This window comes from Carassius carassius, chromosome 30 (assembly GCF_963082965.1).
Source record: "Carassius carassius chromosome 30, fCarCar2.1, whole genome shotgun sequence".
NCBI classification, from domain to species: Eukaryota; Metazoa; Chordata; class Actinopteri; order Cypriniformes; family Cyprinidae; genus Carassius; species Carassius carassius.
This window is the reverse complement of record NC_081784.1, coordinates 8,241,367-8,385,545: the sequence shown is the minus strand read 5'-3', so window position 1 is coordinate 8,385,545 and position 144,179 is coordinate 8,241,367. Positions and strand designations below refer to the sequence as shown.

Here is a 144,179-nt window from a genome sequence, read left to right as displayed (position 1 = left end):
AACAGTTCGCTGATGAAATTAATTTCAATTAAAAAAGCATTTTCTTTTTTCCCCAATATATTTATTCTCCAGAAGAACTAAAAAAGAATCATTGATGTAACCGTAAGGATCTAGAATGTTAGACTTAAAAAGCCAATTCCTGATAATTCTATGATTATGACAATTGTGTCCAAACACATATGATTGCGATGTCCTTTTGGACACTTAATACATTTCTGACACTGTTGAGAATCTGCAGACCCCAGTGGCAGACACCGCAAAATCACTGCTTCTTGAAGCCATTTGTGGTCTAAATGTGCTGATATAACATATCAATCAAATACATGTTTTGTGACCAAAATTATGTACCAGGAACACATAGGATACTCAACAGCAAATGTAGCTCTTTAATGGCAGACTTCTAACTGCTTTTGCTATCAGACTCGTTTCTTGTAAGATCTGTATGATTGCTGCTGATTGAGCATGCCAATAAAACAATATACTGTATAGAGCATGCCATCCTGACAGTGGCATGATGAGAGTTGAATGCAGTGCCCTGCAGTTGAGGTACAGACCTTCCAGGTGCCCTGGCTTTGTACAGGGCCATTAGCACAAGAAAAGGCAAACCGCAGAGTACAGAACGAGAGAGCATGCCGCTGTGGTCCCACATCTTAACGGACACTAAGCCTGCCACTAGTAATTTAGACCTGGGCAAAAAAAAAGGTGGGTGGGGGGTGAAAGAAAGTCTATAAACTTTGTGGGTTAATTCCATAGAGGTGGAAGCTATTATGTGAGGCTCAGATAACGTACTGGAGCATTTGGAAATAATCAGTGAAAAAGAGTGTGACACAAAACCACACGCAAACAGACATCACATTATCTAAATGGACGACTTCAATGACCCCAAAAATTTTACTTAACATCCAGAAAGCAAAAAAAAGCAAAGATATCTGAATGCAAACATAGGTTTAATTGCACTATCCAATACATAGCCTACGTATTTCACAATCTGAAACATTCTGCTAAAACCTGTTTTGTGATAATTTTGCCTTCTGCTCACTCCAGGACGCACACACACACACACACACACATATATATATATATAAATATATATATATATATATATATGAAACAAAAGTGTAGCTCGCTCCAGCACTGGAGCATGGATGGGGAAAAGCTCAGTTTTCAGACTGGGATGCTTTGAGTTCCAAAGGGGCGTACATGAAAGAAAGCCTGCGCAAGAAGAGTGCCCAAGGATACACAGCGGTGCTCAATGTGAGGACAATTTAGGCCTGATGGAAAAAGTGCGATCAAAGGACCGAGCTCCATAATTGCACATTCCCCAACTAACACCGTGCCATTTGAAGAGTGAGCCAGACCTCCAGTCTCCTCAGAGAAACAACTACATTCATTCCTCTTTACCTCGCAGAGCTGTGCTCTCTGTTTCAGGATTAGACACAAAAGAGAGGGAGGAGAATAAAATGGAGAGGGAGGGAGAGAAAGAGAAACTTTGCAAGGGATGGTGATTTCCAACTAGGTTTCTGCTAAGAAGAAAGACATACAGCCAACAACTCCAAGTCAAATAATGATAAATAATATACTCATTTATTAGAGTTTGGGTTGTAAGATTTTTTTTTTTATGTTTTTGAAAAAATCTCTTGTGCTTTCCAAGACATACATTTATTTATCATAAATCACTAGCCTTAAAGGGGCAGTTGACATCAATGTAAAATTCTGTCATTTTTCACTCTCCTTCATGTCATTCTAAATCCATATGCTGCCATTTTTGTTAAACAATGATATATATGCATCTCCTTACATTTAACAAAATCATGTCTGTAATACTCTGCAAAAAAAATAAATAGCCCCCATAAAACCATTATAAAATCAGTCCATATGAAATTACTAAAATAAATGATGACAAAAATATGGAACATGGTGTTCAAGTCACATTTATAATACTCTTATGGTTCTTTATTGGAGGGTGTTTTGTCCTTTTTAACTCTACCTGCATCTCTATCATTAGCCGGTAAAGCTTTTATAAATTATAAAATCCATGTGGTTTATTACAATCTAAAACAGAATCCACATCCTCCAGCTTTATATCATTCCATTTAAATGCATAATATTAGTCCCGTGATTCACCTCAGCATCAGCATCAGCCTCCAGAGATCAGGCGCGAGCGTGTGCCTCTAGCTCCGTGCTAACTGCTTTTGCCATGAGCTCACAGCTGCTCTCTGGTCTTCAGAATGTGAAACAAAGAAATCTGTTCATAGACATAGTACTGTAATAATATCCAAGTTTATTAACTTAAAAGCATCATGTACTGTACTTTACTGTCAATACATGGTTTATCAGATTGTTAGCTGTGCTCTTATGCAATGACAACATGATAATTTCAGAAACGGAGCAAAAGCACTCTAATGTGCTCACCAGGTGCGCCTCCTCTCCTCTCACAGCGCTGCTGAATATCTGACTAACTTGTCCAAAGCGTTAGCCTTCCAGTGCACAATATCGCTTTCAAAACAGTTTAAAAAAAACTACAAGACCCACGCTCAAAACAGCTCAACGCTGGCCCGGATCCATTCTCTCCCACTCCTGCCTATTGACCAAGAGCTGTTAAATTTCACAGCACTTATTGGCTGGTGTCATTCGAAATCGGGTCCACTTAGGACCCCGAGTGATCCCATTGGCTCAAAAAACTTTTAATGGGTATTATTTTTAGTGTCTGATTAAAATTCCTGCAAAATTGTGCTTTGATTTGTGTCGTTTGAGCTTTGTTACATTGACCATTAAAGAAAAAATCTCCTTTCTCACTTTAGGGTGAACAGTTCCTTTAAGTCCATTTGTAGCTTTGCCCATGGATCAGAGCGTCATTTCACCTCAGTATGGCACCATTATGATGTGCATCAGTTCTATAACGTTCAGATTTATGGATATATACATTTAGGTTGGGTGGAGGACCTCTTGAAAATAAAATTCATTTTTGTGGAAAACGCGTCTCTTCAGGAGTTCTAACCAAGCCAAGGCCCAGAGGTGATTAAAGAGTGTCTTTAGTGGATAGAAGAATTAGGAAAAGAGCAATTGGGTCACTCAATTTGCCATGCCAGCACTTTCTCTGTGTGACCATAAATTAAAAAAATTTAATTAATAGTAATGCCTTATAGGAGTTGTAGTAACGAAAATGCTTCAATGGTATTCCCATTGTCTCTCTCTCTCTCTTACTCTTTCAGCAGTGAACTCTTACTAGCCAATCCAGCAGACCTCTTAAATGACCTGAAGCCAAGTTTGGTTTGTGTGGGTTTTTTCTGCTGCCTTTGGTGATTAGTGGAGATGTTTAGAAAGTGCATGTGCCCTCACACTTTTCAGAGGTTGACTTTGACAGTCCACAAGTGCTTGCTATTAGGATTTGCTTGGTTTTATGTTGCGTCTAGACGTTAATAGTTGGTTTGTGTTCACTCTCTCACCGACTCCCATCCTTCTGTGTCCAACAGATGAGCCCCTCCTCTCCTATCCAAAGCCAGATAGGGAGAGTGACGGTTAATGCTACTAATGAAATAAATACATACTAGCGAGTATAGTCTGTTGACGGGAATCCTCTGGGTGGATGGAAACACACGAGCGAAAAGCCAAAAAGTAATTTCTGAGGTTAAGGGACTTTTTCACATCATGTCTAATGTTGAATTCTACAACAACACTCAGTTACAACAAGATAAGATCTGTTTTTGGAGTTTGAAATTGATGGTGTAGTGGAAAAAGAACAGGAAATTATGCGAAAATGAATTAGGGAATGAAACTAGCTATAGATTAAAATTTCCCATTGCATTTCCCATATGAGCACCACAGCCTACACCATTACTCTCTCTGATGATTTGATTTTTTTCCCCTTACTCTAACAAAATAGCTAAATGTTTTTGGATATATTACCATGGTAACACTATAATTTGGTTTAATTAAGTTCAACAGTGCCCAACTAATTTTTCAGCAACCTTGATTTGTGAAGTGTACTGTGTTGGAATAACCTGGACTTGTCACAGCACTTGCTCTATTGCTGGTTTGATAGCTTCTATTGTTGTCACTGGTAAGTCAATTTGGATAAAAGCATGTAAATGTATTTTTCCCATTAATCTTTCTGATATTATAAGTCATGAACCAAACCAACCAGCTACAAGGTGACTTGAACAACTTTCCAAACTTTGATTTGAAGCTAAATAATATTTGAAAATCAAACAGATAGAGGACTTTACGTATTTAACAGCTCCGGTGATGAATGAATAGGCTACAATCCCATGAAGCACTGTGAATGACAATCGAATAAAAAATATAGAATTTATGTTTTTTTGCAAAATATGTATATCTACATACATATTTGAGTAGTTTGAGAGCATAGACAGATTGCTTTATGCCGAGCACAGGTTTTTTTTTTTTTTTTTTTTGGCACAATATGCTTGTTGTGATTCTCTGATTGGTAGCTATTTCTTTGCAGAATCTTGTATAATGTACTTTATTTTATTTTTTTGGAATGACATGATGTTTTGGGTGAACTATCCTTTTAAACCTATAGACTTCTTTCACATCTACAGAAATATTTCTAGCTAATACTAATAATTGATGTCTTTGAAATAGGGTCCATTGTCATTTCGAGCAATTCCACAACAGAAGTGGTTCCCTATTCTCTCAGGCTGTGTTGTGATGCCCAACTCTGATAAAACCCAGGCCTGGGAAAGGCGGTCGACAGGGGGCCTGACTTTTTGACCTCTGCATGCCCCTGGAGATTCTTACACACCTCAATGGGACAATTGTTCAGCTGCCAACATTTTCGTTACTGCGGAAGTGCGGACAAATCATTGGTTTGAGACAACTCGGATTTCTCCCCGTTATTGACGTTAGAAACAATGCGTCTCATTATTACTTTGTGCTAAAGTCCATACCACAATGGACTTAACTTGAAAGCCGAAACCAGCTTTTCCCTAGTAGATGGATTGGCAATTTAGGAAATTCATGGTGGCAAAACATACCAGATGAAGCTTTTTAACCCTCTTTGTATCAGATCTAATGCTATGATCAAACTTTCAAGCACATCACATCACGTCAACAGATGAGAGGTAACTAATACTAATACTCTTGAATCATGGCTCTCAGGAGTCGTGAGAAGAGCGTTTAGGATCTTTGACAGGTCAAGAGGTCTAAGGTTTCCTGTTTACTGATGGAGGCCGAGGCGAACCTGAGAAGCATCTCATCTGTCACAACTGTTTGTCCATGCTACCTGCGGATCCCCTTTGGGACTGTTTGTAAATAGATTAGCATCACTTTCAGGCTGATTGGAAATACTTTCCTTGCTTATCAGAGCACCTTACTCACAAAGAGACCCCGACAAACACAGTTCAGTGTGACTTAACAGGATGTTTATCGGTATTTTAACTCCAACGGAGATGGTACTGCAAGAGATCTTCTCAAATCCTGATGAGACAAAATATATTGACTACGATAAATATCTTTCAACACAAGGAAAGGAAAGTTACATGTTTTAAGTAATGAATTGCTGCTAAAAAGGAACATTTCAGAAAGGAGACATGATACTAAGGCCTTTCCCTTACCTGTGAACAGTTAGTAGCTCAACTGGTAGATTATACTGATAGAGTTAGAAACCACAAAATTATGGATTTGACTGGATTATGAATTTGACTGGACTGAATTTAAGAATACATATACTGATAAAATGTACACATTTTACAAGTATCATTCAAATTTAAAAAAACAAACTTATTGCTTTGAGACATCCATGTTAGGGATGCAATATCGGTTATCATATATATATATATATATATATATATATATATATATATATATATATATATATATATATATATATATATATACTCATTTACTTTTTAATATTTAGATATTTAAATGTTTAGTCTTTTTGGTAGTTTTTGTCAAACTTTGTATATATATATTTGTATATGTATACACACACACTACAGGTCAAAAGTTTGGGATCAGTAAGACTTGTAATGTTTTTTAAAGAAGTGTCTTGGCTGCATTTATTTGATCAAAAGTAATGAAAAAAACAGTATTCTTGCAAAATGCTATTACAATATATAATATTATTTAAATTTTAATATGCTTTAAAATATAATTTGTTTCTAATGCAAAGCTGAATTTCCATCAGCCATTACTCCAGTCTAAAGTGTCACATGATCATTAAGAAATCATTCTAATATGCTGATTTATTATTAGAATTATCAATGTTGGGAGTTGTGCTGCCAAATATCTTTGCTATCACTTCTTAACAATTTCACTCATCCTCGCTGAATAAAAGTTTTAATTTCTTTAAAAAAAAGAAAGAATAAAAATTTACTGACCCCAAACTTTTGAACTGCTGTGTATCATTTTAGAAAATATTTTTATTTAAATAAATGCTCTCATTTTTAGCTTTTTATTCATCAAAGATCACAGGTTCCAAAAAAACATTAAGCAGCACAACAGTTTCCAGCACTGATAATAAATCAACAAATTAGAATTTTTTTTAATTTTAGAATGATTTCTGAAGGATCATCTGACACTGAAGACAGGAGTAATGAGGTCAAATATTCAGCTTTGCATCACTGGGATAAAATTCGATTTTAATGTCTATTAAAATAGAAAAACATTATTTTACATTATAGTAATATATTTTCCTGTATTTTTGATCCAATAAATGCAGCATTGCTGAGCATAAGAAACTTTTAAAAAAAAAACATACAAAAATCATTCTGATTCCAAACTTTTTACCAGTAATGTGTATGTCAATGTGTGTGTATGTCTATGTGTGTGTGTGTGTGTGTGTGTGTGTGTGTGTGTGTGTGTGTGTGTGTGTGTGTGTGTGTGTGTGTGTGTGTGTGTGTGTGTGTGTGTATGTATGCCATCTGAAATTTTCTTCTTAAATGATCATTTTTTTGGATCATGTGTAGGTTTAGTCATTTCAATGTGATGGTAATGAATAGGTTCTTTTCGTTGTTATTAAAGTGAAATAACTGAACATAAATATAGGAGGAAAAAAACTGATAATTTTAGAATAATATTTCAGATTGCACTTATGCATCTGAGCTCTTCATATATATATATATATATATATATATATATATATATATATATATATATATATATATGCTGTCAATCCTTAATGCATTCAAGCAAATGCATTAAGCAAAATTACTAAACCACAATTTCTATTCTAACCCTTTAACCCAATTCTGCTTCTCTGTTTGTTATTAGATCATTTTAAGCCTCTAAACTCAGGGAAAGTTTTCAGTACAATAATCCAGAAAATGAATGCATTCAAACAATCTGTCCAAGACAGTGCTAATATAAAGGAAACCAGGCTGATTATATCAGAGATTGCAGAAAGAACAGGGACTCACGTTGCGTTTTAAGTGAATTTTACCCACACACATTCACACATTTTGATTTGTCATGTGTATGTTGCTGTGTTCAGTTGTTCTGTTTTCTTGGCATCTCCATGAGGTCCTGTTCGGTATTGCAACTTGTTATTTTGGTGTTGCACTGTACACATACTATATAATTCATTATGTATCTATTTTTTTTAGCTTTTTTTCTTCATGTATGCTTATATGGGCTCCTTATATCATTTGGTTCTTTGGTGTCCTTTTGGAGATTCTAAGTGTCCTTTTTTCAAAAGACATCCAAATTTAACTTGGAAAAAAAGCTTGCAGAAAATACAGATTCTTGAGAATCACCCTTCAGTCTTTTGGTTTACTTTGCTGGATATTTCAAATAATGACGAAATAAACATTTGAAACAAGATAAATGGTCTATTCTTTCTTTTCATGAAGTGTGCGATTAATCGCGATTAATCACAGAAAAAAAAACATCTATTGTAGTGATGGGAATTCGGATCATTTTACCGACAGAGACTTTTGAGTATCATTCAGCAAAATGAACAAATCTTTTTTTCGAGTCATTTCGTTCAGTTTGTTCATTTTAGCAAAATGTAATTAAAATGTTACGTATTACTTCCCTAACACATCTAGTACTTATACGTTGATCACACTACAAACAATACAAAACTTAAATGCTATAAGATACAGAAAAGATTCATTCATTCTTTACCTGGGTCTTCAGTCTGTGATTAGCTCACCTCACCTCTTGTCTGACAAGTCTTTGGGTTTAAGTCATTCCTTAATCACGTGACAGACCCATACGCTAAACCAATGCAGTCTCAGCCGGAAAGAGAATTGATTAGTTCATCTCATGAGTCTTTCGGGTCTTCGGGTCGAGTTTGAGTCGTTCCTTAATCACGTGACAGCCCCATATGCTATTTCTGACATTTCTGTCACTGTGTTTTTGTTACTGTTTCTTGAGGATTTGTGGTGTGTTATTATTTCATAAATAAATAAAACCCTGTTATAAATAAAATATTGATTAATTTGTCTTTTTTTTTGTCTATCACTAGGCTATATAATAATATAATAATCCATCCTACAATACAAAGTATGTATAGCCTATTTTGTTCATTTTTTGTTCATGTGGTTGAGTTTGCTGGTATAATAATTGCTTTTCCTAGGCAGACTTGGCATATTGGTCTAATATATGTATAAGATGATTGCTCAAAAAGGACATAATTACGGCGGCCGAGACAGCGCGCGTTTCGTTATATGCATGTGTTATGATGATTTGCAGCTCGTTTCGTTATATGCATGTGTTGTGAAGGCTTTGCAGCGCGTTTCGTTATATGCATGTGTTGTGAAGGCTTTGCAGCGCGTTTCGTTATATGCATGTGTTGTGATGATTTGCAACACTTGTGTTGTCAAACTGATGAAGACGTTTTCTTCATTTGCTGATGTTTTTTCAATTTGCAAGTATTTTCTTAAGTTGCAGCGTGTTGAGCTGTCTCGGCCACCATACATAATGACATAAATTAAAAGCAAACATCATTTTGAATCCTAAACAAGTAACACTACAGTTCTATAGTCTAATCCGAAGGGTGAACTCAAAAGACATAAATCATAAATCAAGGTAATTTTTGAAGATTAGAATCCACTGTAAAAAAAAAAAAAAAAAAAATCAAAGGGATTTCATCATCATCACCACATTCAGTGTTATGGAAAAGTACCAAATTAAAAGCAACAATTTGAAACCAGAAATGCATCACGTAACTGTAAGAGTAAATAATAATTATAATTAAAAAAATAATAATACGTACTATGCACCCATTTGTAAGGAAGGTTGTAAATTAACTAATTACTCTAGCCAATGTTGTCACGTTACGGGACAAAAGAACGAACAACCCGAAGACCCGAAAGATGAACTAATCAATTCTCTTTCCGGCTCAGACTGCATTGGTTTAGCATATGGGCTGTCATGTGATTAAGGAACGACTCAAACTCGACCCTAAAGATGAACTAATCAATTCTCTTTCCGGCTCAGACTGCACTGACCGACACAGGTGAACTACTACTAGCAGAACAGAACCTATAGAATATTGCGCTTGTGCGATTGAACGAATCACCCCCCGAGACGACTCATTCTTCCCGAGTCACATTAAAGATTCATTCAAAATGAATGAATCGTTCAAGACATCACATCACTAATCCACTGACAGCCCTAATAAAAAGCATTGTCAGCTAAAGGGTACCACCGCAAGTTTTTATATTACTGCATCCCTAACTCAAGTCAGTGCTTGCCGAAACAGTATATGACAGAGATTAGGAGAATGAAACTGAGAAAATGGAAGATGAAACGATTTAAAGAGCTTTGCTCTGTGATGTTGCTCATATCTAAAGAGTGTTAATGTGTAAACCTGACCCCGTGGGTCTAATTGGAGGGGTCCAGGAGGTCAAATGCCTCCCTAACTGTTATGATTTGTCACTCTTCACAGATCGAGTACCTCTGGAAATGAAAGGTCCTCTCCTGATCCACTGAGAACACAGGAGCCCCATTATAACACACACAAAGCATATGTTCTCACAGTGCTCAACATCTTACAGCCTTGCTCTCTAATTAGAGTTTTTTTATTTTTTTATTATCACAGTCACAGTAGAATTGCTAAATGTAATGTTTACAGCATTTTAAAAGTTGGTAATACAAATGCATTTAGAATTATTCCCAATTCCACTTAATCTGCAGTGTAGTGAGATTGTGTCAGTTTAAGAAAACAGAGAGTCATGAGGAGTGGTGAGCACATCTCTCAAGCATCTAAAATTATTACTTTTTTCCATGCGCTACAATAAAATTAACACTGATGCTCAGCTGTGTACAAGGAAGGTGCACAAAACAGTGCTAAACCTGCATACACGTTGGAACCATGCATTTTACCAGCACTGAACCCCACAAACCCAAAGCTAGCAAAGTCAGATGCCCCAAGGACAAGGTCGTTTATTGTTTGACAAATCTCTCATTTCCATAGTGCATATAAAACAATGCAAAACACTGCCAGATTTTACATTGTTACTTTAATAATAAATGTACAAATTAAATGAAATTGTCAATTTTTTTCTATTATTATTTATTAAATTGTAACAGTAGTTGATATGATTCTGCTGGTGCATTCACACACAGTAATAAAACATTCAAATCTTTATAGAAATCATAAATTGGTTGGAATAAATTTGGAAACTGAATTTGTAAAGCTTTAAGTGAGCGATTAATGCTAATCAAAGGTAATTGAAATGTTAAAAATAATTGTGTGTATCCTTACTACTAAATATATCACTACAATGATTTGACTATTAATAAAAATACAAAATAAGTTAACATTATTGGAATGATAAATGTTGCATTATCTTTTGGTTTCTAGAAACAATTCCCAAATCAATGATGTGGTTGAAAACTAACCAAAGTTTTTTTAAATTGCATTTACAGATCTATCAGAGGAAGTTACACTCTGTAGAGTCAAGCTTTACACTACAGATTTATTGGAACTCTAACAATTACCTAAGAGCACTCAGCCTGATCCTCCTTTAAGTTGCACATTAATTTAAATGATACTGCAGCATTATCTCCCTTTCCTCTTTAATAATGAGGTTTGTTAATGATTCTTCTCTGGGATTATTAGTTTAGCTACAATCTCTGCATAGAAGAGCCATTCTGATGATGAATGGTTGTTCAAGAGTATGGTGTTTGGTGGCATGATATAGTTAAATTCTGTTTCTCAACTCTGGCGTTTTAATGCAAACACCTTTCATAATAAAACTATAATTTCTTTGAATTATAATTCTTTGAATTATAATGCGGTTTCAAAACCACACAAGCAGCTTAAAATGTCTTGGACATTAAAAAAAAAAGGTTTTCCTTGTGCAATTTTAGTGTGCTGTTTCTTATTTCCAGGGGAGTGATGTACAAGCCAGATCCCAAAATCTGTGCCAGTAAGTCTCAATGCCATTAAATTCAAAATGTCAACATTTCAGCTGTACTACAACTCTAACGCTGCACAAAGCATCATGTTGCACAGTCTCTCTCATAATGAGCACTATAAATTAAATGAACTCTTTGCCCTACGCTGCATTCCCTCTTTCCTCTACATCTAGATCTACAAATGGGAAAATTCCAGCTTGCGATCAAGTCCTAGAGCAAAATCTCTTTCTCAGTATGAGAGCCCAGCCCAGTCGCTTTACCAGTCGAAGTCTGTGAGGCCTGCTGCTAGCCTTTTCAACCACTCCACCTACTCCCATGATGCATTACTCAACGGGACTTCCCCTAATGATCAGAAAACTAGGAAAAGGAGGGAAAAAAAGCCAAATGATGAGGCGCTGTCTGGCTTTGTGTGTCTGCAAACGACAGAAACAAGGGAAACAGTGTTGTAGCCTCTCTACTGCAGTAAGATGCCTTTGTTGTTTGTACAATGAACATACAATGTCTAAAAACAGTGTTCAATTTACAGTAAAATAATAAATGTAATGTTAAATTTACAGTAAAATCCTGGAAATATATACTCTAATTGTATATCAAAATGTATAGTATGTATAATATACTGATAGTCTACAAAATAATGCAGTTTGTAAAACACTTGATGATCAAAAGTCATCAGAATTGGCCTTTGCATGAAGCATGGCTAATAAATTTAAACTAAAGACAACTTAAAATGTTCAAAACAAAATGAATACAAAACATAACCAAAAAAATATATATAGTAATGAACACATGAATGTCTTGTACTTTTAATTTTTTTTATATTAGTAAAAAAACTGATGTTTTCGCAATGAAAAGTGTAAATTATGTATTTTTGCTTCAATATATTGTTACATCACTTGCTCACCAATAGATCCTCTGCAGTGAATGGGTGCCATCAGAATTAAAGAGCTAATAAAAGTATCACAATAATCCATAAGTAATCGACTAGTCTCCAGTCCATTCATTGATGAAAACCTGTGTGTTTGTAAGAGAAAAAAAAAAATCTTTAAGGAGTTTTAACTTTAAACTGTCGCTTTTGGGCAAAATGGTTATCAGTACAATAGTCAATATTAACGCTTCATCCAGTAAAAGAAAAAATCTCATCCTCTCACATCAAAATCCTTCTAAATTTAGAACTGTTTTCATTTTTAAACAGTGCTTAAATTGTGCATATTTCTCTCCTGATTCAGACAAGACTTTTTCAATGGAGAAAGCTATATCATGGTGAAAGGACTATATCTGTGTGTGTGTGTGTGTGTGCGTGTGTGTGTGCGTGCGTGCGTGCGTGCGTGCGTGCGTGTGTGTGCGTGCGTGCGTGTGTGTGTGTGTGGGCATGTTTTTGTGACATATCAGGACACAACTCTGTATAATGACATGGGTATGACACAGGTATAACAAGGAGAGGGTGACTTTTGAGGATATGTCCCCATTTTTCAAAACACTTAAAAATCATACAGAATGAGTTTTTTTAAGAAAGTAAAAATGCACAAAGTTTCCTGTGCGGGTTAGGGTTAGGTGTGGGTTGGTGTAGGGCCATAGAATATACAGTTTGTACAGTATAAAAACATTACGCCTATAGGGTGTCCCCACTTTCCACAAAAACAAACTTGTGTGTGTGTGTGTTTAAGTCTGATTCTGTGTGGAATCAGTCAGCTGAATCTTGTTTCAGCCATCACATAAAAAATGACCCATAATCCTAGATTATAAGTGGGTGAATTAAAAATCACTGGTGCATATTGTAAATGAAGCTGGAATCTGCTGTTATGCAGTCCTGATAATATGTGAAAACAGTGATCATGAAGATAAAGACAGTAATTTTCCAACTATTCACAAAACAATCTACTACAATGCTTCTGATCCTCAGTCATTCTAAAAGAACACTGTTAATTAAATGAAAATGTTGCCCTTTTCACACCATCTGTAACCAGTAAAAATACCTGTTTAAAATGAAGATGCACCATGTTACTGATGGGATAGAATAAAAAAAAATACACATCTGAATTATAGGGCCATTATGTCAAAGGTATATCTGGAGGAGGTTCTTCTGTTTCTCTCTGAAAAAAAAAGAAGAGAAAATTAGATGTTGCTTACAAAAGCAAAGGGATAGGTGTGGCAGAAAGTCAACATTCTTCAAATTTACATGCATGTTGATAACATGGTGGTAACATGACGTGTAATCAAAAATAACTGACAGAACAGTCAGTGGTGCTCAAACACTCAAGGTGAATCATTTCTTTTATTTGATACATTTCTCCTCCAGATTTGTACGTTATATTACTAAAACATATATGTAAATATATATAAACATATTGCTACATTTTGAGAATGAATGTTTATAGAGCAAACATGCATTTTCCCACACCATTCGACATTAACTCTGTGAATGTTCATTACTCATGATCGTATCTCCATTTTGTTTTGGAATTTTGATTAAGATTAAATCTCTCTGCACCAAGAATAGGGGTATGTCACAGAGAAATGAACTGCATGCAATGATTACAGATGTTTTTATAACCTTAAGCTTTGGGGGAAAAAATAATAAAGGTGATGTCTATATTTTTTTCTGTGTTAAAAATACTTGCTTACATAATATGAATGCATACGTCCATGACTGAACTGTCTGGAAATTATTTAATGAGAAATCTGCTTCATCACTGATATCTGTGGCTGGGAATGCACTTGCATGATCGAGACTGTACATGAATAAAAATTATGTTTTGGCTGAGCGCTGACATATTTCCTTCATAAAATAAATATGAACCTCAACTAAAGCACCAGGACTGTCTCTGAATAACAAACAACACCATATATTTCCCTGTTGAGCAAAAGGCATCAGCTGTGCAAACAGATGTCCACCTAAAAAGACACGCCAATGAGATGCTCGTCTCCAGCAATCCCACAAACAACATAGCAGAGCCCACCTCACACAGCACTTCCACTACACTGACGACATTTACTGTAAAAGACCACCGTCTGGTTTTTCCTGTTATCTCTACATACACAGTTAAATTTCACCATATATATATATATATATATATATATATATATATATATATATATACTTTAATGCAAGGGAAGAAGGCAAGAACCACCCAACGCGAAGCTATCAAATAATGCAGAGATGAAATCTCAGTAAGATCACATTTATTTGAATTAATTAATTATAACATTTACTTGCCAGTTGCGTGTGAATTACCTGCATTACTCTACTAACAATGAAGCTGTGTTAAGTTACTTCAAACAGTAATTTTACCCCCTTGTTACTGATGAATATAAAGTAGCTATCTTGTCACAGTGTCTGGGTTGTGTTCCCTGGGTTTCCACGGTGTGTATCATATTATCACTTCCTGTCTCCTTATTTGGTCACCTTCCTCCTTGTTTAGTTAATTGATTGTTCCCCACCTGTCTCCAGTTCCCCATTATCCTTTTGTGTATTTTTACCCAGTCTGTCTGAGTCCTTGTCACGGAGTCCTTGTCTTATGTGTGATACTAGTCATAGTCTGCTTTTGCTGTGTGTTCTTGTTTTGTTTCATGTTTGGATACTCTGGTTTTGACCCTGCCTGGACTGTTTACCCTTTTGGATTTGTCCTAAATAAAACCTCATACCTGCACTTGGATCTCTTCTTGTTTCCTGTATCAGCGTACGTGACATATCTAGTATCTAAGCGATTTTATTAATAAGAGTCACAGGGCAGTATTGGCAATACATTTATGTACTCCTGGATGTTTCTGTGTGGGCGCATGCGGGATCTCCGATCTCACAAACCTGTCGAAAATCACCAGACCAAACCCGGAAAACAGCTCTCATTGCTTCAGCTTGTCGGAGAATGTGCGATATCTATGGACTTTTAAGATAATCAGTTAAACTAGCTAGCTATTTTTGTTGTTGACGTTTTATTTGTTTTTTTATATCTAAATGTTTGTTTTTTTATATCTAAATGTTAGTGAAAAGAAAAGAAAAAATAACTTTTAGATATCAGTCCGTATACAGTAGGCTTATGTGATAGACATTGGTTATGATGATCATTGGTATCTACCTTAAAGGCATCTTAAGGAAAGCTGCTTCATATTTAACAAAGCATATGGAAACTCTTGAACCGGAAGCGCATAGACATGATTTTCTCATGCCACATTAATATTAATATTAGTCTTTTATTAGTAATAATACTTAATTAATATTGTGATTTATTATTATTGATTTATATTTAAGTCAAAAGCCAACAAGATATGTTTTCACCATGTTTCCAAGTTCTCTACCTCAGGTCCAAAAAAATGTAGAAAGAATGCACGAACTGAAACACTAATAAACTACTTTTGTGATCTATTTCCATTTATTTTCAAAAGGGAAGTACTGACATGGATGTTTACAGAGCAGAGGTCACCTTTTTTAAGCAACAGCAACTACAGGCTAAGCCAATGGCGACAATGGTAAGGAAACAAAACACCATCGGTGACAGAAATGGAGAAAGAAAACAAATAACTTGGGAGAAACTAGGCCAAGTCAGGAGGCCAGTTCTCCTGTGGCCAGACAAAACCAGCATGGTGTGGTTTAATTCCAGGCTGCAACACAGGTCAGATTGTCCAGAGCACTTGTCTCGTTCCCATGGTCTTTTCCCGAAGAACGTCTAGTTAACAAGGTCTTCGCTAGGGGAATTGTATTTGGGGCTCATCTAGTAGACAAGGTCTCCTACAGGTCTCAAAAAAGTTGGCACGGGGGCAACAAATGGCTAAAAAAGCAAGCAGTTTTGAAAAGATTCAGCTGGGAGAACAGTGATTAATTAAGTTAATTGATATCAGGTCTGTAACATGATTAGCTATAAAAGCTTTGTCTTAGAGAAGCAGAGTCTCTCAGAAGTAAAGATGGGCATAGGCTCTACAATCTGTGAAAGACTGCGTAAAAAAATTGTGGAAAACTTTAAAAACAATGTTCCTCAACGTCAAATTGCAAAGGCTTTGCAAATCTCATCATCTACAGTGCATAACATCATCAAAAGATTCAGAGAAACTGGAGAAATCTCTGTGCGTAAGGGACAAGGCCGGAGACCTTTATTGGATGCCCGTGGTCTTCGGGCTCTCAGACGACACTGCATCACTCATCGGCATGATTGTGTCAATGACATTACTAAATGGGCCCAGAAATACTTTCAGAAACCACTGTCGGTAAACACAATCCGCCGTGCCATCAGCAGATGCCAACTAAAGCTCTATCATGCAAAAAGGAAGCCATATGTGAACATGGTCCAGAAGCGCTGTCGTGTCCTGTGGGCCAAGGCTCATTTAAAATGGACTATTTCAAAGTGGAATAGTGTTTTATGGTCAGACGAGTCCAAATTTGACATTCTTGTTGGAAATCACCGACGCCGTGTCCTCCGGGCTAAAGAGGAGGGAGACCTTCCAGCATGTTATCAGCGTTCAGTTCAAAAGCCAGCATCTCTGATGGTATGGGGTGCATAAGGTATGGGCAGCTTGCATGTTTTGGAAGGCTCTGTGAATGCTGAAAGGTATATAAAGGTTTTAGAGCAACATATGCTTCCCTCCAAACAACATCTATTTCAGGGAAGGCCTTGTTTATTTCAGCAGGACAATGCAAAACCACATACTGCAGCTATAACAACAGCATGGCTTCGTCGTAGAAGAGTCCGGGTGCTAACCTGGCCTGCCTGCAGTCCAGATCTTTCACCAATAGAGAACATTTGGCGCATCATTAAACGAAAAATACGTCAAAGACGACCACAAACTCTTCAGCAGCTGGAAATCTATATAAGGCAAGAATGGGACCAAATTCCAACAGCAAAACTCCAGCAACTCATAGCCTCAATGCCCAGACGTCTTCAAACTGTTTTGAAAAGAAAAGGAGATGCTAAACCATGGTAAACATGCCCCGTCCCAACTATTTTGAGACCTGTAGCAGAAATCAAACTTTAAATGAGCTCATTTTGTGCATAAAATTGTAAACTTTCTCAGTTTAAACATTTGCTATGTTATCTATGTTCTATTGTGAATAAAATATTGGTTCATGTGATTTGAAAGTCTTTTAATTTTCATTTTATTAAAATTTTAAAAACGTCCCAACTTTTCCGGAATTCGGGTTGCAGTACAAAAATCTGAACACTAGATGAAGTCAGTTTCAAATTTTTTGTTTAATTTTTTTGACATATTAGAGTCATAGAGACATATTATATTTCCCAACATCACAGCAGTAATGACTTTATGAACTACTTTACTACTAAAATCGATACTATTAGAGATAAAATTGCAACCATTCAGTCGTCAGCTACAGTATCACATCAGACTATAGACACTATATACAGGGGCACTATAGACCCCCTAAAGCAGTGGTTTTCAACCTGTGGTCCGTGGCCCCCTAGTGGGTCGCGGTGGTATTGCAGGTGGGCCGCCAATTACTATTAAAAGAAATAATATTGTTAATATATGTAAAAAAGTCATAACATAACATAATTTCATATATATAATTAAATAACAAAAAATAAATATTAAACTGTTACTATGCTTCCACTATTCGAGCTCGCTGATTGGTTTAAGAATAAACCAGCAATTTATCTTAGATATTTTTGCTGCATATGCTACAGAACAACAAATTCAAACATGCATAAATGGCTGTTGTGTTTCCTCCTGACTGCTTGCTCCGGTGACTATCTATCCGCTGCTGAGCTCTGCCTGGATCTGGTTTTCCCGTTTTGCTGAGCGGTGCCAGCCCGAATTATTTTCTGTTCATTTCCAGTCCATTCTTGGGCTGTGTGATTAATAGAAATTGTCATAAAATCACGATTTGAGCGTGCACGTTTCTAAATTGCTTTATAGCACGATTTTCCGCGGCCCTGACCTCCCGTAGTATGCTATCCGATCCAATCAGAATGCAACGCACTTAGTGCGAGAACAGAACAGACTGGGCATATGCCTGTAAGTCCAGGTTCACACACTGTCTGTGATGCGCCTTTCTTCCGAGCCCATGTTAACGGATCAGAGCATTCACACTGCACGCGGTAAAACGCTAGAGATAAAAACGTGCGAAAATAATTAATATCTAACACATGAGCATAGAGAGAGTTGTGAGCGGACAGAATGCAGTTTAAGTGAGAGGAGACACGTTTAAGTGCGCACACTCTCTCCGCGCAGAGCAGCGTGTATCTGAGCAAGTACGTCTGGTTTTGTGACAGAGCAAAGGAAATCTGCGTGCGAACAGAGAGATTCGCGCTCGTGCATTATTTTAATGTGCTTTCGCGTTATATTTATGCGCTCTTGCTGCTCACCGCATACACATACTGTATACACACTGCAAACACCCGAGGCACTGCTACAATTAATGAGCTCTATGAACAATGCATGGCAAAAAAGAAAAAAAAAGTCCCTGGACACGGGATTTATTTTTCTTTTTTTGCCATAAGTCTATACATTTTGTTACATCTTTACTATAGTGATAATTTTGACTTATGTCTGTTCTAGAGACGTTACAATTTTTTGATAAAGCTCTAATTGGTTTTCTTTTGGAAATATGTTTCAAATTAATCCTGAATGCATTTATGATTGTAAAAGCATATCGATGTGTGTCACAATCGCAAAATTGATCAAAGAAATCGCGATAGGTTTTTTTTTTTTTTTTCATATCACACAGTCCTAGTTCATTCAATAAATACAGTTAACAATCTAGATTCTGAGTACTTAGTTAGTAACCCAACAATAGCGGGGTCAGTTAATTTTTTTGAAGTGGGCCGCGCAAACATATGTATGTGGTTGTGTGGGCCGCGAGCTGAAAAAGGTTGGGAACCACTGCCCTAAAGGAACAGTTCCACTCATTCTCTACTATAGGCGAGGAAGAATTGTATAAACTTGTTAAATCATCTAAACCAACAACATGTATGTTAGACCCTATACCATCTAAGCTCCTAAAAGAGGTGCTTCCAGAAGTCATAGATCCTCTTCTGACTATTATTAATTCCTCATTGTCATTAGGATATGTCCCCAAAACCTTCAAACTGGCTGTTATTAAGCCTCTCATCAAAAAACCACAGCTTGACCCCAAAGAACTAGTTAATTATAGACCAATCTCGAATCTCCCTTTTCTGTCCAAGATACTAGAAAAGGTGGTATCCTCACAATTATATTCCTTCTTAGAGAAAAATGGTATATGTGAGGATTTCCAGTCAGGATTTAGACCGTATCATAGTTCTGAGACTGCTCTCCTTAGAGTTACAAATGATCTGCTCTTATCATCTGATCGTGGGTGTATCTCTCTATTAGTTTTATTGGATCTTAGTGCTGCGTTTGACACAATTGATCACAACATTCTTTTGCATAGACTTGAACACTTTGTTGGCATTAATGGAAGTGCATTAGCATGGTTTAAATCGTACTTATATGACCGCCATCAGTTCGTAGCAGTGAATGAAGATGTATCCTATCGATCACAAGTGCAGTATGGAGTACCTCAAGGCTCAGTACTAGGGCCGCTACTCTTCACGCTTTATATGTTACCCTTGGGAGATATTATCAGGAAACATGGTGTTAGCTTTCACTGTTATGCTGATGATACTCAACTCTATATTTCTTCGCAGCCCGGTGAAACACACCAATTTGAAAAACTAATGGATTGCATAGTCGATATAAAAAATTGGATGACGAGTAATTTCTTACTGCTAAATTCTGAAAAAACAGAGGTGTTAATTATAGGACCTAAAAACTCCGCTTGTAATAACCTAGAACACTGTCTAAGACTTGATGGTTGCTCTGTCAATTCTTCATCATCAGTTAGGAACCTAGGTGTGCTATTTGATCGCAATCTTTCCTTAGAAAGCCACGTTTCTAGCATTTGTAAAACTGCATTTTTCCATCTCAAAAATATATCTAAATTACGGTCTATGCTCTCAATGTCAAATGCAGAAATGTTAATCCATGCTTTTATGACCTCAAGGTTAGATTATTGTAATGCTTTATTGGGTGGTTGTTCTGCACGCTTAGTAAACAAACTACAGCTAGTCCAAAATGCAGCAGCAAGAGTTCTTACTAGAACCAGGAAGTATGACCATATTAGCCCAGTCCTGTCAACACTGCACTGGCTCCCTATCAAGCATCGTATAGATTTTAAAATATTGCTTATTACCTATAAAGCCCTGAATGGTTTAGCACCTCAGTATTTGAATGAGCTCCTTTTACATTATAATCCTCTACGTCCGCTACGTTCTCAAAACTCAGGCAATTTGATAATACCTAGAATATCAAAATCAACTGCGGGCGGCAGATCCTTTTCCTATTTGGCGCCTAAACTCTGGAATAACCTACCTAACATTGTTCGGGAGGCAGACACACTTACTAATACTATACTAATATACTAATATGCTTTTATTATCCAAATCCGTTAAAGGATTTTTAGACTGCATTAAGTAGGTAAACCGGAACCGGAAACACTTCCCATAACACCCTATGTACTTGCTACATCATTAGAAGAATGGCATCTACGCTAATATTTGTCTGTTTCTCTCTTGTTCCGAGGTCACCGTGGCCACCAGATCCAGTCTGTGTCCAGATCAGAGGGTCACTGCAGTCACCCAGATCCAGTACGTATCCAGACCAGATGCTGGATCAGCACCTAGAAAGGACCTCTACATCCCTTAAAGACAGCGGAGACCAGGACAACTAGAGCCCCAGATACAGATCCCCTGTAAAGACCTTGTCTCAAAGGAGCACCAGGACAAGACCACAGGAAACAGATGATTCTTCTGCACAATCTGACTTTGCTGCAGCCTGGAATTGAACTACTGGTTTTGTCTGGTCAGAGGAGAACTGGCCCCCCAACTGAGCCTGGTTTCTCCCAAGGTTTTTTTCTCCATTCTGTCACCGATGGAGTTTCGGTTCCTTGCCGCTGTCGCCTCTGGCTTGCTTAGTTGTTCAGTTGCTTTGACGCAATGTATTTTGTTTAAAGCGCTATATAAATAAAGGTGACTTTGACTTTGACTTTACAGAGGGAATTCTGGTTATCTTTTTTTGTCACTCCATAATTCAGAAAATACTTTGAACAGCCAGAAAACAATATATTTTCACAATTTTGGGGGGAATAAAATGTTGTATATAATCAAGGAAAATATATATGAACAAATCCCTCTGTAAAAACCTTCAGAATATAGACAGGAATAAAAATGTCAAGTTTGGTGTGTGTAAGTGCTACTGAAGTGGAGATTTATGGCTCAGTGTTGAAGAAAAAACTCATTTTGAGAAAACGGCCTTTAAAAATATGTATTGTAATTTAAATCTATTGACACAAACAGATAATGTGCTATAAAAGAAACACTTAACAGTGTCTTTTGGATGTTTTCCTTCCACTAGTTTGAAAAAGCACTTTATGAAAAACCAAAAAGCCCAAAATCTCAAAATTGACAGGTGCTTGAAAAAACAGTGTTTTTGCCTGCAGTGTCTCACCTTAATGCAGCCAAACAATCCTTTAACGGCTCTGAATTAAAAAGTGACTTGATGTGACATACAGCCAAGTATGCTGACCCATACTCAGAACTTGTGCTCTGCATTTAACCCATCCAAGTGCACACACACAGCAGTGAAAACACACACACCGTGAACACACACCCAGACAGAGTGTGTCTGCCTTCTGAACAATGCTAGGTAGATTATTCCAGAGTTTGAGTGCTAAATAGGGAAAAGGATCTGCCAGCAGCAGTTGATTTTGATATTCTATGTATTATCATAATGCAATACATAATGCAATTTTACTGTAAATGCATGTTTTGGTAAACAGTTTTTAGTGTTTTTTAGTGTTAAGTAAAATTACATGTATTACTGTTAAGTCTAATATTATTTTTATTTTGTGTATATACACAAATGCATACGTTTATTTAAAAAATTATAATGAAAACATTTTACTGTAATTTTTTTTTACCATTTTTTTACCATTTTTAAGAAAGAAAGAAAGAAAGAAAGAAAAAGAAAAAGAAAGAAACTGTGTTTCAAAGACTTGAAAAGCCACTTGAAGCTCTGTCAGTGAAATTCTTGACATTTGTCTGAGTGGGCTCTTGTCTTTCTCCAGACTTTACACACTCTGTTTCCACACAGATACCCTGAGGGGGAAGCTGGGATCAGAGGCCTCACCCGTCCTTCTCTTTCTCACTCTCTCAAACACATGTACAGAACCTATGCCTGCCACACTGAGCCCCAAGGATCCATGCAGTGGACTCCAGGGGGAAAGAAAGGCTGCATCTGCACCACATGGGGCCAAAGGTTTAGAGGCCAGACAGAGAGCTTGGGAGCCTGTCATTGTGGCCCAGACTGTGGGGGTATGCATTCACATGGAGAGTACTGCAGAGGCCAGCTGTCAATCAAGAAAATCTGTCACATCTACAAGAACTGCAATCATCATGGTTCATAAAAGGTGTCCATTTTCAGTCAGTGTGCTCAGTGATTGATAGCACATATTAAGGAATTAGTGTTAATCTATTAGTATTACTTTTCTTTTAGATTTTATATTACATAAATACATTATTATTATTAGTAGTAGTATTATTATTACAACAACATTTCAAAATAAACTGTCAACTAAACGTAATTAAAATATATACTAATATAATAACACTAATTACATTAATGATACAGTATATAATTAAGATTCATTATTCATTCATCAAGAACTTTTTTATATTTTTACTCAATTTTTATTTTATTTCAAGCAATGAAAATGTTTCTCACAGTATGGTTTTAGTTTAAATTTTAGTTAACTAAAACAACCCTGATGTACGATTTGCATGGACAAGTTTAAGCAGGACGACAATTGTCAGTCAATTCCAAAAGGAAAAAGAGTGATAACAGCAATGTAGACCTCTTTCACACACACGAACCACCACCCAATCTTTGTCAAATAAATGATACCCGTCTCATTTCAGTCATCAAAGTTATAGGGTCTAGGCCTAGGGCCTTTCACTCTGTACGTCAATCAACACCGCTCACGGTTGCTTGGACCGGGAAACACTATCCACAGACACACACACACCTCATAGGCTCTGTTCTGCAGCTTCATTGATTTGCCCCCTATTCTTTCTGTTCACAAAAGATTCCTTCAAGTGCCACAGTGACAATGGCCTTAAGATTATCAGAGCGTAATGATTGCTGTCAAATGAGAGCCGCTTCAGGATTAATTAAGCCAGAATAAATTTGAGGAATTTCAAAGTACTCTGAAAGGAGATTGTGGTAAAGAGTGGATAGATTTCAGGTAGCCGAGGGAAGACAACTTCAAAATACCTTCGGTTTCTAAAGAGCAGTCATGTCAAGATTGAAAATTTCTAAAACTCTCTTAAGACATTTACTTAAGAAGCAAAACTGCAGAAGATATAACCCTTAGTCAGGGTAGCACCATATTTCATTTTTAGCAGGAAAGAAATCAAGGCTGTGAGGGATAGAAAGTGCATTCTATTGATTGTAATGTTGTTTAACAACTGATTGTTCAGCTGACAAAAGTCTTTCTGAAATAACTTTCAGTAGACAAGATAAATTCAGTGCTAAAAACTATTTGTAATATCTTACACAGTTTGACTGGAAGAAAAAAAAACTCTCCCAAAAAAGCCTCCTAAAATCAACAGTTTGCCACAATCATTATCTTTTTAATTGTAAAATGAGACAAAATTAAGAAAAATATTTTTTTGCAGTACGGGAGGTGATCATACAGGGCCAGTAGTGTCTGTTTTATGTTCTTTCAATAAAAAAAATGACCTCAAAAGCTTTCGTGCAACCTTGTTCTCGACAGAGTTTGTGCACAAGTTAAATGTCACAGGCTGAAACAGGATTTTATAGGAACAAGGAACAACTCCTGCAGACCTCTTCAGTCTCAATGGCTGTCTCACATGTCACAGTTTCCATCCAGTGTGTTATTAAAAGCAAGTGTAATTACAATGACTAATTCAGCTAATGACTTATCCTTGAATTTAATTGAAAGTATAGTCTACAAATGAGGTAGAAGAGTTAAGTTATTTAAATATGAAACGACTTAAATGTAAGACCCCCCCTTACACCCCCACCCCCTTACTGCCCAGCAGTCAAGTTTTATATCTCAATATGATATCAGCCTAATTTTATGATCATTACCAGCCATATACACAGCCAGGCATGGAGCAAAATCATTACATTTACAAACAGCTACTCAAATTGTGATGAAATTACTACAAATAAAATTTTCAAGGGATGAGGGAAAAGAAATGAAAGAGCAGACAGAAAACCCTGCGGTCAAATCCCTGTCTGGTTCCAACACAGTAAACAAAATTTGCACTGTCTATCCTTGCATTACAGACAAACAGAGTCAATGATTCAAATTCCCTGTGACTGCCAGCATGGCCTTTTTCTTTCAATGATTGCCAACAGAGCAACCGATAGACAGGCTCTTTCATGTCACACATATCTTCCCGCCTACATGTTGACCTGCTCCAGAGGTTTTACCATGAAGAGCAGATTCTCACACCACACACGTCTTCTGGCTGTCTTCTAGTGGATGGTGGCATGATGGGATTTGACTTCCAATCCAAAGCAGGATTGAAAAAGATGTTCTTCTGGATACATTTTCATTTGTGTGAGTTGGTTGACTGGTGGCTCAAATTAAAAGGACAGGTTGGCAGAGAATGTGACCTCAGTGTATCTTGCTCTTCTGCCAAAAGTATCATTTTAAAACTTGCTACAAACAGTAACTCCACAGCTGCTTCACTGTCTACATCCTAAATAGACAACTGTTTGTTTTTTTATGGCAGCATCTGATTTGGAACCTTCTACTAAAGCAGGAATTCTGCAGTTGAATAGAATGGAAGACCGGAACTCCTATTTATTTTTCACAATATTGAGCTATACTTTTCAGCATTGAATCTTGAATTCATGTAAATTCAGATATTGTCTAAATGTGCATTAGTTTTAATGCTTTCTTTGAGCTAAAGATTACATTTCTGATATAAATCATTCAAACCAAACACTGACAAACAGTTTTAGAAATTTCAGTCTTTACCCTTTAAAGTAAATGAGAGCTGTCAAAAAGATAATTAGATGACTGGAGGCATTACCAAGACTGTGAATTTTCTCATGTCACGACTACAATCTGCCAACTTTGATGTGTAATTAAAAATGTTTATCACTTCACAAAGTGTCTAGTGTTTGTTGTTGAAATTCAATTATGGATGCAAAACTAAGGTGACAATTTTTTTTGTGTGTGTTTTTCTTTAACAAAGTGTATTATAGCTTTCCATTTGTTGCTGTACAGTTCAGAGTAATTAAGACCTCATGTCTCTTGTCGTCTCATCTTTGACAAGCATCACTGAGCTATTTCAGCTTTGGAGTGTTTGAAACATTTATCTGCATGCCACACTTTTCTACTTCAATCTAATGCTTCACACCTAGTCTGAGAAAAAGCTTTTCAGATGATGTACTGTAGATCTCAAAACAGATGTTTTCTCATCAACATTCCAACAGCTTAATTTGTACACATTTCACCTTCTGTACTTTTCACATAGTTCTGTTGTTTCTTTTCACTCTTATCTCTACCATTTATGCACATGTCTCATAAATAGAGTCTACTGCACACTATCAAGTTTCAGCTTTTCTCTAACTGCTACGCTTCTTATCATGTTTTTTTTTGTTTTGTTTTTTTACCAGCATCCCAGTGTGGTCTTGTTTTAAGCCAAATTATAGGGAAACAAAATTCATCAGAAAGTTTTGATTACAATCTCCAACGCATTATACAATCGCATAATTCACAGGTATCTGCTTTCTCTTTGGAGCTTAAGAGTCATTACTAATATCTATTTGGGTATCTTAACATGTGTTCACATTTTACATAAGCAATAAACCACCATGTCAAATAATGAAAGAACTCCAAAATAGAAGTATTAAGGGTTTAGCTGTCAACAAATTAAGAAAAAAATAATAATAATAGGGTAATTCAGTGATTTTTATTTCTTTTTTTTTCTAGTGAAAGAAATACATTAAGAAGAAAGTTTAAAATTTGGAGCCATATTATAGGGATAAAATAATTTTGGAAAGATGGCAGCATTATTATTTTATTTTAATATAGAGATTGGTAGGTTTATTGACAGAGTAAGTTGATATCTGTTCAAAAATGGTGGGGAGGGGCAATTTTTACATTTTCCCCAAAAGTTTTCATCCCACAGATATGGGAATATCAAAGCAGCCCCATTTGCAAATTGTTAAATTTCACCGCTTTTCAGTGATCGAAAACTGTGGCTGCTTTCCGTGCAGCTAAAACTGTATTTAAAGAGGAATGTCTGAAGAAAGACAAGCTTTCATTACTATTTATGTCTTTCTTCTGAAAAACAAAAATTAAAGTCAAACATTTAAGCTTGGGAATTTTCTGAAATTTGGTTGTTTTGACACAGAATTAGTTATTAATATTAATCATTTAATCACATATCAAACAAACATTTACACCAAAAGCCCCCAAATTAAGATTTGTGCATTGCAGTTTTTCACTGGATATGTGCCACTGCACAGGCAATTTAGCCTGTGTAAAAAAGCTAACAAAACACCTTTTTAACCACCAATCAATGGAGACAGGAAGAACAGGCTCATCGGTTCAGCATTAAACATTCAGTGATACACTTAATGGAAGTGTGCACTTCCTGAAGCCCATAGAGATGTCACCAAGATTCAGTTGTCATTCTCTTTCAGATTCTGTTTCTCCAAACAGATCACAGGGAATATATATACAGACACATAATAGCAAAACTCTAGATTCTCTATCTTTTGGGATAAACACCTAGCTGTAAACTGTAACTCATTCTTATTTTAGTATTATGCCAGGCTACTAGATGTTTCTACAGCTGACATTACTGGTACACTTGGTTCTCTTTAATTACAGTGTGATTTTGCTATTTTTAAAGTTAAGAAAACAGAATCAATCTGAATTTACCCTTCCTTTGTACTTCATACATTCCATAAAAGGGAAAATGCATGAAAAAAGAAAAGGAGGAAAGAACCTCTCACACATAAAAACATTTATTATCTTACAATGCTGCCTGGACCACTTGAAGTTATTTCTTTATGTGTTCATATGAGCCGTGTGGATTGAAAAGGATTTTGTTTACTTTGAAACTAAATGGAATGTTTACATTAGATTTATTAATACTGACAGAACCATTTGGAAACAATCATCAGAAGTGTCGTGGAAAAATCGCTACGTCATGGCCTACTAGAGGCTCCTTCACAGCGCCAGCATCAATATTTTCACTCAGCTTCAACATTTCTGTCGACTGACAACACAATACAGTTTTAGAGCAAGATACATACGCTGTTAAAAAATCCTAGCTGTTAGATAAACTCTGTTATAATGGTTGATTGATCTATCTAATGCAGAAAAGATGACAAAAGAATGTCAACCTTTATTTATATAACCTTTACAAACAGAATAAACAAAGAGAAATAAAAAATGTAACCACATGTGGTGCACCTGAACCCACAAAGTAAAATATTTCAGGTTGACTCAATGCAGTGTTGTAGTAACTAGGGTGTTGATGTGAAGTATGACCAGATTGTGTGTTTTTCTTTTTTGCGTAATATTCCACAATAAAACAAAATGTACTTTTTTGGTCACAGACAAGAAATTATTTTAATTAAGCAGGATCCAAATTCACCAAAATAAACACTAATCACCTTAACAATGACTCTGACTAAACCACAACTCTTTAAAACAAAACTCTCTACAAAAAGTCAAAAGCAGGAAACATAGTTACACCATCTGTTAATTCTAAATAGCAATTATTTGCACACTCTAAAATTATTCACTCGCAAGGGCTTATGGGTATTTTCCCAGCCACAAATCTTATTAGCAGATGCAGCAATATGAAGTTCATAGCACTTAGCCTTAATAGCTTTACAACAGCAAACTTAGAGTTTCCAACTCACAGAAGTTTCCAATGAAAACAAAGAGACAATCCTGTGTCATTTGCAAAAATACTGTCAAAACATAAGGACCAAAAGAAAATATAAAGTTTCTGTGTATACACATCATCAATATATTGTTAATGCTAAGTTATTGCTAGTCGGCCACAGGTGCTATTTATGGGGGGGAAACTGGATATGTCTGTGAATGCAAGATTATTCATCAATATTTCCTGGGAAAGAAATGTTTTGTTCAAATTTGTTTTGTTAGGTTTTCATGTCTTTTTTTCATAACATTTTTGTTATTCTCTGTTATGGTACCTTTCTGACGTGTGTTTCCTTTCTCCTCATGTGATCATGTCATGTGCTACCCTTGTCTCTGTGTTATGTTCTGATTGGTTTCTTAGTTGCATGTGTCATTTTCTCATTGGTTGGTTTTGTCATGTGTTCCTCAAGTCTAAGTATTTAAGCCCTCTTGGTTGTCATGTTAGTTTTTTTGTGTAATGATGTAATTTCCTGTACTGCTGATGGAGAGTGTCATAGTTTCAACTCGTGTCATGTTATGGTTTAGTTTAGTTTGTTTTGCTCTCGTTAAATGGAATAAATCTGCACTTGGGTTCATCTACAACTCACATCTAGTGAGATTCATTATAGAATACACAACATAAAAAATGCACCCAGCTATTAATCTTCTTTGCCTTTGTCAAGGCAAATTGACCATTGAAGATTTTGTGGAGGACTTTTGTGATCAAGTGGAATTTAATGATTCGTTTTGGTTTAAATTAAAATATTTCTTGTTTAATGCCCCTGCATACTTTCAAATGGACTTGGCTCAATACATTGATTATGCCCTGATGCTCTGTGGTTATTCTTTTACTGTTGGTATTTGCAGAAGAACAACCCCGCTATCCAACATACCCCATATCAACTGTGATGTCAGGAATTATTCACGCCATGCCAGCCAAGCCAGAGCCTGTTCACATCATGCCTACCAAGCCATAGCCTGCTCACGCCAAGCCTGCCAAGCCAGAGGCTATTCACACCATGCCTGCTAAGCAAGAGCCTGCTCACACCATGCCTACCAAGCCAGAGCCTGCTCACACCATGCCTGGCAAGCCAGAGCCTATTTGCGCCATGCCTACCAAGCCAGAGCCTGCTCACACCATGCCTGGCAAGCCGTAGCCTGCTCATGCCATGCTTGCCAAGCAAGAGTCTGCTCACGTCAAGTCTACTAAGCCAAAGCCTTTTCACGTCACAGCAACAATACCTGATGCATCAGCCAAGATGGCCGCCATGCCTGAGTCACAATGTTGGACAGTAACAAAGTAGTTTTTCTTTATTATTGTACTTAAGTACATTTTCACATTTCACAAATCTCACTAAACAATTAATTCATGAATTGGAATGATCTGATAGCAGATTTTCTTGAGTCAACAACTCACTGATTCAAATTATCCATTTAGTGCAAGTCTACAGTGAACTGAATTCACAAGTAAGAACAGGGAGATCTTGTGTGAGTGCAAGTAAGTTACTAATGTTGAATTTTAGGATAAATTATTGTAATTGAAAATCATATTTAGGTCAAAGCTGTCAGTTGTTTGTGAACTAAATCTACTGTAAAGGATGATCTGTTTATTAAGCCCACTGAAATGCTTGCATGCAGACACATTAACATCAGAGTCTCTATGTTTTAGGTCAAAACATATTAAATAAATATTAAATAAAATAACTAATGTACGTTCATCTTCCCCACTGCTATAACATTAGCACCTTTTCTAAAATGCTATGCTACGTAATGACTGTTTTTATATTGTTTGTCAGCACACATAGCCTAAGGCCCCGTTTACACTAGTGCGTTTTCATGTGCATTTCACTTTTGCTATGGTTACACCTATCATTTGCACTACTATTTTGAAATTACTACTATAACAGAGACTTTTGACTTTTGTTTTAGTTTGGAAAACTCCAGGGTTGCGTTTCAGTGTAAATGGACTAAAACGGAGACTTTCGAAAACGATGGCGTGGCTGCCCACATGATCTCTGCATATCTTTGACGACTGTGTAACCATATCATGTCTCTGTCGAATTTGGCATGACTCCCAATTGACATTTTCGGCCGCCTTGTAATCATTAGTTACTTTGAGTAACAATTCCACCTCATCATCTGTCCACACAAAGACGGCCTTGCTTTTCCTCGCCATCATGCTCATTGTTGAACCTGCCAGTGACTAGCAACCGATTTCTTGTTTACACTTTTACGCGCATGCCCAGTGGGCATGAATGGTCACGTGACATGTGTTTTCGGTTATGTAGTGTAGACAGAGATTGTTTCTGAAACGCCAGTGTAAACCTGGATTGTTTTAATTCTAAAACACCATTTTAAAATGAAAACGCACTAGTGTAAACAGGGCCTGAATTACTATGTATTTGGATTAACTGAGTAGATAAATATAAATGTTTATTCATAACCATGCTGAAAATAAGTCAATAATGTTAGCTGATGCTAACTGTCTAGCTAAAAAGCTTGCTGGTGCTAAATTGGGGCAATTTTTTAAAAATAAAGTCAATGTGGATTTGTCAATGTGGGGAGGTTTTGGCCAGGGGTGTTTTTACAGGTTTTCAAGGTTTGAGAAGAAAAAAATCATTATGAAAATCTAATTATATTTTCCTTATTATAGTCATTATTTCCTTATAGGTTATTTTGGGGAAACCCCAGGTATTTTGAGTAGAAGAATTATAAAAAAAAAAAAAAAAAAAAAATATATATATATATATATATATATATATATATATATATATATATATATATATATATATATATGCTAATATAAAATTTAATTATATAAATAGCCTATATAATAAAATAAATTATAATAAAATAAAATAAATATTCATCTATCTGTAATTTTTACTTAAGTTCATTAAAAAAATCTGTTTTTTTTGTACTTTCACTAGAGTAAAATTGAAAACTAAGTACTTTTACTAAAGATTTTTCTTTAGTAAAGATTTTACTAAAGGCCCATTGCTCCAGGATCCTGTTCCAGTTCAGTTTCACGGACCTGGCCCTCCATCCCGTCCCCCAAGACTGCCTCTAGTCCTCCACCCTCCTGGACCTTTTTGCATCTTTTTGCGGTGGGTATTTCACTAAGGCGTCAGGTGCTGCCATTAGAGGGGTCAATGTGTCACATCTGTTTTGGGTTTTGTTCACATTTAGGGGTTGTGTTTACTTGTATTTAAGCTCTTTTGGTTGCCATGTTAGTTTGTTGTGTATTGATGTTGTTTTCTGTACTGCTGATGGTGAGTGTCATGGTTTCAAGTCTTGTCAAGTTATGGTTTAGTTTTGTTTGTTCTTCTCTCATTAAATGGAATAAAGCTGCACTTGGGTTCATTTACAACTCGTCTCCAGTGGAAATTTGTTACACCTGTATTTTAATATTGGTAATAATAAATCAATTGTTTGTGTATGTTTGCTTTAACATTACATATCTTTTTATATAAAACAATATATATCATAAATGGGTCCTCTTAAATGAAAGAACAGCTTCAGTTTACTCCTGTAGCAATGATAAACATTTATCTTTTAGATATTGTAATAGTCTTCTTCAGTGCTGAGAATGTGTCTGGATGTACATACAAAAAGAGTCCATTAAGAAAATTCTTACATAATTTCATAAATACATAATAAATTTGACAGTCAGATAAATGTTTATAATTTATAATGTGCACTTTTATGGTAGACATATTTACAAGGATTATTTATAATCTAAAATATTTCAAGAGGCTTAACCTGTTGATGTGCTTAAAGTGGGCTTTAGAACCAATAAGCACTCTACTTAATACTGTAAACACTTTTATAACAAATTTAGCATGAACAAGAGATTAAAGCATCTGTTTCTGCACTCTTTATCAGTTATAAGTTTACAGGCAGCCAGGCTGCATTTCTTCACACAACTCAGGAGAAAGAGAAGGCAAGTTTGTTTGACAGTTCTCATGCCTCCCACCGCTAACTGCTAAATGGGCAGACATGCCAGTGAGAAGTGAGACGTTGGGTTAGTATCAACTAATACTCTCAATACTTCCTCAGAGATATCGGTGACTTCCTTCCAGCTTTAAAGCAAAAAGTGGAGCATTTAAACAGTGATTGCTGACGGTTTAACAACATGTTTCAAGTTAATTAGCTGCACATCACTCACTGTAAGCAGAGCCAATAATGTGTAAACATACTTGCGGTAAAGAACAAAAATGCCACTGAACCAACATTTACACAGGCACAACTACCTCACAGGCCCAGTGAAATTAAAAGGTGGAACTTGCTATGTTTTGAACTTGAATGCTTGTTATGACATGCTCACTGATGGGCAATTAATAGCCTAAATACATAAAAAAATATATACTATATGTTATATTATCTAATTCTGATTTTTAAGATTGGTTGGCATTTTTTGTTAAAATTATTTTGTGATATTCTAGGATCTACCGCATGCCGCATCTCAATGGGGTCACACAGAGCAATAAAAAAAAGGCAATCCGATAAGCAACAATTGTAAATTACGGAAAAAATTTAAGGGGTCATATGACATTGTTAAAAAGAACATTATATTGTGTATTTGGTGTAAAGCAATGTGTTTCGATATAAGCCAAGAGGAGATTGGCTTTCCTTTGCTAAAGTAAGGAAACTTTGCTTCCTTTGATCCTGTAAACAAAGATTGGTTTTCACGAAACTCGCCGGCGCATGCGCAACGACGACATCTTAAGTCCATCCATCCATCCATCTTCTTCCGCTTATCCGGGGCCGGGTCGCGGGGGCAGCAGTCTAAGCAGAGAACCCCAGACTTCCCTCTCCCTAGACACTTCCTCCAGCTCTTCTGGGGGGACACCGAGGCGTTCCCAGGCCAGCCGGGAGACATAGTCTCTCCAGCGTGTCCTAGGTCTCCCCCGGGGTCTCCTCCCAGTGGGACGCGCCCGGAACACCTTCCCTGGAAGGCGTCCAGGAGGCATCCGGAACAGATGCCCGAGCCACCTCAGCTGACCCCTCTCGATGTGGAGGAGCAGCGGCTCTACTCTGAGCTCCTCCCGGGTGACTGAGCTTCTCACCCTATCTCTAAGGGATCGCCCAGCCACCCTGCGGAGAAAGCTCATTTCGGCCGCCTGTATCCGGGATCTTGTCCTTTCGGTCATGACCCAAAGCTCATGACCATAGGTGAGAGTAGGAACGTAGATTGACCGGTAAATCGAGAGCTTCGCCTTGCGGCTCAGCTCTTTCTTCACCACGACAGACTGGTACATCGACCGCATTACTGCAGAAGCTGCACCGATCCGTCTGTCAATCTCCCGTTCCATCCTTCCCTCACTCGTGAACAAGACCCCAAGATACTTAAACTCCTCCACTTGAGGCAGGAACTCTCCACCAACCTGAAGTGGGCAAGCCACCCTTTTCCGACTGAGGACCATGGCCTCGGATTTGGAGGTGCTGATTCTCATCCCAGCCGCTTCACACTCGGCTGCAAACCGTCCCAGTGCATGCTGAAGGTCCTGGCTTGATGAAGCCAACACGACAACATCATCCGCAAAGAGCAGAGACGAAATCGTGTTGTCACCAAACCTGACCCCCTCCGGCCCCTGGCTGCGCCTAGAAATTCTGTCCATAAAAATCATGAACAGAACCGGCGACAAAGGGCAGCCCTGCCGGAGTCCAACACGTACCGGGAACAAGTCTGACTTACTGCTGGCAATACGAACCAAGCTCCTGCTCTGGTCGTACAGGGACCGGATAGCCCTTAGCAAAGGGCCCCGGACCCCATACTCCCGGAGCACCCTCCACAGGCCGCCGCGAGACATCTTAAGTCATCCTTCTTATATTTTTCTTACAAAAATGCATCGATTCACTACAGGAGGACTTTGTTCACCCCCCGGAGCCATGTTAGGCACTTCTTATTATTAATGGATGGGCTTTATTTTACTTATTTTGGATTGATGCACTGCAACACCCACTAACTGCCATTAAACAGCTTGGAAGATCAAAGACAATTTTTTATATAACTCTGATTAGATTCACCTGAAAGAAGAAAGTCATATTCACCTAGGATGCCTTGAAGGTGAGTAATTAATGGGTTAAATATTTACAAAATCATTTTTTTTAATGGCAAAATGTGTTTAATATTTGTGTGGTTGAGTAACTAAATTCTGTCGACAAGCAACAATCGTGAAGCATGTGGGAAAATACTTTTTTATGTGTTTATAGTGAGCATTAGAAGTGCTTAGAGCTTAGTGTGTACTATAACAATATTAGTATGAATAAGTAACCAATGTAATGATGAGCCAGAGATGTTCGGATCCAAATGCAGCGCTTTATTAAAGAATGGTCAAACAGGCAGAAATCAGGAATGGCGTCAGGTGTGTCAGGGATAACCAGAGTCGAAACCAGAAACAAGCAGAGATCGGGGCAGGCAGCAGAGAATCAGAGTCGGAGTAATCAGTCCAAAGATCAAACACAGGAATGACAAACACAGGGAGAAACACTCGGAAATGTTAGACAGGCTAAACAAGACTTTGCAGTGAGTGAGAGTGATTGTGCTGCTTTTAATGTGTGTGTAAATGAGGTGCAGGTGTGGCAAGGAAATTGGCTGATGAATGAGGTGCAGGTGTGGCAAGGTGATTGTGATGCAGTGACTCATGGGGAATGTAGTTCGGGTGTGGTGCAACAGTATGAAAGGTGCTAGTGTCCAAGTGACATCTGGTGGTTGATGGGTAGAATGGTCCTGAGTATAGTGCCCTGCACTGAAGCTCATGGGCACTCCATCTAATGATTGTGACAACCAAAGCCAATCCCCTTTTTATTCTTGCCATTCTCAGATACAGTTTGAAATACTGACATGTGAATAATTATAGCCACGTGCATTGCTAGACACCTAAGCAATCTTTGTGGAAAAAAGGTGTCTTTGAAGGGGATGAAATAATTAGGATGACCAAGAGAGAAATGGCAGCGGAAGTGCTTTATAAATTCAATCAAAAACTCCTTTTTTGGTGGATGGAAAATGTGAATAATTAGCCTCACAAGGCCCAGCAAGTCATTTCCTGTCCAAGGAGGACACAGTTCCACCTCATTGAGATTCTGTCACATGGCACCCTAAGCTAGTGAAGTGGAACCATCCCAAAGTCTTGCAGAATTCCCATCTCGGGGGCTGGTGTGGGAGATCAAATGTTGTTTTAGTGCATGCAGAGAGACACAAGCGAGCGCTCCTCACTTCCTCCGACCCATTTCCTCGTCACATCAATCAACTTAATTCCTAACATTGCGATCACAGTGCCAGCAGTTCCACTCTTGATTTCCTTCCTCTTTCCCTCTCACTTTTTTTTTTAAATCTATGGACGGTCTCTCGCTCACGCTAGTGTTAACCCAGACACAGAGGATGCTGGGTACAAGGGGTTATAGCGGCGACATGGGTTTCCCACACAGCTGTGCGTATGCCACCTTTCACACACAGCTCAAGCCTGTACAGAGGATGCACTTATGTGCATAAAGTAAGAGTATACATCAGGACTTAAGATAGTCCACTTGTCGCTGAGGAAAGAGTGTGTCATTTGACTTGTTCACCTCCACCTGCCAACATCCACTAATCAGTTTAACATTTTTGTTTCTCCTTCCTCTACTGAATAACGTTAAGCGGGGAATTTAAGGTCTGTGAGGACACTCTGGCTAGACTCACACACCTATAGAATACAGCTGTCAGTCTGTTTTAAAGTGCTAAAAACTGTTACATTCACACACAATCCAGTTTAGCTTTAGAATGGCAACTGTACTGTATAACCGAAGTGACTCTAGACTCACAATCAGTTTTTGAGAGTGAGAACTGTTGTTTCTTTATGTTCACAAATAATTAAGTTATGAATAGGAGTGACAACTGCATTTTATAACTGAAGAGACTCCAGATTAACAACCATATTTTAAGAGTCGGTTTGAATGACCTGTGCTGTGTGAACAATTTATTGTTACATCATGTTCATACATTACTTAGAACATAAGTGACAACTGCATTCTACTACCGAAGTGACTCCAGATTAACAACAGAATTTTGAGAGAGAGTTCAATTAACCTGTGCTTTGTGAACAATACCGTTGCTATGATATGTACACGCATGATTTACTTTGGAATATAAGTGACGACCAAAGTGACTCTTCATAGTCTCAGTCTAGATTAAAAACATAATTTTTGTTACAGTTATCACTCTTATTCATAAAATAAATTATGTGTGTACATAACAATTCTGTTCTCACAGTTGAGGTTAACCAAACTATACTCTAAAAACGTGTTTGTTAATCTTGACACACTTTAGTTAGAAAACACAGTTGTCACTTTTATTCATAACTAAATTATGTGTGAACACAACGTAACAGATGAGAGATGGAGAATGCATCTGTGACATTAAGACTACATGTCACCACTGACTAAAAGCATATTAGGATAATATTTATTATAACAATCCTTTACATATTTTACGAGAATTGAGAAATAACCTTTTTACAGCTAACTGCAGCTGCTGTTTTCAGCAAATGTGTCACAATCACAGATTTTTAAGGTTGCTAAGATAAAAGAGGGCTGAAGACCACCTGCATAGGAACTAAAAACAACTATGGTTAAATGTAGTGTCATTTGGTTACATTTCCTCTTTTCTTCTTCATCTGTATGAGACAAAGAGTTAACACTAATCACAGAGAGGGAAGGTGACGACAGTATCTCGTATTAGCATTAGCGAGGGATGATCGGCTCAGACTCACTGAGTGCGTAGGCAACACAAGTCATCTCTGCCCCAACCTATGACCAGATCAAAACTCTGGATTAATGAGCATGTTCTCAACTGACACACAAATTATTAAACGTCATTTTGTCTGACATACACAGGCCTTCTGTCTTCATGACACACAGCCCTACAAACAAGCTCACTCTCATCCATAATCCACTTGGATCCCTATTCGTTACAAAACTGACGTACTATACAGGCTTTAGCAACGTCACTGTTTCTTTATGGCATCACAGAGGATGAAGTCATAGACAAGCAGCAACAATGTAGACGGTGAAACAACATAACACCTTCTAAGCAGATTTAGGCTCAATCTCTCTGTATCTATTTCCTCTCGGCTGTTTTTTTTGGGTGGACGGAAAAGCACAAAATCCAGATAACCCTTTGAAAATATAAGTTGTCCTTATATGCCACATGAACACTTGTCAGCCAGGTTTGACGTCATTTATGCGTAAAGTCCCTGGTTGTCGTGTCTTCTGAGTCAAATGCTATTTCATCTTCATTACAACTTTATTATGAGACACTTTCAATCATAAATTAAATTATTTGAACGGACAGAAAATTACTGCTCTGTATGATGTTTGTTCAACACAACAAAAACACCAAACAATATAGTTCACTATATAAATTACATGTTTGAGTTATATGTTGAGTAACATCCTAAGATCTAAAACAACTTTCTTATAAAAAGTTAAAGAAAGCAATTAAACTATACTCCACTTCAAGACCTGCGCAAACCGCATTTGTTTTCTTCAGGTCAAAATCAGGTCAGGCCAAGTCGCTGGCGAGTTACTCGTTTGGCAAACTGATTAAAAAATGGTGAAAAAAAACTAAAATATTTTTGTTTTCTAATAGCATATGCTATTTATTTTTATTATTTTATAAGAACAAAAAACGGCATGTATATTTGTAATGTAGCGTAGCGCAAATTAATATATTACAGATTTTTTACCTTTTAATCATTTGAATCCACAAAATTGGATTACATTCGCGTTCTTATTAGCAACCAGCAGGCATTTCCAGTTGCAACGTTCAACAGGTGTTGTATAAAGCATAGTAGGACCTTATTGCTTCATTTTGAATTTGCTATTAATAGCCATAAAAAAGATGACCAAGCCAAAGCTGAAAAGCCAAACCTGTAAACTGACCTAGAGCTTGATTACTTTTCTTTCCATCTGCCAACCCACGTAGCCACCAATGAAATGTCCATTATTTATTACACAAGGGCCGGTTTAAAATAAATGTTGAAAATAACAATGAAGGTCCCACATCTCAGGGGAGAATAATATTTATTTCAGGACCCACTGTCTCTGCCATCCTGGTCCTGGTCAGTAAAAGCTGGTCATGTAAACAAAGTGTAAATATTCTAAAAGTGTGAGTGAGAAGTTCTAAGCACTTCCTCAAATATCACTGCCTTCACTGTGTCATCTGGACAGGATCAGTTCTCTCCATCCTCACAAATTACCATCAAGCCATCAACATTATTGAACAGCTTAGAGAGCACATAGACACACATGAAAGCACATATCCACAAGCACTGAAATGAAAATGTGCATTATTTATAAAGTTTGCATGACTTGTAATTTGCACATGAGTGTTCCTTCAATTAGAGGGAAAATCTACAAAAAAGTTTCCAAAAGAATCTTAAGCAGTACAACAGTTTTAAAACTTGATAATAATAAGAAATGATTCTTGAGCACCAACGATATCTGAAGGAGAATTAGTAGAATTAGTAGAATTAGTAGAATTTTCCTAATTTGACTTTTTATACATGTAAAAATAAGAAATCCTGGAATTAATTAGAATTCAATTATAGTTAATCTTCTAAAACTGTAATGATTTCTCTTTTTAAATTATTTCAATATTTTTTTTCATACAGTATCAGATTCTTCAATATGAGACAAGTATAATTGAGGAATCCTTCATAAATGTGGTAGAATATAAAATATGTGCTAAAATGTCATATTGCAGCAATCTTGAAAAAACTAAGAAACACTTTCTAGGACATTTATGTCTTTCTTTCACATTCTACCCTCCCTATCTCGCTCTCTACACAGACAGTTCATCTATTCTTTTTCTCTGTCCCGGCCGCATGTTGACAACATATTGCACAACAGTATTATTATTGGATCAACATTAGTATGTCATAATTTTTTATAACTAAAATCTAATTCATATGAATTAAATAGCTTTTTAAAAGTCAGAGGCTGTCAAGATCCAAGAACCTCCAGTGAAATAACATGGGCTTTCTTATTAAGGACATAATCTGTTCCACCACATTCTTGTCAGGCTGGACTTGCATTGGTGAACTGTAATATGAGAGGTGGCAACAAGTTTAAGTAATTGGATTGGTATATAGCACTAAGTGTCAGACAATAGATAATCATCTCTGCGACAGCCATCTGACCCTTTGTTCCTGGTTTTCAGGCGTGATTTAGAAGCTCATAACTGCCTGGTTTAATCTCAGTCAAGGATGAAAAAGGGGGTGAGCAGAGCAGAGTGGGACCGGAAAAGTCTAGTTCAGTCTGATGACCCATACAAATCTCGGGTCCCCAGTCAAATTTGGGCTCCCCAAAGGTTTGTGGCTTACTTTTGCAGTCATTACTCAAATCACATTGGCCCTGGGGCAGCTTTACAAACACAGATTCTGGCCCGTGGATAAGCTGATATGAAAAAAGTAATAAAAACACACAAAAAATGGGTGTAGGATGTTCACTCAGAAATTGCTAGTAAATTTCACAAATCCCAATGATACAGCAAGTTAAGTCTTTTTCTGATATTCAGATCTACAGCATCAACATCTTTTGATGTTACAATAGCAGAGTGAACATGATATACACTATAATCTATGACTAATCTTGCTAATCTATGCTTGTTTTTAAACGAGCGCCATGCTAAAGAGGCAGGTCAGGACTCTATAACAAAGGCAGTTGTTTAAATCCCACAAACCTGTCTAACTTTCAAAAGAAGGGCTTTGGCATCCCAGATGAAATGTGAATGTGGGTATCAAAATGGGTGAAACCCTTTGAGGGGAAAGCGCTCAACTTTTGAGGTCTAAATAGTCTAATTAACCCTTATTACACAGAGTGGCTATTTGAATGCAGTGAGTAACTTGAGACCTCTCTTGGGGGTCAGAATCTTTTAAAGGGACAGTGGCCGGTACAAAAGGTCCAGCGCACCTTTAATCTTGAACCTCACCGACAGGAAATATCTGCCTGGCATCTTGCCCTCAACTTGTTATGGATCTCCTTTATGAGGCCACACACATTATTGAGTGTTGTGATTCTGCTGGCTTTACAATATAAAGGTGAAGGTTCAAAGGTTAAACATTTTTTTTAATCTTCAGTTTATTTAAAACTACTGCAGATAGTATGTGCATGTAATTTTTTCTATGTCAAGATTATTTCTATAAGATAACTTGTTAACCATCTGAAGGTAAATTCCTCTAAAAAAAAAAGGAAAAACTGAATTTTTAAAACAGCAGTATTGGTTCAGCCAGTGGTGTGAGTTTAGGGCAGGGCTATGTGTTTGGCTGACCAATGGCAGACAGAGAGTGTCTGTATGCACAGTAAGTGATACTAAATTCTATACTTGATTCTGCATGATTCTAATAAGGATTAATAATACTAACATGACATAAAAATGCTTCTAATTTCATTTTATATAATTTTCTTTCTGTAGTGCTTTCTTAATCTACTCAGATCCAACACAGAGTTACACAGAGACCCTCACTCATCTTTTAACATCAAGATTAACACTCTGACTAAAAAGCACTTTTCCTTCTGAGGTTGCTTATCAGATGATTCCATACCAAAATCCTGCCTGTTTCAAATACGGCGGTTGTAAAATGATGTGGCGAAATAACCCTCTAGTTAATGATTAGCCACTGTGTCGTGCTGTGGGACTGTTTGCACTAAGGTCTGTGGTATGACCTGTAGAGTGACCTGTATGCATGACGTCAGATAAATATCTGGAAGAGTAAAAGATATCTGGCAGGTACAGAAGTCATAATTTGATTTACATAAACTGTCTGCAGGATTCTGTATTCGAATAGCGTTTCAGATTTGCCACATGCCCACCAGAGGGCAGCAATAGAAATGGGGCAATTAACTCAAGATTACTGTATGTGGATCTATAAGAATGCCTCAAGTATTATATATATATATTATATAGTAACTTATAACTTTTGGTCTGTACTATATATATACATATATATATATATATATATATATATATATATATATATATATATATATATATATATATATATATATATATATATATATATATATATATATATATATATATATATATATATATATATATATATAGTACAGACCAAAAGTTTGGACACACCTTCTCATTCAAAGAGTTTTCTTTATTTTCATGACTATGAAATTTGTAGAGTCACACTGAAGGCATCAAAACTATGAATTAACACATGTGGAATTATATATGGAATTATATACATAACAAAAAAGTGTGAAACAACTGAAAATATGTCATATTCTAGGTTTTCAAAGTAGCCACCTTTTGCTTTGATTACTGCTTTGCACACTCTTGGCATTCTCTTGATGAGCTTCAAGAGGTAGTCACCTGAAATAGTCTTCCAACAGTCTTGAAGGAGTTCCCCGAGAGATGTTTAGCACTTGTTGGCACCTTTGCCTTCAGTCTGCGGTCCAGCTCACCACTAAACCATCTCGATTGGGTTCAGGTCCGGTGGCTGTGGAGGCCAGGTCATCTGGCGCAGCACCCCATCACTCTCCTTCTTGGTCAAATAGCCCTTGATGCCTTCAGAAAACTCTTTGAATGAGAAGGTGTGTCCAAACTTTTGGTCTGTACTATATATATATATATATATATATATATATATATATATATATGTGTGTGTGTGTGTGTGTGTGTGTGTGTGTGTGTGTGTGTGTGTGTGTGTGTGTGTGTGTGTGTGTGTGTGTGAGACAGGCAAATAGGCAGATATATATTATTTTTAACTATTTAATGTTTAATATTTTTCTTTTAAAATGTTTCCTTTTAATATTTTACAGTATAACTGAATTTTATTTAAAATATTTAGCACACAGCAAACTAATTTATATAGTATTTTGCATTCATTTTACTTCAAAACTATATCTTCCCCTATAACATTTTTTTGCAGTGGAAGAACATGCGGTTATTAGTACTAAATCTCACAGATAAACCTGTCATCTTGTGGGACGGGGCAAGGGCGTGGCTTCCCTACACGCCACACCCTTTAACTTTTGAATATTATAATTAGGCATGCGTTTGCCACCCCCATTAACTGAATTTGGTGTCTTGAATGCGCATCCAGTCAGTCGCGGACAAACGCTCTCACGGCTTCTGTGTAATGTATACCCGCCGCTGAGAGAGAGAAGCAGAATAAGAAAGACAAGGATTTCAGATACGCCGGGATAATAGGAGGCCGTTTTCTACACACTGAAAAGTAGTCTTCTGAAAGAAATAAAGTTGTTCTCCACCCGTGCATGTTAAATCGGGGAGTAGACTACATTAGAGCCGTGAGGCGGCTACAACTTCTGAGTCTCAAAGCAACACCAACAAGAAGGCATGAGTGTGCGACGAAGCTCAGTATTTTCTGCTTTTTACCTTCATGCCTTTTTGTTATGCTTGCCGACGAAGGTAAGTCTGTTTTTAATAACTTAAATGCTTTTTCTGTCTTTGTGTTATGTATTTTCAAACATACAACACAAAAAGATATCTATTTGGCATTTTGACAAATATCTTAGTTATCTCTTAAGCAAGCGCAAACGTTCTGGATGGTTCAATTTGACACTTACAGATTGGCAGACAAGTTTAGTTATTCCATAAAACCTGACACGTTGCCTTTACTGCACTTTATATACGCGGATTTGAAGTTTGTTCTGCTCAACAGGTGTCTGACGCATCGGGGCACTTCGAGCTGGAAATCGTATCGATGCAGAATGCGAACGGCGAGCTGCAGAACGGCTCGTGCTGCGACGGCGAGAGGAACCCGGCGGATCGCAAATGCACGCGGGGCGAATGTGATACATATTTTAAAGTTTGTCTTAAGGAATATCAATCGCGAGTTTCCGCGGCTGGGGCTTGCAGTTTCGGAACTGGATCTACGGCCGTTCTCGGTGGGAATAAATTTTCGGCCAAGGGAACGCGGAGTGAAAGGTCAAGGATTGTTTTACCCTTCAGTTTTGCGTGGCCGGTGAGTAGATGCTCCTTCTTTCTCATTGCGATTTCTTGTTTTAGAGCATATTTAATGAGGTCAGAGCGAGTTATGATGACGCAACGTTGGTGATACATCTTAGCAATGTTTCGATCCACGTGCGCGGTTTGTCCTGGAGTATATACCTGCTCCGGTGCATGACACCGTAAACAACAACAACAACAACCACCGACTAAAACCGAGAACTTTTAAGTTTAATCCCTGCATTACATTTTCAAAGTGGTGCCAAAGTTCATTACACTAGTTAACCGCTTTGAATGTGTTTACTGATGTAGAAATTGATCAAATTGAAATGCAAAATGGATGTAAGCAAAGATGTTTCTTTGGGAAAATATTTATAAATGTCTTTTTGTGCCATGTTGGCAGTAAATTATGATAATTTTTTCTGTGTTTCCTTTTTAGCAGTCAGTTAAGTTGGTAAATAAATACATGGAATAAACAGTTATCTTGCACCTACTAAATCTCTTCATTTGTGTCACTGCATTAGAATGCAAATAAAAAAAGATTTGTTTGGTGTCAAGCACGTGAGCCTAAGCTCCACAGAGAGATTTACCAATGTTTGTCTTGCAGCTCTAAAGAATTTATGAGTTGACTATGATCTCTTGAAATGGTAGTCATCTCTTTAAGGGGCTTTTATAGCCTGCGTTATCAAGTCAGTCTAAACTGCAGGTGATTTGCAGTAAACCTTTGTGTTATGATATGCCGCAGTGCAATGGAATCCCTGCTGAAGTATGTATTGTGTTGTCTGTCTGCCAACATGAGGGTCAGATTTTAGCTGTTAAGCTAAATAAATTCTGGGCCTGTGGACCCCTGCGGGTCTCTAAAGGTACTCCAGGGGGGTCAGTGGAGAATGTGGGCTAGATAAAACATTCTTTTTTAGGACATTTCTGGTTATGTTCTAATGATATATTATGAAGTGATGTTTGTTAATAATCTTAATGAAAGAGTTGCTCTGAGAAAATCTAGCTCTTTTTATACTTGAGGGGGGGGGGTCAAGAGAGTCTGATTGGGGGTAGTAAGGGTTGTAAAACTTGGTGTAGTTTAACCTTAAACCATTTATTTTGGTAGCAATACCTTTGTTGGAGCTATTTTAGTGGTATTGATCTACTTGATACAGTTTTCTGTGATTCTTCATTCGGAAATAGCTTACCAGGATTCCCAACGTTCCTGTAAAATATGAAAATGTCAGGCAATGTGATTTTGAGGCCTGTAAAAGTTGTACATTTATCAGATCTTAAAAGTCATGGAAGAGTTGGTCTTTGTTGAGAAAGTGTGGGAACCCTGTGTTCGTGTTAATTTCTGAGCTCTTGACTGTGAGGATGTTGGCGTGAGCACTTGTGCACCTGCTTGCTTGATGATGTAATTGTGGATACATTCTCAGCTGGGTCAAAATGATTAAAAAATAAATCAAAGGACAAACTGTGCCCACCTGTCCAGAATGTGAACTACATGTAGATGACCAGCGGGCATGTGTTGATCCTATAACACTCCAGCTATTTTTGTGATGTCCACTTCCAAAGCATACTGCAAAATTATGAAATAGCACACTTCAGTCAGTCACTAATTATTTTTTCGGTTGGCAGCTGGGGAGGGTTGAAGTTTAGGCTTTGTGTCAGTCACGGCTGACTGGAGGCTAGGTATGGCACCTTTTAACTTTGCAACCCTCTGTAATTACTCTCTGCAAGTTCCCAGACACAACAGCAGATCTTGTCACCAAACTTTAAATGTTTCATTTACAGGAATACCGCCCATTTATTTTGTACCCTTTGCTGCATTTGATTGCCCCATGCTTTTAGATTTAGTGAGGGTGTAGAGAGAAAAGGAGAGTGAGTGACATAGAGGGGTTTTAGGCATGGCCCACCCAGACAGACCCAGCTTCAGCAAACATGAAACGGGGTGACAATAGCCGGGCCAAACTGGCTACAGCGAGGATTACTGTGCATAATGGAGCCAGTCCAGGAATAATGCCGGCCCAGAGCAAGCTACAGGAAGCTGCGTTCGACTCAGCAATGATGAGATCGGCTCCTAGACAAACCCGCCCCAACCCTGACCTTACTTCTCATACTGTCCGTTTCAGCAAATTACAGCACTGTTCTCTGGCCCTGTGGCCCTGAATGCACCTGGGGCCTGTCTGCTCAGCATGAGCCAAAAAGCTGGTTCACCAACAAATTGGATAATTCCTTTTTTCCTGTCCCATCTTCCATTCAGCTTAATGGTCTGTGAACCCCGTTCCCTTTCCTAAAAGCCAAACTAGCATTTATGTGTGGATTTAATTCATGTCCCTTTCAAAGTAAACACAGAAGTAATCCAAACCATATTTTAAAGTCTTTCTTTTGCTTGTCTGAGCACATTCTGTCTATTTCTCTTGTGCTATTGGAAAAGACAGCAGGCTGAGGGTCGGTGTGGGAATAAAAAAGCAGGTGAACCATCCACAAGCCTGAGGTAAAGCGCTACGGGCAGCTAAGGGTATAATGACATGTTGCTTCATACAGTCTCCTCTGATGTGGCACTTAAGCACAAATACTCAAGTCGTTGAACGAGGAAATGCATCATTTGTCTTTTTCTCACCCTTGTTAAGGTCTTGAATGAGGTATTGTTAAGCCAGTGTAATGTAGTGTAGTACTGTGCTTGTAGTGACATTTTGTTTAGCTATAACTTTTCTCAATCACCTGACACACAACTTACTTAATTCAGGCTCATGATGTTATCAGGAAATATTTTGTTGTATTGAGATCTCTAATCTTGAATACACACCCTTTGACTGGATATCTGACAGCTGATGTGCTGTTTGATCCGATTCTCTCCTCAGTCCCTGCCCGCGATCGCCTTCTTGAGTGACAGGAGATTAGATGGCTTCCAGTAGCGCTTGTGTGCGCACAGGTGACTGGCAGACCTGTTATCAGGGAAGCCTGTCTCATTTTCCACGCCAGAGAGAGCAGTGAAAGATTATCAGAAGCTTTCCCTGCTAGCCCCCCTTATCTCCAGCCACCACTCCTGATAGGAATCTCCCACAAAAAAGTCCTTCCTTCTGTGATTGCACATCCTGAAAGGCAAAAAAGGCCTTCTTGTTCATGGTCTAAGTTTTCCAAGCTGCTAATGTAAATCCTGTTGACTTTGATTGATTGGTATCTGGCGGAGTACATCCAGAGCCATTGTTGAGAACATTTGTCACTATACATGTCAGCGTCTCCATATTAGCAATCAGACTATTACCAGCCGAGATATAACTTGACAGATTCCCACAGCAAGTCAGTGTGATAAAAGCAAAAAACAAGAAGCCTCGGACATTTGTAGATGGTTAATACGTCCCATATCAGAGCTCAGGGGGTTTGGAAGCAAGTAGACCTTTATCAGATGTCTGTGCAGGCCTAGAGCGATAAAGAAAATGCTATATAAAGTCTGCTGATGGGGATAGTGAGCATTCAGTGATGACACTGAGGTCAGTGACAAGCATGGGAAAAATGAACCTGCAAGCAGCAGGCATTTAGAGCTGATATACAGATTGTGAGTTATGAAGTGAGATCCACAGCAGCCCTTTACTTTAAAACTTCCTCTGCCTCTCACCAAAAAACTGTCATTCATTTAGTTGGTCTAAACCCTTATAGGGCAAAAAACGTTCCTGTTGCTCAAAGAGTAGAGCATGTCACTAGCAAAGCAAGTCACTTTGGATAAAATCATCTGCCAAATGCATTAAGGTGAATGTGAAACTACAGTACATGATGTCAGGAAAAACAATTGCTTAGGTTAAGGTTAGGTAAGTTCATCACCTTTTTTAGTCGCTGTCCTGTAGCCTCTGATCTGATGAGAGGTTGTGCAAGCTCATGTCCAGACATGTCCGTTATACGGCAGTGAGCACTTTCAAGCACATGTGTGGAAGTGCAGGGCAGCTGAAATAAATGAGCTGTCTGCTTGATATACATAAACTGGCAAGATCTGTTAATTCAGTGGGGGCCGTGAATCAACAGCATGATTGTGTTCACATTGCGTTCAAGTGTAGACAAGGAGAGAAAGGACAAGGTGTATAATAACGGAGGTGTCACTTGCATCACTTGCATCAAATAAACTGCTATTTCATAACCATTAGCACAAAGACTGTGAGATTGCTGAGTAGCTGCTTAGTGAGTTTGAGAAGTGTATTTTTTTTTTTTTTTTTTTTTTTTTTAGCACAAGTGCTTGGACATTTTGAACAGTAAAACTTTCTCAAATAGTTGTATGTTTTGTTTAATGCACTTTAGCATTACCGCTACATGAAGTAATGTATGGCTGTTGCATCTTGGCCATACACGCTGTTTTTTGGGGGAAATTAGTTTAAAATATTATCACAAATGTCTTGACTAAATATGTCAAATTGGATATTGATACTCTTCAGGTCATCGAGATCAGAATGGCGCAGTCTAATTTTAGCTCTTTGTACAGTGAGAGGTACTGTGGTTGGTTTGTTTGAATGGTCTGGCGTAGGGGAATCAAGGTCCATCGTTGCTGCAAAGTGATAGTGAGAACCTTGGTGATGTTGGAAATTCCATGGTCTCTCGTCAAGAGTATGAGTGTGTGAATTTGACAAGTAGGTGCTGAAAAGAGACGCTTCAATTCTGGCACAGGCGCGTTCGCACACAGGCTCGTTTTCTCTCATATGCTTCTGCTTTTTTTGATCAACTCTAACACTAAATCCTAGATATGGATGCTCATTTTATTCTCGCAGGCGAAGTAATCTCTCTCTCTTTCTCTCTCCGTGACTCTTGTTACCTGATACCGGTGAGAGCCATGATGACCTTAAGTCAGACAAAGCGTTTCAGAAGTGCTGAAATGTAGCCAAGCCCTCCAGAGATCTCGGCCTGCATTGGAGTCATGCTAAAAGCAGCCCACCCCCTGCAACTCCCTCAGATCCTCACGACACATTCCACTCCGTGGGGAAAAAGAGGAACAAAATGCAGCACACGAAAGACCTGAAAGCGAGAAGTGAAAGGGGATTTTTGTGGGTTTTTCAAAGAAACAAGTTCACTTTCATTCTACAATTTTCTTCTTATCGTAACTGTTTCTGTCATATATATGAGGTAACTATGCAAAACGGATATTAGTGGGAATTTATTAGTATGTATGTATCGTTTGTATGTAAGTATTGTCAGGCATTCTGTTGAAAACAAACAAACAAAAAAAAAAAACATATAAATAAATAAATAAATATATATATATATATATATATACACATGTACCTTGGTAGAACCAATGAGGTCTGTAATACTTGGACAGCATTGGACAGTTAGCATTCCCATTGCACAACTGGTACAGAAATGAAGTCCACAATTTGAATACCACCACTATTGCTTAAGAGCACTCAAATCTGCATTCATTTGCCAATAACCTGAGCCATAAATGTCATTTGACTAATCACATGATGGCAGTCAACCAGCAAATCTGTGATTGGGGAGAAAAATGACAAAAGGAGGAGTTGCTGATTGGCTTATGGCGCCACAGCAACATTTACAATCCCAAACTTTTCACTAGCAACTATCATGAGTTTATTTTCCACTTTTAAAAGGGGTTACCATAAAATATCTTAGAACACTGGAAAAAAAACACCCCTAATGGTGTAGTTACGACATCTACCAGTAGGTTTCTTGCCAGCCGAACTGTGGTATTCTTGGGGTACCATGTAAATAATGTGGTACATGGATATGAATCATTCATTATCATTGTATATATTAAAGAACCATGATGCAGCCACCCAATTCCATCATTGTGTTTCTCAACCATCCAATTTGTCAAACTCCAAATTTAATGGCAGTCTTGCAAATTACAGTTAGTACTATGATAGTAGGACTCCTATGAATGTACAAAATGTTGGACCTAATGTCCTTATAATAACCACTGAACTGATGCCACATAACTGTCAGTTTGAGGCTTGTCATTTCTGGAAATTTCATTATTTCCTGGGGGGGAGGGGGGGGGGTCAGAATGGAGAGAAACAGCCTGATGCTGCAATGCTCAAACCTAAATTTGTTTAATTTGTTTTGCTTTCTTATTACTTGTTTGAATTTCCATTTTCATGCATTTTATGTAATAATTGTATCTTTTATAATCATTACAAAGGGAATTTAATCTATTAATTAAGTAGGATTTTTTTTTACTTGTTTCCATGTGAAGTACTTGGTGCTTATTGCATTTTTTTTTTCTTATTGCAAAGCACTGTGAGCTGCATTGCATGTATGAAAGGTGCTATACAAATTAAGTTTATTATTATTGGTAATATTATTATACATTTTAATTCATTATAATTAATTGTATTAATATTGGAGAAAATCTTAGATTAAGTAATATTACCAAATCATGGATGCTTGTTGATCTATTCTGCCAGTCATTGTGTAAATAAAGTTGGTGATACTGTATCTGCCCAAAGTTTAGGAAAGCACTACCAGATAAGGTGAAGGTTGTCTTATTCTTCTGATCTTTCACATTTCTAAACGTGTACCCATGGTCACATTTTGTCATTGGTGTGTATTGGTTTATGTGTCAAGGTCCCTGTCTAAAGCTCTGTTGAACTAAAATGATCTTTGATGTTTCTGTGTTTTGGTTTCAGTGCTGACTGCATGTGTGTTTTTCTCTTCCAGAGGTCCTACACATTGATAGTGGAGGCCTTGGATTTCAATAATGAGACCGCCAGTGACAGTGAGTAGCAGGATCTTTTGCTGTATGTTTTGCTTTCTATTTTTATTTGCTTTTTGGTTGATAGATTGTCTGTTTTGTTTGTTTCTCTCTTTGATGTTCTTTCTTTGTTTGATTTGTTTCTATTTTCCTTTGTTTAAACTTTGGGAAATGTATGAAATTAAAGTTTGTTTAGTTTTGTTTTCTTCAGCATTTTTTTTCTGTTTAAACTTTGGGAAAAGGAAAAAAATTAAAGTTTGGTTCTGTACCATTTCCGCTTATTGCTTGCTAGTCTTTAAACCAAATGCGCTGACAGGTGTGTGTGACAGGACGGGAAAGAGAAGAGGAAGACTGTGTGCATGTTTGTCTGTGAGAAACATTGTTGAGGGGGTCTCATGCTTATGAAAATGTTTCCGAATACCTGATGGCTAATGGCAGGTGTTGGCACTCAAGGTCTCACGGCCTCTCTGTCACGGTGCATAGCTCAAGCACAAGGTTATGTTTGCTAACCTCTCTCTTCTTACACCTCAACAGGGCTTAACACTTCAGAAACAATCTCATTTAGACACTAAACTGAGTCTGGTGGAGTTCATTTGAATAGCTCGTCTGGGTTGTGTTACCATTAACTTTGATATAGCGACTTTCAGCCATGATCCAGATATTTTGAGTTCAGAGTTTTTGTTACAGAAAAGCTTATGCTGAAGTTGTACTCTTGTTTTGTACTCTACAGTATGTATCAGGTTATAGACGCACATGCCAATGGTTTCTCTGATCCTAGAACCTGTTATTTTTGATTGATTGTTTCTTCAAATAATTCTTAATATGCGCCCTGCTACATTTTAGAGGTGTTTGTTTCTGTTTATTGGATTTGTTTGGAACATTAGAATCGGGATATCCCTAAATCTGTAGCCAGTTCAGACTTGCCTTCATTTGTGATTTTGCTGTATTTTGAGAAGATTTTGTAACTTTTAGTTTATTAATATTGTAAAATAACATTGTTAACGATTTAAAGCTATACCAGCTCAAACAGTAGAACATGCTGCTAGCAACACTAAAATCATAGACTTGATTCCCAGGAAATGTATAAACTGATTATACAGTTTATGTATGCATTTAAATGCATTTGATAAACACTTTCATCCATACACTACCATTCAAAGGTTTGGGGAAGGTAAGTTTAAATATTGTTTAAATTTTGCTCACCTAGGCTGAATCTTTTTATGATCCTTTGTAAATCACTCTAATATGCTGATTTGACTCTTAAGAAACATTTACTTTCATTATCTATGTTGAAAACAGTTGTGCTGCTTTATATGTTTGTGGAAATTTGGTAACACTTTGGATTGGGGAACACACATTCACTATTAACAAAGAGTTTCCCTCAATTTCCTCCTAATTTGTGCTTATTGATAGTAAGTGAGGTAGTTGTTGAAGTAGTTATGTTTAGGCATGGAGTAGGGTTAAGGGATCTATAATATGGTCATGCAGAATAAGGCATTTATATGTTCTTGTAATAAAAAACAGCCAATGTGCTTGTTTTAAGGAGAGTTGCAAGCAAAACTAAAAAACAAAATCCACTAGCAACTCTCCTTATTCTTTGTCCTGAGAGCGCAGAGGATTTTCTGTCAGTTTAATGTGACTTCCTCGCCCCACAGTGAAGTGGATCAGGCTGCAGGTAGTAAAGACGTGACACTAGGGTTCAGGGTGCAAGTGAAATGCCACAACAACCCTCTGCATTCCAGAGATCTATGAACTATAAGCCCACCTGGCCTACATAATATCATCTCTTTTCACTCATTCTACCTCCTCTAGAAATTATTGTAAATAAATCTACCCATGTTGCATCAGTTTGCAGAGAACTTTAAAGATAAGAGACATTTCAGACTCCCCTGTTCTAGTCATATTCAGGAATGAAATGGTTTAAGATGTGAGCTGTCAGCTTACCTCATCTTCTGCGGGTAGACACAGCACAATTAAGAATAAAGATGGGAAGTTTAACCAAAGTCTTGTTAGGATAGAAGTAGTTTTACATCACTGTAACAAAAAAATACTCTTGTTATTTTTGCGGGAGACAAAAAGTTTACATATCCTAATTAATAGGCATGTGGTAATTAATATTTTGGGATAAAACAGTGAATAAAATATTCTCTAGATACATATTGGAACTTGAACACAAACAAATAGCTAACTAGTCAAAAATTCTGTTAAAAATAAATTACTTAAAACATGGAATCTAACATTGTAAATTGGACTTCTGATTGTATTAGTCATGTATAAAGCTATTCGGAAATATAAAAAGCAACTTGAGATGATTGCGAGAGAGAGAGAGAGAGAGAGAGAGAGAGAGAGCACGCAAGACAGTGTTTATTCACTGATGTCATGAGTGCTGGCTGCCAGTAGGATTACATATTGTTTGCACAATGTAATTATTAGTGAATCTGGCTTTTCCTTCAGCTATAGACATGGCCATATGTCAGCAACTAGATATTGTTAGATATCACCAATCTGTGATCAACTAGATATTGAGACATTAAAGTTTCCTGGTTAACCTTTATTTCTGAATTGTGTGTGGTGTTATTGTGTCAAGGCCTTTCTGAGTGTTACACATTGACTGTTCAGGTGGAAAGCTCATCGAGAAAGCGTACCACTCTGGCATGATCAACCCGAATCGACAGTGGCAGAGACTGACCCACAACGGCCATATCGCCCAGTTTGAGTACCAGATCCGGGTCACTTGTGATGAACACTACTACGGCTTTGGCTGCAACAAGTTCTGCCGGCCACGTGATGAGTTCTTTGGACATTACACCTGTGACCAGAATGGCAACAAGACCTGTCTGGAAGGATGGACGGGTCCTGACTGCAATACGGGTGAGCAAGTACACTATGTTGCTGCCACATTTTTTTGTTTATTATATATATTTTTTTGCATTTACTTAATCAAAAATACAGTAAAAACAGTAATATTGTGAAAATAATATTATAGTGTAAAATAATTGTTTTCTATTTTAATATATTTTAAAATGTATTTTTTTCCTGTGATGCAAAACTGAGTTTTCAGCAGCCATTACTGTAGCCTTCTCTACTCTAGCCTCTCGGGTCACTTCAGAATACTTTCTAATATACTGATTTGATGCTAAAAAAAACTATGCATTTTTATGATTCTCTAATGAATAGAAAGTTTAAAAAACAGCATTTAAAATAGTCATAAGAGTCATAAAAATCTTTAAAAAATCAAATAAAAATTAAAAATCCCCAAACTTATGTACATTTTACAATTATGTTGAACTAAATTATTATTTATATAAATAAAATATATATATTTTTTATTTATATATTGTATCTTTATCAATCATTAAGGACAGGAAATGTAATAATTTTTTCTGGTTTTTGGCATCTCTTAATGAATCTGATTATGAAATAAAATGCTTTCAAGCAGTTGCCATTTTAAGAGGCTGGTTGGGTGAGAGTGATAGTTTGGAATAAGCGGTGAATGGAGCCTGACGACAGGACTTAAATTAGAGTAGAATTCAGTTAGGCTGGTCAGGGTTTAAAGATTGCCAAAATGTTTTCATGGGTGAACAGGGGACATTGAGGCCCATGGTGTGCATGGCCTACTGAGAATGGGGAACATACTCTCATTCATCCATTCCCACTCTTTCTGTTTTCCAGCAATCTGCAGACAAGGTTGCAGTACCGAACATGGATCTTGTAATCAACCAGGTGACTGCAAGTGAGTTATTTGCAATATTATTCTTTATTCTTAACATTTTTATGGCATTTCCTGCAAAAATAAAAAAGTATATTTTGTCCTCACCCTTGCTCTTTAACATTTTGAGCAACATGTCAAGCCTCGTTAAAGAGTGAAAGATGCAACAGTAAAAGCTTTCACCACAACTAGAGGCTTATGGTTAAATCTTGTTAGAATCCATGTGTCCTGCTTGACCTATCGGGGTCTGATAGCTCAAGTGCTGATTTTGTTCAACAGACAAGCACAGATTACTGACTTCCACCTACAAATATGCAACATTGCTGGCATTTAGCAGTGAGATGGTGTCAATAAGGCCATGTTGTAGAAACAACTGAATCACAAAGCTATTTTTAGGCATTTTATGTTTTGCTTTTGTCTGGCGAGATGTTGAAGCCTTATCTACACACCATAATCTGCCAAGTTCAACCTTTAATTGGGTTTTAAAATGCAATGCTTGTTTTACAAATGATGTTTGAATTTGGCCATGGGGAAGAGAAAGCTAAGCGTATCTGTGTGTTTGTGTACAGCTAAAGCTCAGTGATTTATGAGTGTATCATAAATACTTTTTTAACACTGATGCACATCAAAATAGACCATAAACTAACTAGCTTGTCTAATTTGTAATAAAATAGCATGGTGGTTTTATTCTATTGTGTTGTTTAAATAAAGAAGAAAATTTGAAGCAATTTTGTGTTTTTTTTTTCATCCTTCCATTGCAGCATGATTTCCTTGACTGTTTCTTGAGTTAGGTTTTGCTTCGTAATGTGTACGATTTCAGCGTGCATGGGAAAAAATGCATAAACAAGGCTTTCTGAAGTTATTTGCTTCATCATAAAGGAATGCTTCATGTGTAAATTATTTGTGTTAGGTAGGGCATCGTTTGGCAACAAACTAATCTTCTATTGGTTGGGGCAAGTCATGGCAGGTTTTGCATTGGGTTTTTTCTGGTTTTCCATTGGTTTGTTATAGGTATTCGTATGTTTTCTGGTCTGACGTTAATGATGTTTTATTACAATGTTTTGTTTGACTAATTCTTATTGTTGTACCATCGCTGAAAGCGTTCAAGATCAAGGCTAGAAGTCTACCAAATTTAATGTATACTAAAACCTCAGCCCTTTGTTACATTTGGCATGATTATATGCCATTATTTATTCATCTCTCACTGAAAGCTTGCCAGAACACACAACGATGCAATTGTGCAACTGTTGTAACAAGAGCTCTTACTGTGCTAAATCGGAACTGCCGAGGCCTACAGTCGAGGTGAAAATCTTTCTCAGCCATGCAGATTTAACGTCATGTTTCTGCTTCAATATAAAAATCACTTCTTAGATCTTCATTGCTGATGTGAAACAGTGTTTCTCGTAGTCAAAATCTTCTTGCACGTTTAAGAATCGTTGTCTTTAATCACAGAGAGAGGTTTATTTTTACAGCAGAACTGCCACCTCGGGCTAATTGTTTTCTTTTTCCCCAGAGGGCAGTCTGTTTTTCTGTGGCTAAGTGCTCAAGTTACTTACTATCTCATCTGTGTCCTTCTTTAAGGAGCAGGTTATCGCTCGGGCTGTTTAATTACTGCCATCTAAAGGGGGGAGTGTAGAGGAGAGCTATTGCTGAGCTGTTTTGGAGATGGCTTTTAATTACAGGCTTAGAGATATTCTGCGGCTGTAGATCTGACCCTGTTTTCTTCATTCCCTGGGTGGAGAACAGCTACATGGGAACAGAAGTGAGAATGCAAAAGAACCCGCCATAAATCCATTGGCCAATCGAGCAGTTTACAAACACAGTCCTCCCCACCACCCACCCAGACAGTCCGAGCAGTTCTGGGGCCAAGCTTCTCCGCTTTTATTGAGACAGAGTGTCCTGCCACAAGCTAATGTTAGTCTCTCTAAAAGACCCAGTAGAGTTTTAAAGCTGCTGTTTGTTGTTTGCATGGCTTGGCATTAAATAATCAGACAAGAAGTTGTCGGCGGTTCCCTTTTCCCTGTGGACTGGAGCGAACTTATAAAACAGAGTTTATGAAAGGGTAACCTTTTAGCATTGAATGCTCTGAAAAACAACACTTTTCTCAAAGATTTGTTAAGTACTTTGAGAAAATTATGGCAAATTATGCTTCAGAAAATCACTACACATTGTTTTAGTGTGGTGTTGTCATTATAACTGAATGTACTTCTTTAACCCTGACGCCTCTTGAGAAAATGAGAGAACAGGAAAAGCAAACAAAGCGGTGTTGGTGGATATTATAATGATTTTTCAAAGGGTAAAATAAAAAAACCTCATTAAAGTAATATTGTGTTGAAAATTGTTTTGCACTGTTAATCATGAAAGTACTGACTTTGTTATTCATTCTGTTCATGATAACTGAATAACTATACTGTATATAAATATACAAATATATGTAAAAATCCACAACAAATGCATACGTTTTATTAGTTGATATATATTTAAATGAATAAATATATATACATTTTCAAAATGGTTGAAAACTGGATTGAAAAAGTTTTAGCTACTTTGCACTACTGGTAAAATAAATGAAAAAAAAAATGAATGTTACATGACAAAATATTTACTAAATGTAGTGGGCATTTTGGACTAAAAAAATGTAAAATTGAACACTACCACTATGCAGAAAATTCCTCTGGTATATATACTGCCATTTAGTGACACTTGCAGTTTTTAGTGGTCTTTTCCATTTAGGAAACCTTACCTTAGTGTATATCTGTCTTTTTCAGGTGTCTGTATGGCTGGCAGGATCTGTACTGTGATAAGTGCATCCCTCACCCGGGCTGTGTACACGGAACCTGCATTGAACCCTGGCAGTGCCTCTGTGACACTAACTGGGGTGGACAACTCTGTGACAAAGGTAAGCACACTTTCATTTGATTTATTCTGTTTTTTTGTTTTGTTTTTTTGCTTTTCAAAATTCAATACTAATATTGAATGTTTTTACCTCTTAGATTTAAACTACTGTGGAACTCACCAGCCATGTCTGAATGGAGGAACGTGCAGCAATACAGGGCCTGACAAATACCATTGCTCTTGTGAAGACGGCTACTCCGGGGTCAACTGCGAACGAGGTGAGTCTATCATGCTATAGTCTCGCTAGCCACACTTTCACTTTCAAGACTGGTTCAGTTTGCAGATTTTGGCCAAAACCGTCCAATTAGTCAGGAAAGGTGTGTCTGACTGACATGAATAGTGGCCAGTCACACATTGTTTTGTTTGATGTGCTCTTTAAGTGTTGGTTTATCTGCAATAGTGACATCACAATAATAAATCAATCTGAAATGGTGATTCTTACCATTTTGTATTCAAAATGCATCAGTTAGTGAAAAGACAGAGGCTAGTTGTTTTGTATAGCAAATATCAGTATTGTGCATTCTCAAGTGTTCTTTTCCCCTTTTTCCTCATTTTCTCCTCATTCCATTTTAAGGTCTCCCTTTTTGGTGTGCTTGAAATTTCTAATGCTTTTGAAAACCTCTACATTGTAAAAATTGGTTTTACAAAAAAAAAAAATTAACATTACTTGCCATTTCTTTGTAATTATTTGTGAAAATTACTAGAAATTTTTGATTGAAAACTGTTTCAATGTACACCAATTATTTTTTCCCAGTGTACAAGAACTTTAATTTGAAGCTAAGGTTGGTTCTGGCCATGTCTGTCAGCCAACTGCGATGGACGATGGCATCGTCTATGGGCCCAACTATAATGCACAGCATTATAAAGAATCACTCCATGCACTTTCAAAAATTAATTGGGTAGTGCTTTTCAAAGGATGGGTTTGTACTTCATCTAGCCCTAACATGTGCAAATTACTACCTTAGAGTAGTATATGTATCCTTAAGATACTACTATGAACATTTTAGGGGTAGATAAGAAAATAAATGTCCCTTAGAGGAACAAGCTGTTGTTCTGCAGGTAATTTTTGTATATTGTGCGTATGGTTTATTTTAGCAGTACTGCCCAAACGGTTCACCAACTTTGCGTGTTTATGACTCTGAAAAGTAATGATACTGTAGCTGCTTAAAACTAGATACACAGAGCAGTTTAGATGCAGTCATTCAGCCAGAATTTGATTGTCTCCTTTTAAAATCTTTACAATCATTATATGCTGCTTTCTGTGTTTCTGTTGGCACTAGTCCATTATATACACAATCCCATTTTGTTATTGACACCAAGAGAAATTTTGACAGCAGTGTCATTGCATTCTGGTATAACTAGATGGAATAGGGCATAGAGAGCCAATGGGGGATCAGGTGAACCTCGGACCTTAACTGTCTACAGTGTCAGGAAGGGCGCCCAGATCTGCTAATCCTCTGTAATGATTATGTCCTTCCAGTGGATCTTGTCTGTTTTGACATTCAGTGGTTGGATGGTATAGGGATGAAATCTGCCATGGACTGTCATTGCTTTTTTCCTCCCAATCCTCCTCTCGGATTCATTTGATCCAGATTCAAGCCCTCAGGGTGGTGACAACCTCCTGAGGCATTAAAATCTTCCTCTATCCAAACCATTGGAGGAATTGTTCCATCTTAAGCAGGAAGATAAAAGCTTAACTAACTGTTAAGTTAATGGGGTCAGTCATGTGACTGCAGTGCAAAGGTTAGATCAGCATACTCTGGTCACTGTAGATGCAGACCTGAGAGCATATCAGACCTATAGCTCACCCAAAAATTAAAACTGTCTTTATTATACTCATCCTCTTGTAGTTTCAAACTTTCTTTCTTCAGTGAAACTAATTTTTGTTTCACAAAAATTATCATATGGCTTCACAAAATAGTTTGAAACAGCTTGAGGGTGAGTAAATAATTACAGATTATTAGGTGAATAATCAATACTAATTGCAGACAAGTGATACTATGTGCTTGCGTTCACAGCTGAAAACGCTTGTCTATCCAACCCTTGTGCGAATGGAGGGACGTGCAAGGAGACCAGTCAGGGTTACGAGTGTCAGTGTGCAGTCGGCTGGAGCGGCCTATCGTGCGAAATCAGTAAGAAGGCACACAAACACACTCAAAAGAAGATATTCGACTACAATTGATTTGACTAACCTGCTCTGATCTCATAGATGTGGACGATTGTAAACCCAACCCATGCAAACACGGAGGTACCTGTCAGGATTTAGTTAATGGCTTCAAATGTACCTGCCCTCCTCACTGGACCGGCAAAATGTGTCTGATTGGTGAGAGATTAGTGAAGCAATTTGAAGTTTGACTTTCATCATTCATCATGCTTTTAACTAGGAGTTAATCACAAACATGTCTTTGCAAAGATGCCAATGAATGTGAGGACAAGCCATGTGTGAATGCCAAGTCATGCCACAATCTGATTGGTGGATATTTCTGCGAGTGTCTCACTGGCTGGACGGGTCAGAATTGTGATATAAGTGAGTATAACAATCTGTATGTGCTTGTTTAGACTTCTGTCTTCTGTTTTCGGCTCAAAAATTCTGACATATTTCTCTCAATTTCAGACATAAATGACTGCCAGGGTCAATGCCTGAATGGAGGAAATTGCAAGGTAGGAGATCTTCTGATCTTTTACTATCAATGTACACTACTGTTCAGAAGTTTGGGGTGAGTAAGAAATTAATACTTTTGTTCAGCAAGGATGCATTCAATTCATCAGAAGTGACGGTTAACTTTTATAACGTTACAAAAGATTTCTATTTCAGATAAATACTGCACTTTTGAACTTTCTATTCATAAAAAAAAATAATAATTAGGCAGCCACACTGCTTTCAACATGATAATAAGAAATGTTTCTTTATCACAAAATCAGCATATCAGAATGACTTCTGAAGGATCATGTGATGCTGAAGACTATAGTAACGGCTGCTGAAAATTCAGCTTTGTCATCACAAGAATAAATGACATTTTAGAATATATTAAATTAGAAAACAATTAATAGGAATAGCAATAACATTGCACAATATGTATGTTTTTACTGTATTTTTGAGCAAATAAGTACAGCCTTGGTGAGGATAAGAGATTTAATAAAAAAAAAAGACCCCAAAACTTGTGAACGAGTAGTGTGTAATATTCTGTTTTTTTCATGTAAGCATGGAGGGGTTGGCAGGTTAAGCGGCCAAGTACAGCTAGTTATTTTGAATGAGATGTTTAGTGATGGGTTTATCTGAAATCAGATATAACTGAGAACAAAGTGGAATGCACAGGTGTGCTCGAGGATATCCCCTTTAATTGCTACTGACTGCTTCAAACAAAACTCCTGAGTCCCTTACTGCTTAATGCCACAAACCTCTCAAACTCTGACAAATTCAGGGACTAGTTTATATTCAGAATGGCTTGTTGTAGAAGACTAGAAACCGTAAACATACAGAACAGAAACATGAACAGTTTATGGGTGTGCTGTCTGAGGCTGACATCTTGATACCATTCATTCTCCGAAGTGCTGTACAAAAAAATTTAAGCCTTCTAAGCTGAAAATGATTTTTTGGGGGTTTAGTGTCAGGAAAGTGTCTCTCTGGTTATGGCACAGAGATTATTTTATTGTAGCTTAAAAGTTCCCGCACATACCTTTGACAGGATCTGGTGAATGGCTACCGCTGTTTTTGCCCTTCTGGCTATTCGGGTGAACACTGTGAGAAGGATGTGGACGAGTGTGCTAGCAGTCCGTGCCTAAACGGTGGACAGTGTCAGGATGAAGTCAATGGATTTCAGTGTCTGTGTCCTGCCGGCTTCTCAGGTCAGCTGTGTCAGGTGAGAGGAAGTCCTGCTTTTATCCTTACTACTTTTTTTTATTTATTGAAAATGATTCCTAACAGATGAATAAATCTGTTACCAGTAGTGAGTCAGCCTCACGTTATGTAATGGTAAAGCATCAAAACAAAATTGCTCATATAAAGAGAAGAACTTTTAAAATTTCTCTATTGATATATGTTTAAATGGTATAGCAGAATTTTGACATTTCTATTGATATACACTGCTGTTCAAAAGTTTGGGGTTGGTAGGCTTTTCGGTGTTTTTAAAAGAAGTCTTATACTATTTGATCAAAAATACATATGGTCACAAAAATATTGTGAAATATTATTAGAATTGAAAAATAACTTTTCTTATTTTAATACATTTTAAAATATAATTTATTTCTGTGAATTTTCAGCTGTCATTACTCCAGTCTTCATTGTAACATGATCTTTCAGAAATCATTTTGATATGCTCATTTGCTTTCAAGAAACATTTCTTCTTATTATTAATTTTAAAATCAGTTGTGCTGCTTAATGTTTTTGTGGAAACCATAATTTTTTTTCAGGATTCTTTGATGAACAGAAAGTTCAAAAGAACAGCATTTATTTAAAATAGAAATGTTTTATAACATTTTAATTGTCTTTACTGTCACTTTTCAATTTACTGTATCTTAGCTGAATAAAAGTATTAATTTCATGTAAAAAAAAAAAAAAATGTCTTACTGCCCCAAACTCTTAAACAGAAGTGTATACCTTCATCCACCCAGCTCTAGTTGTACCCTAAAGAAAGAGATAGAAAAAGAAAGACGGGCTAGATTTGAGACCGGCAGGGTTTGGCTAGCCCTTTAAAATATTCTTCTGTTTGTTTTTATTCTCCTGAGCGTTTTGGTGCGCTTTTTCCTGGCAGACGCTATGTCGAGGCTGTTGAGGGTTGCTCTGTTTTTTCTATGAATCCAAAAATGCCTGGATATCATTTTCCCCTCATCACTGAGCGCTCTTTTCTCCTCTTGTAAATCTTTCTCTGGTGTAGCTGGATATCGATTACTGCCAGCCCAACCCATGTCAGAACGGTGCGCAGTGTTTCAACCTGGCCTCGGACTATTTCTGCAAATGTCCCGATGACTATGAGGGTAAAAACTGCTCTCACCTGAAGGACCATTGTCGAACCACGTCATGCCAAGGTGAGAGATTTCAATCTCTGGGACAGATCCCGTCTCGGTATCTCTTTGTAAACCGCCCATAAAACCCATAGTAAGCTGATCTGCCATTGTTCTGCTGCTGAGTAAAGCTAGATTACAGGCCCGTGGACCCTCCCACCACCTTCAGGGGGGAAATGAGAAAAAAAAGAACTCCTATTTTGTTACACAAGGCTTTTTCAGCCCTTGGTGAGCTATTTGACAGTAACCTCCCTGGACACACAGCTCACATATACACAGTCTCTTAAACACTTTCTCCATTGCCAAATTCCTCATGAACATTCGCCAGTTTCTTAACAGCTCTGTGTGTGTTCTTCGTGGTAATGACTTGGTGGGATTCTCTGCCTTGGATGTTTAAAAGTGTGTGTGTGTGTGTGTGTGTGTGTGTGTGTGTGTGTGTGTGTGTGTGTGTGTGTGTGTGTGTGTGTGTGTGAATTTGAGGAGGGGCAAACCCCACAGCTTGATAAATCCATCAAGTTTCTTTAAACTCTTTGAGCATACTGGTGCTGGTAAAAAATAAAAAATGTATAGCCTGAATGCCCTATGAGTTGCTTTGGATAAAAGCGTCTGCTAAATGCATAAATGTAAATGTAAATCACGGCTTATGTTCAATAAATTGCCTCCTCGCACAATCTTTCTGAAGAAGTAGATGAAAAAAAAAATGTTTTGGAAAGTGAACCCAAAAATATTAAAATAAATTAGATTTCTGTAAAGTGGAAGAATGGGAATAGTGTTGTTTTATGTTGTTTTCACAATCAACCCAGGGATTTAACAGCTGGATTTTGTTCTTTCTCTTAAACCTTTATAGTGATTGACAGCTGCACTGTTGCTGTGGTGTCCAACAGTACACCGGAAGGGGTGCGATATATATCCTCAAACGTCTGTGGTCCTCACGGACGCTGCAGGAGTCAGGCCGGAGGCCAGTTTTCATGCGAGTGTCAGGAAGGATTCAGAGGCACCTACTGCCATGAGAGTAAGTCTAAACATAATTATCGAACCGACATTACGGTTATTTTTACTTTATGTCCGATAACCGATAAACACCTGGTTTTAAAATTCAAGACTTTTTTGTCTAAATTAATTAGATTTAAAACACTTAAAACTAAAATCAGTAGTTTTAAATACTCCAAGTGAATTTACCCACCATAACATTATAATTTACAGTCTGATAAATGATATTCAATGATATTTGCTAAAGGTTACATTTAACAGTGTTATTAAGTTATTAGTGTCATTAGTTATTGGATTAACTTTAAGTGCACTTTAGATGACAGCAAAGATTATCTCAGTGAAAAAATAGAGGAAATGAACTTGCACAATTAAATGCACAAGTATTAATTTCAGTCATAATGACCAATACCAGTAAATGAAAATCATTAATATCAGCTGATAATCAACTGTGGTGTCTGTGGTATTTTTTTCAGATATAAATGACTGTGAGAGTAACCCATGTCGCAATGGCGGTACTTGCATCGATAAGGTGAACGTTTATCAGTGCATTTGTGCTGACGGCTGGGAAGGAGTTCACTGCGAAATCAGTATGTTCACTTGAATAGATTATTCTCTGCTTATGCTGAATGTTTGTGCTTCTTTGAGCTTATTTTCTTTTCTTTTTTTTCAGACATAAATGACTGCAGCTTGAACCCCTGCCTGAACAAGGGAGCATGTCAAGACCTGGTGAACGATTTCTACTGCGAATGCAGAAACGGCTGGAAGGGAAAAACATGCCACTCCCGTACGAAAGACTATTTTTATGACCCACCCAGTTTGCTGAGTTTTTGTTTGTGTGTGAGCATGTACACACAGAGTTATAAAATACTATTGGATCAACTGTAATTTCAGGTGATAGCCAATGTGACGAAGCTACATGCAACAATGGAGGTACATGCCATGATGAAGGGGACATCTTCAAATGCAGGTGCTCACCCGGCTGGGAAGGAGCCACGTGTAACATAGGTCAGTTTGGGTGACGCCCATTAACTTTCTCTATCTTTGAAAGGGATACAGGTCATGTGCCTCAAACCCTTACAAAAATACTGCAGTCTCACAAATCCCTGTAGCACACTTCTTGCTGTAAAGTCATATTTTTACATGAAAATGCACTTTGTGACAATACTTTGCTACAAGTGTCTTGTGCTTCAGAAATAATTCTTTCTAGAATATTATGATCACTACATTTTAAACTTTATAATGCCAAGGACCCCTAAGTTTGATCACTTTGCAAGGCCCCCCCCCCCCCCCAAAAAAAAGAGAGGACAGCTGTATATTAAGACTGTGTGTGAAAAATATGTGAGAGTGTGATATTAGACATATAAGGATGTTATTTAAAAATTAAACAATTGCCGTTTATGTTGTCACTGCACTAAAGCCAAAAAATATTATCTGCATTAAGAAGAAATTTTAATTTATTACTATAACACTGCATTTCCAACTAATCATTGAATGAAACAGTTGTGTAATGTTTGTGTAAATTGTAAAATAATAAAGTTGCTCTGCAAAATAGGAGGAAAACATTGTTCAAATTCAATCATTCTAGCTCACAGACTGAAATCTCACTCTCTCTCTGTCAATGTATTGGCAGTAATTTGCTTCAAACTGCACGATCTGTAAAATAACCCCATCTGATTTTGGGACAAGCGTTTTTTGCAGATTTCTTTGATGCAGAAAATATCTTATCTGGCATACAGTCGGCTCTAATACTTTGAGAATTTTAGTTGTACTTGGTTATACAAATCTTGGGAAATGTTGAACTTGGTAATACTTCAAGATGTAGTGGGTCTGTTTTAAGTGTGGCATTCTTGCGGTTGCACTCGTGTTGATCTGTTCAGTTCAGAGCATTCTGACCTCTTTTGTGGCTCCTCTGCAGCCAAGAACAGCAGCTGTCTGCCCAACCCATGTGAGAATGGAGGCACCTGTGTGGTCAATGGCGACTCATTCACCTGCGTCTGCAAGGAAGGCTGGGAAGGATCCACCTGCACCGAGAGTGAGTACCACTTCCTGCGGTCAAAACTGCTGTTTTAACTTCCTAGGTAGATTTAAAGTGGAAGAGGGAATAGTTTTAATCATAAAATTAATTTTATTTCAAACCTCATTTAGTCTGAGAAGAGAGCAGGGATCCATTTTCCTGGCTTTGTATTTCTTTTCCATTCTTTCTCTAAACCCACCTCACCCTGGCTGGACATTGTCGACTGCTGCCAGCTACGAAGGAAACAATTTAAATGAGGGAAAGTGGAGACAGATGCCCCCCCCCCCCAGTGTGCCTTTCTCATGTATTGTTGTGCATCTCTCGCTCTGTGAGAACGGAGAAACCTGGAGTCCTAAAAATTAAAAGGGAAGAAAAGCTGGAGACAGCATGTCAGTTAGTTACTGAGCAATCAGCGACTCTGCCAAACTGGACGCCCACGCGAGCACGCAGACACACACGCACACCGACACAAGCTCTGACATGTTAACGGTTGCGTTCATTCTTATGTGCTCACATGGGTGTGAAGTGAAACAAACCCTCTTCTCTCTCTCTCTCTTTCAGATACCAACGACTGCAACCCACACCCATGGTAAGTCCTGGCAAAACATTTACGCACACAGCCTGCCGCTGTAAACAGGCCCGTACAGCTGTGCTGCACTTTCTCACACTCTCTCACAGTGCTGGGAAACAGGCACTCCCATAGCTTCTGTCATTCCAAGGGTGCGTTAAGCTCGCTGCCTATTGTGCTTTTGACATCAGGTTCATCTGCTCGAGAAGTTGTCTAAGCAAGATTCTGTGTGCACAATAACATCCCAGCAAAAGAGATTAGTATGAGTTAATTTGTTAAGGATTTTGTCATTTGGAATTAGGGTCAGCTGGTAACAAGTGAACTGATAAAATGTACTTATAATATTTGGATTTACCAATTTTTTACATAGTTGTAAAAGTTGCAAGACGCGACAGATGTTTTTTTTTTTTTAATTAGTAGACAGTTTGTATGTCTTTGATTTGAACCCTTTTGTCACTTTTATCAGTGAGGGTTTGATATTGATAGTTGGAGATATTTGAGATATTTTGATATAAAATAATTTTGTAGCAAAATTCCTATTAAAGTTACCATTGTCTGGCAAGTTACTTTTTTTAAACAATTTTATATATTTTTTTAATTTAAATTTTGCTTTATGTTGTTTTCGTTTTTGTTTGTTTTTGTATTTTTTGTTAATTTTACTTAAGATATAAATTGTATATTTTATGTAACGTTTATTCGGTTTATGTAATGTTTATTCATGTTATTTTATTCGTCACTTTATATTATTTTGTTTTTTAATTACATTTTATTCATTATATTTCATTTTAAATTGGTTTATATTCATAAATATATATATATATATATATATATATATATATATATATATATATATATATATATATATATATAGTTTTTTTTTATGGAAAAGGAAGTTTTAAGTCTCTTTTGGTGCTTGACTGATGCTGTTTTTGGACCCTGTTTGTAATGCTGCAAAGACCTCTGAACCGTACTGTGTCTAACCTTCTGTCTTTCTCTCTCCATAGCTACAACAGCGGGACGTGTGTGGATGGTGAAAACTGGTATCGTTGTGAGTGCGCTCCGGGTTTCGCAGGGCCAGACTGCCGCATAAGTGAGTGTTAGATGACGCCTGATACTCTTGGCTGTCAGCCCTGTTAATGTACAAAACAAACAAACAAAAACAGACCTGGAGCAAAATGCACAGTCTAGCCACCCAATTAGCCAGCCCTCTGGGCAGAGTGCCAACAGCAAAGCGAGCAGTGTCCTCGCATTCTGCAGCGCTGATGTTCACAGCCCCTCGAGAGAAACTGACTCGCAGTGACCGAAAGCCAATCAGCCTAGTTATCCAGTACTGATTACAGAGCTCGGTTTGCTCTTTTAAAAGCTTTCATATGGCTGCACGAGACATACCTCAGGCTTTACTGCTTAATGCATCCAAACCTGCAAATGAGCTTGTGACGTTAATGTCAGCTGAGCCCAAGATGATATAGTCCATCAGGATAGGGTGTTCGCTCATATACTTAATGAACTCGTCTCAGTCATAATGTTTGGGAGATTTGCCTGACACAGAATAAAGACTTGATTGCTTTATATCCCTAAAACTATGAATATTTAACTCAATAAACAAAACAACATGGCAATTTTTTAAGCAAAAACAAACCTTAATTCAAGATACTCTTGGAAAACAAGCCTTTGATACCTTAAGAAGTCTTTTTACAATATTTCAACGTTTTTACTGAGAAACAAGACCGTACCTGTTGCTGTTCATGTGATTGGAATGTTTAGGACTTTTAAAGTTCAGAGCATTATTCCTAACACATTCTTTTCATTCCTTCAGATATAAATGAGTGTCAGTCTTCTCCCTGCGCAACTGGCTCTACCTGCGTAGATGAAATCAATGGTTATCGCTGCCTATGTCCATCTGGAAGAACAGGACTAGAGTGTCAAGAAGGTGAGAATCGTATAACGCCGCCTTCACACTGGCAGTTGAAATCAGCTCCGATACGGCTACGAAACGACCGGAAGTCATTCATTTCCTATGGAGATTCACAGACCGCATGCGAATGGATACGAACCGGGTCCAAACGAGTGCGGTGCGAAAAAAAATCGTGTCCGTTGGTCATCCGGATGCGTTCAAAATATTGAACTCTTGCGAAAGGCTACGGACGGTTCCTATCCGACAATTCCAGCGGAAGTTGCCGTTGCTATGGTACTGATAAACAAACCTGAATTCTTAACTTTTAATAAAATAAATAATGATTTTATAACGATAAGTTGTCATGTCATTGTTTTATTTTCATGATTTTTTAACATTATAAGGGCAGTTAATACAATTAAAATGAATAATTAAATTTTGTGGCCCCCGCTCTCGGACACACTCGGTCTCTCTCGCTCGAGTGCAGGGTTGTTGCAGCCTCATATACCACTAACATTATATCACATTTAGCTGACCTGACATGTCAACGTCCTGGGCAACTTTCCTCCACGCAGCAGCCTTCCTGATGTCTTTATAACCCTCATCAGAGAGATCATAGAGTACTGCACATTCAGATACAGACAATATCAATCGTTCTAATCTCTCCGCCATTTTTGTTCTACTCTCTTCCGAAGCTTTTCAGCGGTGTAGTACGACGTCCACTGGGGGAGTATTGCGTATTACGGAGCTGATTTCAACTGCCAGTGTGAAGGCGGCGTAAGCTTTTGCAAACAGGCTACACGGCAAATAACCACACCGACCTCACTTGTTCGCTCGGGAGACCATCATTTCTTGTTGTAAAGAACATCACAGCCTGCATTAACACCTCCAAAATCTTCTCTTTTCTACATAGTAATAACCTTCCCAACAGTGCCAAAGTTGTCAAAAAAAAAAAAAGTCTTGTCAATTTGATGTACATGGGCTGCAATGAACATGACAATCCTAAAAGAAATCATGTAAAATATGTGGATGGAATTGAAATGTAATGTTTCAGATTTCACTCAAGAAGATCAATCCACACTAACTCCTTTCTTGCCATGTCATGTTCTTCTGTTGATGTCGTTCACAGTCATTGGGAGACCCTGTATTGCTAACGGACAAGTAGCTGCTGATGGTGCCAAATGGGAGAAAGACTGCAACGTTTGCCATTGTCAAAATGGAAAGATTCATTGCACCATGGTAACATAGCTACCGCTGCATCGTATTCTTAAGCCATTTAGTAATACTTCTCTTAATTATGCAATCAAAAATTAATATTTTTGTATATCTTTTTTTTTTTTTTTTTTAGAAAAAGTGGTGTGGACCAAAACCATGTCAGGCAGGAAAGGCCAGAAATGAGTGTCCTGCAGGCCAATCCTGTATTCCCATCAAGGAAGAGCACTGCTTTGTCAAACCCTGTCCTAGTCTTGGAGAATGTTGGCCCCCAGCGCCCTCTTCACCCTCCAAATGCCACGCCAGCTTCTCTTACCAGGACGACAGCTGTGCCAACATCACGTTCACCTTTAACAAGGAGAACATGCCTCAAGTGAGTCATAATTTCAGAGGAGAACATTTGAATTATGAGCTTTTGAGCTGTTTTCCCCCCAAATGTCTCCTCCACCCTTCTTTAATTTGGTGAGCGCAGTGGGGCGTGACAGATCAGGTTCTCTTCGTCTAGGAGACAACGTTCCTCATGGGTGAAGTTTTCCATGCTGGTTGGATTCTCTCAAGCTTTGTTGTCATATCCAAACCGCTTTTTCTTCAGATGAATAAAAGCGCAAGAAATACATCTTGTACAATAAGCTCTGCCTCGGTGTCCCTTTCCGAACCAATACATTCCAGAGCTAATATCCCGTAACAGTTTAATACTTAGGCCGTAATTTTATGAGAGTTTGAGAAACACTGCTGGGGGGGGGGGGCATTGCCATCTTTGTCTCAGCATTCTCCCAACCGACTAAATCAACTAAGTTTTGAAGATTTTAATGCATATTGTGCTAATTTTTTTGTTGGAAAGTGCTTAAATATGAACAGTCTCATAATAGATCTTTCTGTTGCGACAGGGCTTGAGTGTGGAACATGTTTGTAATGAGCTGAGGCACTGTTACCTGCTGAAGAACCTCACGGCAGAGTATGCTGTGTCCATCACCTGTGAGCTATCTTCATCAGCCAGCAATGAGATTCATGTCAGCATTGTAAGTACAGCTTTTCTACAAGTTTAAATGGGTCTAACATAACATTTAAAGATGTTTCTAGAGGGCCACCTTTAGCTACAACCCGTTACAACTTTCTAGTACTCTAGAAGACCTCGATCAGCTGGTTCAGGGGGTTTTAATTAAGGTTACAGCTAAAAGAAAGTACACAAATCACTTATTTAAAGGAATAGTTTACTCCGAGATGGAAAATGTCATTTTTCTCATGTTTGTGTTGTTCCAAACATGTTTTGACTTCCTTCCTTCTATGGAACACAAAAGATAAGATAATGTTTAATAGATAATGGAAACAAATGACTTAAATTTAATGGACAAAAAAAACAGTTAAACATTCTTTAAAATATCTCAAGAATTGCAGAATTTGTAGAAAAGTACGTCTTTTGTGATATTTATTAGTCTATGTTTCCTGTGCAGTCCACAGAAGAGCCCAGGTCGGACAGGAGTCCTATTAAAGACATTAAGGTTCAAATATTTGACTTGGTAAACAAGCACAATGGTAACTGCACCATCATCAAAGCCATCAAAGGCGTAAGAGTTCTCCAGACCAACCACAAAACTGGTAAGCAGCTCTCCATCACACTGGACATTGGGTCAATCTCTGCTGAAAAGTAGTAGTAGAAGAGTATTCAGGGACAGTCATGTTGAACTGTATGTCCTTGGTCTGTCTTGCCTTAGACATGTTTTACTGTCAAAAGAAGCTTTAAGTCATTGAAGCCATGGAATGTTACATCAACTCTGCCAGTTGGCTGGAACTTCAGTTAGACATCAGGGTCCTCTTTATGCATGCTGTTCATCAAAAATGGCGTCCTATGTTTCTGCCAAGCTACTTAGTCTCTTCCTAACTTAAGAAACCTTTAAACCGTGTGTGCCAGCCTCTGTAGATTGGGCCAGGCGACCAGATGAAAACAGTGTATGTCTTGTCCAAAATAGGAAAACGTTGCTGTTAAACTTGTGTGCATAATTTTTTTCCTACACCACATGTTTTCAAACGCCAAGATTTTCCCATTTGCAAATGTTGATATCTTTTTACTTAATTGTTAAACCACATGATATTTTTGCCATTAGATTAGTCAATAAAATTGAAACTTTTCTTGGAATTGGTACAAATATGAAACCTCTCTAAGAAGAGCACGTTTTAAACTACATTTTTAAAAGATTTCAGATTAACTGTCCCTCTGGTTCTTCCGTTCCCAGACTACTTGGTTCCTCTGCTCAGCTCCATCTTCATTGTGCTCTGGATCCTTGCCCTGGTCTCGGCCTTTCTGTGGTGTATTCACCGCCGGCAGAAACAAAACCCCCACAGCAATGCAACTACCTCAGCTACAGAGGACAATACCACCAATAACGTGCGTGAGCAGCTCAATCAAATCAAAAACCCCATTGAGAAACATGCATCTCATGGCGTGGCCATAAAAGACTACGAGGGGAAGAACTCCATCATTGCTAAAATTAGGACACATAACTCTGAGGTGGAGGAAGAGGAGATGGACAAACACCTGCAGAAAGCGCGCTTCACCAAACAGCCGGCCTACATGCTGGTGGAGCAGGAAGAGCGTGCACCCAACAAAAACCCAAACTGGACTAACAAACAGGACAACAGAGACTTGGAGACGGCACAGAGCTTAAATAAGATGGAGTATATCGTATAGCAGGCAGCTGTGTTGCCGTGCGACCGAATCCCTGTTGCACTTACCGGTCACTTGGCAGGGTTTCGGGGGGGTTGTGCTTCTTAAAACTGTTGTGTCGTGTTCTGGACTCCAAGGCTGTTATTTGCCTAGAATCCTGTGTTAATTTAAGTTTTGACAAGCTAGCTTCACACTGGCAATTGTAATAGATGCTGTGGACGGCTGGAAAACCCAAATGCTGCGTTTCGCATCCAGTGTTTTCCATCATAAAAAAAGTTTTAAAAAATTAAGTACACATTTCAAAAGTCTATATTTTTGTGGATACGTTTGAGTATCTCAGTAAGTCTGAAAAGTTTGCATAGTGTTTGCAAGTAGTTTTAAGTGTTATTTTTTTTCATAATGACAACACTCTCACAGCTAAAATAGTTGTTTCTTCCTGATTCAGCACCTGGGTGGAAACGCTCTCTTGTTGGTTTTACTTCTAGTTCTGAACTCAAAGTGCCTTCACAGCTATGCACCACAGCAATTGTCCGAAATGAGTCTGAAAAGAAAAAGAAAAAAAATTATTTATTTTTCTTTTCTTGGGGTGGGATAGGTCGTCAGCTTTCTGCTGCCAATATGAAGAATTGTGTCAATTTAGTGTAGATATGTATATATTTTTTTTAGTCACTGTGTATATTTGATTTATTAACTTAATAATCAAGAGCCTTAAAATATCATTCCTTTTTATTTATATGTCCTGTCTAGTTTTGAAGGTTTTGATAGCTTTGTAAGCCTATAGCTTTGTTCGGACAACATTTGTTTCATGTTTCACATACCAAAATTTCAAAAGAGAAATAGCAGTCTATTTTTAAAAAAAACAAGATTTGTTTTTTTTTTTCTTTCTTTCTATTATACGTTGTCAGATATTTCAATATTTGAAACTTTTATTGCATGTATTTTGGCAACTCTTACTTGCTCAATGCAAGTAATGTCAACATCATGGCTGCTTTTTGTTTGGAGACCTGGTGGCAGACACATTGCTTGCCACAGATGAAAAAAAAAAAATTCATTAAAAAAATCTAAAAATAAAAGGGAACACGAGTCTTTTAGTTGCTTGTTGGTAAACCTGATTCACACAAATCATTTCTCTTCGGCTTCGGTTTGCAGTATGTCATAAGCTAGGCTGTGAATACTTGAACAGTAGAGGGCCAAATGAAAACACTGTAGATGACTGCCTTGCTTTCAGGAGTCCATTTCTATTGCTGTGCACATGTAGTGTTCTTTTAGTTTCTATTTTATATCGAGGCTCTCTAAAACACCAAACCGACATGCTTATCACAATTGTACATTCTATGAGATCATGGCAATATTCAATGTTTATATTTGACCTTATTGTAAATTTTAGTTTGTTCCTGGCGATATTTTTTGAATGTTATATTTATTAAACATTTTGTATAAAAGGAAAATTAAACGCTTGTTTTTGATTTGTGCTCCATTGTGCTGTTTTAAGAGGAGCTGAATCATCTCTTACACTGACGTAATGTTATGTGAGGCACAAGGTCCGTCTAAATGTATTTAAGAGGTACAACCGTGTGGGTCTGATTATACCCTGTACCATGTGAAGACTGACGCCACGACTACATGACTAAACTACCCTCCCTACATGATGAATGAGGAATTCAGTAAAATAACTGCAGGGCAAAAGGCAAAGCTTATGGTGATGAGAAGAAGAAAGAGGTTTCCCAATGTTTTCCAATCATGTATCATGTAAATTCTGTCATCATTTACTCATCCTCAAGTTCTTTTGTTCCTATATTAGTGACTTTCTTCTGTAATATGCAAAAAAGACAGTTTGAAGAGTAAGGTTGCCGTTTTCCATGCACAGTGAATGAGGACTGGAGATTTCAAAACATCATCTAAGTGGTTCAAAATGGTCTTCTGAAGTCATGTGAAAGCTTTGTGAGAAATTTAATGTTCCCTCTAGCTTTTCTTATAATGAGTGAAATGTCCAATTTGTGAACAAATATTTTTTTTAAAAATTCAGTTGATCCAGTTTATAATACCTTTTCTGAATGATTTATGAATCAGACTTGAGATAAACTCGCTGATTTAATTTGGTTTCAGCTAATGAAACATAAGTGAAAAGCAACTTAAACTCCAGTCTGGCTTTTTATAACTTCTGGACACTTTGGATATAATGCAAAAGTAACTTATGATTATTCTTTCATGCTCTGAAGCTTGAAATTATCAGTCTCTAGTCATTGTAACCGCATTAAAATGAGTGCTCAGAGTGAGCATGAGTGCAAAATGAGTGCATCAAAATGAGTGCTCAATTTTAATTTTTATTATTTTTTTTTTGGTGTTCCACAGAAAAAAAAGATATTGAACGGTTTGGAATGGATTGATGACATTTTCTTGACCTTAATCAAAATGTCATAATTCAATATTATAAAGATTAATTTAAAGTAAAAAATTAAGTAATAGTAAAACATGAGTTATATTGTAATGCAGTACAGTATATTGCATAAAAAAAAAGATGATTTAAAATATTCGGTGGATATTTAGTTCACAATCTCACTACAAACATTTTTATTGATTAAGATTTTATTACATAACATCAGAACATACAGTTAAATTACTTTTAAAATTAAAACTCTAAACCAGAAGCATTCGGACTGCAGTGCTATGGGATTATTACAGCACAATGCTTGTATATTCTGATAACGATTTTAAGACACATATCTACTACACTAAATACATAAACATCAAGCGATTTGTAAGCACAGCTGGAAAATAAAGCATGTGACTCAACAAATTTATGTCCATGCATATAATCATCCTGCCATCATGCACTACATCAAATGTCAACTGCACCCGTGATTAGCCAAATATCAGACACGAGCACCACTACAGCATTCCATAATGTTGTCAGTCATCCTGCAGCAGCAGACTTTTAGCAGTTACGAAAAGCAATAATACATTTACAAATAATAACCGCAAGGAGACGGCAGTCGGCTCCAATGGTGAAAACCCCTGATCGCTTAAGGAGCGCAGTGTATATGAGAACACAGCGAAATCAATCATGTGCTCAGCTGAAACTGGAAGAGTGGAGATTTCAGACGGATGGAGCCAGAGATTTGGGCTTGAAGCCACAGTGTGCTCAATGGCTCCCGCTAGTCTGAAATACAAATCTTGCACCAAAAACGCGAACTACATTCGTGTTTTTGTTTAGAGTGAAGTTACTGTTTGCTTGAGCTCCTTTCAAGCTGTTGCTAGTGGAGTCTATTCAAATATTTGAGAGATTCTTGGTAATCTAATTCAAGAGTTTAAGTAGTTTTGTTTTTAAGTTTAAAGGGAGAAGGGAAGTACTGTATGTGCAGAGACTGTGTGTGGTGAACTCTTGTGTAACCGTCGCTGACAGACAATATTACAGTAGAAGTGTGTACTGTAACATCCAACGTGGTGGCGTCAGACATCCTCTCCCATTCTGTGCCGCTGTGCCCCTCAGGGCTTCTTGAGTCGGCGCAATCGGGATGTTCTGAGCTCACCCCCCTTCTTTTCCTCTCTGGCGACCAATCTGGAACTAATAAAGGAGCCAGAGGATACAGGCTTGACGGATAGGCCTTTCAGATTTGCTGCCAGCCCGCTTTGGTTAGTCTGTGAAATCTCAGTCTGGGGACTGCAAACAGAGTCTGGTGTGGCAATATCGGAAGAGGGATTGTTGGAATCACTTGATGCTGCAGGCTCTCCAAGACACAATCTTTTTGTCTTTTGGTGGTCAGCATGTTCTCCTGAGCTACTTGGGGTCCATGGTTGTTTCCTCGAACTGGTAGCGTCAAGATGTGGTTCAGTGACCTCTTTACTGTTACTTAATTTAGATGACAACACGGCTTTCCCTTCCTCCAATGACTCACCCGTGAGAAAGCTGCCAGACGATATTGTGACAGGATGACATGTCTCGGCAGAACCCTTCTCAGCTTTGTCTGCTTGGAATTGGGCTGATCTGGACTCTTGATCATCTTGGTGCTGTTGGGGTTGGATGCCAGCCTGCCTAGCACTGGAGGAATGAGGAAAGGTTACTTGAAGATGTAGATGCATCACTGCAAGGTATATCAGAAGACTACTTACATCTTCTGAAGGATGGCTCTTTTTGTAGCTGCGGAGCTGGGTAATGGATCTGTTATCTCGACAGAGCTAGAAAAATACTTTGAATGGCTTGGATCACTCTGTTCAGAAAAAAAAGTTTAATTTAATGTATCATTTATTAGGTTCAGTTTCAGTTAGGATGCTGTCTATGTAGGCATCTCATTTGGTTTTGGAACAGAGCTACTCTTTCAACAAATGACATAAACTCTGACGTAAATTATTTATTTATTTATTTATTTAAAGGACTCTAAGAGAATTCCATTGTACTGACAAATTAACTTGGAGATATTTGGTGTAGCCATGGGAACAAATCTATGGGATGTTTTGTTTTGATAGCCATACCCAAGAGACCAAGGAAAAACACAAGCAAAAAAGCTTGTATTGAACTGCCGGTATTCAAGAAGAAGATTTTTTTTGTTTTGTTTTTTTACTTTTCTCTGGCCTGGTCATCAAATTTCTGATCATGTTCATCAAAATATAAATATTTGTGCAGTTTTACATTTTTTTGTGCCTTATTTTGCTTGTGCAGGTTATATATTTTGTGTTTCTATTTTAATATAAACCATGTGAAAAGTACCAATATGGTTTATCTGTATACACACATGCACACACACACTGGTTTTAATTGCTCTAAAATAAACTTTAAATATCTAAAAGAAAAAAAAACACTTTGAAGTCCTTGTTTTAGTACTAGCCATGCTTAACTGGGCAGCTCTGAGGAGAATAAAGAGAAGAAGTAGCTTATTGAATCCCACCAACATACACCTTCAACAGTCTTAATGAAGCTCGGTCAACATAACAATCCTTGAATGAGCAAGAACAGAGCAGGTGCTTGTGGTCGCTGTCTTTAGGGGCACAGGATCATTGAACTGCAATTAACTGACACAAAACAATCATTCCAGTCCAAACTGATTGGATTTCATAAAAGTGTAGGTTTACCAAAAGGCCTCTGAACAGGTTCAAGATATACAGGCTATTAGTTCTATTTTAGAAGCAAACAGCCAGATAAGCACAAGGTCTGTCAAGTCATTAGAGCAAAATGAGGAAACTGCAAAGGGATGTGTTTCATATAAAATGCACAGATGCTGACCTGAAGAAGGGTCCTCTATACCCATATATAATGATTTTATAGAGAGAAGTTGTGTGGCCTTTTCATACATAAAATGCAAGTGCTTCACAAGCATAAAATCAGTTAAAATCAATCAACTATAAAAGATTAAGGTTTGACCTCAAAATCAATATAAAATAATAAAGCAATGAAAAAAGAATCATAATATAAAATAAAACATAAAAACTGACATACAGTACAAACAACTTGTTACACTGATAAGCAACTTTAAAAAGATATGGTTGTAGAAGATATGCAAAAAGATATGCAAAAGGTTGTAGGTTTTGGACCCTATAGTGCATGTGATGGCGATGTCAACAACAATACAACAAAGATAAATGGAAACAAGGAAGATAGAATGACCCGTTATCCATTTTCTCATCTTTGAGCTGAGGCGTTGTGAGCATGTCATGCTGAATGAGTTCATCAATGAGTGAATGAATCACATACAGAAGGTGAACATACTGCATGCAACATGTGACTCTGGCACAATCTGTCAGATGACCTTTAACGCTGTACTCTTTTGTTTAATATTAAATGAAGACAAAAGTATTATAAAATCTCACAAGATAGGATTTTGTTGCAAGCCAAGTCTTTATTTATTTGTATTCCTGTAGCTCAAACAGTATAGAATGGTGCAAGCAATGCCAAGGTCATGGATTCAGTAACTATGCATGAACAGGGAATGCATGAACAGAAAAAGTAACCTTGAACCAGAAACTCTGAAAGTTGCTTAGGATAGAAGTATCTGCCAAATGCATAAACATTCTTTTACTTACAAATAAAGCAGCATTTACACTTGTCAAGACAACAAAATTACTTACTTGCAGGCAAATTGGTGCAAAATAAGAATGGAAGCCACTGTGGCTCTTTTAGTGTACACTCTAATGAACTTCATGATTGCTAGCAATCGACAGAAGATGCCTTCTGAATGGGAGCATGTCAAAAAGCTCTGGGAAGATAATTGCAGCCAATCATTTTGGCATTTCAGAATGACCAAGCAAAATTTGAGATGCAATGTGATGATTTTATGTGCATGTCTTCTTACTGAATAAAAACATTTGTGCACTTTAAGCGATTATGTGTTTTTATATCCATTTTGGAAACTGTATTTACATCTTAGTGTTTAAATCTAGCATTATTATGATATTCCAAAATTCACACTACTTGGAGATATTACCAAAATCTTACAATAAAAGTAATTTTCTTACAATATATTCTCATGATATATTACAAAGTAGTTATTTTTGCTAGAAATACAGTAAGTGCCAAAATTGCCAAAAACAATGCCAGTGTGTGAGTAATGAATTGAGTTTTTTGTGATGACACAACACTGCAACGTCACTAGAGCATAAATGCAACAGAAACAATAATACAACATTTATACCATTTGTCAAGTTCTTATTGGTTTATCGTGTCTACCAGAATATCACACATGGATGGAAATCCAGCCAAAGACAGAAAAAGCCAACTCATTCAAAGCTCTTTTACCACAAGCTGTTTGAAATCAGCAGGTTTAGCAGGACTGCTAATAAATCAGTGCTGATTCACTCTAAATGGGCTAATCAATAGCTAGTGAGAAGGTCCACTTTTTAGATGCAGGGAAGGGAAATGCATGGGAAGATCTGAGAAAACTGAGTCTATGAGAACCCTAGAGACTCTCTGCGGTGTGTGTCCACCCACAGAGACAAGTATTCATAGGAAATCATGTTGTAATGTGGGCCGATCATGTTTAAAAACAATCCATTGCCAAAGTCAGAGGAAACGAGCTGTTGTCTCACCTATAGACAGTGTTCCATCCATGACCATCATCTGTCAAACTCTCTCCTACACACACACAAACAAACTCCCCCCAACTCACCTCCGCCAACTGCAACCAAGAATGGATGGTTTTTAGGGGGATATCCAGACACACTAGCACGCAGAAACACACCCACACTCACTAACGATAAGGTCCACAGAAAATAAACACACCCAGCGAGCGTGAACGGCACAGCGCACACACACACACACTTGACAAAAACATGGAGGCTAGGGGAGGAAGAACATTTGAATTTCAATACCTTCATATGCATTTTACAAACGTTTGGAAAACAGATGAAAGAGACAGCAACAATGGAGCAGTGTTTCTTTTCCAGACAAACTCACCCAAGAAGCAATTCTCTCATGTACTTCACAGGGCTTCAAAGAAAAACAAGGAAAAGAGAAAGAGCAATAAGAAAAGAAACTTATGTCAGAAAGTTAATGTAGTGATTTCAGTGTGTCTACGGGAACAGGGAACCTCTATGAAAATTAAAATTAGGGCTGTCAGTTTACATGTGAATTAAGTGCAATTATACTACCATTCAGAGGTTTGGGATCAGTAACATTGTTTCTTTTTTTAAAGATATTTATACATTTATTAAGTAAAGATGCATTAAATTGATCAAAGTGACAGTAAAGATAGGCTACGATTACACTGTCAGCTTTTGGGATTGACAACCGCATTTACTTACAGGTGTGAGTCGTAAATTGTGCCGTTCACACAGCAACTTACAGTAGCTTCTCGAATACTGTATGAACGTGTAACAGGAGTCAAGTCCATATTCCTTACTAGGTACCATAGCGACAAGGAACAAAGTAATGAAAGGCTTATCACTCTCTGAAACAACAAGAGTCCAATCGAGTCGAAAGTTCATCCGTCATATCTTCATTAACTGACAACAGCTTTTATATTTAAGTGGAGAGCAGAATATTTGAGTCACGTTATGCATATAGAACACAAAACTGGCATGAGTGGCTCCGGTAGAGACTGGATCTAAAACTTTCCGATGAAAAACAGCTCATTTCTCCATCACTGTAAGGTAATGAAACCACACATGAAAACACGAAACACACAGTGAACACACATTTGTGCAGCTGAGTGGCTCTCTCTCACGTCTCTCTCACTGTATGACGTGACAGACAACTAGTTGTCCAGTGCTGTTTCGTTCACACAGCGCATGTTTTCCGAGAATGTGATTGTGAGTCCTGAAAATGCTGTTCTTTTGAACTTTGTATTTATCAAAGAATTCTGAAAAAAGAAAACTATGTATCCTAGTTCCCAAAACATATTTAGAAGTGTTTGTTTTTGATTTTGTTAATAAGGTTTATTGGGCACCAAATAAGCTTATTAAACTGATTTTAGAATGAACAAGTCACACTGAATCAAATAAATGCAGCCTTGGTCAATATAAGATACTTTCAAAAACATCTTAAAAAACTTGTAACCATGTAAACAAAATAAAAAACATGCAATTAAAATAAAAATAATATAACATACAGTAGCATAACATAAGATTAAATCAAATAATTTCTGTTACATTAAAATGATCTTCACTTGGGACTTATTGATTGATTAAAAAAAATGTTTTGATTACATGATTACTTATTCACTTGATTAAATGATGTATCATGAAATTTATTCGAACAACATCTGCAATCAGTAGAGCCCTAATAATGCAGACTCCACATACATTATTATCTTGCAAACTGTAAGAGCTGTCATGACCTCTACAATTACAAAAGTCACGTCTTACATATAACCTCTTAGTTGAATGTGAAAGAAATTAGAGCAGAATTCAATAAGGAGGAATGCAGCCCACATACCCTTGACCATAAATACTTAATTAGTGTCTATTTATGTCTTTACACTAAATTATTGTTGTAAATGTAAGCTAGAGAGTTACTTCTATCAACTACAAGTCATTTTTGAAAGGAAATGAGTCACTTTTGACTCAAGATGACAAACTCATTCACCCTTTACATTTCCATAAGATCAATCATACAGTTCCGGTTTAATTTAAATGTATTGCCACATCAGCTTCACAGGCTATTTCATGGCAAAGCTTATACAATAAAAATATAGTAGAAAACAAATACAAATACAATAAAATTACATAAAACAATTATAAAACAGAGTATTACACATACATTTCTATAAAAGATATTTAAATTTACTTTTGAAAGAAAAGGTTTTTCTGAGTCCATCTTATAAAACAAGTCCTTAAGAGTTTGTCCTGATAATAACCTTTGTCTCATGGCATTAAATATTGGACAGACCAAAAGCACGTTTTACCGTTAAGCGAGTCCTGCAATATTAGCTCAATCATACATAATCGACCATGAAATGTGTTGTATGTGCCGACACACTTCGAGGAAACTCTCACAACGGCTTAACTGTACTAGTAAACAAACAAATATGTACTGTACCGTTAGTCATATATCTGGACTCAACCATTAGGCAAATCACTTGCACTTGCACTTACACAAGCACTTGGTACCCCACAGTGTGAATAATGGAAGTGCAGTTACGGATCAAGACAAAGATTAGTCAGGGAGAGGTGATCCATGAACTGGAATTTGCCGGTTGCCATAATGCCCTTCAGCAAAGCACTTAAGAGGACTGTCCCAAGAAGTGTACTATAGTTATGAGTAAAGATGCGGTCATACTAGACTGTGTCTCATTCACTTCAATTCCTAGGGTGAGCAAATGATGACAATTTTTATTTATTGGTGAACTATTCCTTTAAATTAAAGTACTGTACTTATTTAATTAGTAGAGTTACAAAAAGGTTAAGAAGAATTTATAAAATAAATATGATTACAATGCCTAACTTAGCGACTGTAGTGTACATTCTAATTCAAAGTCAAATTTCAAAACCCCAAACTTTTAAACAGTAGTGTAAAGTATGATGTATGACCAAATACAGACCCAATTTACACTAAGGACACTCTGCTAGGACACCTTCTTGAGGTGTTTCACAGAGTGCATTAAAAGGAAAAGGAAGAGACGTCTGTTGTCTCAGTTGTGACAACGTGATTCTGTGCTGACTGTGCACCCGCATCGCTTCTTTGCTACGCAACAGTGAAGGATCCTTCCCGCTCTACCCACTTCAGACCACACCACAGGATGTGAATCACTCAAGGGACCGTTAATCTCGTTTTGACAGGGGATACAAGTCACCTTCTAGGGTTTAAACTGGATACTTTGCACATAGTACCTACCACATATCTTTTTCACACTCTCTCTTGCTCCAAGAAAACACCCATTATATCACAGTTCACTGTCAGAGTGTAACCTTATGACCTCTGGATAGGTGTTATGGAAACCCTGTGCGGCTGATATAAACTGTATTTTGCAAACTGGGCACTAAATCAAATGGAAGGGCCACAGACAAATTCCCATACTGCGTCAAAACATGTGGCGTCATTCAGGCTCTCACTGTCAAGCTCTGTGGTGAGAGAAACTCACCATAAACATATGACAACACTGGAAGAACAAATTCACTGAGCCATTATCATTTTCAAATTGAAATCTGCATAGTATGTGACTCATACAGCTGAGCCGCATTTCTTATTAAGATTCATAACTTTCCTGGCTAACTAAAAAGAAAAATTAAAAAAAGAAAGAAACTGTAGAAAAAGGCTCCCAGTGACAAATTAGAGCGGAGCAATTGAAATAATTGTTTTGTCATGAGAGAAACTCCAGCTCACTCTCCTGATGCACTTTCTTTCAATCTCCCAAATAACAAGAGCACCACCGCAGGCTCCTGCTAACCCTTCATCACAGCATATACAAGCACAGAGAACCACATCCTGATGAGGGGAATGCAAAAACAAGGGCCCTGCATCCCTGAACTGAAAAAGCAGTTACACAATGTGAACTTTTCACTTTCGAACTGGATAACATCACTCAAATTATTACGATTCTTGCTTTCATTGAAAGCCAAAGCAATGCAGGAAAAAAGGGCTGAAATAAAATGTCTCAAAGAAAAGCAATGGCAAATGATTCAACCTGAAAAAGTACTGACATCAATAGCAGGACAGATGGGAGACTGTCTTCATCCTTGATGTCCACCCAAGGTGGGTGGCTTGGTGAACATTTTCCAGGATTCTATTAGAACATAGAGTAGGATCAACCAAGAGGCTCTCAGGGAAGAAGTGTACATGAAAAGATTTGAAGAAGATCTGAGTTTGCCGGAGACACAATAGATGAGAACTCTGGACTCACAGTAGGAAGTCTGATCAAGGATGCTTTAACTTGGACATTCATGGCTCCAGAGATCCTACCACTGAGTATCCTGTTGAACAAAATAACAGTCTTCATACCCACACACAACCGTTGCCATAAAAGTGGAGTAAGCGTAAGAGGGCATGTGTGTGAGCCAAGTAAAACTGTGGTCTTGTTTCCAAAGCAAAAAACACATAGTGTACCAGTGATGCAACTCATGATTTCAGAATACAAATCCTGCATTCAATTTCCTACTGTAGCTTCAAGATGAATAATTCTATAATATGTACAAAACTACATTTATTCTAAATTAATTTAGTGCACTGCCTGAATGACCTGACAACAAATCAGTCTTAAAAGGTATTGCGTGAACATTAAAGAAATATTTCACCCAGAAAATAATATTCTGCCATCTTTTACTCCTGTTGTTCCAAAACAAAACGACTTTGTGAAATAAAGACAGAAAGACAGACAGATAGATAGATAGACAGATAGACAGATAGATAGATAGATAGATAGATAGATAGATAGATAGATAGATAGATAGATAGATAGATAGATAGATATGGTATTTAAAATCAAATATGATTGTATGTGCATTTTATAAATGAGGGCCCAAGGCTCCACATCTTAAGCCAAAGGCATTTAGTGGTCCACCTCAGAGAGCAGTATAGAGTAAAAAGTCTCACCATTAAGTCACTTCCAACTACTCTTTTGCCGCCCCATAATAAGCAAGAGGGGAGAACCAAACACATAGGAATTAACTACACGAGTCCAGAACCCACTTCATAGCATTTGCAGAGAAGGGGAAACAGCATACATTAAGACACAAGTACTTAATTTTCTTACATTCTTTATACATTATATAAAGAGCTGGAGAACTAGTCATCATTACTGAAGTCAAGCCAACAGACTGTCCACAGATTAAAATCAGTTTGCCCCTTTAAAGATCTTCATTACGGTTAGATACATTTGTTAACTCATAGTGTAGCAGACTATTATTAAAGAGGGTCACCCTGACTGTAGTTTACTGTAACTAAATCTATTTAAGCAGGCTGTAGCTTGGCAAGCTAGTTTCAAAGTAGCTTCTCCAGCACTGATTATAAACATTATTTTATAACATAAGGGGCTCTTACCACATCCAGGTTCAGATTTCCAATGGGAAGTGCAGAATTCTCTGGAGGACTGGCACACACCACAACACGCTCAGGAAACACACGCAACTCTGTGAAGGTTAAAAAAAAACTAAACAACTGTAGCTAAAGTGAGGAAACCATTTAGTACAATATTATATGCAGTACATTTTCCTTCTGAAACAAAGGGTGAAATGGGAGAGGAGACAAAAATATGCATGTGTTCACATAAAATTCTCAGAGATGTCTACAGTAAAAATAAAAAAATGGGAGTTGATCCACTAAAATGAGCTTACACGAGCATCAACAGCTTAAAATGACCTCAATGCCCTCTTCATGGGAAATGTTGAGAAAGCTTTATTTGTTGTTTTTAACAAAATGGCTAAGCTGCCACAAAGCTGAATGCTAACTTGTCCCCACTGCCCCTTAGTCAATAAAGTTTCAAATGTGTAACTCGATATAACTAAAACAAACCACATTGTTTGATGTATTCTGGTTTAGTTCCTTCAAACTTGGCCAAGTTTAGCTTGAAAAATGAAGGCCAAGCTAACGGTTGGTGAGTTACTTTTCCTTCTTTTAGTTTTTTCTAGATCACTTAAAATAATCTATACAGGACTTTTTAGTCTGTATGTTAAACATAAATAATGTTCAATGATGACTGCAATTCCCTTCAGAGTCTGACATGCTTTATCTCTAAAGATACAGTGAAGCTTTCGTCTGAACTTGTTTACTATGATAAGCAAACCACATTTTCCCACTGAGCGGTCATCAAGCCAGGCTCGGGTGGACTTGGCTGTAGTCTAAAATATTTTTTGAGCTCTGCCTCTATTAGTTTTGCATTCGTCTCTAACTGTATAGGCTCATATAATGGGTTGATTCTTCAAATAACTTTTTTTTTAAAGATCTGTTTACATCTGATTGAAACTGCAAGTTCTAATAAAATGCATTCAGAATCATGTTCTGAGTTGCCAACTAAGTAAACATATTTCAGTCCACTTTTTCCAAAATAAAAATGATCCAGACAGTGACCTCTAACTGAGCCTGACAGCTGTATGAACTAATAACAACAACACAGGTGCTTCTAATTCAATCATCCGTTTCATGAGTCAACTTAATATGGAAAGAAATACTCAAACCAGTCGTCTTTAATCAATGAGAAGAGGAAATAAACTACCTCTGTAGTGCTGCCTGACAATGCATCTCAGGTTGACATGTCGTTTCATGAAGTGCACTGCCAGGCGAACATTCCCACCTGCAAAAGAAAACACGCAAAATGTTTTTTATGTAGCAAATCTATTAACACTTAGAAAACCTCTACTGGTAATATGGAAATAGCAAGGACTTGTCAGAGTAAGTTAATCATAAGACAATCACATTTAAGACGGCCTGTTAAATTAAACAAATCTTCATTTACGCATGAGGAAACATTTTTCTATGGAAATTTATTTTAATGCAAATCAGCACTGCATTAATGAAAGTCTGTGACACATCTATTGAACATGGACGTTATCAATTGTACGTGGCCATGCAAAAGGCCAGAACAAAGGCTACCAATGTCTGCCAAATATGACAACACACAAAGGCAGTTTAGTGTCTGAAGCATTTAAGCAAATAAGAAAGAAGCCGAATAGTTCAGGCATGAACATAAGCTATGCCGGGGCTTCTAGGCCTTTGAAGTCCACTGTAACAAGACTGACAGAATGCTGAAACTATTTACAGCCTCTAATGGTGAGAGAGTTTTATGAATTCATGCTCCACTCCTTTGAGAAATGCATGTAATGTGCCACTTTGCCTGTAAATCCTGTATTTTAGAATGCAAAAATCTCTAAATACTGGCCGAGCAGCTGAAAATTTGCTCTGAAGACTTACTAATTGTGCATTAAATGATTTTAATGCACAACGTGGAGACCAAGAACCACCTGACGAGAAAATCTCTCTCTCTCTCTCTCTTCTATGTGTCTGAGCGATGAGTGATGTATATGTGTTGTGCATCAAGTTAAAGCAGCGCATTAATATAGAACAATGATTAAACTGACTTGGAACTACCAGTGCATTAAACATTGTAATGCATACCTGCCAATCAATCAGAATCGAGAATTCAGACAAACCATGGTATAATCAATTGTGATTGCTCAATTGCTGCATTCTGAGGCTTAATAATTTAGTGTGCAACTGCCAGACTGTATAGTGGATCACACTGTGCTAGTGCCTCTTGTGCATTCATCAATTTGTTTTTTTCACAATATAAATTAATTTTTCAACTGAACATTTATTAAGTGGAATAAGGTACAGCAGGTAGTTATCACAAAATAAACCCCTTCAATATGATAAAAGACCAGATCACTCTGTCAGCATATATTTTGCAGCAATAAGATGACAGGTGAATAAATGAAGATTCATTGTAAAATTTCTGTTTGCACAATTATGTTCACACAATGGAAGAAGTGAATAAATAGGGTGTATACAGAGGCCAATCAAACCGCTGAAATACACAAACCAAGATTAGTTTGTGACGCATTTGCTCATCAACATTCTTCATGAAGAATCAGAACTGCAAAAGCATACTGGATATTACCAACAAATATTTTCAAGTTAAAAATAAACTCATACTCTTTCAGAAACAGGATATTTTCACACTAGAGCTTCTGTTGTGGACTCAAGTCAGTTTAACATTAGTCAGAAAATTAGTTTTCTAATCTGAGACTATTAAGCACTATATTATGCAATTTCAGTTCACATAATATAATCAATATAATAAAAAAATATATATACAGTGGTGTGAAAAAGTGTCCTGATTTCAAATTTTTTGCATGTTTTTCACACTTTTATGTTTCAGATCATCAAACTAATTTAAATATTAGTCAAAGATAACACAAGCAAACACAACATGTCGTTTTTAAATGAAAGTTTTTATTATTAAGGGAAAACAAAATCCAAAACTACATGGCCCTGTGTGAAGAAGTGTTTGCCCCCGTTAAAACTGTGGTTTATCACACCTGAGTAAAATTTCTCTTACCACACCTAGGCCTGATCACTGCCCCACCTGTTCGCATTCAAGAAATCTCTTAAATGGGACCTTCCTGAAGTAGTGAAGTAGACCAAAAGATCCTCAAAAGTTAGACATCATGTCGAGATCCAAAGAAATTCAGAAACAATTGAGAAAGAAAGTAAATGAGATCTATCAGTCAGCGAACCAGAGTGAGAGCCATTATACGCAAATGGCAAAAACATGGAACAGTGGAGAACCATCCCAGGAGTGGCCGGCCGACCAAAATTACCCCAAGAGCACAGTGACGACTCATCCAAGAAGTCACAAAAGACCCCACAACAACATCCAAAGAAATGCAGGCCTCACTTGCCTCAGTTAAGGTCAGTGTTCATGCCGCCACCATAAGAAAGAGACTGGATAAAAATGGTCTGCATGGCAAAGTTCCAAGATGAAAACCTCTGCTGAGCAAAAAGAACATAAAGGCTCATCTCAGTTTTGACAAAAAACATCTTGATGATCCCCAAGACTTTTGGTAAAATACTCTGTGGACTGACAAGACAAAAGTTTAACTTTTTGAAAGGTGTTTGTCCCATTACGTCTGGTGTAAAAGTAACACCGCATTTCAGAAAAAGAACATCATACCAACATTAAAATATGGTGGTAGTGTGATGGTCTGGGGCTGTTTTGCTGCTTCAGGACCTGGAAGACTTGCTGTGATAAATGGAACCATGAATTCTGCTGTTTACCAAAAAATCCTGAAGGAGAATGTCCGGAGTGGCCTAGTCAAAGTCCTGACCTGAATCCTATTGAGATGCTGTGGCATGACCTTAAAAAGGTGGTTCATTATCGCAAACTAGGGCTGTGCGATAAATTGAAATAAATCGATTAAATCGAAATAAAATCACGATTTGAGTGTGGGCGATTTCTAAATCGCTTTATAGCACGATTTTCCGCAGCCCCGACCTCCCGCAGTATGTTATCTGAACCAATCAGGATGCAGCGCACCTAAGTGGAGCGCGAGAATATGCCTAACTCCAGGTTTACACACACTGTCCGTGATGCATAGCCTTTTTTTTTCGAGCCCATGTTAACGAATCAGAACGTTCAAACTGCACACGGTAAAAAGATGAGAACAGAAAAGGTTATAAATAGAAAGGTGCGAAAAGATTTAACATCTTGTGTATGAGCACAGAGAGAGTTGTGAGTGCACAGGACACAGGTTGAGTGAGAGGTGACACGTTGTAAGGCAGCGTGTATCTGAGCCTTATACAGTCTATAATCCGAGCACGCGCTTCTGGTTTTGTTAACAGAGCAAAGGAAATCTGCGTGCGAGCTTGCATTATTTTAATGTGCTTTCGCGTTACAATAATGCGCTCTCTTTGCTGCTTCTGAACCGCGTACACGTAACTTACTGTATACACACTGCAGACGGAGTACGTGTGAACCTTGGGCAATAAATATATTGGGAAAAACATATAACACCTGAGGCACCGCTACAGTGAGCTTTATGACCAATGCATGGCAAAAAAAGAACCTTCCCTGAACACGGGTTTTATTTTATTTTTTTATTATAATTTTTTGCCATATGTCTAGATTTTGTTTGACATCTTTACTTAGTGATTATTTTGACTTAAGTCTGTTCTAGAGACATGTTACAACTTTTTGATAAAGATCTCATTGGTTTTCTTTTGGAAATATGTTTCAAATTTATACTGAATGCATTTATGAGTGTAAAGCATGCCTGTGTGTGTCAAAATCGTGATTAAAATCGAAATCGCAAATTTGATCAAAAAATCGTGATAGTTTTTTTTTTTTACCATATCGCACAGCCCTATCGCAAACGCTTGATTGCAGTTATTGCTGCTAAGGGTGCCCCAACCAGTTATTAGGTTTAGGGGGCAAGCACTTTTTCACACAGAGCCATGTAGTTTTGGATTTTGTTTTCCCTTAATAATAAAAACCTTCATTTAAAAACTGCATGTTGTGTTAACTTTGCATTATCTTTTACAAATATTTACATTTTTTTGATGATCCGAAACATTAAAGTGTCACAAACATACAAAAAAAAAAATAAGAAATCAGGAAGGGGGCCAACACTTTTTCACACCACTATACAGTCGTTGCCAAAAGTTTTGAGAATTACATAAATATTAGTTTTCAAAAAGTTTGCTGCTTAACTGCTTTTAGATCTTTGTTTCAGTTGTTTCTGTGATGTACTGAAATATAATTACAAGCACTTCATATGTTTCAAAGGCTTTTATCGACAATTACATGACATTTATGCAAAGAGTCAGTATTTGCAGTGTTTGCCCTTCTTTTTCAGGACCTCTGCAATTCGACTGGGCATGGTCTCAATCAACTTCTGGGCCAAATCCTGACTGATAGCAACCCATTCTTTCATAATCACTTCTTGGAGTTTGTCAGAATTAGTGGGTTTTTGTTTGTCCACCCGCCTCTTGAGGATTGTTGGAAGAAGTTGCTGTTGGAGGGTGTTTTGGTACCATTCTTTATTCATGGCTGTGTTTTTGGGCAGAATTGTGAGTGAGCCCACTCCCTTGGATGAGAAGTAACCCCACACATGAATGGTGTCAGGATGCTTTACTGTTGGCATGACACAGGACTGATGGTAGCGCTCACCTTTTCTTCTCCGGACAAGCCTTTTTCCAGATGCCCCAAACAATCGGAAAGGGGCTTCATCAGAGAATATGACTTTGCCCCAGTCCTCAGCAGTACATTCACTATACTTTCTGTAGAAGATCAATCTGTCCCTGATGTTTTTTTTTTGGAGAGAAGTGGCTTATTTGCTGCCCTTCTTGACACCAGGCCATCTTCCAAAAGTCTTCGCCTCACTGTGCGTGCAGATGTGCTCACACCTGCCTGCTGCCATTCCTGAGCAAGCTCTGCACTGGTGGCACTCCGATCCCGCAGCTGAATCCTCTTTAGGAGACGATCCTGGTGCTTGCTGGACTTTCTTGGACGCCCTGAAGCCTTCTTTACAAGAATTGAACCTCTTTCCTTGAAGTTCTTGATGATCCTATAAATTGTTAATTAAGGTGCAATCTTAGTAGCCACAATATCCTTGCCTGTGAAGCCATTTTTATGCAACGCAATGATGGCAGCATGCGTTTCTTTGCAGGTCACCATGGTTAACAATGGAAGAACAATGATTTCAAGCATCACCCTCCTTTTAACATGTCAAGTCTGCCATTCTAACCCAATCAGCCTGACATAATGATCTCCAGCCTTGTGCTCGTCAACATTCTCACCTGAGTTAACAAGACGATTACTGAAATGATCTCAGCAGGTCCTTTAATGACAGCAATGAAATGCAGTGGAAAGGTTTTTTTGGGATTAAGTTAATTGTCATGGCAAAGAAGGACTATGCAATTCATCTGATCACTCTTCATAACATTCTGGAGTATATGCAAATTGCTATTATAAAAACTTAAGCAGCAACTTTTCCAATTTCCAATATTTATGTAATTCTCAAAACTTTTGGCCACGACTGTATATATATATATATATATATATATATATATATATATATATATCTATATATATATATATATATATATGTAATCCATTTAACGAAATATTTGATTTGCGAAGTCTAAACCATAGGTAATGAAAAAGATGAGCATATATATTTAATTATATGTGTAAAAAAATTGATTAAGAATTTATATATATATATATATATATTTAATTATCAATTTAATATTTGCAATAATTTATTATCATAAAGCAATTCAGCAATAATTTCACGGTGTGTCTGTGAAACATTGAGGTACCTTAGTAGAAGTTTTGTGTGCACTTGAACATTATGGCAACGTACAACACAAAGTACCTCACATAGGAAACACTTCTTGCACAAAATAAATTCAAGCATTTTCAAGGGCCTGTATCTATTAGTCTCGCGTACCCAGACCTTCAGACTGACAGCTGAAGGTCTGGAATCCATGGTAGCTTTCTTTGGCCAAGATGTCATGTCAAGACCGATATGTCAAACAACCAAGCATAGTTCGCTTCGTTCAGCGGCACGTTTCGGGGCAAGGAAATGTCGCCACAATAACAAACCGGTGTGTAAAACTGTTGGACGTATTTTAAAGATTCTGTGCTGCAAACTTTAAATATTTTACATACTTTTGGGAATCCAGCGTTTAGTTGATCCTGATAAACGCTCATCGTCACAGCTGTAAACATGATGGCTTTCTTCTTTTGTGAGGGGGTTTGGCAGCACAGCAACTTTGTTTCCAGGCAGAACGTTAAAGAACACGACAGACACGTCTCCCGGAAATCCTCTATAATTCAACCAATCTGATGACGACTTCGAAGCTCCTGAAGTATTTCTAATTTTGTGTGCTGTATGCATCAGACGTTCAGCCAACAGTTCGTGAGTGTGACATCTAAGGCTGAGACTATGTATCTATGTATGTTTATTTTCAAAAACTTTCTAGGGCCTTGAACTATTTTAATGTTTTTTAGATTCAAAAACTTTCAAGGATTTCAAGGACCCGTGGGAACCCTGTATAAAGCATTCGTTATGTCAACATTATATAGCTGTAACTATGTAACATTTTGTAGTTGCCAGAGCAACCGTACCCATTCACTGTTAACATGCCAAGAAAACAAGTTCATTAAAACTTCCTTGTGTTGAAGCAACGACACAACCATTCTGTTTTAATTTAAGAGACAGTGGGCAAAGGAAGAATCCAGCCTAAATCTGTTTGTCATTGTCTAAGGAATGCAAGATCTACTGAAGGGCACTGTTGCTTAATCTAGGAGGAATTTGTCGGAAATAGAGGGGGCCTGGTGAACACGCTACATATCTGCTTGTGCAGCTGTAAACAAAAAAACAGGCATGGGAATCCATCAGCTCTCACTCCGTGCCCTAAATAGACCCCTCTCTGCCCGTCTGTGAGAGACTGCCCTAGGCTGCCACAGGACCGTAAAATACACACAAAATGGATCGGGCTACTATCTAATGACCTCAAGTGCTTGAGCATATTGGTTCAGATCATAAAAACCAGACAGGAAAATAAACTCAGCTTGGGCACTTTAAAATAGCCTAACCCTTACATCAAGCATTTGTCTGTCTTCAAGGTGCGTTTTAGATGTGTCAAATGAGCAGAAATGCATTAGAGAAGACAGGTTTACCAGCTGATGTCATTGCAGACCCTGCTAACAGCTAGCTAGGTCCTCAAACAAGGGCTTCTGCAGGTAATGATATGCAATTACAGTGTCTGCCAGCCACAAAACTGTCATCAACACCCCCTGTATGTGATTGATGGATCTGCCTCCTACTTTCTTCTGCTTCACAGGTAGTGCTTAACAGCAGCTCCTCTTTAGTCGTTTTATTTACAATGCCTTTTTCCTCTATCAGCAGTCAAAACTAACTGTGCTATAGAAACAATGGTACAATCAGTCTGTAAAGAAAGATGTTCAAGTTAATTATTATTAAAGGACATTTTAAAACAGCCACAGGACTAACCAAAGTGCTGAACATTAAAATCAAACCATAAACACATAAAACAGAAAGAATAAAACATATGAATTTGACCATAATACAATGTAATAAGATGGGAATGGGATATTAATTAAAAAAAAAAAAAGTAAGAAAGAAGATACATTAAGACTCAGCACCAAACTTCCTACAAAATAAATTCCATTCAAGATTCAGATATTGATAGAAACAACAAATTTAACAGACAAACAGCATTTATTACACCCCAAACTCGTCACTGTATCCAAGATACAAAATAATTATTATAAATGTTATTTTATCCCACCTACGAGAATAATTGGCTATAGCAAGCATCTTGTGTGAAACCCCGGTGAGCCTGCCAAACAGGCTCCCAATGTTGATATTCATGTCAATGTTCCCGGCGACTGGTGCTCATTTTTGCTCGAGGGAAGTGATACAAGACTAGTGGGAACTGCAACACTTAGCTTCACAGAACTGTTCATTCTAAGCAATGCAGGTTAATATGAATCAGATGCTCCCTCAGGTGTTCCTCCCCATCACAAAGAATCAACCGAGGAGGATTTCGATATCAGATTTATATGCTTTTGAGAAAGCTTGGACCTTGAAGCACTCAAGGGAGAAAGGCAACACCGGCAGAGAGATCAAGATGGCACATGGAACCCAACCAACTTCAATGAGGGTGAAATAAAGCACGTGTGGACAGTATCGGCATCTTATCTTTCCTGCTCCTAATCATCTGAGTATGCAACAGCTGTCCCAAAAGCTTAGGAGAGTTATGGGAAAATAAAATTCTGTCAAAACATGAGTCCCTCTGTTGAGCATCAAGAGCCTAGGGCATGTTCTTTCCCTTTTTAACTTTAATGTGGATGGATAGAACAAACAACAGAGTGATAATCTGCAAATTTCAGGAGATAAAGAAATGGGCATCTTTCCTGTATGCTTCAAAACCTTCAATTTAGTCTGTTTTCATTCATGTCCATCCCAACTTAGACTGACCCATCCTCCCGAGTCCTTGCTGAAAAAAAAGTTTAACAGCAATCATTTCCTCTTTTCCTTCACTTCAAAGATGCAATTCCCAAGACAAGGCCAACAAGTCTTGCTCTAGAACCACAAAAAGGCTCGTCATGAGAAATCAGCTGTTGGTTGAAAAAAAAAAAAAAAAACATTTGCAGCTCCAGTTCTTCTGGCACAGGCCGGCACTCTAAATGTACATTTTTGTGCATTTTAGCAGTTTAAGCACATCCAAGGCAACCCTTCTTAAGGGAAAGAATATAATGGAGTTATCTAGATGAAGACTGTTGTTTACAGAAGCGATTCTCAACTGTTTTTGATTCAAGACCCAGATTTAACAAGTGGTGACTCAACACTGTATCAGGATTGCTTATCGAGTAAAAGTAAACAAATGTGCCCATAAAATTAAACACTGAAATTTGTCATTTCAGTGTGAGAGAGTTTTAGGCTGGTAGAGAGAACTGTACAAATATTTTAATGCCTTGCCTTTATTTGGATTTCTGTGGTGTACTCTAAAGTTTTGCTGCAAATTCTGCTGATTTGTCACCAAGATAATGTTATCTAGCTAGCTGACATTAATGAGGTTTAGTCAAATTTGGTGGGTGGGGGGGGGGGGGGGGGGGTTAATGACAATTTTGGCTGCATCAGTAAGACGGCTGAGCATGAAATACAAACTGATGACGCTTTGCATGATTTTCCAGCCAAATCTTCCTACAGAGTATCGTTAAACATTAAAATGGGGCATCTAGGGGCAGCTGTGGCCAAATGGTTAGAGAGTTGGACTTGTAACCAGAAGGTTGCAGGTTCGAATTAATGAACAGCACTCTCTTCCACCCTCAGTACCCATGGCTGAAGTGCCTTTGAGCAAGGCACTGAACTCCTAATTGCTCCCCAGGTGCAGGAAAAAAAATTTAGCTGCCCACTGCTCCGTGTGTTCACGATGTATGTGTGTGTTCCCTATTCACTGCTGTGTGCACTTGGATGGGTTAAATGCAGAGCACCAATTCCGAGTATGGGTTACCATACTTGGCAAATGCCACAACTTTTACTTTTTCACTTAAAAGAAAAAAGGAAGAAAACATTACATTTTCTTTTTGTAAAGATAAAAATGTTTGCACAAAATCAGAGCATGACCACTAGACCCACCAGATGCTGCAGGTGGCAAGAGAAGACGATTGAGATGCCCTCTGAGAAAAAACGTTCCAACACTGACTCCACATGGCAACACAACATCACAACATATGTCTTTCCACTGGTTTTGTTGACACTATTCCAAGGCAGAAATACATACAGTATATTTCTGCCGGAGCTTTTACCACTTCCCGGGAAAACAACAGAAAGAACGAAAAGTCAACAAACCAGAAGAATGTAAAGAGGAATGTTAAATAAAATGGAAGAGCGGGGTGAGAGATCCCTTGTCTCCAACTAGAGGCATACTTTCCACTGATTCACAGTTCAAAGATGAACACAAGCTATAAAAACCTCATCAACTCTAAACAAATGGAGAGCACAGACAGCTCAACATGTGAAAAAATAATAATCATCTCTCAGCACCACAGTCCAGATCTCGACAAGCCAACGAGGTTGTACAATCTAAACACATTGAGCTCTAAAAACAGACAACATCAGATATGATTTCTGGTGGTAAAACCGGGTAAGATCCATGATATCTGAGCACATTGCTACTGGATGATTCTGAAGTGATCTCACAGATGTGAAAACCGGGGACAGTGGGTGTCTAGTTGACGGAGTTGGAATCTGTAGAAATATTTTTTCTTGACCCCCACTTTGATGTGAATGATCACTCTCTAAAAGCTTGTCCTATGCTCTTATTGGGTCAGGGTGGGGCTCCCAGGCGAATGTGTGCAAGTGTGTAAGTGTTTCACGGGGGTCACCACATGGAAGGGCCGAGCGGGGTTTTCCTGGAAGCACATCACACCCGTCTGTGTAACTGTAGCCTGGGCCGAGCAGGCAGTGTGTCTTATCACTCTGTTCAATGTCCACCTGAAACAATATTTGCACATGAGTGTTCAATTTAACATTTGGGTGACCCCTTCAGCATGGTTATGAAATGCTGCAATGTGGCCCAACAGGAGGATGCAACACATGATCAAAAGGAGAACTTTAAAGATAAGTAAATGGACTAAGGTACCTTCAGAAACCTCCTTCTTTAAGGTCATTGCACGAATATTAACAATTTTTGGACTTTAAAAAATAAATATGACCTCACATTACTGTATGTCAACCGCATTTACAGATTGCCTCCGAAATATTCATCAGTCATAAAAAAATTCAGATTGGGTTAGATGTTTCGTGTTTTTCGCATCCGTGGCAAGCATTTTGATAGGTGTTTTGACAGTTCAGAGCCACCGAACAAGCGAACACCAAAATCCAGAATGGTGATGGTCAAGTTCATCCACTTCGTCTCACAGCACAAAGCAATGTATATAGATCCTTGCACACTGAGTTCACAGAAATTGGTGGTCTTCTTTTTAATATGTGGCTCTAGTATCGCTAGCAAAGCACCGAACTGAGTCACTGACTCTCCATCCTCTCTATATCTCAGAACTGGATGGACCCAATATTTCCTTTCTTTTTCTTTTTTTAAGAAGTGAGAGGACAACAAAATCATCCTCAACGCTTGAAGACTCCATTTAGTAGGCCTACTGTTGTTAATTTTTTCGCAAAGGATTTATTAATATATATCAGACTCAATATGTAAGGTTTCTGTGCGTGACGAAGTTGTAGGATTTTGAGTAAAAAAAAAATGCACACGAACATTTTGGACTCAGTGTGCAGAGACTTTTAGTCGTACTAAACAAGCTTCACAAAAAGACAAAACCTAGACCAAACACTTAAACAGTGACATTTACTGACCAAATTCCCATGACACATCAAAAAGATCAAGACAATGAAATTGAAGACTCCACCTCTTTTCCACAGAGATGTTGCCTTTAATTAGGGTTCCCTTAGCTAATTGGCAACACCTGCACAATAAACGTATATGACATCACCATGGCTATGAAAACAGATGAGAAAATTTTATGAATAAACACCAACACAGCATTCTTGAATGAAACATTACAATGACTGCATCTAAAATCACATACTTCAATACTATATAGAAAAATAGCAAGTGAACAGAGTAGTATGTACAAATTCCCAGTATTCATTAAACAGTCGGCAAAAAGTGCCCAGATGACCTAATATTTCTGGTGAGATTCTGAAGTGTGCATTCAGTGGATATTATACTATCCTTTGAGACCATGGTAGAGGACTTGTGAATGGCAGTTAAGTGATGCAACTGATGCAGGTAGGTCACATGACAATGACAACATGATGAATGTAGTATGTCTGGATTACATCTAGGGATGGGACGATAACCGGTTTTATTGATAACCGTGATAAAATGTGCTGAAGGTTAGTAATATCGTTTAAAAATGAATTATCATTAAAACCGTGTTTGATTATCGCGGTTTTAATAACTCACTATTAAATCATGTCCAGCCAGCAACAGTCTGACGCAAGCGCAGCGCACAATGTTTTTTTTGTTTTTTTTCGAGAAGGAATGGCGAAAGTCAGTGACTTTTCTATGCTTTTCTATGCTTCTACACTTTTCATTCAAGGAAATGCCACAGAATTTAATCTTTCTTTAAATTAAGTGCATAGAGTTGCTTGTTTTATTAGTTGTTTGTTGATTATTAAATATAAAACTTGCTGAAATGTTTTCAGTGTGAGCATCAACTATTTTTGAACACTTTCATCTCGTTTCAACAAAACCGTGATAATATTGATAATCGTGATAATTTTAGTCACTATAATCGTGATATTAAATTTTCATACCGTCCCATCCCTAATTACATCCATACTATATAGAACATCCTTTTTTACAGTTTGTGCCTACTCACAGAATATGTGATTTCAGATGCAGCTAATGCAGTGACTTTCATCATTATTCTAGTCTTCGGTGTCACATGATCCTTCATAAATCATTCTAATATGATTTGGTGCTCAAGAAATAGATCTTATCTTTATCAATGGTGAAAGCAAATTTGCTACTTAATATTTTTTGTGGAAATCAGAATTTTTTTCAGGACACAACAGAAAGTTGTGAGTTATAGAGCCCTAAAGTTACAGGGCTCTATAATACACCCGGCGCAATGCAGTGCAAGTGTGTTTGCTATTTTCAGTCCGGCGCATTTCTATTTTAAGGAGCTGAAAATAGACTGCGCCATAGACCAACTTAAACCTGGTCTAAAGTCATTAAGAGAATAGGGACAATCCGTTTATACCATACGGCCGGGCTCGCCAACCGTTTTTCCGTCGTTAAAATAGTAAAAGTGGATTTGGACACGCCCTGAGTGCACCTGCACCGTGCGCTTTACACTTTGCGATTAGATCGTTAAAATAGGGCCCACAATCTTTTGTCACAATCTTTTGACACATTATAAATGTCATAACTGTTACATATGCACTACAGTCTATAAATGTAATGCATATTTTATGAATAAAAGTATTATAAATGTATACAAAAATTTAACTGACCCCAAACTTTTGTATAATAGTGAATATATGATCCAGAAAAGTCAGGGGAAAAATGTCTAAATCAATAATGAAGGTACACCAGGCAATGCATCAAGAAATTTAGATTTAGTAACTAAATTTGACAAAGGTCGGTCAAAATAAAAGAGAAGCACTTTGAAAAAATACGAGGTGTGACGCTTCTGAACTCCTCACCACCAATCTAACCTGCACCTGCTCTTACTGCACTGGTCACAGTACTTTACATATATGTATTGCATCGCATGTATCAGAATTAGGCTATTTGCTCGCACGAACAGCTCGGTTTCATCTCGAAAATGTGTTCAGTCTTTGCGCTTGCCAAATTCCGCCATGTAAATAGCAAATCCGACATGGCACAAGCGCAACTGGCTCTTAAAGGGAATGGAAGATGAGACTCTGATTGGTTTATTGCACATTATGCCCAAAAAACACCCATTACTCATTAAGAGAATAGGGACAACCCGTTTAGACCATGGGCCCGGGCGTGCCAACCGTTTTTCCGTCATTAAAATAAAAGTGTATTTGGACACGCCCTGAGTGCTTTACATATATTATAGGGATGTCCCGATCAGGTTTTTTTGTCCTCGAGTCCGAGTCCGAGTCATTTGATTTTGAGTATCTGCCGATACCGAGTCCCGATCCGATACTTCTATAATACATAAAAAAAGAATAAAGAAGAGCGAAAATACAGATCCAGGATCTTCAATAAATTACATTTTGAAATATATTCAAATATAAAACAGCTATTTTAAATAGGCTAGTAAAAATATTTCAAAATCTTACTGTTTTGCTGTACTTTGGATCAAATAAATGCAGGCTTGGTGAATAGAAGGGACTTCTTAAAAAAAAAAAAAAAAAAAAAACCTTAACAAGCTTACTGTTCAAAAACTTCTGACTGGTAGTATAGGCAACTTTATTTTTTCTCTAATTTCTAGCTTTTAATTGGCTTAGAAATCTATAAATGCTGGACAATAACAAATAATAATGATTTGTTTATATACTACAAACACTGTTTATCACATAATAATGCAGAATAGTTTCTATACTGTAATAAATAGCACTGCATTGTTCATACTTTATTTATCACCTGCTGGAGATGACTTGAACAATTTATTGTCGTGATCGTATATTAATGTCTTCATGTTTGCATAAGTTTCTGTTTTCCTGTGAGCACCACAGTATAGCTGGACGCTTTTGTCCATATTAGGAATATCCTGATATCAGCGCGAGAGCGTGCTCCGGCTTCGAGTATGAATGAAACACACACTGCATGAGAGTTTAGCGCTCTGTGATGTTCATCTCGCTGTATCCTGGGTCCGAATGAAATATCAGGTCATGCGCAAACTATCATATCTCTTTGAGTTTGAATCTATATTTATTCACACCAGCTCTTGAAAACAAAGTGATGTCATGCCGCACGCGTTGCTGTTTCTGTGTGGAGTCAAAAGGGTCTAACTCTGTGCCACCGCATAACAAAAGATGTGTTAAAAATTAATGAGAATATATATATATATCCGAGTCCTGATCGGGAGGTAACGTCCGATTCCGATCGAGTCTGAAACCACGCGATCGGGCCCGATTTCCGATCACGTAATCGGATCTGGACATCCCTAATATATTACATATATGCGCTTTATATAAATGCATCATCATTAATTCACAATGTACTAATTAAGCTTTCAATGTGATTTAAACTTTAAAAGTACATTAAAATAGAAAAAACACAAAGTTATTCAACATGAAAAGCAATAGATATGTAGTAACTAAGTCATTTCATCAGATAACTGCGGTTTGCAGGGCTGCGGGACACAGGACAGACAGACTATTCATTCCTACAACTTGTTATTTTGTTCCTACGACTTATTAATTTGTGACAATTGTCCATGTTTCATTAATTTTGTTCCCTAAATAACCCATGATTTAACTGAAATAAGGGAACAAATTAATAAATCGAACAAATTCTTAATTCATGAAATCTTTAATTTCCCTTCCCATGTTTACCACACACAGTAAGAGATGCGATTAAAAGTGAAAGATAAAATAAACCTGCAAAATTAGAGGGTTAGACTGTGAAGATTTAAGAAAAGAAAACCAGAACAAAGCCACATTAATGAAGGCTATATCTCGAACGGGGTGCATCCAGAGGCATGGTCACGATCTAACATTTTCCTAACCCTGCGAAAAAGTTTTTTCTCATATGAAGAGGATCATCTTTTCTGTCTATGTGCGAATGTGTAAGTAGTTTATTGGGACAATAAAGCCTAAAAGCCCTCCTTACACCTACCCTAACCCTACCCAAAACTTTATTTTCAACTTTTTGATTATTTCCTTAATTTTTATTGAAAATAAATGCCTTTCCACCGTGATATGATATTTGAAAAGGGAGAAAAAAAAGTTAGGCAAAAGGTGGGTTTGAAAAAAAGCATGCGTTTTACCATCTACGCAACTGAAACTGCTGTTTTATGAGCGATTTTTGTATTGTTGACTACACCGATCACATGTAGGTGGAATTACATTATAAATAACATTCAAATACATTGCGAATATCGAAACATTTGGATTTGTGCCAAATGAGACATGAGCAGCAATCTCCAAATAAATCTAGCCAAACCCGCGCTCGCTCGTCCTCGTCTGCACGCACACACTGTCACGATATAATGCACTGCATGTCGGATTTTTAAAAACAAATAGGCTAGGCCAACTGGAACACAAAAATTCAAAATCTGACATTTTCTAGAACAGAATCCAGCATGATCAAATTAATGTGAGAACGTACTCGGTTACTAAACGTAACCTCGGTTCTCTCTAGAAGAGCGAACGAGTACTGTGTCTTAGCTAAGACGCTACGGGAAAAGTCTCTTTTCACGAAATACTGAAGCAAAAAATTATCCTTAATTTTGTATTTTTGTAAAGCGCATTTGCAGCAGTACACAGCCATAGGCGAGACGGCTCGTTCGCTCATTGGCTTGTTCTGCGGCAACTGCACAGCCTATCGAGCGTGGGCTGATGCAACATCAGACCAATAAGGGCGCTTCGCGCCCTTCTTGCCACTTCCCGCCGAAACGGGTGTGGTCCAACCTATAAAAGGAGCTCGAAAAGGCTGACTCACCTGATTTATTTCATCGCCGAAGCGAACCAGAGTGAATCGTGCGCACGGCAGAGAACGCAGTACTCGTTCGCTCTTCTAGAGAGAACCGAGGTTACGTTTAGTAACCGAGTACGTTCTCTTACGAGAGCTCTCTCGTACTGCGTCTTAGCTAAGACGCTACGGGAACCCAATGTAAAACGCCGTGCGCGCAGGGATCACACACCAATAAACCTGAAGCAACGCCCAGGATTTACAGTGCACAGTCACCTGAGGGACTCACAGAGAGTCCAGGACAGAAAAGGGAAAAAGCCCTCCGTCCCATATCTAGCAGCATCCGTAGATGCGGCAATATGACGTCACACAGCCGAGGCAAGGCCTGACCAATGTGGCAATGCGGGTCTTACGCAATACTGCCCATATAACAGTCGGCAGCGCATAGCGCTCGTGAACTCAGAATTCCCCTCAGGGCCCTGATTCGCCTATACCGACAGCAGCCTTGCTTGCAAGGCGGGAACCTCCAGGTTATAGAACCTGATAAATGTAGACGGCGAGGCCCAACCTGCCGCCATACATATATCCTGCAAGGAGATCCCAGTAGACCACGCCCACGACGAGGCGATGCCTCTTGTGGAGTGTGCTCTGACGCCCAACGGGCACTGAAGGCCCCTGGAAGCGTAAGCTAATGCTATGGCGTCAACTATCCATCTGGATAGAGTCTGTCTCAAAACAGCCATTCCCTTGGAACGCCCACCGAACGAGACAAATAGCTGCTCCGTCTGCCGAAAGGCAGCAGAGCGAGACACATAAGCTCTTAAAACCCTGACAGGGCAAAGAAGACTCGAGTCTCCATCCTCCCCTGACACCGGCAGGGCAGACAGGGCAATAACCTGAGCCCGAAACGGTGTGTTGAGGGATTTCGGCACATAACCGTGCCTAGGTTTGAGTATGACTCTTGAGTCATTGGGCCCAAACTCCAAGCACGACTGGCTCACCGAGAGCGCGTGCAAATCACCCACACGCTTCACAGAAGCGAGAGCCAACAAGAATACTGTCTTGAACGACAGATGCTGAAGGCTAATCGATTGGATAGGCTTGAAAGGGGGACCTTTCAAGGCCTCCAAAACCGCCGCGAGGTCCCAAATAGGGACTGACGGAGGTCTGGGAGGATTCAGCCTCCTAGCTCCTCTGAGGAACCGGATGACTAAATCATTCCTTCCTATTGACTGACCGGACGCCGTTTCAGAAAACGCCGCGATGGCAGCCACATAAACTTTGAGCGTGGATGGGGCTCTGCCCTTATCCAACAGCTCCTGAAGGAAGGAGAGGACCTCCGTCACCTCACAACTAAGGGGTGAATAACCTCGAGCTGTGCACCAGCTGGAGAACACCGACCACTTCGAGGCATACAGACGTCGTGTCGACGGAGCTCTAGCCTGAGTGATGGTATTTAGCACTCCCACTGCGAGATCAGCGGGTAACCATTGAGTGCCCATACATAGAGGGACCACAACTCCGGTTGAGGGTGCCAAATCGAGCCCCTGGCCTGCGAGAGGAGGTCTCTCCTCAACGGTACCGACCACAGGGCGACATCTGCTAACTGCATCAAATCTGGGAACCATGGTTGGTTCTTCCAAAGAGGTGCTACAAGCAGTATTGAACATCTCGTTTCTCTCACCCGTTCTATCACCTGCGGAAGGAGGGAGACGGGAGGGAACGCATAAAGCGGGCAGCACGGCCATCTCCGTGACAGCGCGCTTTCGTTCTTGGAAAAGAACGCGGGGCAGTGAGCGTTTTCGTGGGACGCAAAGAGGTCCACCTCCGCCATGCCAAATCTCTCCCACAACAGCCGGACTGTTTGCGGGTGTAGAGACCATTCGCCCGTAGGAACATTGCCTCTGGACAGCCTGTCTGGACCCAGATTCTGCAGTCCAGGCACATGCACTGCTCTCAGCGAGCGCACGTTGCGCTGAGCCCAAATCAGGAGGCGTTCCGTCAGCCTGCACAGGTTTCGGGACCCGAGACCGACCTGGCGATTTATGTAGGACACCACGGACATGTTGTCCGAACGGACTATGACGTGGTGATCCTTGATATGGGGACAAAAGCGCGTCAGCGCGTTCTCCACTGCCAGCATTTCCAGGCAGTTGATATGATGGAGCTTTTCCCGTTCTGACCATAGGCCAAAGGACGGTCTGCCTTCGAGCAGCGCTCCCCATCCCGAAGTGGAGGCGTCCGTCGACACCATTTTCACACTCGGGGAAGTCCCCAGGCTTACACCTGATCGGTACCAGCCGTTCGCTGTCCAAGGTGCTAGAGCCGCAACACAGCTCTGATCGACCTTGAAATGCAGCCGGCCAGACGCCCACGCTCTGCGCGGCACCCGAGCCTTCAGCCAGAACTGCAGGGGGCGCATGCGGAGCAGGCCCAGCCGCAGAACCGGAGATGCTGAGGCCATGAAACCCAGCATCTTTTGACAGTGTTTGAGCGACACAGTCGCGCCACAGCGGAAAGAACTCGCTGCACGCTGAATGCCCATCGCGCGCTGTGGTGACAGCCGCGCCGTCATGGAACACGAGTTCAGAACTATACCCAGAAACAGGATCGTCTGACTGGGGTTCAGCGAACTCTTCACCCAATTGACACTGAGGCCGAGCTTCTCGAGGTGATCGAGTAAAACGGCTCTGTGGTCCATGAGCTCTGCTCATGATCGGGCCAGAACCAGCCAGTCGTCCAAATAATTCAGCACTCGTGTGCCTCTAAGTCTAAGAGGAGCGAGCGCTGCATCCATGCACCTCGTAAACGTACGAGGAGCTACGGACAAGCCGAATGGCAGGACTGCAAACTGGTATGCCTGGCCCTCGAAGGCGAATCTCAAATATCGCCTGTGGTTTGACGCTATCTGTATTTGAAAATACGCGTCCTTCAGATCTATTGACATGAACCAGTCCCCTCTGCGAATCTGCGCGAGGAGCTTCCTGGTCGTGAGCATTTTGAAACTGCGTTTCATCAATGCCTGTTCAGCTGTCTTAGATCCAGTATGGGCCGGAGACCCCCGTCTCTCTTGGGCACCAGAAAGTATCTGCTGTACAGCCCCCCCTCGCTTTGAGACACAGGCTCTACAGCCCCTTTGCTCAACAGTTTTGATATTTCGGCCCGAAGTATGTGTGCTACTTCTGTTTTGACCGTAGTTTCGACGCGCGCTGAAAAGCACGGTGGGCGTCGAGAAAACTGTAGAGAGTAGCCTCTCTTTATAATGCCTAGCACCCAATCCGAAACCCCTGGAAGCACTGACCATGCATCTGCATGAATGGCTAAGGGCTGGATGCGAAACGCGCTCTGTTGACTGGGCAACGGCGGCGCTCGAGTGTGCTGCGCATCTGAGGCGGGGAGCGCGCTGATCACAGCGGGCAGATCGCTCTTCCTCGACCCCGTTCCGGCGCTTAACCGACTGGAGGGAGGCTGAGCGGGTCCCGTGGGACTCGATATATCTGCGAGTAACCGTGGGCTGCATGTGTGCACTTTTACCACTTTCAACTCGCTGTCTGCCTGTGCAGAATGTACGTGCACGGGCCTCGTTTTTACAGAAGCCCCGCGCCGTATGTGACATAGTGTATGTGGGCACTGGGAAGTGGGCACGTTTACTATGCGGCGCGCTCGACCGATCGGTGTCGATCTTATGTGCGCTAGCCCTGTGTGCAGGGCTGTGCTTACATGTGGAGATGGGCACTGGGTAGTGGGCATCGTCACTGCATTTATAGCACCATCGGCCGTGGCCGGACGAGCATGCACGGGTTTCGTTTTTACAGAAACCACATGACGCGTGTGACATAGTAATTGTGGGCACTGAGGGGTGGGCACGTTTACTATGCAGTGTGCGCGACCGACTTGAGTCGACATTATGGGCGCAGGCCCTGTGTGCAGGGCTGTGCTTACATGTGGAGATGGGCACTGAGGAGTGGGCATCGTCACTACATTTATAGCACCATCGGCCGTGGCCGGACGAACGTGCACGGGTTTCGTTTTTACAGAAACCACATGACGCGTGTGACATAGTGATTGTGGGCACTGAGGAGTGGGCACGTCTACTATGTAGTGCGCGTGATCGACTTGAGTCGCTTTTATAGGCGCGAGCCCTGTGTGAAGGGCTGTGCTTATATGCGGAGATGGGCACTGAGCAGTGGGCATCGTCACTACATGTATAGCACCATCGGCCGTGGCCGGGACACCAGAAATTACACCTTTTTCGGGAAATATCTGGGTAGCCGTGATGCAGGCAAGCGGGCAACCGTACAGGCTTGCGCATTGCAAACAACGCTGAAACAGTCACAATCTCTGGAAACTGAAACAGCGGTGCGCTTAGGTGAGAGCCCGGCCGCAGCGGAACTCGTACACCGGCGCTTCGATGAAGCAGCCATCGTGTGTAGTGCCGACGCAGCGTCATGCAGCATGCGTAGATGGCTTTCCCAGGATGGCTTCGGGGCTCCCGGCCTCACCGTAATCCTCTGCCGCGGTCCCCGCGGCGCGGGGCGACGGCCAGTAGAGCGAGAACGGGGGTCTCGAGCTGCGTTGCTGAAGCTGTTGTGATAACGGCTTTTGTGTGCAGGCAAGCGGGCAACTGTGCAGGCTTGCGCATTGCAGAAAACGCTGAGACAGTCACAATTCCTGGAACTGAAACAGCGGCGCGCTTGGGTGAGAGCTCGGCCACAGCGGAACTCGTACACCTGCGCTTCGATGAAGCAGCCATCGTTAGTAGTGCCGACGCAGCGTCACACAGGAGGCTTTAGATGGCAACACCGCTTTTGCCGCCGTCCAGCAGAGGGCTGACAAAGGTGCGTCGCTATCGCCTGTTCCACCGGCGGAAGTGAGTGGTAGTTCCTGTTTTTAGCATCATCAGTGTGGAGAATGCTAGTGAGACAGACGAACGAGTTCGTGCTGAATATGGAGCGTTCCAAGCCTTCGCCACCTCTTCGTGAAGCTCAGGAAGAAATGAGGCGGGCTTTGAGAAGTACGCTCATCCGAAAGGGAAATACCATCCAGCCGGGAACGAGAGGGGGGGGGCGCTGGTGCAAACCACTCGCGGCCGAGACTCATCGCGGCCAACACGAGCATTCGCCCCGGCTCCTTCTCGATGTCAGCTCGTCTGCTGGGCTTCTGAGCAGAAGGCGCGAGATCCTCGGAGCTGGGCGGGCAAACAGCGGGCGCTGCCCACCGGGAAGCGATGCAGGGGGGGCCGGTGAAGCAGGGCGAACCGGCGAGCTCGGTTGAGCTGAAGACGGTTCTGGAATCCGCTGGAAGCGATGCTTTTACGGCGCCTCAGCGCAGCGGAGAATGCAGGCTCAGAGAAAAAGGCCAGGCGAGTCCTCAGAGTCACCATGGCAACAGCTCGCAGTGGGGGCATCCGCCGTCAGCGAGCGAGCGCTGCATGATTTTCACCCAGGCAGGAGACACAGATGACGTACCGGTCTCCCTCGCTGAGTGGGGCTCTGACGAGCCGCAGGAAGGCATCTTAAAAAAGACGCGAGCTCTTTTACGAGTGTGTGTCGCAGGGCGAACACACACACACACATAAAGAACAGCTTGTATATAACAGGATTGAAAGGATATAGGCGCCGGATAGCGCAGCAGGAACAGCAATGGAAGGCGGCGATGCCAGCAGCTTCAGAATGGCTCGTCCTGCTGATGTGCTTTCTCAGACGGCGCCTGCTTCCTCCGTGATCCAGCGATGCGTGAGCTTCGCTGAAGAGATGAAAAATCAGGTGAGTCAGCCTTTTCGAGCTCCTTTTATAGGTTGGGCCACACCCGTTTCGGCGGGAAGTGGCAAGAAGGGCGCGAAGCGCCCTTATTGGTCTGATGTTGCATCAGCCCGCGCTCGATAGGCTGTGCAGTTGCCGCAGAACAAGCCAATGAGCGAACGAGCCGTCTCGCCTATGGCTGTGTACAGCTGCAAATGCGCTTTACAAAAATACAAAATTAAGGATAATTTTTTGCTTCAGTATTTCGTGAAAAGAGACTTTTCCCGTAGCGTCTTAGCTAAGACGCAGTACGAGAGAGCTCTCGTAAGAGAACCAGTGTGTTTTGCTGCATCAGCGCCGATGGATGCGGTTCACTCAATGAGCAGCGCAGTAACACACGCGCCACAGATACGCTTGGGATAATTTTATTTTAAATGCCATAATGTCAGTGGAAAACATTGCAATTGTGTTTTAAAATACAACAACGAGCACCACAAAACCATTTAAAGAGGCTCGTTCAGCGGTCTCCGTGCCAGAAATGTCAACAAAGTAAATGACCTCAAACGTATGGCGCGCTCTCTTCATTTTATCAAATGATCATAATCACATCTATTCATTTTATAATAATTCTACCAGCATTTTATTCATACTAAAACCCCATTAATTCAAGCGAGAAAGCGTTTGTGTGTGTGTGTGTGTGTGTGTGTGTGTGTGTGTGTGTGTGTGTGTGGCTTTTGCACATCCTGTCATGCCGGTGACTGCTGCCTGCAATAGATGCATTTTGCAGCATTATGGTTAACGATTAATCGATTAATTGATCATTAATTTAAAACGACAATCGATCATGGAATTAATCGATATTTTACATCCCTATTACATATAATCCCTACATGGCATTCATATTTATATTCCGTATATACTCTGCTCAATACTGTATATAGCAACTCTACTGTACATTCTGTATATCATAGCTTCACTTACTCTGCACTTGTATGTACTGTATATGAAACACTATATTCTTGCACTTCTGGTTAGATGCTAACTGCATTTCATTAGCTCTGTACATGTACTCTGCATAATGACAATAAAGTTTAATCAAATCTAATCCAATCTAATTAGACTACACTCAGAGGACCACTGAAAGAACAAGTAATTTGCTCAAAAATATTTAGAAAGGCTGTGTCGGGGGGGAAAAAAACATGTTTGATTCAAATCATATTGTATGTCAAAATTAAGACAAAAATGCCGGACTTTCGTATGGAAAAGTAGCCCTTTCTAAATTAGATAAATACAACCCGAATTCCGGAAAAGTTGGGACGTTTTTTAAATTTTAATAAAATGAAAACTAAAGGAATTTCAAATCACATGAGCCAATATTTTATTCACAATAGAACATAGATAACGTAGCAAATGTTTAAACTGAGAAATTTTACACTTTTATCCACTTAATTAGCTCATTTAAAATGTAATGCCTACTACAGGTCTCAAAAAAGTTGGCACGGGGGCAACAAATGGCTAAAAAAGCAAGCAGTTTTGAAAAGATTCAGCTGGGAGAACATCTAGTGATTAATTAAGTTAATTGATATCAGGTCTGTAACATGATTAGCTATAAAAGCTTTGTCTTAGAGAAGCAGAGTCTCTCAGAAGTAAAGATGGGCAGAGGCTCTCCAATCTGTGAAAGACTGCGTAAAAAAATTGTGGAAAACTTTAAAAACAATGTTCCTCAACGTCAAATTGCAAAGGCTTTGCAAATCTCATCGTCTACAGTGCATAACATCATCAAAAGATTCAGAGAAACTGGAGAAATCTCTTTGCGTAAGGGACAAGGCCGGAGACCTTTATTGGATGCCCGTGGTCTTCGGGCTCTCAGACGACACTGCATCACTCATCGGCATGATTGTGTCAATGACATTACTAAATGGGCCCAGGAATACTTTCAGAAACCACTGTCGGTAAACACAATCCGCCGTGCCATCAGCAGATGCCAACTAAAGCTCTATCATGCAAAAAGGAAGCCATATGTGAACATGGTCCAGAAGCGCCGTCGTGTCCTGTGGGCCAAGGCTCATTTAAAATGGACTATTTCAAAGTGGAATAGTGTTTTATGGTCAGACGAGTCCAAATTTGACATTCTTGTTGGAAATCACGGACGCCGTGTCCTCCGGGCTAAAGAGGAGGGAGACCTTCCAGCATGTTATCAGCGTTCAGTTCAAAAGCCAGCATCTCTGATGGTATGGGGGTGCATAAGGTATGGGCAGCTTGCATGTTTTGGAAGGCTCTGTGAATGCTGAAAGGTATATAAAGGTTTTAGAGCAACATATGCTTCCCTCCAAACAACGTCTATTTCAGGGAAGGCCTTGTTTATTTCAGCAGGACAATGCAAAACCACATACTGCAGCTATAACAACAGCATGGCTTCGTCGTAGAAGAGTCCGGGTGCTAACCTGGCCTGCCTGCAGTCCAGATCTTTCACCTATAGAGAACATTTGGCGCATCATTAAACGAAAAATACGTCAAAGACGACCACGAACTCTTCAGCAGCTGGAAATCTATATAAGGCAAGAATGGGACCAAATTCCAACAGCAAAACTCCAGCAACTCATAGCCTCAATGCCCAGACGTCTTCAAACTGTTTTGAAAAGAAAAGGAGATGCTACACCATGGTAAACATGCCCCATCCCAACTATTTTGAGACCTGTAGCAGAAATCAAAATTGAAGTGAGCTCATTTTGTGCATAAAATTGTAAACTTTCTCAGTTTAAACATTTGCTATGTTATCTGTGTTCTATTGTTAATAAAATATTGGCTCATGTGATTTGAAAGTCTTTTAGTTTTCATTTTATTAAAATTTAAAAAACGTCCCAACTTTTCCGGAATTCGGGTTGTAGCAATTAGACTGAATTATGGTTGTATAAGTAAAATTTGAAGACATTCACAGTGCATACGAACAGAGCTTTGGTACCAAACTATCCATAAATACTTACCGTAAATTAAATACAGTTATGGTACAGTAAATATACCAAACAGGGACCCTTAAGGATGCCTCAGGAGCAAACAGGGAAGTGTGGTGTGAATTAGGGAAGGGAAACACATTCCTCCTGTTTGGTTCCAACAGATTAACGATGTGGAGAAGGCTTCTGAAAACCTGAATTGTGGGCTGTTCTGCAGCTCCAAAGGTTTTTAACCAGAGCTATGCCTGTCATTGAATCGAGACCTCCTTATCTCTCTTTCCCATTAAATCCATCCAGCTTGTGTGATTATGAATTTGTGTGCATTAAAACTGACTAACCTGCTCAGCACACTGGTGCCTGCAAGGCCTTAATGATGAAATATGAAATGCCATTTACAGTGAAAGAACAATCAAAGTTCCTCTGCCAGGCAAACATGCATAATATTATAACAGCGGCCAAAAAATAATGATGGATTCAACAGAGAAAAGCACCATTAACCCTGAGCACATGATCTGCCATTTGATCTTCTCTTGGGCCTTAAAACGAAAACATTGAGAGGAAAAGGCAGGGTGATCCTCTAAAACGATTTAGTAATTCCTGAAGTGAAGTTTGGTCAGGCGGCATGTATAGCCTGGGTTCACAGAGGCTATGTCTGTATGTGTGTGTGAGTCTGCCTGACCAGATTGCGGTTGAGAAACATTCCCATGAATCCCTTACTCATCAAGCTCTGCTTCCCCAATCCCTAATTACATACAGAGCCCCGTGGTGGGACAGCAGCAGAGGAACACAGCTGACCCCAGACAAAAGACAGAGGTGTGTGTGGTGAGATCAAGTCATACTGAATGTGTGTTAAACCGGTGTAGATTTGTGTACTCGAGAGTTTGAGTGGGAAAGCGCGGGTTAAAGGTCCAGGGGCTTTTCTGTACAGCGAGACGTGGGCTTAGAAGGTGGATTTGAACAGCAATTGCAACATGACAAAGCATCAAGGGCTAATTCTAGAACAAGGAGACAGACAGAGACTGACAGACAGACAGAGGCAGTCAAAAGAGCCCAAGGAATTCAACAGCTCATGCTCTAAGGTCTCCATTTCCAATGCTGGTAATCCTGCCTATTCCTTCTCACATGTTCCAGGGCAGGTAACTGCTGCTTATGCCGCCACATGCTTTATATTTAAAGGCTATAGGGGATGAGGGGTAGAAACAGAACACTTTTATTGCAAACTGTTGGAGAAAAAAATATATATATACAAGAAAAAAAAGGTAAATAGTAAAAAGAAAATATAAAAAAACCTACACTAGAACCAAAATCAGGGCTTGCAAAATCACTAGCCTGATGTCCCGGGGCAATTGTGTTTTCCAGTCGGGTTACCAAAATGCATCACCACCCTGCCTGATGGGCTATTTTATACAGAGATATAAAATCCCTTCCTTGATTTGCTTTATTCACTTGGTGAAACAGATCGTGGTTGATCATTTGCACGTGTTTCTAAGCCATGCCAATTTAAACATTCAAATATTTTAAACCATTCAAGTGCTGTTATTTGCATTCAAAGTGCACACACAGAGAGCTGCGTTTCATACAGGGTGCAAACACAGAATTGATTGCTCTTTCACATCTCCTTAAGCTTGAACGGACACAAACACACAAAATTCTCAAAATACCTTTCTCAACAAAGATTCTCTTAAACAGTCAGGTATGCCTTAAGTGAAGTGAACATAATCATTTAATTGCATCCATGCTTCAGATCTTATAAAAGCCTATAAATACCTGCTGCCTGTCATTAATGTTAATCAAACAACAAAACACAGCTTTAACAAAGATTCATCTACATTTAGTTTATACAGTCAACACTATGCAGTGTTATTTTACACTTGATTATTACATTTCTGTGCCTGAAATCTAATGTTAGACCTTACTTGTAGCTTTGTTATATTTTATCTATTCTTGTGATTTATTTGTTCTGATTTTATTACTGACAGTTCACTTATCTTTAATAATGTTTGACTTTTATCAGTTATGCTACTAGTTTTTGCTGTGGTTTCGAAGAAGTACTTGAAGTGTTCTTTAGTAAAAAATAAATACAAATTTTCACCTCATTTATAACGATCGTGTACACACAATTCTAATATACTGATTTGGTGCACAAGTAACATTTCTTATTATCATCAATACTAGGGGTGTAACGGTACGCAAAAATCACGGTTCGGTACGTACCTCGATTTTAAAGTCACGGTTCGGTTCATTTTCGGTACAGTAAGGGAAAGAAATGGAAACATTAAACTGCAGGTTGTTCATTACTATAAACTTTTTTTAACAATTTGTTTACACCAGTGGTTCCCAACCTTTTTCAGCTCGCGGCCCACACAACCACATACATATGTTTGCGCGGCCCACTTCAAAAAAATTAACTGACCCCGCTATTGTTGGGTTAATAACTAAGTACTCAGAATCTAGATTGTTAACTGTATTTATTGAATGAACTAGGACTGTGTGATATGAAAAAAAAAAAAAAAACCTATCGCGATTTCTTTGATCAATTTTGCGATTGTGACACACACCGATATGCTCTTACAATCATAAATGCATTCAGGATTAATTTGAAACATATTTCCAAAAGAAAACCAATTAGAGCTTTATCAAAAAATTGTAACGTCTCTAGAACAGACATAAGTCAAAATTATCACTATAGTAAAGATGTAACAAAATGTATAGACTTATGGCAAAAAAAGAAAAATAAATCCCGTGTCCAGGGACTTTTTTTTTCTTTTTTGCCATGCATTGTTCATAGAGCTCATTAATTGTAGCAGTGCCTCGGGTGTTTGCAGTGTGTATACAGTATGTGTATGCGGTGAGCAGCAAGAGCGCATAAATATAACGCGAAAGCACATTAAAATAATGCACGAGCGCGAATCTCTCTGTTCGCACGCAGATTTCCTTTGCTCTGTCACAAAACCAGACGTACTTGCTCAGATACACGCTGCTCTGCGCGGAGAGAGTGTGCGCACTTAAAAGTGTCTCCTCTCACTTAAACTGCGTTCTGTCCGCTCACAACTCTCTCTATGCTCATGTGTTAGATATTAATTATTTTCGCACGTTTTTATCTCTAGCGTTTTACCGCGTGCAGTGTGAATGCTCTGATCCGTTAACATGGGCTCGGAAGAAAGGCGCATCACAGACAGTGTGTGAACCTGGACTTACAGGCATATGCCCAGTCTGTTCTGTTCTCGCACTAGGTGCGTTGCATTCTGATTGGATCGGATAGCATACTACGGGAGGTCAGGGCCGCGGAAAATCGTGCTATAAAGCAATTTAGAAACGTGCACGCTCAAATCGTGATTTTATGACAATTTCTATTAATCACACAGCCCTAGAATGGACTGGAAATGAACAGAAAATAATTCGGGCTGGCACCGCTCAGCAAAACGGGAAAACCAGATCCAGGCAGAGCTCAGCAGCGGATAGATAGTCACCGGAGCAAGCAGTCAGGAGGAAACACAACAGCCATTAATGCATGTTTGAATTTGTTGTTCTGTAGCATATGCAGCAAAAATATCTAAGATAAATTGGTGGTTTATTCTTAAACCAATCAGCGAGCTCGAATAGTGGAAGCATAGTAACAGTTTAATATTTATTTTTTGTTATTTAATTATATATATGAAATTATGTTATGTTATGACTTTTTTACATATATTAACAATATTATTTCTTTTAATAGTAATTGGCGGCCCACCTGCAATACCACCGCGACCCACTAGGGGGCCACGGACCACAGGTTGAAAACCACTGGTTTACACTTTTTTTAAATACTTTTTAATAAAATAAAATTTTAACACTTTTTTTAAATACTTTTTAATAAAATATATATAAAATTAAAAAAAGAATAAGAAATAAAATACTTCTGCAAAGTTCTCCACTAAATAAAATACTCTTAGTCTCAAACCAATATCATATAATAAAATATAATGAAAAATATAAATAAATAACTATGATTACAGTCAGTGTTGGGGGTAACGAGTTACAAAGTAACGGATTACAGTAACTATATTACTTTTTGGGGTAACGAAGTAAAGTAACGCATTACACTAATAATATTGGTAACTACACTACTTTACTAGACTATAGGAACGCGCTTTCCTGCGTTACACATGCCTTGTTTGCCCGTGCGTAAAGTTCTGGCTGGGGTTTCCCGATAACGATTGATCTTAGCGCTTAACCCTCAAAGACTCATTATGGATATTCAGAGGCGCCGTAGTGTATGTGATTACGTCATCACATTTTGACAACATTGATTCATCAGAAGAAACCAATGCTTTCGTTCCTCTGAGACAAACAGAAATGATTGTTGACACTTAGTCCCACCCCCGTGCGCAGATTGGTTCAAACTCTCCCATATTAAACCAATAAGTAGTCTTTTGAATTACTACTTAACATAGCCTATTGCTTTGGAAAATGAACGAAAAGAAAGTGAAAGTAAAGTCTGTCGTGAGTGCATGAATACAAACACACAATAACACATTTGCATGAGAAAACTCTCAGAAAAAGCACAAAAAACACTCGACAGAGTACTTTGACATAAAACAAAACAAAAACAAGGATGAAACACATATCTGATAAAGCACTGGGATTTATGTCTTGGGTCGTTGTCTTGGCGATGTCCCAGTAAAATCGATTCTGACACAGATTACAGCCACCGAATCGATCATTTATAATATGTATATTATGTATACTAAGTAAATCATTATATAATTATACAGTTCATAAAGATAGTTGCACTAATTTTTTCTGTTGCACTCTGAATATTTCTCACTCATTTTGTGTGTAGTTTGTGAATCATTTGCACTGTATTGTTGAAGACAATTTGTGCAATTGTTTTTACTATATGCTGCATAGTTTGTGTTTATTGTTCATACTCAGATTGAAAATATATTTCTCAGAAGAAGAAAAAAGAAATGCAATTTATCTTTAAAATAAAATCTAAATTTGTTTTGTTTTATGCCTTCATTTGATAACCAGAAAAATGTAAATACACAACAGAATTTCTGAGGGGAAAAAAACATTTCATAAGGCTATTTTAAGAAAAAAATAATAAATGAAGTTGTTTTTATGCATTTAAATAATTACACATGCTAAAAAAATAAAACATATGGTGAAGAAATAAAACATTTCATAGGGCCCTGAACATTTAATTTTTGTTAAACTTTTAATAAATTGCTGTAAAAATGTATGTGTTATGAATTAAATGAATTAGACATACTTTTTGATGAATACAATTAAATGTAACCATTAAAAAGGAGTTGAGAAAAATAAAAAGTAAAGTAATAAGTAGTGAAGTTACTTTTCAAATGCAGTAACTAGTAAAGTAATCTCATTACAATTTACAGAGTAACTACCCCAACACTGATTACAGTGCAGCATTACCAATCCCAGCTTGTAGGCCTGCTCATATTTAAAAAATGTGATATAACTTTTCCAAAGTGTAAAGTTGCAGCATCAACAGTTTCAGTTTTTAGACCTGCTCAGATTTCGTTATTCCGTTGGACTGATCGGAATTAAGAGTAAAGGTCTGTTTAAATGCTGACGGGAGCTGCGTTTGAATTACAATCGTTTTTTCAAGATCCTGATCTGTCGGCGGTCTCCCTCTATGTCACCTACAGTAGCAGCAGCGTGGTGTGTAAAGACACAGAAAACGCGAAGCAGCCGTCACGCAACTGACACGCAGCAGAAACGCCACGCTCACGCCACGCAGCCAGTGTGTCACTGGCCTTAGAATCAGCTGCAGGGCGGGATTTGCGCTGAACGCGGAGACTTCCGCCACTTAATATGTTAGTTTGGAAACACGAAAATGTACCAATGTTCCGCGCACAAAATATTGCATTCGGTCATTTGGTACACACGTGCACCGTTTTTAATTAATTAATTAATAATTTTTTTAAGTAGTGTAAATTCAATATCTACTGATATAGAATAATTCAAAAATCTTTAACATTGGCTGATAACAATAAGGTATAGATATACTATGCATCCTTATATGTCATTCAATAAAAAGGCAAATCCAAACACAGGTTAATTTGTCAAAGCTTAAATTAGCTGACAGCAGCATCAAATGCATTTCAAAAGGAAGTGCATATGAACCTAACTGTATTTATCACTCTATAACAACACCGCATTCTGCTGCTGTGTGAACACAGCCAGAGAGAATCAGAAGTAGATGGAGTGCCACAGCCGGTCCCACATGCCTCCACTCACTGAGTGAGATCTCACTCCCACTGTGCCCTTGTAAACACATTCTCCAGCGGTAAGGCTATCTACTGCAGTGGCTTCGGGGCTGGGTCACAGGCAGCCAGCACTGCTTTAAGCCCTCCTCACAGTCCCTGCCAAGACGAGTCAGCCTGGTACACCATGTAGCGCTCACACAGCCCTCTCCCACGGCTATTAGTGACCATTCATCTGGGAAGCCTGGGAAAATGCCTCTGAAACCGGCAGACCATCAGGGGAAACAGCCAGCAAGGTGATCCCTCCCCTTCTGCCACACCAGCACTGCAAGCCCTGGCACCTGTGAGAAAGAGGAAGGGGCACGGCGAGGAGGAGGGGTATGAAGAAACTGCCCCCCTCATTAAGACTTGTCCGATCAAAGCTGCATTTATTTGAACAAAAATACTGTCAAACATTTTTTATGAAATGTCATTAAGATTTAAAATAACTGCTTTCAATTTTAAAATGAAAAGGTAATACATATTTACTGATTTTGTGCTCAACAAACGTTTCGTATTATTATCACTTTTAAAAACAGCTGGCATAAACCATGAGACTTTTTTTTTAGGATTGATAAGACAAAGGTCAAAAGAAAAACATTTAATGTAGCAATTATTGTGAAGAAAAAATAAATAAATAGATAAATAAATTAAAAAACAAAAACAAAATCAATAATGTAATTTTTAATGTGCCCTTGCAGAATAAAAACATTCATTTATTATAAATAAATAATCTTACTGAACCATTTTAACAGTGGTGTATAACATCCAGTATTGGGTTTTTAATTGTTTATACTCATTTACCTTGTTTTTACATTTAGATTACCTTTGTCATAATCTTTAAAAATTATAATAATTTCTTTTCTTTTTTTTATAAATAGTACAGAATATAATATTTTAATGGTGCAACCCTTAATATCGATCCATCCCTAGAAATGACAGAAAGATTTTGTACAGTGTTTGAATAAGACATTAGTTCTAGGTTCACTTACTGAAATTAGTGTCATGTTTTCATGAGTGAAAATTGCATGATGACTACTTTTAACGGTTCTTGAAGATGCACCATAAGCAAAACAAATAGCACTAGATTTCGGTCCTGGCATGTTATACAGCAATGTTGTGGATAAATGCCAGTGGTGCTTTAATGTGTAAAAAGGGCGTGTTGCAACTGATGACTGAATCATCAGTGTCCCAATGTTTAGTCTAACAAAATCATTGCTAATGCCCAAATTCGATACACAGATTCATGCAAAATCGATTTCACACAAATTATTTGCATTCCAAACTGAAAGAATGCAAAGAGAGTCATTCATTAGGTTCTCACATGAGTGTATGTTCACTTGAAACTGGGTCGCTTTCGTGAACTTTATTGCCAGACTGATCTTTTTAATTTACAGGTTTTCTCAGTAAAACTACTCCTGGGTGAGGAGTAAGTTAAGAAATGAGGTGAGAGTAAGTTAAGAAAAGGAAAACAAGATCTGATCTTTAAAAAATTATTTGGCAGAAACTTTGAGCAACACTCTAATTAGCTGATGTTCTCTGTTTAAACCTAATAACTCTATTCTGAAACTGCAGCATCAGAGATTAGGTTAAAGCACTTGCAACGTAGCAAGACTCTCTGGGTGTCAGACAAGGTCATAAAGAGGCTACGCGGAATTAGTTCTTAAGAAAAGGAATAATAAGGAAGGAGTGCTAACAGTATACCATTCATCTCATTCCAAATATCACTAATTCTTAGAAAGGACGAAAAGTCATCGAGAACCCTTTTTTTGCTTCTACAGGTCAACATAAAACAACGCAGTTTGCTGTAGTCCAACAAAAAACATTTCCTTGGTTAGTATGCCAAGAGTCTGGCTCGTGCTTGCGCCAAGCCAAGACATTTGGTGGGAAAAGTTCCCCCTTTCCCGCCCTCTCCAAAGCATAAATAAATCAACTCACTATGAGCTAATGGGGAAGCATGAGGTAGCCAGTCAACAACTGCTACGAGGGCTGACATTTGGAAAATGGCCTTTGCAGCTGAGAGCAGAACAGACTGCTCAGGAAATGTGTCGGCATGTGTCACGCTCGCTGGATGTGATAAATGTAACGTGCATGCACAAACCCCCACATACAGGTTGACAACAGACACATCTACGCTGAGAATGAACAAAACACCATGCTTCATGCATGCATTATTAAACCATGTAGATTAAAGTGGGCCGACACATACAAGAGAGGAAAAAAAATGTCTCTGGTGTATGAGTGAGTTCACACAAAAGGATCGGGGAGAGTTAATAGCTGTTGATAGCCGACAGCTGGAGTGGTCACATGTTCTGTGACTGGGAAAATTGCAGGGAGAACTCTTTGGGTATGTTCCAAACATCTAAAACTGTGCTGTAAAGTAGACTTTACAAGGTATTTGGTCAATTTAATTGCATTACAAAATGCATCGACCATTTATGCTAAGTCCGACTGAGAAAATTAACCAATCACATGTACTATCATATAAAATGTAATAGAATTATTAATCATTAAATTTAGAAGTTGAGTATGACAAAGTATATACTCAAAATACAGGAATTCATGAATAAATCAAAATACTCAAAACACAGGAATAACATATACTCTTTACAAATATATATATATATATATATTGTAAAGAGTATATGTTCCCCAAGGCTGCATTTATTTGATTAAAAATACAATTATTTAACTGTTATATTTTGAATTAGTATTACAATTTAAAAGAACTGTTTTCTATTTCCTGTGATGGCAAAGCTGAAATTCCAACAGCCATTACTCCAGTCTTTAATGTCATATATTCCCATTAGAGACTGTTGGGTGACCAATGTCTACATCTTTGGGAAGGATATCAGCAGGTTAGTGTTTGACCTCTACACTGAGCATATGACCTTGCATGTATTTCCCAGTCACAGTCCAGCTCCATTTCCTGCCGGAGGCCTAAAAATACTTTAAACTTCTATGTTTATCGACACAAGTGAAGGAGACAGACTGTCCATGCACACACCCTGTGAGTTCGTTTCATCATTTGTTATGCTTATCTGTCAGAGATACTGAGTCAGTCTTCCTGATATATTAGACAATAACCCTGTTCTCACCTGTCCCAAGGGTGAGACATTGCATTTCTCACAGCTGTTATATACAGAGTGATTCATGACGTGATCTTCAGATTAACTAATGACATATCTGAAATTGATCTCTAATAAAAAGTGCTGGTCACATTCACAGTATCATGGGTGAAAGTGATCTGGGAAACCAGCTACTGCCAGATCCTTAAAAACCCCAATATCTAGCGCCAGACTATAAACAATCTGCCTCATTGGTGTTTTTTTTTTGTTGTTTTTTTATCTTGTTCTCTGACTTTAATCCCAGCAGTGAAAGGAGAGGAGGAAAACAAGCAAAACTGCATGTAATATTAGTGCTAAGCAACAAGAACAGAGAGAGATGAGCACCTCTGCAGCAGTGCAGCCATGCCTTGTTGTGCCGTGAGAGGGGCAGCAACATCTAAAGAGGAGAAATTTCTTTTTATGAGCTTAACTGCCCTGTAATCTACCTCTCTCAGCGGGATCAGGCTCATGCAGTGAGTCAGCCTTTTACAGGCGTAAGTGCTACCAGTGCAAAACGAACCACCTCCGTTAAGGCCCCAATACATTTAAAGTAAAATCAAAGTACGAACGGTGATGTCATTACGAACTAAATCTGGCCAGCTGATAATAAGTTTTTGTTTTGGGAATTGTGAAACACTAAAGGCTGGTTCACACCAAGAACGATAACTAGAAAGATGACTATAAAGGCGATATTAGTGTCCTCACCAGCGAACAATATGGTCTGTTTATTCTAAGTGCACCCGCATTTGTCGCTTTAAATTCTACAGCTCGGATGGATTCTGAGTGGCTGTAAATGTTTTTTTTTATCGTTTATCAACTGGAAAAAAAATAATCTGGAAATGATTCTAACGATATCTTTTCTCTGTGCCTGTGGTGTGGACTCTGCTATTATTTAATATTGAGAACAATTTTTAGAACTCTCTCTTTATCATTATCTTTTAGTTATCATGCTTGGTGTGAACTGGCCTTAACACCATATCTACACAGGACAGTGATGCGACTAAAGACAATAAAATGCATTTTAATCACAGATATGGTCTATACTGGATATGTTGTGGCATGACGCAATGGGACACGACACATCCCCAACAGGATCTGATGCATTATTCTTTTTATGACATATTCCAAGTGCCTGCGCTATTTCTCACATGGAAGAACTTGTCAAAAACTTGTCAAATCCATATCAGAATCAAATCCAATCAAGATTGTGAAACTAAATCAAAAGCAGATAGCAGAATTCTCTTTTCGATTTGATTCAGAATCGCATGACTCAATTTGATTAGATTTCAATTTAATTCCAAGTCATTTGAGTTTATTTTAGTTCATTCTCTATTCACCAATGCTGTAAATTATACAGGACAGTGTTTCCGAATAATTCAAACCGATGATAACTAAATTTAATTACATTTTTTCATGAAACAAACTACACTGGTGACATTATATGCAGGCCACCACTGTTTTTTCTTAACATGCACTGTATCATGAAGAGGAAGGGAAGTCAAACACATTCACCTCATATTTATGGGGGCGGTGGAGACACTCCTGGGGAGTGCTGCCTAGTCTCAACTAGTTTTTATTCTCGCGGGCATGCAGGTATAGCCTCGATTTTTCCACTTTGTTTTGAAAACTTCCTCTTCCTGCTGTGGGACAGCCGTTAACAGAGTTTTCGAGCTGTGAAACATGTTTATCAAGGAGAGATCATTTCTAAAGTAAGTGTGAGGGAAAGATGCAGGTCTTCACTTGCAGCTTGAACATGGGTAATTATATATTTCAATTACCTATAGCAAATTCACAAATATGCAGGTGTATATTTGGTATTATATTGAAAGAGTACAATAGTATTTGTGGTTCAAACATAAATCAGTATAGTTAAACATTAGTAGGCATTAATGAGCCTAAGAGATTGGTGTGTAAGTGACCATCTTCTGAACACATACCAATGGCATAAATTAAATGATAATGCTATAAAATGCTGCCAATGCAAACTTACTAACCCTACATCTGACTATTTCTACTTCGCTATTATATAGTAGGTGAGAAGCAGTCTGCAAGACTTTCAAATTCATTATATTTATAAATCTGAAGGTAAAGAGCACCCAGATGTCCTATTACTTCAGGTGAGATTCTGAAGCGTGCATATATGATGAACATTCTAAAATATCCCATGAGGCTATGGGAGAGAAACTGTCAATGAAGTGACACAACTAATAGGTCACTGACACTGGTAGGTCAGGTGACAGTGACAATATGGATGTAGTATTCATACTACCCAATTTCATATTGTATAGAGCATACTTTTTTAACAGTCCCAAATAAGTTTCAAACCAATTTTATTACTACTAGACAGTATGCAATTTTGGACACAGCTTAGGTTTGGAGACAATACCCATGTGTGCTATACCTTCAAGACTGAGTGGGGTGGTCAAGGTGAGATCCTTCCTTAGTTTGGGCTGGATCTTCTGGTATTTGGTCTCTTGAAACTGCCTCACCCTCAGCTCCAATGCTTCTCTAATCAGGGAGCCCACTTCCTGTGCATACACACATATATAAGAGTTTGCGCACATATTTGCAATCTTAAAAACAAAGATAAACCTCCCAAGGTGACATTGTCCTAAACTTTTTACATGGAGCTCAAATTTAACTAGAAGTGCTGCATGTAGAGTTAAACCTGGGAGGGAAAATCATTCAAAGCTTTTCGGTTGCATGAGCCAGTGAAAACATATATCTTAAACATACATAAAGAGGATGGGGGGATCCCCGAGAGTAGATCCAAATTCCAGATTCCTGCAGTTTCAGTCTACTGAAGTATAAGAGGACATACACAAACAAACAGAAACACACCCTCATTCCCATACCTTCCTGTGTTCTGGAAAGAACCAGCTGGCATTGTATTGGCCGCCTAAAGGCAGGATATGAAGATCCACCAGTATGGCGAAATTCCCACACTTTGAGAGAGAAAGATAGAGAGATGGGGGATTGAAACACAACAAAAAGAAGTCATCACTGAGCTGATTGAATTACACTTTCAAATCCATAGCTGAAGGCAAGTCACTCCATCCCCCTTCCTCTTGTCTTTGTGCATCTGCTTTCCCCCTCTCTGCACATCAGTTTCACAAGCTTTGTAAACGCACCTCATTAGCATTATGTCAGTAACCAGATACACTTGATCTCAAAGTGGTGGTGTTAAAACCAAAGCCGTGCAGAAGACTAACACAGCAAAGGATTTACAGCTTGAGGAAATGCCTTACTATAGGATGCTCTTGCTAACCTTTTATTGAAAAGTGACAAGAAAAGAAGAAGGCCAGATTAGGGGAGGCTGCAGAACTCCATGCAAAGAGTGGGGTTCTTGGATCGCTACGTCAGCACGACAAGGACAATAAGTTATGGCAGAGTAGGAGAGCCAGAGCCGCCGCGGCCATTTAGGCTATTGTTACATCTCCACTCCACACCAGCCTGATTATGTTTTACACATGAACGCAATAGCAAGCCTGTCACTGTGCTTTGGTCCACTCACACAGGCCTTTCCAGGACCACCCGCAAGAGGACAGAGAGGAGCCGGCACTGAAGCATGTCAACACCTGAGCTCAAAGCAAAACGGGGCTGCATTGATGCCGTGGGGACGCAGACTTAATTGACACTGGGGGGAACGAGCTGATGACATCAGAGGAAAGCAGACAAGAAATTCCCCTTTTCAAGACACAGTCCAGAACACATTCTAGAGCACTTCCAGGGTGCCCGATAAAACCCAGACAGAACACAAGTGAGAGTGTGCATTTTAATGGGCCCTGGAGAAGTCCTAAAGTGGCCCAGGCCAGTCAGTAATGTTCTGGGTTCTCCGAGGCCAGCTGGGAAGGCATGGTGTGAGAGTGAATTAGAAGGGTGTGTTGGGTAAAGCCTATTGTTTCAGTACTGCTCTCTGGCTACACTCATTTCCTCTCTCTTTAGATCTCCTCTGTCTCTTTCTCTGTCATCCCATAAGCAATGATTTATGCCTTCCCATACCTGAGGAATCTACAGTGACTGAGTAAATAAAACATCTCCAACATTCTCGTTTGGCTTCTAACCTCCGAATTCATCTCCAGTCAAGCAGGATTACGGCACGTTATTAGCACAAAAACTGGCCAAATCCTACAGCCAAATGGTTTTGTTTTTGACATGAAAGTATAATTTACTATAATTGCTGCTTTGTGTACATCAGTTTGGTGGCAGCCCTGCTGAACTTGAAGGACAGGCTGCCCCCTTGTGTTAGTCTATGGAACTTTTTTTTTTTTTTTTACAAATAAGTGGCTTTATATAAGTGGTGACATGAGACAGCTCTGATTGGATGTGTGTCAAGGTTGTTTTTATTTCACCGAGATCCTTACAGATACATTCATTTCATAATCCATTATAAATCTCATCTGATGCAGCTATTGAAGCCGAGAAAGAGTTCATCCTTTGCAGGCAAGCGGACAAAAGAGCTTAAAGAAGAAACAGAGGCATCCTTATGTATGTGTGTATGTGGAAGACAGCAGATACTTCAGAAAACACTGGGTGGCTTTCTCTTCACGTCTTTGTGCTGTGGCCATTCTGCGACTGACCAGTGGTTTCGACTGACAGCCTTTCAACATGACCATGGCGTGGGAAAGCATCAGAGGGGATGGACGGGAACTGTCAATCACGTGGTGAAAAGGTGGTCTTCTTATGCTGCCTCTGGAACAACCACGTTATCGCATGCTGTTCTGTTTTTCTACATTTTCTTTTCAAAATCTGAAATATGCCATTACAGAAGACTGTAGGAATGTTCCCAGTGCTAGAAAGGCATTTTCGCTTGGCTTTTCCAGGCCCTGTGTGACTATGACACAGACAGAAACAGTTAACTGGATTGCCCTAATATGGGGGTATGTCTTTAAATGTCCAGTTATCATGAGTTAATTTGACTGACGAGGACTGGTTCATGAAGAATTAGGGCAATTGGTGTTAAACGTGTTTGGCCAAAATTGCTAAACTACATCATTTTCTTAAAAAAAACAAATCTGTTAAAAAAACAGCTAAACAGTGAGGTGATCTCGGACCTTAGCCGCTACACAAACTCTACAATTCCTTGGCAGATACATGAAATTTCTCAGAATGTAATCTAGGTTTTTGCTGAGTTTCTTTTGTTTGCAGAGTTACTTTTTCATGCACTGGTTTATTTTTCATTCATGTGTTATTTATTAGTCTGCCTATGTTAAACACCTGCAATGGTTCTCTGTTGTGCAATAAAAGTCTTAATAGCTCTTTGTCACATTCTAGAGAAAGAGGGATACTGATCATACAAGGTTTTCTTAGTCTTCACCATATTAACCATTGTATAAAGGGCTTCAGGCAAGGAACTGCTTCTTTCTTTTTCTATATCCTTTTGTTTGTTGATCCTAGTTGAATACACCTGAGGCTTCCTGTGGGTCAGTAACCTCCTGATTAAACTCGTTCTTACCTTTGACTCTTTATCAGATCAGCACGGCCTGCCAAAAACACACTACAAAGGCCCTGAAACCAAACAAACAATAAAACAAAACAGTACCAAATCAGTCCCCGCCACTCTGACCGAAGTCCATGGCTAAGCCGTGCTATTTTCTACTCCCAATCGCTGAGAAAACACATGAGGCAAACCGGGTCGCTTTCGACTTTTTGGATTTCTGGCTCTGGTCTACATCATTTGCAGTTCCCAAGATGCACCCTTGTTACCTTCTCTTATCAGTTTCACCCCCACTAACTGCGCTTTCTCCTATTCTTACTCTCTGATTAGTGTCGGGCAGTCGGCCCAGAAGCGTATGTGCAGCAATTGCCTGTTCACCACCACACCTCCCTGCCCTTTTACCACTGCTATCACTGCTGTGAGAACCAGACCCCCTTTCTCTACACTTAGCTCAGGGACTAACATTAACCAGCCACAGATGTTTATGCTGGGAGAGAGAGAGAGAGAGAGAGAAAATGAGAGACAGAAGGCAGCAGAAGCAGTCTCACTCAATAAAACTCTGCCCATCGTCTAGCTCAGTCTTCATCTTTGTAAGAGCGTCGCAGGTCGACTGAGCCTAATGGAATTCTTTAGATCTATGAGTGTTGCCTGGTAAAGCTAAAAGTTTAATCTTTGGTCTTGACTTGCTGATTTTGTATAGCATGAGTCACTTGTTGTTCCCTCAAGCGGGTCAACATTAGCGCTGTCAATCTTAAACAGCAAGAGAGCTATGAGACACAAACAAGTTTAACTAGATTTTTACATGCAAAACTCAGCGCCATGATTCTGGGTGGTTGCCAGGATGTTGCTATGGGGTTGATGTGGTTTTCTGTAATGTTTCTCTAGATATGGCTTTAACAAAGATCTGTGGCATTTGACAAAACAGAACGCCTCTCATCAATAAGTCAAATGTTTTGTGACATCACTTATATCCATGCAGAAAAACTTAGCAACTAAACTAAAATAATACAAATGTGACCAATTTGCAAAAATAAATAAACAACTACACTGTAATAAAAAAATAAGAAATAAAAATATTTATATAAAATATAGTCTTATGTGATGTGTCATGCAAGGACTTGTGTCACGCAGGGAACATCCTTTTACCATTCTTCACTATAAATGATATGGTAATGTATAGTTCTACTTATGAAAACCATAACTTTGACAGTACTTTTACAGTTCAAGAAAAAAAAACTATTAACGGTATGTGTTTTTTTTGTTGTTGTTTTTTTAGATATCATCTCATGAGGTGGTGTTCTTTAATTACATCTTCAGAGTGTGTGCTGGTATTTGCAGAAAGCAACAATGCACACAACAAGAGTTGTGATGTCTGGTTTGTAAACAAATTATCATCTTTTTAATGGATTGTTTAAACAGAACCCCAAAATATTCAGAATTGATTATAAGTTTGAATCAAATTCACTAACTCTTAAATCAATCAGAGGCATTACTCAAAATGGACTCCCTCCCTCATTAAACCAGAAGCCAATGTTTCCAATAAATCCCTAACCATTTTATTTATTAATTTTTTCGTCTGGAGCCACTGCTTAGGGTCAGGGGTTTTAAAAAAACATAACACACCCAGTAATAAATCAGTGTGATTATGACTAAGCTGGCTTTTATTTCTAGGAACTCTAAAGCACTCACTGAGTTAATCTCTGGAAGTTAGCACACCTGAATGGAGTTCTGTTTTTTTTTTTTCTATGCAAGAACGCAACCCAGAAGCAAAATTCCAACAGCAAGAACAGGCAGGAATCACCTGGTAAAGCTCTACAAACAATTGAACAATATCAGAAAGATTCCAAGAATTCTAGTAAAAAGGAAGTATTAGAAGTCAGGAAAAACCAAACAACAATCCTTCCACTTCTTTACACTGTAATTTAACTGTAGTTTACAGAACGAATGCTAAACTACCTACATTAAGTTTGTAAATCTAAACATCTGCAGTAATAAATTAGTTTAAAATCTAAAAACGCAGTAAATAAGAATTCTATTACATCTGCCATGTCTGTTAAGTTGCATTCATCCCAGTTTCAGAAATAACAACATATTTCCTTGATCCGATGACAGTAATAGGATGCTTGGAGGTCCAAGTGTGTGGTCCATATCTACCAGGAAAGTCGACCTAGCACACAAACCAGAGTCAAGACAGCTGTCATACTACCCAGCACTTAACATTCATACTCAAAAACAAGAATCATTCTCTCCCGCCATCTCCTACACCAGATGGGTATAACAGTGGAGTGGCGTGGCAGCTCTTGTGTACATATTCAGTGTCTTCTGAGACACAAAGGAGAAAATCAGGGCCTCAACTTGTAGTATGAGTCAATTTAAGTGGGAGTAGCTCATCGCCTACAAGAACTGCACTGCAGAGTGAAAACATGACATCCAACTTAATGTTGCTGTGTCAGGTTAGTCAGGATCTTCAAACAATCAATCTACAAATCACTTACACAGGTGTTATACCTGTGTTTTTTTTTATTAGGGGAGAAATGGTCCACAAACTTTTCCATTTTGCTGTTTTTTTCTTACATTGTATTTGTAGTTGTTTTAAAGGAATAGTTCACCCAAAAATGAAAAAGTAAAAAGGTGTTCACAAAAAAAAATAAAAAAGTAATCAAGAAATTTTATTATCTGACTATTTCTGTCCAAAATAACAGTTCATAAATGTTTTCACTTGTCAACGGTGCTTCTGTCTATAATTTATCTGCATATTTTTCAACATTTTCACTGGACAAAGCAATGTTATCGGTAGACCATTGAAGTTAAAAATGTATTGATGAATTTATTACAAAGATGCAGCTTTTCACTTCATAAACTGTAAATTGATGGACTGGAGTCATGTAGATTACTTGTGGATTATTGTGATGTTTTTATCTACAGTTTGGACTCTCATTCTGAAGGCACCCATTCACTGCAGAGGATTCATTGGTGAGCAAGTGAGGTAATGATACATTTTTCCAAATTTGTTCAGATTAACAAACTTTCATTTTTGGTTGAAATATTCCTTTAATAGGAAAAAAAAAAAGTTCACCAAATAATGAAATTTTGTCATTATTTACTCACCCTTGTGTTGTTCCAAACTGCAATTTTTATGCATATAATGACTTTTACTGTGTGGACAGAAACATTTTCAAATTCAAAATAACTTCTTTTATATTCCACTCAAGAAAGAAAGTCAGGTTTGGAATGACACAAAGGTCAACAATCACAGAATTTTCAGTTTTTGGTAAACATTTTTAGAATCCTTCTTCTGGGACAGAATAAAATATCTAAAAATGACATGGGTCTTATGTTCTGCTCGAACAGTTCGTTTAGCACTGAAGCAAAGTTGAGAGCTGGGCCAGCTGATGGTACTGTTTGCTTTCCCATTTTTAAATGTCTCCATGTGGTCACAGTGTTGGGCATGACAGTTCTTTCATCAGGGAGAGCAACATATATAACAGTATCATTATGTGCAGACTGGGAGGGTGAAGTTGGTGAGTGGCACTCTCCCACAATGAAAAACAGAGACAGGAGAGGTGATGAGTGAGAAAGACAGAAAGAGAACTAGTATATAGCCAAAGTCTGGCAATAAACACGGATGTGTGTGACCCACAGCAATATCCAGGAACTAGAATTAAGCCTTCACTGTATGAAAAATCAACAAAAAACAAAGACCCAGGGCTTTCATAGTAATTAACAGAAACATCTGACATTCATTAGCACTGACATTCATTTATCTGGCATGTGAGTGAATAGACACAGCCGGATCAGCATCTGCGCTGCTGAGAAACACGGAGGAGACGTTCAGCTGGATAGATACATACATGATTATTAAAACATCAAAATGGGATGCAATGCAAAAGAAAGCGACTGAGATGGTATGGCAAATATAATCCGAGCCTAACATTCTGATGAAATCTGAGTTTTTTGGTATGGTTTGTAACAAAATGCAGGCTGAACATTGAGCACAATTAGACGACATAAAAAGGTAGGAGCTATGTTCAGTAAACTACTCAATGCTAATGAATGCTGTTGCACTACCTGAGAGCACTCATTGCTAAAGCGACAACCCCCTCTAGCGTTAAAAAAGTGGAAGTACAGGTAGTTTTTTTTTTCAACTGCTCTAAACACCACTTTAAGCCTTTATCTTAAGTCTCCATGCGTTTTTTTAAGGTTCCTTATGAATACAGTGAGGTACACTGCAATGTATAGAAGCCTATTACTCTCAAGAAGCCTATTAACTATTACATGCTTTGGGAAATCATAACTATGACATAGTGCAGGGGTGTCAAACTCAATTCCTGGAACGGCCAGAGCCCTAAAGAGTTTTGTTCCAACACTGCTCCAACACAAACATACCATGTATTGATTAGTTGAATCAGGTTCGTTTAAGTAATCAAACAGACACCCCTGATATAATGTGTCCTGATTTCAACTTTGTAAAGTAATAAAAATGACATAACAGAGATGAAAATCTGATAAAGTAAGAAATATGATTGAAGTCAAAATTATGAAGCAAAAAGTCAAAAGTCAGAGACAAAATGTGAAATGTATATATATTTTTAAATGATGAGCTAAAATGTCATAATCATGAGATTAAAGTCAATGAGGTTAATGTCATAAAAAAGGCAAACATTATTACATTAAAATACAAAAATGGGTAAAAGTGTTAATTAGATAAAAGTCATACTTAAGACATAAAAGTCAATGTCATAAAAAGTTCTGTCATTATTTAATAGATAAATATAGATCAAATAAAAATGTTAACATACCTTGACTACAAATTTAGAAGACTGCATTCTGATGAAACACTGGACAAATCCCAAGAGAATGCCCTGAACACCCTTAAACAAAAAATAGTCACAATCTCATAACTTCTACAGAAACCCAAAAATATGTTTATTGCTGAAAACTGAACATAGATATAATAGTAATGAAATACTCACGTGATGTACAGTTAGACGAAGTTGTAGAAAGTCAAAAGAAGGAAGGACGGTAAAGCAGAGCTCAGACTTGTCTTATGATATTCATGGGTTGTTTAAATATAATTGACGATATAGAATTTATATTTTTTAAATCAAAACGACTAAAGGTCAACAATAAAATATATATAATGAAAGATTATTTTAATTTTCTCCCGCCGAAGGTTTGAAACTTGCCCTCTCACGTTAGGACCCCGGCGCGTGCCGTTGTCATGGAAGTCGGATTTAGGAGGCTGCATACTTTGCCAGACAGTCGCGTTCGTTGTTCCAAGTAAATTGTAAAATATCCATGATTATGTGTCGCTAAACGAAATTATGGTCATTCGTTTAGTGTATAATATTTGAGATTTAAAATCCAATTAGTGTTTTCGGGTTTCTGTTGTTAAATACTTTATAACTGGCATGTGTTGGTCACCATATGAGATCATGTGTAAGACGTAAACACCATCTACTTGGCTTTTACCGTAAGGGTTTAATTTCCTATATGTTTCTTTCTAATATGTTTAGTTAGTTGATCGATATGCTGAACTTTAGGGTATGAAAGTTACAAGGTTCACATGGTACATTTTACACGTCTTTTATAAGATAATTCATTTGTTTTGAATAGAAATCAGGAACGATTTTTTTTTTTTTGCTGTAATCAAGTAATTTCAAGATGATTTTAATTATTTAACGTTAACTAATTGCGAAGTGGCATGCTAAGCATTTTACTAACTGTGCTACAATAATTATGCGTGGAGTTTTCATAAACTTACATTAATTTAATACATACAATATTTATACTTTTAAAAATGAACTTATCACACCACGAGGCCATTTAAAATGAACTAGTGAAAGTAAAAAAGGTGAAAAAATTTAAAGTGGACCTAATATACTCTTTCCTTTATGTATTTATAAAATGTAGTTTAAAATTTTAATAATTAAATAAATAATAGATTCTTATATTTATGTTACAATACCTAATACTGATCAATCCACAGAAGAAACTAAATCATCCATAATACTGTACTATTAAATATGTGATCTTTTCATTTCTGTTTATTGAAAAGTAATGGACCTGTATATATAATCAGTAAATTTCTCTGAATGAATCAAATCATAGCATGTCTCGCATTTGTAAGAAGAAACCTGCTGTGTGCACAGATGAACCACTTTCCAACAGTAACATTTGCCAAAAGATGGCTCTGTTGAGAAATATACTCAGTTCTGCCTATGGACCAACTGGTAGAATGAAACAAATACATAACAATGTTGGAGGCCATGTCTTGACAACTTCAACCTCTACAGCCCTGCTCAAACGAGTAGATATGTCTGAGCCTCTTCTTAAAATGATCTCAACTGCTGTTCAACATCACACCACATGTTACAGTGACTGTGGGCTTTTTATGGGGATTTTCACACTCAGACTTATTGAAAATACACAAAATAATGGCCTCAGGACAGCTGCAGCAGCCAAGGTATACAAACATCTTGTGGAAGAATGCAACATATATCTTAAAGGAGACTCTTGTGGTTGTAAAGTGCCAGTAGACTTCAGCAGCAGCGATTCAATCATTGCACTGGCTCACAGTATGATCACCAGCAAACCAGCATGTATGTTGAATAGCAGGGAAACAAAACATATCAGTTCACTGATCGCACAGGCCTTCTTGTATTCCATCCATTGCAACACATCCGGCGTGAGCTGCTTTGGAAGGACAGTTACCATCGGCATTGAGAGCCAATCGGTGAGCGATTCTTCGGTTTTCCAAGGACTGCTGGTGGATGTCCCTGAGATGCTTCAGCCTGCAGATCTTGAGAGACTGGGATCTGGCCCGTTTAAGGTGGTGCTTTTCAGCGTATCACTGTCAGGGGATATATCTGAGTTTGGAGATGTAACTTTGGAGATCCATAGGGGAGTGGACCCAGAGCATGATCTCCTTCAGCAGCTCCTGAAGCTTGGGGAACAAGTTGTTATGGACAAAGTGAGCTTATTTGCATGCCAAAAAGTAGTACATCCAATTCTCCAGCACTACTTGAGGAAACATGGAGTTGTTGTGATAGAGAGGCTTGGACTAGCCCTGATGGAACCGTTTGTCCAGTTAACAGGTAAATATTTAATAATGGTAAGGTTTATTTATAGAATTGACTATTAATTTAGAGCTGTTACTGAGTTTAATATAAGTTTAACATATGTCCAGCAAATACTGTAAATTAAATACCGTTTAGTAAAAAAATTTCAAGAAAAACGTATTTTTATTATTCTTATTTTGTATTTAAAAAATAAATTTAATACTATGTTTTAACCATTTTTTTATAATACTATGTAAAATTGCAACATTTTATACGTTAAAAAGTATATTAATGAAAATGTGAATATTTTTGCTAGGGAAAATATATTTATACTTATGATTGTTGTTAATTAAATAAGGCCATGCCTTTCTGATTAATATATTGGTAATATATAATATATAACATCATATATACAATAGTATTGAAATTAAATCAGCTTTATTTTAACTCCATTTTTAATATTTCAGGTGCTCAGGCTATTGCTTCTCTTTGCGCTTCAGTCCCAGCGGAAGCTTTCGGGATGGTTAAAGAATTCTGTTTGCAGTCATGTGGATCCAGAGAACTCCTCCAGCTCCTTCCTTCTAAAGATGCTGCAGTTAGCACCATGCTTCTCTGCCACAGAAATGAAACAATGCTTGAAGAACTGAAGGTTTATTAAAACACAGATCCTTATGTGTTCATTTCAATTCGCTCCAATATAATAGTTTTTATGTTGATTAATTCAAACACACAGCTTGAAATAATTCACCAAAGTGAAACTTACCAAGTCTAATGTCATTTTGCTGCTAAAACTTAAAACATCTCTTAGATGTGTTTAAAAACATAAGTGAATGCTGAATGCTTTTATACTCTTGAGTCATGAAACAAGGAAGAATCTGACTAATGATGCTGTTTTAGGAAACTAATGGCCAAATAAAAGCTGCATTAAAATCATCAGAATATTCACAACGCTTACTTTTTTGCCAGTAAAATTAACACCGATATCATGATTTTGCAAAGTATTGTCCTCCTCTATTAAAAATCCCTGTTTGTACTGTCTTCGCACTCATTCTGTTGGGTTTATTTTGGGTGTATTCATCCCTCTCTGTTAGTTATCCAAGCTATTTATTTAGTTTCTTATATTTTTAAGTTCCAGTTTTCTTAGTATATAAAGCCATGCTCCGTACTCAACAAAAATAGTCTTCTTTTGAGTTTTATTTTACATTTATCACCGGTAGGACAGAACACTTTTGGCGTTATTAAACTATTTATTAAATTGACTAATTGTATAATTGTGATAAATATGTAATCATATGTAATTCTTGTTCCAGCCAGGCGTGTATTATGCAATGTACCGATGGATGTGAAGGTTTGTGTTGTATACAAATGGAAATTGGCTAGCATTTAAATGGATTACGTGTGCTTTTGGAGATTGAGGATTGGTTAATGAATGATGACGTCAATTTAATTAATGATTTAAAAAGTGGGTGTAGAAATTTAATTGTATAACACACTGAAGAAGGCTTTCAGCCGAAACGTTTGTGTTCTGACCTACTGGTGATGAATATAATATAAAACATTCATCACCAGTCATCATGGATTTATATACTAAGTAATTTAACGGATTGACACAGCAAAATAAAATATTAAGTGACAAAAGAGTGCGCTACAAACACCTTTTGTGGAATTAAGTTCCAATTTTCCAAATGACTTTTTCTAGATTTACTGGACTCCGTTTTATTCATTCAAATATTTTGCATCAATTCCCTCTTTTCCACTTCTGTCATATAATGAACATTGTTCCATTTTTTGGACAGATGACATGCAAGAGAGCAGAACATGTGTTGCGACTCACTCTGAGGGAGCCCTGCGCCCTGCTTGGAGGAGGCTGTACAGAGACACTGCTGGCCACCCACATCACGCACATGGTATTCTATTCCACTGAGTCACACATCACATTCAATTACATTTCTACAGTATTGATTCGAAAGTTCCACTGTCAGAATTTTATGAAAAGATTCATGCATTATGCATTACTTTTTCAGAGGGATTAACTGTGGAATTTATTTTCAAGGCTTGCCAAGCGCCACATTTCTGCCTGACTAGATTTTTAAACCATTCTAATTAGAATTTTTTTTTTGTTAGTTTTTTTGATACTTTACAGCTTTTGTTGGATTGTCCCCAATTTTGAGTTAAATCAGTTTGAGCAAAAAAAAAAAAAGGTGTGCACATCCAAAATCGTACAACAACAATAAACAACAGAAGTCCACGTGCCGTAATTAAAGCTCCAGAAAATGTTATCACAACCAAGCGCAACATTTCATCCATCGGGGCCTTCATGAGGCCCCTGATGAACACCTAACTGGTCAAACTTTGCATTTGGGCGGAATAATTTTTTTTTAGTTTGCAGACATACTGTTTCTTTTTATTATTATTCATTTTAAATCATTTTGAGGCCATGCTAGTCAAAAAAATCTCAGTTCATATTCAGACCAGTCCACACAAAATTGTAAGATGCCGATTTAACTTATTTAATTGATTGTTGTTTAACTTTTATGATTAATTAGTGGCAAATCTACAGTCATGGCCAAAAGTTTTGGCAGTGACATAAATTTAGTGTTTTGCAAAGTTGTTGTGGTGTTCATTCACATTGCTTCTAGATTATTGTGTAGCGTGATCAGATGCATTTTAAATAACTGTTAAAAGCTAATCATGCTAATTAGATTGTTAGAGCAGACTGATTGCTATAAAAGGAGGGAAGAAGTGCTTCCAATCATTGTGTTCTTGTGAGCAATAGTTACCTCCAAAGAAATATGTGCAGCCATCATTGCTTTGCATCAAAATGGCCTCACATGCATAGAAATTGCTACAAAGAATATTGGACCTGAAAGAACTATTTACCGGATCATCAAGATTATCAAGGAGAGCGGTTTGACTGCAGTGAAGAAGTCTTCAGAACCTCCCAGAGTGTCCAACAAGCGGCAGGACCGTCTCCTCCTGAGGAGTCAGCTACAGAATCGTCTCACCAGCAGTGCAGAGCTTGTTCAGTAATGGCAGCAGGTTGGTGTGAGAGCATCTGCACGCACAGTGAGGCCAAGACATTTGGACAATGGCCTGGTGTCAAGAAGGGCAGCAAAGAACCCACATCTCTCCAAGAAAAACTTCAAGTACAGACTGAAATTCTGCAGGCAGTACAAGGCTTGAACAGAAGAAGAATGGTGCAAGTTATTTACTCTGATGAAGCTTCCCTCCGACTGTTTGGGACATATGGAAAATCGATTGTTCGTAGAAGAAATGGTGAACACTACCTTGAGTCCTGTGACATGCCAACAGTGAAGCATCCTGAGACCATCCATGTGTAGGGCTGCTTTTCAACCAAGGGAATAGGAATTCTGCCCAAAAATTCTGCCATAAATAAAGCTATCAAAACGGCCTGCAAGAGAGACTTCTTACAGCGTTCCGTGAGCAATTTGGTGATGATCTGTGCATTTTCCAGCATGATAGTCAGTCCTCAAAAGGCTAGTTGACAAGCAGAAGCACACAAATTGTGATCAACTCTGGGAACTAATAAAGCATTAAAGGGTTAATTCACCCAAAAATGAAAATTATGTCATTAATAACTCACCCTCATGTCATTCCAAACCCTTAAGACCTCCGTTCATCTTCAAAACACAGTTTAAGATATTTTAGATTTAGTCTGAGAGCTTTCTGTCTCTCCATTGTAAATGTGTGTATGGTATACTGTCCATGGTTAGAAAGGTAATAAATACATCTTCAAAGTAGTCCAGTTGACATCAGAGGGTCAGTTAGATTTTTTTGAAGCATCGAAAATACATTTTGGTCCAAAAATAGCAAAAACTACAACTTTATTCAGCTTTGTCTTCTCTTCCGTGTCTGTTGTGAGCGAGTTCAAAACTCTGCAGTTTAGTGATATCCGGTTCGTGAACGAATCACTCGATGTAACCAGATCTTCTTGAACCAGTTCACCGAATCGAACTGAATCATTTTAAACGGTTTCCCTTCTCCAGTAAGCATTAATCCACAAATGGCTTAAGCTGTTAACTTTTTTAATGTGGCTGAGACTCCCTCTGAGTTAAAACAAACCAATATCCCGGAGTAATTCATTTACTCAAACAGTACACTGACTGAACTGCTGTGAAGAGAGAACTGAAGATGAACACCGAGCCGAGCCAGATAACGAACGAACGGTTGACTCGTTCTTTGACCAAACAAATCTATTCATCCATAAAATTGACATGGCATTTGGTGTACTCTGTAATTCTTGCTTGCTGCTGTATTTAATTTTTATTTATTTTTTTCACTTACTTTACAGATTTGTTCCAAAGCCTCGAAAATAGCTCAGGCTCTGAGCATCTCTCACTCCGAGTTCATCATGGCAGTCAAGGCATTTTGCAGCTCTCTGCAATCTGTGGCTCTTTCCTTAGATCATGATGGACAGGACTGTCTCATTGACATGACATATGCTCATCGCTGGGTCCCAGATATATACTCCAAAACCTGCAGTTGTGGCCTGGTGGAGGACCGATCCAACCTGGAGAAGACCCCTCTAAATACAGCTTACCACACTTTCTGTCCTGTTTCCCTGAAAAACACTGACAGTCAGCCCAGAGTTTTAGATTCATTTTCTGCCAAACTCAATGCTTTGAATGTGGCGGTTGAAATGGCTAATTTTGTTCTTGATGTAAAATATGTAATTGAGGATATCAATTGAATTTTAATGAATGAAGAGCTGTGCTTTGAATAAAGGTTGTAGGTTTGATGTATTTTACAATGAAATATTGTTCTAAAACTTTTTCTTCAAGAGAACTCAATGTGGCAACATACATGTTAAGTATTCCTTACATTAAACCACCAAAACCAAAATAAGAGGAACACAGAGTTAGAGTCTTTACCTGAACTTTTTGCAAATATGCAAGCAGCTAAATCTGCTATGTTAGAAAAGATTTTAAATGAAGCAAAATAAGGTTTAATGGATACTAAAAAGGGTTTATGGTAGGTGCATTTTCTCAGTTCACTCGTATTTGACAGTTATTATGACAAAAGGTTAATTTTGGACCCTGCCTGAGTCATCTTCATTGTAACATGTGCCTTTGAGAAAGGCACTTATCTCCAGGTAGCTCCAAGGCAAATGTTCCTGTAATTAGTGCACCATATATAAGGAAAAAAACATCTGCTAAATTACCACACTTAAACATCTACTCCGAAGGAAATTACCGTTTACATTGTAAGAAAGCACAACGGGCATATATTTTGTAGATGTAGTTCTCCACACTAGGTGTAGTATTTGATTCTTCCAGTATGTTAACGTTTCTGGGACAGCTGAAAATCTTGCAGTGTGTCTCGGGTGGTTAAGCCTGTTTCACACATACTCCATCTGCAGTGCGGTCCATGTGCATTTCGTATGCGGTGCAGAAGCAGCATGGACTCAACACTTCACACAGTCCGCTACTGATCCGCGGCTGTTTAGGCCTCAACACAACATTTATCAATTATTTTGATTCCAAATCGTGTAATAAATAAAAAAGCTTTTTCAGCACTGTGATACTCTTATCACAGTACAGTAGGCCTAACAATCTTTCATAGACATTAGTTTATAAACTCAATAAATATAAACAACGTATTATTCATGCATTTGACTTCTAGGTTTGTATTGCTCAACATGGGCGGATCTACAGGGGGGCAAGGGGGGGCAGGTGCCCCCCCACTCTAGAGCCTTGCCCCCCCAGCTGCCCCCCTAACTTTAATGATCCAAAAACTGTACTTACAAAAACAACCCACCACTATGTCCAATACATTTACCAAAAGTGAACAATTAAATTTTTAATTTTAAATGTATTATTCGCCCTTCCCCCCTGCCCCTCAAATACTTAGTTACGTCCCTGATTCAAACGTGCAGAGCGGCGTTCGCTCAGTGGCTCATATACACACAGCGTCAGCGAGTCTGCTTCGGTGCGGTGGCCCTGCAACCAGAGACTGAGCTGCCCCGGACAGATCCTCTGAAGGTGAAGTGATTTTCCCCAGGTGTAGTTTAAACACACGTTTAACTTAAAGTTACATTTGTAATGAATGTATTGTATGCTAAAGACGATTCAGCAATAGCAAAAACAGCGAGTCTATTACGTTAGGCAAAATCAGCGGTCAAATCGCTCCCTCGTGATTTGTAAGAGCACTCTTCTCGTTGATTAGCCTGATTTTGATTTTAGTAAAGACAAGAACAGCTTAATAAAAAATATAAAATATTGAGGTGCAGCGCTAGGGCTGGGCTAATGGGGCTCAAGCCCCGAAAGTTTTTAGTAAAGCCCCGAATATTTTGTTAAATTGTCTTTCTCACAGAGCAAAACAATTCATCAGAAAAACAAATGTGAATAAGATTACAGCGGCCGCGATTAACTAATCATGAACAGTGCATATTACATTTTTATTTATATTTTTCCCTTTGCATTAAAGGTACTTTTGACGTGCTTTTGCAACGTTGAGCATTGTAGCCAATCACAGACATGTCTGTTGATCACATCGGCCAATCAGAGGCGTTTAAATGAGTCGCTGTGCTGAAGATGTGTTTTGCGCGAGCTCACCGAGTTCACGTTCGCAAACCTGTCATTATTATTGGCAATAAACTTAAGATGCAGATAAAAGATTCACTTGATATTATTATTGATGCTGCTCTGATGCACTACATTACGCAACGCTCTGTTTGTTGTTAGGAAGACTAAAAGTTCAGCGGTCTAGCTCATCAATGTCAAAATTATTAAATAAGTTAACAAATGCCTGGTAAAATGTAAGTAGATAATTTAATATTTGACTGTTTTACAATAGAAAAGTTCAACTTTTTTTATTTATTTATTAAATTTTGCCTTTTTGAATTGAAAATATGCTATAATTTCCTTGATTCATTTATGTAAATTAAAAATAAAATATTAGTTGCAAATAGTTACAATTATTTCACTAATACAACAAGCCTTTCTTTTTCTTTATTCCCTTAAATCGCTTTAATAATTAATTAATTACTTTAAATAAAAATACCCAATTTTAGTTTGGGCTGTTACGTTACAACACACAATACAGTGCCAGTTAGGAGATCGATCATTTGATTAGCTAAGCCTAAGCAGTCCTATTAAATCCAATTCCTCTCAGATATCACAGCAATGAAACCAGGTTACAACTGGGGAAATAACAAATACAATAGAATTAAGTAGTCTAAACATAACTGGTGTGTGCATGTGATAAATCTTTCTGATTTTATATTTGTTATATAGGCTACTTATTAACTACATGGCCCTACAGTGTAGTGTAATGTAATACAAGGATAACCAGAGGTTTTCACATATTGACGTTTGCAGACAAGAGTAGTTGAAGAAAGCGGCTGGAGCCTCAGCCTAACCATGAAAAGGAAGGCTAAAAGTGGGGATATTGCCAGCTTTTTTGCAAAAAAAATTCAAAGAAGTACACAGGAGGAAGAGTGTGAGGGAAATGAAGGAGAAGGTAGTAAACTGGAGAGACCAGGAGGGTCAGAGCAGGAGAAGACAGAAGGGGACAAGGAAATAAGTGAAGGAGAAGAGGAAATAAGTGAAGGAGAAGAGGAAATAAGTGAAGGAGATGAGGAAATAAGTGAAGGAGATGAGGAAATAAGTGAAGGAGATGAGGAAAAAGAAGAATCAGTGAGGGATGAAGAGGAGGCTCCAGATTCAGAGAGAGGGACAGAGGCAGGGAGTGATCAGGAGGAGGAAGATGACAGAGAGGAAGAGGGTAGACCTGCAATTCCCCCTGGACCACATGGTATGTTTTTATTCTTATTCCATATAAATTGCCGTTCAGTAGGATAATATGTAATGCCACTTATATGCATTGGCTATGTCCATGTACTGTTCAATTGTATTAGATAATTATATTTGGCACTCTCCTCTTTCTTTTTTAAGATATATCAAAATGCAAAGGTGATGCAGCAGTGCAGCCTGATTTAAAGACATTCCCAAAGACACAACATGGAGCAGCAAAAAGAAGCTTCCACAGGGAGTGGTACAGTTCTTGGCCATGGCTTGAATATTCCATGTCTAAAGATGCAGCTTACTGCTTTGCATGCAGACATTTTGCACATTTAAAAAACAGTGTATTCACATCAGAAAATGGCTATTCTAACTGGAAGAAGGCCACTTCCAAAGACAGTGGGTTTAGTGTACATTGCAGATCAGACACACATATGAATGCAATGATTGCATGGAGTGAGTTCAAAAGAATGGCCAAGCAAAATACAACTGTCTTGGGAATGATGAGAGATGAAAATCAGAAACAAGTAATCGAAAAGTACATTAAAACTTTGGCTGAAACCTTGCTGTTGACAGCCACTCAGAATATTTCCCAACGTGGCCATGATGAATCGGAAAACTAAAAAAACAGGGGAAATTCTCTTGAGATTTTAGATCTTGTGAGTAAACATGATGCCTTAGTGAAAAAACGGCTGTCACAGGGTCCCAGAAATGCTAAATACACAAGCAAAATCACTCAAAATGAGATTTTGGAGTGTTTAGCAGAAATGGTTAGAGAGGAAATTATAAAAGAGGTTAAAGAAAGTGAGCACTTTTCTATTTTAGCGGATGAGACTAAAGACATTCAAAAAAAGGAGCAGCTGTCTCTGGTCGTAAGATATTATTATAATGGTGTGGTTCAGGAGAGCTTCCTTGAGTACCAGAAAGCAGAGCACTTAGATGCAGCCAGTTTGACAGAGAAACTTATTTCATGTCTGGAAAAGTATGGACTGGAATACAGAGAGAATCTGGTGGGCCAAGGCTATGATGGGGCTGCAGTAATGAGTGGCAGGTGCTCTGGGGTCCAAACAAGGGTTAAGGAAGTTGCCAGATATGCATTTTATGTTCACTGCAGGGCACACTGTTTGAATCTTGTCATTGTGGACAGTGTAAAAAATGTCCCAGAAGCTGCATGTTTTTTCACTTTGCTGGAAAGACTGTACACATTCATGTCAGGCTCATATGTTCACATTAAGTGGATGGATGTTCAAAAAGAAATGTTCAGTGGTGGGGCACCACGAGAACTTCCAAGGCTAAGTGACACTAGATGGGCCTGTCGCTATGCTGCATGTAGAAACCTTATGGACAGGCTGCCTGCAGTAATAAGAATGCTGGATGAAATTTCAGATGAGGCGAATCCACAGAGAGCTGTAGATGCAAGAGGACTACTTTCTCAAATTGATTTTAATTTCATAGGGCTCCTTGCAGTCTTCAGAAAAGTGCTAGGTGAAACCAAGTTTTTATCCGAGATGCTCCAGTCAACTAATGTGGACCTTACCAAAGCAGTTGACCTTACTGAAACCCTCAGACAGACATTGGAAGATTATCGCAAAGAAGAGAGCTTTAATGACTTGTGGAGTACAGCAATTGACACATGCAATGGTTGCAACATTTCTACCATTGTCAAATCAAAAAGAACCAAACACACATCTAGGAGACTACATGATACTCTTGTAACATCTACACTTGGACAGCAAACACATGTTGACAGCAAAGATGCCTTTAGAATAGGTATATTTATTCCCATCATAGACTCCGTGATCAGTGAAGTGGACAGGCGCTTTTCAAACTAGCAGCAAGATAATGAGGGGTATACAAGCTTTAAATCCATCAAACAATGACTTCTTAAAGGAAGAATTGGTTTTGTTAGTGGCTGAGGAATATGGCTCTGACTTGCAAGACTTGAAAACTGAGATACACCAGGCAAAAAGACTTCTTGAAAGAAACAGAGCAAATGGCAAAGTAAACCCGTCCAGTCTGACTGAGTTTGTGACGTTCTTGGTGCCTTTTAAAGAGGTTTTCTTTGAGCTTTTTCGCCTGTGCAAGATCGCTATTGTTTTGCCAGTGAGTACTGCTGGGTGTGAGTGAAGCTTTTCAACTTTAAAGCTTGTAAAAACTCACCTGCGCTCAACCATGGCAGATGACCGTCTGAGAAATCTGGCTGTTCTCAGTATTGAGAAACAGCGTGCAAAAGCACTAGATTTAGATAAGTTTGTGAAACGTTTCGCTGCAAAGCACAGCAACCGTCGCCTTAAGCTTTCCTAAAAAAGATGGGTAATTATGGGTCATTTGAGTATTGGACATCTTGGACACAATTATTGTACTTTTTTTTTATATTTTCATTTTGCTTTTTATACTTTTACTTTTTAAAAGATGCACAGTTTTGTTTTGTTTGAACACTGGGCTTATTCCTGTTGTGAATTAAAAAACGTTGTAAGGGCATGATTAAACAATAACTACTGTAGTTTAAAAGTGTTTTTGTGTTTTTTTTTTTAAAGCAATTCATATATAGGGATTCCATGTACCCCTGCCACCCTGCCAAGACCTCTTGCCACCCCTTTGCCCCCCCATGCAAAATTTTCTAGATCCGCCACTGTTGCTCAAGCAAGTTGCAACACATCTAAACACAGCATACTTTTCTTACGTTAAAGCTATCACAAACATTTTAAATTAAAACTCCAACACTGACAGAAATGTCAGTGCCAAAAATCTTACTTCCGGTTTAGTATAAGTTTCGGAGAGTTTTTTTCCCATTGTGGTCCTTCATGATGTAAACTCATTATATGGGCATTTCTCCCGGAAAAACGGAGATGAACTGCAAATGGTAAGTGAAACGGCATCAGATGACAGTTAAAGAACTTTTTCTACCACCACAAGTGCATCTTATTATGTTGGCTTGTTTATCTAAAAGTGCACTTTTCCTTGTTTTGAACATAGCCAAAAAGCCCTGGGAAACACAGTAGACTTTAATTATATCAATTTACTGTGAAATTACTAGATTTCCGTGTCAACCCATGTTAATTTTTACCGGCGAACCATGCCCTGTCACTTTAATTCCGAGTGATCAGCACAGCAAAAAAAGATCCGGTGGGTAAAAAATCGCTATAGCTCCTGAAACCCTGTGTCGGACCGCAACCCCGTGCAGTGTAAACGCTCTAATCCGTTAACAAGGGTGCTTAAAAAAAAAAGCTAACTCGCTGTAGAAGGAGTATTTGTGAAACAAGTGTAAGGCTAGATAGATGTCATTCAGCAAAACGGTCATTCTACGGAAATGTCCATTTTTCTGTCCCTAGCCTTTACAGAAATATTACACTTGAAAAACACTTTAGGTTTACAATTTTTTTATATTTTAAAATGAAACAATATGTTATTTGAACAATTACACTTTCTTGAAAGCTCTTATTTTGAAATAACAATCACACTGATGACATCACTCGACTTCCTTCTTCCAATTTCCTGGAGATCTATGAAGAGAAGCCCATGGTAAGTCCACTGTCTCTTTTCAATTATCAGAAATCTTCTCATTTATCTCATGATTTCATATGAAGCTTTTAGTTGAAGTCACTGGTATGACCTCTTTTAATTCAATGGCTGTTCTTAACAGTCTACAATCCTTTGAAACAAATAGAACTGACATTTTAATAGAAATCATGATCAGGTTGTACAGTTTAAAACAAATGAGAATTATAATTCGATTTTTGTGGGTACCAGCACACATGGGAATTCAAGGGAATGAGGAAGCAGACAAAGTAGCAAAAGAATCATTAAAAATGGAAGAACCAAAATATAAACATATCACTCAGTAGATCAGAAGGTAAACAGTTAATTTTAGAAGCGTGCAATAGAAAATGGCAGACAGATTGGGATACATGTCATAAGGGGCAGTATTTTTATAGGATTCAAAAAACGGTAAAGAAAAGCAAAATAAGTCTCAATTTAAGTAGAAGAGAACAAATTATTTTTACACATTTACGAACAGGACATTCTAATTTAAATTACACTTTACACATTATAGGGAAGCACAACACAGGTTTATGTGAGGTTTGTTTGGTAGATGAGATGGTAGAACATGTTTTTAAGGAATGTAAAGCATATGAAGAAGAAAGGAGGATTCTTAAGGAAGATCTTCAAGCAGTAGGTTGCTGGGTAGTCAATATAACTAATATTTTAAATGATAGTTCAAATTCAAGGAAACCGATAAATGTAGTCATAAAATTCATCAAGAAGTGTGGGTTATATTATAGGATATAGAAATTAGTTCATTCTTTTCACACTCCATCACAGTAGGTGGCGGCATGCACCTTTGAAGTTGGTTCGCAACCCGTCATAAAACCAAATGAAGAAGAAGACCTCTTTTATTGTTTGGGCATTGTAAAAAAACTAGAATACAAATGGATTAAACTACTTAATTTAGTGAGTATACCATGATTGACAACATGTGGTTTGATACCTTGCAGCAGCCATTTTGTAAAATGCAGTTTTCATGAAAATTGTCACTGGTGTTACTGTCACTGGTGTCACCTTCCTTATGGGTTAATACATGCACACACAAAATAAAAAATCATTAAGCTGTAATTTATGTGTACTCATAAAGTCAAAGGGTAATATAATAATGTGGTCTAAGTTTAAATGTTAGAAAAAGAAATCAATTTTAAGAGATCTTGCCATACCAAATGTGGACGTTTCTGTAGAATGACCCAAAAACTACTGGGCATGCGCATGTCAATAACGTAATATTTCTCACACTAACAACAATTACTATTTTTGCATTATTGTAAGGGGTAGTGTTTATTAAACACAGTCTAATAAATAGTTCTATTTATTTTTGTTGTAGCCACAACCGTCTCGGGCTTTATGATGGATTCAGTCCGATTCTTGAATGAATCACTCTTTGTGAACCGGTTCAACTGATTCGATTAAAAAAACGATCCGTTCACAAATCGGACACCTCTCGTATGTAGCAGGCTAGCATAAATTAAAACGGTTTTATCATCATCAAGCTATTTAGGAGTTTGTCACAAATGTTTCCACAATATAGAGGGTTAAGGAGTGAGGTTTGTCTTTGCACACTGTATGAATTTCTTCAAATGTTTTAGGCTTTTATGATACCATAAACGGCAATAATACAGCTCTTTCGGCTTGTCTACAGCTTTTGATAGTACACTTTTTGATAGCACTGGCTTTTTTCCAACAAACTTCGCTTCTACAGAGAGTCTACTGACACAGCTTTATTCCTTATATGTAATACAACTGATAATCAATAGTCAATGAACCATGTTCAGTCATTCATGTGATGGAATAAGATATGGGTTAAGTGATTTTTCTTCCTTTGATGAAAAATGTTTCTTAAAACAACTTTTAAGAATAACATAAAAAACATGATTTCACTATTCTATTTATTGTTCATGTATATTTTTTTCTTTAAACAAGAAGTGAA

The 144,179-nt window shown here is 38.3% G+C and overlaps 3 protein-coding genes across 3 annotated transcripts; 2 read left to right on the top strand and 1 right to left on the bottom strand.

Moving 5' to 3' along the window:
• Positions 1-42,359: 42,359 nt before the first annotated feature.
• Positions 42,360-72,331, top strand: LOC132110543 (protein jagged-1b-like). Its single transcript, XM_059517243.1, has 26 exons — positions 42,360-42,704; positions 42,958-43,260; positions 49,887-49,944; positions 52,540-52,791; positions 53,593-53,653; positions 56,398-56,528; positions 56,623-56,742; positions 58,543-58,656; positions 58,734-58,847; positions 58,938-59,051; positions 59,139-59,185; positions 60,211-60,384; positions 61,399-61,549; positions 62,373-62,537; positions 62,989-63,102; positions 63,186-63,299; positions 63,407-63,520; positions 64,431-64,547; positions 65,091-65,118; positions 66,102-66,187; positions 66,914-67,027; positions 68,121-68,230; positions 68,340-68,576; positions 69,091-69,222; positions 69,655-69,799; positions 70,435-72,331. Exons 1-26 carry the CDS (start codon positions 42,633-42,635, stop codon positions 70,887-70,889), a joined length of 3,642 nt encoding a protein of 1,213 aa, XP_059373226.1. The 5' UTR covers positions 42,360-42,632; the 3' UTR covers positions 70,890-72,331.
• Positions 72,332-73,407: 1,076 nt separating this feature from the next.
• LOC132110538 (protein SLX4IP-like) lies at positions 73,408-129,098 on the bottom strand. The gene is made up of 8 exons (XM_059517232.1): positions 128,853-129,098; positions 128,679-128,741; positions 121,298-121,387; positions 120,844-120,970; positions 84,440-84,517; positions 83,269-83,357; positions 74,976-75,073; positions 73,408-74,904 (listed from the first exon to the last, which is right to left on the bottom strand). The coding sequence occupies exons 2-8, from the start codon at positions 128,703-128,705 to the stop codon at positions 74,352-74,354; spliced, it is 1,062 nt and encodes a 353-aa protein (XP_059373215.1). The 5' UTR covers positions 128,706-128,741; positions 128,853-129,098; the 3' UTR covers positions 73,408-74,351.
• A 32-nt stretch (positions 129,099-129,130) lies between these two features.
• LOC132110537 (molecular chaperone MKKS-like) lies at positions 129,131-135,771 on the top strand. Its single transcript, XM_059517231.1, has 4 exons — positions 129,131-130,976; positions 131,408-131,589; positions 132,737-132,847; positions 135,253-135,771. Exons 1-4 carry the CDS (start codon positions 129,992-129,994, stop codon positions 135,649-135,651), a joined length of 1,677 nt encoding a protein of 558 aa, XP_059373214.1. The 5' UTR covers positions 129,131-129,991; the 3' UTR covers positions 135,652-135,771.
• Positions 135,772-144,179: the final 8,408 nt, after the last annotated feature.

Bases quoted from the DNA above. Each gene is read 5' to 3' on its own strand.
- LOC132110538 (XM_059517232.1), bottom strand. From the start codon at position 128,705: ATGCAGTCTTCTAAATTTGTAGTCAAG. The intron at 83,358-84,439 runs GTAGTTTATTTC...TAACCTTCACAG, and splicing joins TGTCAGGCAGCACTACAGAG to AGTTGCGTGTGTTTCCTGAG. The intron at 74,905-74,975 runs GTAAGTAGTCTT...TCATTCCTCCAG, and splicing joins AGAGCCATCCTTCAGAAGAT to TGCTAGGCAGGCTGGCATCC.
- LOC132110537 (XM_059517231.1), top strand. From the start codon at position 129,992: ATGTCTCGCATTTGTAAGAAGAAACCTGCTGTGTGCACAGATGAACCA. The intron at 130,977-131,407 runs GTAAATATTTAA...TTAATATTTCAG, and splicing joins ACCGTTTGTCCAGTTAACAG to GTGCTCAGGCTATTGCTTCT. The intron at 132,848-135,252 runs GTATTCTATTCC...CTTACTTTACAG, and splicing joins CCACCCACATCACGCACATG to ATTTGTTCCAAAGCCTCGAA.
- LOC132110543 (XM_059517243.1), top strand. From the start codon at position 42,633: ATGAGTGTGCGACGAAGCTCAGTATTTTCTGCTTTTTACCTTCATGCC. The intron at 58,848-58,937 runs GTGAGAGATTAG...GTCTTTGCAAAG, and splicing joins CGGCAAAATGTGTCTGATTG to ATGCCAATGAATGTGAGGAC. The intron at 62,538-62,988 runs GTAAGTCTAAAC...TATTTTTTTCAG, and splicing joins AGGCACCTACTGCCATGAGA to ATATAAATGACTGTGAGAGT.